This window comes from Megalops cyprinoides, chromosome 13 (assembly GCF_013368585.1).
Source record: "Megalops cyprinoides isolate fMegCyp1 chromosome 13, fMegCyp1.pri, whole genome shotgun sequence".
Taxonomy (NCBI): Eukaryota; Metazoa; Chordata; class Actinopteri; order Elopiformes; family Megalopidae; genus Megalops; species Megalops cyprinoides.
Window position 1 is genome coordinate 8897371 of NC_050595.1, and position 144179 is coordinate 9041549.

A 144179-nucleotide genomic window follows, 5' to 3' on the forward strand; every position below is an offset into this window, starting at 1 on the left:
GTGACATGTTGAAAGGAATGGATACAAGCCGGAGGCTGAATAAGAATAACCTAAAACAAGATGAAACTGCACAGTCAAGACACGAATATCACTGGCTAAGAAAACAAATCCGCAACAAAACAAACCTGTCAATGATCATTTCCCACCAGTCCGGCTCCATGCACCTCCTCAGACTTTCCAGATCTCAGTAGGCACTCAGCAGAAAGTAATTATAGCAGATAGAATGTCAGCAATCGATCTCCCTTGCATTTTTCATTCCTTTTACATAACTGTCAAAAGCCCATTAGTGCTTATTTACTGATTGTTTGCGGAGAGAGGCCCACATTGTTTCCTCTGAAAGCAGGAGAGATGCAGCGTCTCTGCTCCAAACACAAATTAAAGGTGACACTGGAATGATGCCTGGACACACAAAGATAATTCTAGGTCCAGTTTTTTTTCCTCTCATACCTCCCTCTCTTTTTTTCTCTAGCTATCTCTCCATAGCTCTCTCTCCCTCTCTTCCTCTCTCTCTCTCTCTCTCTCTGCAAGCCTCTGATACTGCCAGTCTGTCTTTGTGGCAATAGTGAAGTGTAAACAACGCTTTCTGCCATATGGAACATTAACTTTATTACTTGATTTACCTCTGTTATTATCCTGACTGTAATGAAACCGTAAGGGGCTTAGCACTTTCAATCTAGCAGAACAGTTTGTGCTTATACATTTACATTTTTACGCGCTAATCAAGATGAAGGAGCAGACCGGCAGAGCAGGAACCTCTCGCTAATTATTTTTTATGAGGACGAACAAAATAAAATTGCTATTGTAGGAAATGCTATGAGGGAATGGAACACAGTTAACTAACTGGCAGCAAGGTGGGGACAGTTGCCAAGTCATTCATGTAGGTCGGACATCAGTCACTTCAAAGTAAGGGGTTGGACACCATCCCTTATGCTACACCATTAGTGTCATCATTCCCATAAAAGAGATGGAGGTCACTCCTTTAATGTTGGTTAGAACAGTAGGCCAGTCCTTTGAGAGGCACCACTATCATGAAGTCATAGTATTTTAACTCAGGAAAGAAATTTTTTGCAGGCCTCACAAAGGCTATTTTCAAATTAGCCAATATTCGTTATCCTCGCATCCATACTGTTTCTGATGAGGCTTCTTGTGTTACCACAGGATGGCAACGACATTTACTGTGACGGAGCGTCGGAAATTCAAACGATTCTTCAAACAGAAGGCCTGGAACATTCAAAACCGTTTCAAAAATATCTGTGCTGACTGCAGGGTTAAAACGTACAGAGACATCCTCACTTCAAATGAAGCATTTCATCTTCTTTATCTGTGACTTAATTATTTATTGACAGCTGGCTTTGATGACAAATGATAAACTTCACAGTATTAATGAAGCGTGGAATTACATTACCTGATGAGGGAGGATTCTGCATGCAAAGTCTCAAGCTACTGTGCCAAGCTTTGCTCCAGCAGATGCGAATACGGTATGAATAGAATCACACACAGGGAATATTTGTGCTTACCAATGGTAAGACAACTTCCATACTACTAACAGCGTGAGAGAAGGGCTTTATTTTGATGCCTAATGTCCCTAGAAACAGCTTTTTCTTAAGGTACAACAGATTTTTATTTCCTGTCTTGTAAAATTGATAGAAAGATACTTTGCTGCAAAATCCCTTTGTTTAACATAAAAGCAAACAGTATCAAGACCTAGTTTTTGATTGGTGCTGTGGCACTTCTTACATATCCCTGCCTACAATGGTCATGTTACGTATATCAATACCAGTATCTGGACTAATTTTTTCTAAGGCTGATACACTGTAACTACTCAATTAGATGAATGCCATAGACTTATTATTATTATTATTATTATTATTAGTAGTAGTAGTAGTAGTAGCAGTAGTAGTATTGCAGAAGAAAAACAGAATACAAGAAGAAATGAATATAAACACATAATATATATTAAAGAGCCCTAGTTTACAAACTAATGAAACACCACTGAGACCAAGAGTGAAAACAGCTTACTTTTGCTGATAAAAGTATTTTACATGCAATATTTGCTTTGAATTTCTACCCGTTACCCCAAATTAACATATAGAATCATGTGACAGTTGCTTAAAAGAGATCTGTGATGCTTTCCCTCCTCTTATGAGATGTTGTTACTCTAAGTACCTGTGTAAACACGGCACTTACAGCAGATTACTCACTTTCTGCCTATTCAGTGTGTGGCTGATAAGTGCCCGCAGGCTGGGTGAGGGGGGGGGGGGGGGGGGGGGGGAGAGAGAGCTTAAGATCAAGTTGAACCACTTGTTTGAAACCCTTCATTCATGTTGCTAGGAGATCGACAAATCCTTGCTGGTTGCAAGGATCAACACATTGAAAAAGAATTTCACAAGGAATGGTAACAATCTTGCCTAATCCAAGTAAAATGCACTCTACAAAACATCTATAGCTGCAAAAAGACTTTATATAAAATAAAAAGGAAATACTAAATATTGCTTGTTTTAAATATTAATTTCTGCACATGACATCTAGGAGACAGTTTTCTGAATGTGGGAAGTATGATGACCTAGGCTTCTTTTCAGTTACAGTACATTCTCTGTCATAAAAATTAGGACTCTGAGGTGTGGTAGAAGATTCACAGATTAGCAAGTAATCAACAGGAACAAATGACCGGTGCAAAATGCAAGCAAATTAGACCTGCTCCATCTTCTGCTGACCTCAGAGGTGTCTGCATCCCAGCAGCCGTGGTGGGATTACCAAAATGTGTCTGCCATCATTTGTTGCACCTCATTCAATCAAACATTATAACCATTTTGCATCGCCAACAGTGCAGTCTTCAACTGAAGATGTCTGCACTGCTGATTCTTCCAATGCCTAGGTAATCTAGTCTGCATTAGGGTACTGAGCAGAGGGAATTGGGTTTCTCTTAATTGTTTCCTGACGTTAAACTTTCAGTTATCAGTTACACAGAAGCCTGGGAGGACACGTGATACTTAAAATCCTAAGTAATTACATGTTTACTTTTGTTTTCCATGATCCATTGATGCACAACCCTCACCCGAAACATGAATCTACCGAAGAATTTTTAATGTAGGCAGAAACTATTGTTGAAATCAATAGGTGACAAGACAATCACTGCAGAGACTAAAAAACATCTGAATTCTTTTATTAGATTTCTGAAATGATGTATGTAGTGAAACACTGGGATTTTTCTGTAGAAGGTCATTTTTTTACTTAGAAACAAGTTATCACTATGCCTATGGTCTTCATCTGCAATGCATAATACATTTAAATTAGTCATTAGAAGAGACCGTGGAACTAGAGCACTAAATTCTAAAGAGAGAAAGTTAATGTAGCAACAGGAGCCAAAATTAATGCTACAAGTGCCAAGGAAACAATTTCTTTTGTATGAAATACACAGCTGCTTGAATCCCTTATAATTATTTAAAGCTCCAACAAGCGGCAATTAACTTCCTGTGACCTGCTCCAGCTAAATATAATTATCTGGCATGGAACCTGCATAGTAATAAATGTTTCAATGCCCACTGATGTTTCAAATATTCAGTCTGCTCAAAACATTGAGTGGATGGGATAAATGTGCTTTTGGTAATATGTTTAACACGTTTGTTTCTGCAACTCATCGACGTCGTTACACCGGAACGGTGACATTAATTTCTTAAACATCGATTAAGTATTTGAGTAAAATAGCCATTAACATTAATAACTGTTAATGTTCCTTCATGAATGACTACAGCAGCCAGGAAACTAAAAAGACACCACTGCATCTAGCAAAACCTACGTATATAGATTCCTCCTAAGCAGTAAATCGTAGTATCCCGTAATTGGTTAAAATGTTCACATTTTGCGCCTGTCATTTGTGCCAGGAGAATTTGCCATTGACTGCTCACCTTCGAAATGAGTTATAATACGTATTTTTAAATGTAAATGACCTTTCGCTAAGAAGCCTTCAAGAAACGAACAAATCAGCTTAGTTATGTAAATCAGACGATAAGGTAGATTCATCTGTAAAAATATTAAATAAAATGAAATGCGGACACCCAATTTCTTGTCTTTAAGTACTCTGAACCTCATTTGTGTAGCTATGTAACTTAGCACATTTTAATTGTGAATTATGTTTTATTTTAGGATTGATTATCTCAAAATGTAACGTCTGCTTAGCTAAATAGGTTAGATGGCTGGCTTGCTGACTTACCCTTGTTGTATAAACACAGGTAATTCAAGTAGACACATTATTAGTTTATGGCACAATCGCGAAAAATAGAATATTAATCAGCTGATCAAAATGACAATAAATTATATTTCCGAATTTAACTTGAACACGTGGTGACTAAGTTTTGAATAAGTATCTTAAGTTACCTAATTCTAGCAGACTTGCGTCACTTGACTTGCTCTGACCGCCACAAGATTTAAGTTTCAGAAAGATTCCGTCATTTATAATAGAGGCATACAAAGATACATACACAAAAGCACATACATTCATTATGTCAAATACAGAATTAGCTAGGTAGCAGCAAAAAGAATCGTAGGTTGTGTGTGGACGCATTAACACTGCTGCTTTCGCGTGTGTTGCTATGGCAACCAGCGAAGTTGGTTTCATAAAACTTCGAGTAGCACAGATAATACAAACATCGGAATTTGATAAGCACATATTTACCATGCATTTCATGCGAGTCCACACGGAGATTCAATGGTAAGGTCCCACGACCGTACTCATGAACTTGTCTTCCAGGCGTATCATAAGCTCAAGCCACTTTCCGAAGTTTTCATACACGAAAAGAAGTGGATGGCAAGTTCTACGGGAGCCGGAAAGCGACAAGTTGAGCAGGAAGTCACTTCGCGCCGTGTAGTTACGTGACATCTGCTGCACCGCATGGCTATAAGTGTCAGGGGCTATTTCTTCGTCAATCGATCAACAAGGAATGACGGCAGTTTTACCATAATTTCCTGGTGAAACCATCATGTGTTTTTGGGCCATGCACTTTATGTACTACAAGATGTGAATATAGAAATCTGACTTTCATTCACCACTAGCGAAACGACCCTTAAACAGGTCTTAAAAGTTTATTGTTCACAGACACACGTAGCGAACAAAATAGCTGATTTGTATCTTATGTAAATAGTGTATTAGGCTACTCGAAGTAGTCTTGGCAATATTGAAGACAGATGGTTTGGTGGTTTCTATCCTTTGGATTATAAGGCTTATTTTGTATAGTTGTCCGCATACAATACAGCAAATTATGGATTTATTTTTCTCATTTTTTTCCTTTTGTTTTACTCATATTTTACTAATATTTACTCTGCCGAGCTTTTGCAATGTCTGCTGTTCATGTTTATAAAAACAAATGTACTATTCATCACAACAAAAATCGATCAGTAATATAATAATAACAATAATAATAATTGAAAGGACAGCATTCTCTTTTTTGTTTTCCCCCTCAGGACATCTCCAAATTTTGCAATGAACCAAAAACAGCTGAACATGCAACCATATCTTCTTCATCAGAAACCACGAGTAAAGCAGCAGAATGAGGGATTGTGGGCAGATGAGGGAAAAGTCTAAAGCACATAAAGGAGCAAGAGAAAAGGTGACAAAGTGACAGAGCTGAGAGGACAGACACAAACAGTAATTAAACAGGAATGTGCAAAGCAGTAAGAAGCAGTAGTGGTGAATAGTGTAGTGTAGTACTGCTACCTGCTACTTGTATTACATGGTGGCTGTTTTATGTGTAGTATCATGATGTGCTGGATTCTGTGATCAAGTGACTGTGATGTATGGTATTGTGTATACTTGGATGCCCTTAGTTTTCCTGGCTGTCTAGTCAGGTTAGCACAAGTTGACATTTGGTAGGGCTTTAATAATGTTATGCTCATACTCACTGGTATGGGAGTGTTGTTAGCCTGGTCTGATACTGTTACTGATCCAACTTGAATGGATACGTTTCTGTTCTTTTGTGCTGGAAGTCACTCTGGATAAAAGCGTCTGCTAGCTAAATGAATGACATTTAATGTAGTGTAATCTAATGTAGTGATATGCAGCAGCCTCATAACCCAAAAACTGAGGGTCCAATTCCTTCGCCTAACCCAAATTGCCCCAAGAACTATCCAGATGTGTAAATTGATAACTCGTAACAACTGAACGCTATGTAAGTCACTCTGAATAAGAGCATCTGCTGTGGAAAAAATGCCAGTATGAGAACACACACCTACACATGTAGCTTAGTTTAGCCCTGCCAGGTTTTTCTTTGTGCTTTCCTTTAACAAGGATGGAATTATGATTATGTCTCCATCTAGTGGTCAGCTCCTCCACGACTTGCTTTTTTATCTGGCAGATTCATTTTATGATAATATTCACCTCCGCCACCAGGTGGAGTGGAGGTTATGTGATTACTGCTATCCCTTCTCTATCTGTGAACACGGTGAAGGTATGGGGGGGTTTGAACACAATTTTGTGAAACGATCGTCTGTAGTAGTACGAGAAAATGATTTAATTTTAGGGCTGCTATGACAGCTCTTAATGGTGGAGGAGGTGTGTGCTTTGAGTGCTGCTGTTACATCTTTTAAATATTTGAATTTTTTTACTCAGATTTGTATTTGTAATATTACCTTTAAATGTTGTTTTAGCATTTCAGGTTAGTATTAAATCCAGTTAATTTCTGCATTTAAAATAGTTTACTATCTATTAATATTTTATTAACAATGGGTCCAAAGGACTGACACAAGCACAGTCCCTGCTCTCCACATACTCTAGTAAAAGGTGACATTTAACAAGAAATTCTGGACGACAGCAACCAGTCTCACCCACGCATCAGTCCAGCTTCCCAAAGGACCCCACAACTCTGGCATGGCGCTAACAGCCTGTAAACTGCATTCCCTGGATCACCTCCAGGAGCATGCCCATTGTGGTATAAAACAGGATTTCCAAAGGATTCCAGGTTATGTGGGCTGGCATGCTCAGAGGTCCATATTTCCCCCCATTTCTTTTCATCTTTCGGTGTGGATTTAGGAAATGACAGGGAGCCATTTAGCATTCATGCTGCCCCGGGGGGAAGAAAATAACTTCAAAAGACGAGTTCTAATGTACATTTATATGGGCACATGTAGTAGGATTAAAAGGAGCTGGAACTCTTTGGGGAGTTTGACAAAGTGAGCCGACGTGTTGTTCTCTGTAAATTTCATGGACTTGAACATGGTGCATTTGAGGTCAGGTAAAGTCCACAGTGTCTCTGTAAGTTCTTTATATATCACCTATGGGTTGCAATGGTGGTCATCATAACACTGCCAGGGTGCTTTTCAAAATAAAAGTGTGCATAATTGATCTAAAAACAGAATCTGTAGTTTGGGTATGTTTTTTTATATATGTATGTGTATATAATAGCAAAATTTAGGTATGACTTCATTTCTATATACGGTTTTACAGATAAGTGTTAATAAAATAGTCATAGAAGTGTAGAGCCTTTCGTTCCCAAGCTAAAATAAACTGGTTTCCTAATCCTTCATAAGAAACTATTTTACACTCAAGCCATTATCGCTTCTTTTCATCCACCTTCAGCCTTGTTTACACACATTTACATATTGCTTATGTAAAATTATTTTACTGTATCAGGTAGCACAAGTGGAAAAAGTCGTCTCAGTTTCACTATTTAAAAAATGGTTGGAGAGCTTTGCGCTATTTTTTGACCTCAAGCAACAGATGAAACATCTGATCTCATTCAGATGGTACTCAATGGAGCACGGCAGGTGTACAGATCATATGTTATATTTGTTCCTTGCCTTTAACTAACAAACAATCTGTAAAGCTGATGAATGAAGTCAGTGTTAGGACAAGCAAGGCATGTTTTCTGGCCAGTGCTGCTAAAGCGAAGAATATCACATTTAAGGAGAAAGCGGACCACCAGCATCAGTTTATACTGTCACTGAGCGCTTGTGAACTCATGTGAGTTATACTGTACTGGTGTATTACAATCTTGTTCACTCTTTGGTCCAAGCTGCAGCCTGCAGCCAACATATACTAATTTCAAAATATAAACAGCACATATTTCTTGTCATAAATTGTTTTTTTTCTGTACTCAAGATCTGAGGGTAAGAATTTACTTTATTTTTAAGTGCTTTATTGTAATCTAATACATTCATGTGAAAAGCATCTGGTCCAAAACAAGAAATTTTGAATAAGTTTTGAATACAGGTTACACTGTGGTAGAACATAGGGCACTATGTAATACTGTAAATCACAAAGAACACATATAAAACACAGAACTTCAGTTTTGCATTTGGTGAGAGTGGCATAATGATAAGACATTCATTTCCCTTTGAAATTAACAAGTGTCACATTTACAGAAAGAAGTCAACACTTGCATGTTACATGTGAACAGTACGGTGATAGTAGGTTATTGCCTATACAAACTACAGTGCCGATGTGTCCGTTTACCCAATCAGAAAATGGCTTTTGATAGGGCTGTCATAGAATAACATGATTATACCTGAAAAAAATGAAAATGCAAAAGGTCATTTCTTTGTAACTATATAAGGAATGCTATAGCTGCTCTTACTGGTTTGCCACAGAAATGCAATTTTCCTCAAAGTTACAACAGAAAATGAAAACCATTCTGTGCCAGAACGCTGCGGCAGGAATTGGACAGAGATATATTTGAAGTCGCGGGCGCTGCTGTTAGAGGAATCATTTACCCATAACTCTCACCTCATTACTGTACCGGCTGAGAGGGGTGACATATTTCCCTGGATTCTGTACTTTCCTTGCAAATTCTAATATGTTGTTTATTTGGATTCTAAAAGTGTCCAGAGGATTTTAACTTAGCTTTACTTAGATGAGTTTAGATTGGAGGGGGGTGGCACATCTCAACCTTCTGCATTCTTGCTCAACCTCATGTGCTCTTTAAAATCTCACATCATCACACATCATACATCACAACCAATCGTGCAATGAGAGTTATTACCATCCTGTCTGTTTTTTTTGTTATATACCCAATATTTATGATATACATGAAAATGTATGTGTAAAGCACACCATTCATATAGTGAAGATTATTGCTATAGTGTATATCAGAAAAATGCTTGGAAGATGAACTCCAACAAATAGCTGAAAATATAAATGAGAACGATAGAGAATCATGCTTTGAAAAAGACTGTGCTCACAGAGTGTCACTGAGTAACAGCACAAATGTGTTACAGCTCTTTGTTTTTTCACTGTGTAAAGTCTTCAAGGGCTTCCTGTCCAGCAATCCCACAATTTGTCTCTTACTGACTCCCGAATAAAGGCGTTCACTCTGTGAACTGTCCTTGTCTCAAGTCCACATGAGCAGAACAATCATGAGCAAATTGGTCCATTTCTATCTGAAAGCACCAACCAAGCCTGCAAGAAGCCCAAAACCTGCATCTGAAGCCTGCATCTGAACCCCATGCCCACGCCCTCAGCCTCAGACGGACTTCCTCCTTTTACCAAAGACGTTGTTGATGAGCTTGGCCATGGACTTGGAGCCGCTGTAGCGGCGCCGGTCGGCGCGGAGCTTCAGGTGCTCCATCACCTGGCGGATGAGCTTGGTGAAGAGGTTAGCGATCTCCTGGTAGTTCTCCGCTGCTGACACCTCTTGGAAGTGGCACTTGTTCTCCTGGGCCAGGGTACGGCCCTCCTCCTCGCACACCTGCCGGGCGTGGCACAGGTCCTGCTTGTTGCCCACCAGGCAGATGGGAACCTCAGCCTCCCTGTCCCAAACACCCAGACCATTCTTCTAAGCATGCTAATATCATCCCTGACTGACAAGCATGCTGCTCTCACAGACATATGCCTTGCTTTACAATACATTAAATCATTGTCATTTTAGCAGTCGCTCTTATCCAGAGCGACTTACATAGGTTACAATTTTTACATGTTATCCATTTATATCGCTGGATATTTACCAAGACAATTCTGGGTTAGGTACCTTGGCCAAGGGTACAGCAGCAGTGCCCCTGTGTGGAATTGAGCCAGCAACCTTTTGGTTACAAGCCTTTCTTCTTACCACTATGCTATAGTGCCGCCCTTTGCAATAGAAATAGACAATACTGACCTTGGAGGACGGGAGTCCTATATCTTGAAGGCTTTTTTTTTACTGACTTCATAATAAAGCTGTCAAAACTTTAAATTCTTTTTTTTTTTCCTTCTTTTCAGCTGAATATAGCCTGAGAATAGGAAATAAATTGACACCCTATTCAAATAATGGATTCAATCTAGTCAAGGACTGAGGTGGAATGAAAACAGAAATAGCATGAGTGCAGTGTTAATTCCACTGCTTGCGGGGCCGCTTTGTATCTCTTTTGTAGAGCGTCAGACTCATAGAGCCCCGTTTAAAAGAAACCACAAGGCAGGAGCAAGAGCTGACCACCCGCGTGATTTCGTTTAGAGAGGTGTAATTAGCTCCAGCTGTACCTCGGCGCATTGTCTCCAAACGACTTTCATGTAATAAATGTCCTCTGAAACCCAAGTTGTGCTAACATTTTATCATATTTTAATTAATTGGCGAGAGAAAATTGGATACAAGCCGATTCAATTGAGCAGAAGAATTCATTTAATCACATAATTAACTTAAGAGAGCCCCGAGGTTCCAAATCCTGCAAATCTGTTTATTAAGGCTTATAAGGCAACGTTTCCATCTCAGTTAGCCAGCTCTGTTCATTTGAATTTGCTCTATTTTTTTTGTCCTCGTAATGCCATTTTTTACCATGTTAAATGGGGCATTTCTAAGTCGGCCTCTATGGCTGGTGTGCAAAGTCTGCATCCCAACTACTGGCCTCCACTTGCTGTACCCGGTGTAGTAGTCATTAAGACATCAAAGCCTAAACCCCCCTCTTGCAGCAGCCATTGGTCTGGGTGTTTGGGGTGCCATGGGGGGGTCATGGTGTCACTCACCCCTTGCAGTTCTCCGCGCGAGTCTCTCTGATCTGTCGCAGAATGTTTTTGGAGTTGAGGAAGGACGTGCGGTCACTAATGTTGTACACCACAATGAAGCCGTCCGCCCATTCCACTGGCTCCTCCAGGATACACCTGCTCTCTGCGGTCTGGGGGGGGATGGGGGGGTGGGCAGTGACAGTTTAAACACCCCCCCATCAGCTACCCACTGCTAATGGGGCTTACAGGAAAAGAAATGAATGGGAATGGGGAGAATCCCAAGCATACTATTCATCTTTTTTTCATAGGAGTTTGAGATTATGGATTAAAAGCAGATGAGACATGTGAATGAGATAGTACATGGAATATCTCACTTAAATATCAGTTTTCAGCAACCTAGAGGGAAAAGATCCAAGCACAGTCTTTTTTCCAGACCCCCAAGATATTTTAATTAAGCCTCAGATGCAGCTGCCAAAAGCAGTGAGGTTATACTGCCATTTCTCATCTTCAAAAGCATTGATGCACAATGCCTCAGGGCTAGATAAAAGTCAAATCAAACCATAATATTTCCGCAATGTATCATTTCCATATTTAATTATATATAGACACTGTGCATGACTGTAGCTACACATGTCATAAATAAGCATTTGTACTGCATATGGAGTGTTCACATAGAAGATCACAATATACCTTGTTATACTGTGAGAGGCAAAACTGGACTCTATATGCAAAGGCTTTACAACATTGCATCAGTGTTGTGGCAGTATTTTGTGAATGTCACATGCTGGCTGGGAGGAAATGATCAGAAAAATTCTCACCTGAGAGCACGGATCAAAAATCTCCAGGTTCAGCTGCCTGCCATCGATGGACAGCCTTTTACGGTATAAAGAATCTGCAACAGCATATTCACAGGGATTCTGATTGTGATGAGAAACACATGTAGCAGATCAAGTATAACCTCCCAATCGCAAAAATAGGTCGATAGTTAAATTGAACTTTATAGCCATCAAATAAAAGTGGACCAATCTACCACGCTGCGATGCACACGTAATAGCAGTCCAGAGCAATGATTACTATAAGCCACAAAAATCCCTGGTATGGCTGTTCTGCTGGAGCAGATAAATTAATACATTTAAGGGAATTAGCCACGAGTGGAGGGGTTTGAAATCATATGCCCCCCCTGACTAAACTACAGCATTAAAGGCAAACCATCCTCCATCATGTTAGAAATGCAATAAATATTGCTAAGTCGTTGACATGCCTATGACTTCATGCAGCAATTATGACTTCAGTTCAGCAACGCATTTGTCATGCTGCAGAATAGATGTTGACAGTAATGTTATTTAAACATATCACTTACATTTGCTAATCAGCCCTGTATGGTTGTTCCCACATTACATATAGTATTAAATCATTATTTTTTGAGACTTTTAGCAACACTAAGAGGATGTTCCTAGTTGTGTGCTGTTGGTGTATGATTTTCAAGAAAATGATATGAAGTAGACCTCTATATACTATATGTTCATTGCTGTTGGTGAAATGATGAAAGAGACAGAGCTGTACAGTTAAAATGCGACATTCTCATAGTATTCCTAAACGATTTTTGCAGCACTGTCAGATTGTTATAGCATTTGGTAATGTTGAGAGAGCGTTCAGCATTCGCTGGGAAGCTTAAATACTCACTGGAATTGGAGGCGTACTCTCCGATGAATCGCTTAGTCAGAAACCTCACCAAGACAGCTGGGCCAAGGCAACAACAAGGACAGTGAACATCTCTATCTACTGAGGCGGCCAATGAAAAATGACTCACACATGATGACGAAGATTGGCGGAAGAGCCAAAGGCCAGGGACACAAGTGTAAATTCTCAGACATTTTGCCCTGTGAATTAAAACAGTTGCCTTTGTGCTTTTTCCGCCCCCCCTTCCCTGACCACAAACACACTACCTCTTTTGTATGAAATATTTAGAAGCTGCATTGATGGACGTTCTCGGGAAGCCGGGGATTGAGTTTCGTGTGTGTATGAGCTCACACAGCCGCGAGCTGAGTGTGGTGGGAACGTTGCCTTTCTGGCCCCTTAAACAAGTCCCCTGCAGCTGTTGAAATGTATAACTGCAGCCCTGAACATTGCCACAGAAACCGGTCTCAAACTTGGCAGGACAAATGGGACACCCCACTGTTCTTCTTACTGCAGTCCCCACGTCCCTTAAAACACTGCAGAGGGGCCAGTTCGGCACATCTTAATCTGTACTCTCATGGAACCAGGGGTAATTAATTAGTAATATATATCTTAATAGTAAAGAATTACAATATATATCATAAGTTGGTTAATATATATATATGATATTTAGCATTCAGTATAATGATGTGGCTTGAGAGATGATACAGCAGACAGTAAAGACAAAAAAAATCCTCACATCTGCTCTCACAAAGAAGTACTTTAACAAGTCAGTTCCCATTTTTACTGTAATTTCTGTGTATAATAAAGCACTTACAGACACCACATTCTTCGTTCAAAGACACGCTAAAAAATGAAGCACATTCATCTTGTAAACGCACATTTATCTCTCCGCGCTCAGCAGGCTTGACCTTGGGTTTAAAGTGTCCTCTCAGTCTGTCCTCAGTGTACAAACACAAACACAATGACAGCAAAAGAATATGGATTGCATTGTACCCAATCTGTCAAAGCCAACATACAGCATTCTCACAACATTTATTCAACGTTCGCTGTGACGTTTTTGCTGCACCTCAACATAACAGCAAAAGCTGAGTGAATGCAAAGTGTTGACTTCAGTATACACTACACTCACAAGAGTAAAGCACCACACTGTTGCAGGACAGTTATCCCTAGTCCCCTGAGGGGACCACACTGTAACCGCAGCAGAAAAAGCACTGCCCACACTCGAGATCTCACCTGATTTCCCTGCTCCTTCACTCCCCAGCAGGGCCAGTTTGATGTCATTCATGTCTGTGACCAGGAGCTGCACTGCTGGGAGACAAGCTGTGTGCTTTCCTGCTCTGTGAGACAGTGAACCCCGTCTCCCTGTTCTTCTGTTCTGCTCTGTTACAAGAGAGCTCTCTCTCGGAAAAAGAAGTACACACACACACACACACACACACACAGGCTCTTTGCTCCCCTCCCACTGGACAAGGAGAACTCCAAATTGGGTTACTCAAAGGTCACTCTGTCAATGAAAACCTCAAGCTTTTCTTCTCTTTCTCTGTTATTTTATCTCAGGGTTTACCGTAAGTGAAATGCTCAAATTTGGAGCAGTCCTTCCCCCAGTGTCCAGTCATAAAGTCAAAACTCTTATTTTGTGGGGTTTTTTTGTGACTCAGGTCTCTAAGATGTTCCAAACAAAAAAAACATTTGTGCTGTGACTTTATTGCAAATAACTCTTCTTTTGTTTATGTCAGTTGTTACCTTTTGGTTGCTGTTTGACAGTTGGACTCCGTTTTCTCTTGTTGATTGTGAGACAAGCGTGACAATTCTGCAGATCCAACAGAAAAGATGAAATCTCCCACAACCCTTACTTTAAGCCTTACACTAATGACCACATTTCTTTCAGGGCTTCACCATCCATCAGCCAAGCCCAAAAGCAAGCCATCCTTTCCCATTCTGTACAAACACAGTTTCCCAAGACTCCTAAAAACAAACTGCGGGTGGGTGCAGACAGCAGCTCAGCGTCCTAACTCCAGTTAGCACCACGGATATCTCCCTATTACCACGCATGTCAGTTAAGCCTCAGATGCAAAACACTGAATGCCAGCATATTCCCAAAGTACTGCTCGCAATGTTATGACAGCAAGGTTTAGTTAATGTGAAAAAGAAGCAGAGCAATCCCCCTTTTTCACCTTCTTTCCACTGTGGGAACCATATACCGGTACACCATATTCAATCATCCAAACTTCAATTTCATGGGCTGTCTCACTAGTCAGAAAGTCTTTCGTATTTCCCCCGCAGCAGTTGTTTTTTTCCCCACTGTTCTTCCTTTGATTGTCAAGAGGAGTTCAGCTGCTATTAGTCTGTTGTGTTTCATCACTTTTGGTCTTAACTGAAGGCACTGACCCTTTTTAAGAACAAAGACACAAAATGTTCCCTTGGCTAAAAATATGCAGCATACTGATGGCTCCTTTTTTACCGTGAAAAACACCATTTGGATTAACTGGAATTTCACTATTTAGCAAGCACAAGCCAAGAATGTAAGCAAGGCATGACCTGAAAAAACACCAATGGTTGCATACCAGTGGCCAATATATGTACTGTGCATCGTTTACATGGAATCTAGGCTAAGGGAAATGTTTCCTTTCACAGCAGTATTCTTACATAACACAGAAATGGTAGAAGTGAATAAATACTACCAAATTTGGTGGACATCAGTCAAGACCAAAATTATTTACATTTATCAAGTTAGTGAAATAATTTCCAAGATCAAAAACCTTTTCAGTTAGCGGGAGAAAGAGTTTAGACACCGACGTGGATTTTGAATGAAGCTGATCATCTGATTGGCACTTTATGAAAAAAAGAGCATTGCGAGAGGGATCATCACTCGAGGGAATAATTCAGCAGCCACTAGAGGGGATAATTCTGTGTTAATTACCCTCCAGTTGAGCCTTGTCAGGCAGAAAATGACTCCCCCCAACCTTCAAAGAAACCCTGAGGTGAGATCCATCTCTCCAGAATAATACATCTTCCACACTCAGCTAATAAATAATGTTCTCTGAATGGCGCCATAATGCTCCAGCTTAACTTTGCCGTAATGTTACAGATGTGGGGAAATGTATGAGGTACCTGGGCAGCATGACAGGTTGGGTTTTCACTGAGGTACACCAGACCACCTGAGAGCTCACCATGATAGCACATAAAAAGATAAAGATGACATAAAACCAAAATGATGCACACGTACAATATCTTTTATCTAGTAAGAGGAGTGGCCAGATAACCATAGTCATTGCTGAGGAGGAATGGAGACCTCGGCCACTTCATATCACCAAATCGCAACTTGGAGAAATTTGGCATCCACTGAGAGTCAATGTGTGCCACACCAGCTTTTAGGCAGAGGTGTCTCCCAGGAATCCAGCACAGGCTGCAGATCTTTTCTGTAGGCTAGTATGGGGTTCGCTGTATTTTCTCCTTTACTTTTCTGAGGTCTCTCAGATAAACCCAATATCACAACATGGACGAAAGTAACATGACCCAGTTTTGTCCCAGCACTCGGTTTGAGATCATTCCCAGTCCAGGACAGAGTGAATTATGCTCAGTCTAGACTGGTTTGACCCGCACATGTGCACAGCTGGTGTTGAGTGCACATGATCTAACATCACATGCCTCCCACACAACGCCACTCACAGCTCCACGGAACACACAACCCTCGTCCAAAAATCTCTCTCTCCCAGCCTCCACAACCCACCTCACAACAAAGTACAGCTCCACTCTAATCATATTCTGGCTAATGAAGAAAATCGGTTACAGTTAGAAATAATAGCCTCAGTAAATTAGGATATTAATTTTCATCACTAATGCCCTGAATGGCCAGGACGAGGCATTATGAGCAGGAAACAAATTGAAGATATGCTTAGGATATAATCCCCTTCCAGACAGACTCCAAAAAGGTGGGGTCACAAACTGCAGAGGAATGCTAATGGGTCTCGAAATGTAGCGGGCAGCATTGTTGCATCTTAAAATCAGTGAGAACATTTGCTTATGCAGCATCTTCATTCAAGCAATCAGAACCTAAATTCTGCCTGAACTGGAGGCCATTTCACATTCTTGCTATCAGCAGGATACTATTTTTCAGACTTGAGTTAGGATGTATCTGGGTGTAGGCCAAGACTGGCGTTATCTTTAGGAAATGACATTTGCTGATAACTGGTGCTGCTTCAAAGAAGAATGACATGATTAAAATGGATGACATCATTGGTGCGGCTAATTGTGTCAGGAGTACAGTGAGTCCGAACTGAGGGGGCATTTGTTTATGAATGGCAGGTTGCATTAGACACAAATACAACACAAATTCGTTGAACGCTGCCAGTGGTGCTCTGTATGTTTAATGTATCCTCATGAATATGAATGAAGAATACAAAAAACCACAATTGATTGAGTTTAAAAGTATAGTATTGACCCTGCACATTCAGGAAATACACAGCTCATAGGCCTTACAAGGATTCTATTATTGTCAGATGACCTTATACAGCAAAATATGTTAAAAAAAGGATATTTTGCCAAAAAAGATCTCAATCTATCGCTTTGATTCAGATTGAATGAGTCAGTTTTGTCATGTGTACATTCGAGCAGCACAAGTATTTTAAGCAACCTGGTCTTACAACTCTACCACTCCAAGCTAATAACTGTTTAGCCAACATCATGTTTATTAGGTCTCCAAAGTAGTGATGTAATTTTGGGCCCTTCATAATGGTTCCTTCATAAACTCAGAATTCTGTTCCCTTTACTCTAAACTTATTAGTTCTGATAGTCCTTCTAGCAATCACAAACACTCAATTTCTGTAAATAAACTGCAAATGTCATGTCCTTACTTTGTGAAGCAGTCTTCCTTGGAGCTCCTTTCTCTTAAAAGGAGCTAAGAGAAGCAGTGCCAAGTACAAATAAGAGTAAATCATCTCATCCTGATGCTATCTCCCCTGAATTTTTACAAAATTGTTAAAACACATGGTACAAAATGTTCTTTTAGGGGAGTCCTTGCAGTACACTATGGTTCCCTAAGCGTTATCACAAAAAGGCAAGGACCCCAAAGTTTACTCTAAAGTACTTGCACACCATGTCAGAATTAACGACAAGACTGATTCATCATGACCAAACAGGCTTCCTACAAACCTGCCTAACATCTGATAATGCCTGTTGCCTCCTCCATTTCATTTCTTCAGCTGCAGATATAAAACTACCCTGTGCTATTTCAGCAGAGAGAGCCTTCAACTGCCCGGACTGGCAATATCTTTGGGCAGTGTTAGACTGTATGGGTCTTGATAAGGTCTTTATAGATATGATTAAAGGCTTATATGCTAGCTCCTTGGCAATGGTTACGACCAGTAGCAACTGTTCTCTGCATATTTCCTTTGGCGAGAAAACCCCTCAAGAGTGCTACCTCACCTCTTATCATTTACTCCCTTAATCCCCATACTTTACAGTTGTCAGTCAGTGGACTATTCCCCATGACTGCCAATACTCCTCCATGACTCTATCCTGTATTCCTCTATATGCAGATTAAAGTTTTATCTTTTTTTTTTTTTTTTTTAAAAATGCCTCTCTGTCACTCCCTTCTTATTTAGCTGTCTTTGATCATTTGAGTCTGATAGGGTGTAAGGAGGGATTGATTTCCTCACCAAGGTATTTCAAATGTAATGCTCCTTGAAAAGTTGAGAGTGGGGTCACATTTCTTATGGCTTCCTTTTAGGGTTTATGAAACAGATTTAATTTTGCATCTCCATCGGACGTAAATGACCAAACTGTTCCCTACACTACAAAAAGACAGACATAAAGAAGGCGGAACCTTGCCCAATTTTAAACTGTTTTCTAGTCCACTTAATACATTGTTTAATCCCATTGCCACGGTTTCTTGGTGCTCCCTGGAGGAGAGCCTGGTGAGCCTGTATAGACTCCAGGACTTCATTTAAACTGTCATTCTTAAATATTGCAAATTAAGATTTGGACCCGTCCATCTAATTAAGAAAATGATTACTACTTGGCATTCTGCAGAGAAACATGTAAAAATCCCTATTTAATGGCCATGCCAGTTCTTGCATATTTAAAAACTCAGGGGGATAAATACCTAATATGACACCTCTGGGGGTAACAGCCCATGTAGGTTCCGGTATCTACATTAATATAGCTTGTCTGGCACTTTGTTCTTTTATTAATTAAGCTTCGATCAACACTATGTGCCTTTGGAGCACCTTTGGGAATTGTTGCTATTAATGTGTCTTTTTCAAAAAAATATTGCCCACAGGGGGGAAAAACTAGAGGAAAGGCTATCAATATTTATTCTTTCTTTTCAATAAAGTCTGGAGCAGAGACCCGGAGGTACCAGATGCTAACCTTGATTGAAACAAAATGTAGGCTTTTCATCCAAACATTCTGATCACCAGATGAATAAGTATAACATTTTTCACAGATATACTTTCAGGGTGTATCAACTTCTGATGTTTTCATTTGTGATTATTCTCTGTCCCAATATGTTCATGTCCCCAGGATTCCTCAGATAAAGTTAAAGAACTTTTTCATGAGCCCAAGCCAAGCCGTAACCCTAACATTAACGCCAAAGCTGATCCTAACTCTAACCCTGACCTGAGAACAAAAAGCAACTGTCGCCATAACCACAGCTCTAACCCTAACCCCAACTGCAAACATAGCCCAACCCTCACCCTAGCCCCAAAACCTCATGCTGACTATGTGTCCTGATCTTTGTTTTACTTCAGGAGCTCAATATTAAGACCTGTCCCTGTTAATCCATCCCAAAACTGCATATAAATGTCTATGGTCAGCTTTTCTTCTAGTCTGAATGTTGGCCAAAAGGTTCCACTGCTTGGTCAGTTTTCTGTGGTTCCTCTCAAACTTGGATATACAGTTCATCACAAAGACACTTCATCAGTTAGGGTCTTTGTGCCAGGGAACCAACCCAAAAGTTGCTGGTTTGATTCCCCTCTGGGGGATTGTTGTTCTACCCATGGCTCTGTATAAATTACATTAACATCATTTTAATGGGTAACATCTAACATGTAAGAACCGTAACCTATGCAAAACATTTTGGATAAGATCATCCCCTATGCAGCCCCATGTAAATGTAATGAAAATGCCATAAACAGTTAAAAAAAGATTACAGTGGAACAAGATGCACCTACTACAGCAAGCAAATAGTTGAGAATGAAGAGAGAAGAAGCAAAGCCTACCCATTGATTTTGAAAGCCGCAGACCTCAATAACTTGCTTGAAATATCTTTAGGTTCCACATTAAGAGTTTGACTCATTTGAGCATTATAAGGAAGTGCTGCTTTGTCGTGAGAAAAAAGTACTTATATGCTAGCCAGGAAGAAATCAGATATATCTTATTTAAGTAGAAAAACAGTACATTTCATTTGATCTTATTTTTATCTAGCCTTGGTTCGGTACTAAATACCATGTTGCGAACATCTGCTACATGCTCTATGATTCTCTTGCAGTCCTCTCAGAACTCTCTTGTTGCAGCTTTAATGGCTTTGTTAATGTCTTGGTGGAACCCCAAGGGAATATTTATCTGAATTATAACAAGCGATCGCAAAACACTGGAGCAGTCCAAGGAGCGACCAAGAGACCTAGCCTTTCTCTGGCTCCTCAAGAAATCTGGCATTATCATCACTGGTAGGGCCAGGTACCTTTTAGATACTGTATACAGCAGATAGGCTATATGAAGTGAGTGCAGTTGATTTAGCGGAACAGGCAGATACGTTTTTTTCCTCTGATGATATTGTCCAGTGCTGCTCTTAGCCCAGTCGCCTCTGAGGTAGTTAACGTCCACGGCGCAGACAGGGGTCCGGTTTATTAATCTGCAGCGTCTCCTCCCACTTAGCGCGGCTGCCTACCGTCCGCGACACAGACGCGGCACTACAGCCAGATTTACCGTTTAGACGTAGCCGCGTTCTTCGTGTCGGCGAACACAAACACATCGGCTCTTGTTATTCATTTTCCTGAACGCTGTACTCCAGTACCTAATGCTTCAAAATTGTACATGTCGGCTTAATCTAGGTTTAACTCCTGAGTGTGACTGAAAAAGAAAGGTGGTTGGATTTTCAAACGCCTGGCACATGAATATCTTTTCGCTTTGCATGCTTTGAATCATTTGGCCGTCTAGACTAGAATTAAAAAAATGTAAATGAAATAGGCTATAAAAAATGGCTGATGACCAGACATTTCAAATATTTTAACAAAACAGCGATCAACATGAAGCAAGAGACACTACTAATATCGAATGATTTAAGAAATCCTAACACGCTGTGGGTGTAAACCGGTTTGGCTGCGTTAATAAATTCACTCACTTTATTATGCATTAGTCAGTATACTGTATAGGCATTGGCTGTTCAAAGGCTACATAGACCTAAAATATTTTGTTGTTCACATGTTGTCTGCCCAGACGGCTACCATTCCATAAATTGTAAGAGATCAAAGAACTGCAAGAAAAAAAGCCTACATAAATATTAATTTAGGTATTCCAGGAAAATATTCACCTTTCAACATTTGAGTGTTTGAACTATTTAAAAAAACAGAGCAGGACAGTCTCCGACATTAATACCCATAGAAGCTCCAGCTAAGTGTCTAAGCAGCTTGTATCTTCTCAGAGTGTCAAAAGCAGGTTTGAGGGGAATCGCACGGAGAGTGCTAACGGCTGACACAGTGCACTTGTTTCAACTGCAAAGCACCACAACCTCATTCTGTCATCGCTTAGGCCTCAAGCCCTTTTAAAGTTTTTCTTTTTTCTTAAAATACTTTTAAGATTACATGTTCTTGAAATGACATGAAATGACAAAACTGTCATAATGCAAGATGAGAGAGATACTGGCCATTTTAGGAGCTCCAGAAAAGGAATCAATTAAAAGAAATCAAGACTAAGAATCAACCTGAACTAGAATGCAACTCTGCATGAAAAATGCTGTAAATGAACAAAAAAGTTTCTGCATGACGTGGTTATATTTAATCTCTTTATGATGGAAAACAGGACTTTATTTGGCACAAGTACTCCTCCTTGGAAGAGGATCATAAATCATGTTCATAATTCTGTATATAAAGTGTTGTCTTTTTTGGGTTCAAGAAAGTGTAGCAAAAACCCATCAAGACATGAAAAGTCAAATACTACTGAACACAGACAGGGCCATTGGGAGAGGGAGTAATAAAGTATAATAGAGACTAAATTTATTTAAACATCAACTCATGTCAATATGATATATATTTCAATTTTTTTCATGATCACACATATGCACTGTGTAAGTCCACTCACACTGAGTTTATTAAAAAGAGCATTTCTAACGAATATAGTCACCAATAAAGCTGTTATACACAAAGAAGATGCTGATAACTGCAACGGATATAAGCAGAATATTAACCCTTATCAACCCTCTCTCCCAAAGGTTTGTCATTACTGGTTCTGTCCTTCAGGGTCTATAGTCAGGTCTTACAGTCAGATGTTGGATGTACAGTACACTACCTGCCTCTTCTTCAGCTCGGTCCTACCAATCCAAATTCCAATCATTTCCATCAAACTCTTTAAGCATCATGGCAACAGCATGAGCCCTCTGAGTTGTCTAATAAAACTGCACTTCCCAAGCCACCATAATCTAATTACATTCCGCAAATGAAAATGCATAGATGTATCTTAGCAACACTCTGAAGGTGCACACAGCTCCCAGGGTATGGGAATGCCGCAGGGCTTTTTCTGTTGTTGTTTTCATAGAGAGAGGCGTTTAAATCACTTTCGTCTGACACTCAGTGTTGTGAGAGCATTCAGATAATCTCTTTATTAGCTGTGATATACAATATGAACTTGACAACTTCTCGTGTAATGGTTTTGGTGCTGTTAACAGCCCTGCTCTACAAGACTCGTGAGTCACAATGAGCAAATAAAATTGTACCCTTGAGAAAATATTCACATATGTTTTTAGAAAAAAAGCATTTGGGTAAAAAGGATAAACAAAAGATAAAGCTTTAAACTGTTCTTTCAAACTTGAAAATCTTGTGTCTTTAATAACAGAATTGATCATCTTTATTTAAAATGTTGAACCTCTTAGCTGCCCTAGGAATACAAATATAGAGTCACATAGACATGAGTAGTATTTATCAAGAATGGAAGTGAATACTCTGAATGGAATGCAGGACGTTACTGGCAGACTCAACAACACATCTTTACAATAAATAGAAACACTGAAAATACTATTTTATAAAGGCTTATATTTTACAGGAATAGACTGAATCTAAAAGTCCACTTCCTTGATAAAATCAACCAGAAAGTCCATTCTTTTGTGCATTTACAACTGTAACATCCAGTCCTCACATAGGTACAACTGGTAGTATACGTTTTGGCGAAATCTGTACGGCAGCCGTTAAAAGTGATGTCGCCGTGAGTTGAGGGAATGTCGTCTCTTCCTCTTCCTGTGGCAGTGTTCCTTCCTGCCCGGCCAGGGGAATCCATCCCCGCCCGATCTGTAGAAGTCCTCGTACTCCTCGCTGTCAGAGTCCTCATTTGGGACCGAAAAGGTTTTATCTTTGAACACCTCCTTCAGCTTGGATTTAAAAAAAGCCTCCAGGCTCCGGCCTGCCTGAGCCACCTCAGAGTCCGGCTGGAAGCCACAGGAAGTGGGGAAAAAGGGAGAAACTGTCAGCTTCACCAAACACTCACCTACACTGCATGAGGAGGCCAGCTGAGTCATGTGCTCTGGATGTGCTTTTTAAGCCTTTCATTAAAATGACCTTCTTGGTGGTCATGTGATTAAGGGGCTGCCTGCTTGGTGATCTGAGCTCATGGCTGTAGCTGATGATGACATGCTGGATGGAAGAGGTTACACTGGGACAATATTAACACAACCGATTTACTGAATGCACTGGCCACGTTACAAGCAAATTTTAATTCCCTACAAAGTTCAAACAAAGTTACCAAGAAAACGGGACTTTCAAAATGAACCTGTACTCACATAATTGAACTTCGCACAGTTCCTGAACATGAGGAAGATGTCTGCCACAAATTCCTCGGGGGTGTAGTAGTGTAGGGGGCTCTTCTTGTTGAGCTTGCTCCTGATCACTGACAAGTCCATGGGCTTCTTGATAATCTGGTAATAATGGCGGGCCTAAAATGGAAAGTGTGCATACATCTGTTCACAACGCTTTTATCCAGTCATGTCACTACAGCACTTTGATGAAGTTGTGTAATTATGAAGGGCTGTGGAAAAATTTCAGTTTAATGAGGAAATGACTGATAATAATGACTGAAATGAAATGAGTGATCCGGACCTGAAAGTAAATGAAATGGAGATGCATTGCGGCAATCTGCCCTGGCTCTTTCAGCATGGCCTGTGGCAGGCCTCTGGGTGGACAACAGGTCTAACACTCACCAGTGGACTGACCGGCTCATGGAAGGGGGCGCTAAGGATGTTGCAGGAGATGAACAACGTCAGCTTCTCACACCTCTGTGGAGCAGGGAGCAAAAGGGGTCACTTCAAACTCAGGGCACAGGTCACTCCACACGTGAGAAGTGGAGGTTACGGATGAACTGTTGACCCACACCTACCCTCAGGTCGAAGTCCGAAAGCCCGTAGGCTCCAACCTTTCCTGTGTGATCTGCCGGAAGGCGAGTGTTCTCACAGTCGTACTCCACCTCCGGGTGCTGGACGTCTCGGCACAGGGTGCACACCCAGTCGCCCCTGGGGGAGAGCGAGATGGAGCGTCACCACCAGGAGCGGCTCCACATGGGGTCTGAATGGGCTGGACCCACCTAAACCTTCACCTGGGCCCCCTAAGCATTTCAACCCTTGGCGACATTTTCTGACTGATCCTGTATCTTAATGAAGGATCAGTCAGAATAATGGAGGATCAGCTACTTGTATTGCTTCGTGTTTGGTATACGTGTAGTACAGAGATGCGTTTCTGTGATCTAGTGACTGATGCACAGTAGTATACTTAGCTTTCACTTGTCTAGTCAGGTTGCACAAGTTAACTTATTGTAGGGCTTGAATAGTGTTATGCTCACACTCACTGGTCTGGGAGAGTTGTTACCCTCGTCTGACACTGTTGCTCATTCAATTTGAATGGATACACTTCTATTCCTTTGTGCTGGAAGTTGCCCTAGGTAAGAGTGTCTGCTAAATGAATGTAATGCAATGTAATGGCAATTTGGCCCTCTCTGTGTGCCAGCTGGCCCTTCTTCCCACCACTCTGGACCCCTACCCAACACGTGCCCTCTGCCTGAGGGGCGGGTTCTGTGCTTACGTGGGAAAGCTGAGGAGAGGTGGCACGTGGCAGGAGAGGTGAAAGACTTTGGGACAGTGGTCGCAGCAGAGCAGGTCCCCCCCGTTCAGGCACACGGCGCAGAAGTCCTCGTTCTCCATCTGCCCCGCCTCTTCCTGGGCCTCGCCTTCCACCGCCGGCCAATCGGTGCGCTTGCAGGGGCCCGCTCGCTTCCCGCACTCTGACAGGGGCCCGGAGACTGCAGCCGGCTCTGACGGCAAATCGGTGGCCGGTTCCAGACCAGGGTCCAATTCTTGTTCTGACTCCAAATCTTCATTGTGTTGCAAATATGGTTCGGATTCTGGCTGTTTCTCCGCCTCCAAATCTGAATCCCGTTCTTGCTGCGGCTCTGAATCTAGGCTTGGATCTGATTCTGGCTGTTGCTCCAGCTCCACATCTGAATACAATTCTTGCTGCGGCTCTGAATCTAGGCTCGGATCTGATTCTGGCTGTTGCTCTGATCTCAGCTCTGGTTCTGATTCCAAATCTGGTTCCGATTCCAGATCTGGATATGATTCAGATTGTGGCTCCGATTCAGACTCCAGCCCTGGATCTGATTCAGGTTCAGGGTTGCGTGATTGTAGAGAGAGCTGATCTTGCAATATGTCCTGCTCAGGGCAGTGTGTTTTCTCTGCAGAGCTGAAGTCAGCGCTGCTGGCTGGGTGCTCCTTTGACCACTCTGGGTGAGATAATGACTGACTGACCTCAATACACTGTTCCATTTGCTCATCGGGTCTCCCCTTCAAACAAAGTACAAGAAAAAAAGAGAGATTAGGACAAAACTAAACACATGCCAAATCTATTGCTAATAGCTGAACAGCAGCAGCACTAAGGTCAAAGACGGACAGAAATTAAAAAGTGATTTCTCATGTGTGGGGAGGTCAATTCAATCATAAAATCAATTCAGATTTATGAAAATAACGTACGGTAAAATTGATAAGAGCCCACTTTTAACTTTAGCCTTTGAAGTAATAAGACTGAACAGTAAAATGTAACTAAAACCCGTTTCAGACGAGTACCTTGTGCTGATGCTCCTCTGAGGCTGGGCTCCTTTGCGGCTCTGGAGTGACAGCGCCCTCTGTTGTTGGCTCTGGGTCAGTGACAGGGCCACCGTGTCTCCGTTCGTTTGGTGGCAGCCGGGACACGCTCGGCTGACCAGGCATCATCCGGATCCTCAGCCGCTCCAGGTGCACTAACGGAACCTTTCTGGAGCTTTTTGGGGCCTTTTTGATGTCCTTGGCAGTTCTGGTGGGAAAACACAGCAATGGAACCAAGGTATTTCCATCATACTCGCACACTTCGCTGTTCCTGACGGGAAGTGACACGAGCTGGCATACCTGGTATCCAGATGCTTTCTTGATATCTTGAGCCTTGCTCTTCCCTCCGTTCCAGTGTCTTCACATGCATATATTTTACCTGGGAAATAATGCGTAAATTGTTATGTGTACAATAATTATAACACACCACTGATATTCACCAGGGAAAACACCTGTGAAAGGACTGCAGTTACCAGTATTTTCTTCAAACTGCACTGGTATTAACAACAGAAAGCAAAACAGACGTGACACAAACTCAGGAAATGCAATCATAGAATGAGTCATGCAAATGGCTGTCGCTAATAAATGTCGGCATGTCTCTACTGCCATTTCTAGGGGAGATGCTTGTCCTGATAGCATATGAAATTATCATAGCCTGTCTGTAACACTGCGGTTACATTTGCACGTTTATGTGAACTGTACATCAATGTTGAGAGATCATTGAGAGAACATTGTGTGTTGGGTAGATGCCTGGCAGTGGAGGCACAGCAGCTCCTTACCTGGCTCTGTCTTGCACACGCTCAGCGAGGCGGAGCGCTGGCCGGGGGGGCTGGTGGTGGGAGCTGGGACAGAGAAAGCAGCTGAGGAAGGAACCTGCCCCGCCCCATCCGAAGACGCCTTCGCCGACCTCTCACCAGGCTGGGTGCTGCCATCCTATCAGGGGGTGGGGTCAGGGGTAGGGGGTGGGGGTGGGGGGCATAAAAGCTTCCATGATCTTCACTTTCCAACATCATTCCTACTGACACTAATACCAAACAACAACAGCCAACATCTGCGGTTTACAGTGCAGCGTCGCCCCCGGGGCTCTCTTGTTTCTTCCAAAACGCTGCGAAAGAGCTAGCACTAATGGAATGCAATTAGGCGAGGCATGAATAATAATAAATCTATCGTCAAACTGTGAATATGCCTCTACATGGTGTCAGAGACAGCTGAGAATAATCAGCTCCCCGGTACCGACGAGAAGAAACGGTTACCTGGACAACGGGCAGCGCACTATTTATTTTGTTGTTGTTTAACATTATTTAATCCACTCAATAGGCATTAAAATACACTGATGCTGCAGTGTCAGCCGCAAAGGGGAAGATTTTGGTTTGCACTCTGCAGCTTTCTACTGTACTATAATGATCTTCACACAAACAAACAACATAACAGGTCCTGGTCTTTCCACACTTATACTAATATGTTCTACATTCCGCTAAGATCTGAATTATGTGGCTACATTTTTCATGTGACTATTAACACGTTGTGATTAAGGTAGAGACTACATGACTTTGCTCACTGATTACCTGTCATTGTTTGGATAGGCAGATCCATCAGTGAAATCCAGTTACTGGTAGATGGCCCTGGACTATATGGTAGGAATCTGTACGCACGATATATAGATGATAGCAATGGAATTATTATTTTAATAGTCAGCCATGTGTTTTAGGTTCTAGTCAGTCCTGCCAGTGGGCCACCTGGTCCCCAGTGATTCTGCCACATGTGACATCGTTACCTGGCCAGCCGCAGGGCCCCATTCCCTGGCTGCTGTTGCTAGGCTGTTGTCGGCCCCTGTGGACCAGGCCCCTGGGAGGCTGTGGGACAGCTCCGCTAGTTGCTCCGGGGCCTTGCGGGACTCGAGACTCATCCCCTGCAGCGAGCCGGGCCTGGTGGGAGTGTCGCTGGGAGGCTCGTGGGCCGGCGCCAACATCTCCAGCGGGGCGGTTCCCTGGAAGGACAAAGAGTCCCAGTCAGCTTGCTTCCCACTGCCGTGGCACCAGGCTCAGCTAAAGAGAGCTGGCGAAGAACAGGTGCTCAACTCCGAGCAAAAGCTTGAAGGCGTGTGGGTGCGGGGGGTGGGAGGAGAACAACCTTAAGGATCACTCACACCTACTGAGAACAGGGGAAAAAAAAAGCCCTCCACCCCGCGCACCTGTCTGAATAAGGCACCATCACATTCCCGTGCTTTTCGGTGAGAAGCTCGGCGATCTGCACAGGGCAAAATTTCCCTCATAATGGAAGGCTTACTCTCAGAGGCAATAGCTGTATGCAAATCCCACATCTAGGCTCCCTGCCTGCGTCTGTGCATAAGCTGCATTAATTTGAACGCGACGCAGATTAGATTTCCTTTCATCTGTCTGTTCTGCCTTAATATATTACAAAAAAAAAAAATTAATAAAAGTTGTTTCCAAACGCGTAGCAGACGCTGTCCCTCAGCGTCTCGCTAGGAAACGGTCGCCCTGTGCTTCCAGGGCCCTCCCTCCTCCCTCCTCCCTCCTCCCGCCCACCTCCTTCCTCCCTGCAGCAAAGGAGATTTAGGCCAACCGACATCAACAAACGTGGCAGTAATTACCGCATGATTAAATACATTTACCTGCATCCCCAAGGAGAAGCCACTGTGCTTTCCAGACTGGGAACGTGGGTAAAACTAGCTGCGGGGAAGGCTGTAACCTGTATCCACTGTCTGCATGACTGAAGGAAGGACAAAGTCTCACAGACTGGGAGGAACTGGAGGAGGGAGTGAGCAGCAGAGCAGGCACTAGTGAAGTCTGAAGTCTCAATCCCCGCCCCCTAACACCTGCTACCTCTAGGGTTTGATGTTTATTTTACATGTAGGCTTGTCATGTATTTTGGATTCTGTATTCTAGTGTGCCTTGCTTCTATTGCCTAGTCAGGTTGCACAAGTCGACTTGTGGTAGGGTTTGGTTAGCGTTATGCTCACACTCACTGGTCTGTAAGTGCTGTTAGCCTGGTCTGACACTGGTGCTCATTTAAGCTGAATGGTCCACTTGTGCTATTGTGCTGGAAGTCACTCTGGATAAAAGCGTCTTCTAAATGAATGTAGTCTAATGTAATGTAACGTCTAAATGCCATCGCCCCCTGTTCTCCGATTGTCTAATCAATACCAGGTTAAGTAAATATATGGCAATGCCTAACTGCTGTCAGATCAACTCCAAATGAATAAATGTAAATGAATGCAAATAACAACTCCCTGCATATGTCAGGTTATCAAGTTCTGTACTAGTGTTGGAGCTGAAACATGGATGTGGTGCTGCTTCTAAACTGGGGAAACACCACTTATTGGTGTTCATTCGTTACACCTGCAGGGCTGAGATAATCAGTGCTAATGAGGACTTTTTTTTTAAGTATTATTTTTATCGTGGAACAATTTGCGAGTACCAGTACCACAGAGTGCACACCAAGTTATGCGTTTTGCAAACGCGCACTTGCTTCAATTTTAGGTATTCTGTCAGTTGCTGTCACAACTGTGACAAATACATTGGTGCATAAAAAGTGAGGGTGACAGCACAGGCAATTTCCTGTGTGCAGGAAATCCTACTTGTTGGGTGGGGTTTAGGTATTTACCTCAAATATTTTCCTGTGTTGTTTTCATACTGCAGCTAAAGGTGCTGTGCTCACTTCCATGAAAAACTGTACCAACTAACAAACACCTGCATGACAGGACAGAAGATGCTGCAACCAGCCGCACTGTCCTTTTCTATAATGACCCTGTAACACACCATTTTGCAGTCCTTCCCTCTGTTCCCTTTCTTTGATATTATATTCAGTAAGAATGCAAAGTCACAGCAATGCATGCACTTCTTTGCTTTCTTCTCTGAGCAGTGCATCAGGGATTATCATAGAAAATCTGCCAACAGTTGTTCTCCTTTCACACCGACAAAAAACTTAGTGTGAAGGTCACCGGCGCGCTGTTGATGTCCCCGATCTGTACCTGCTACTGAAGCCTTTGTGCAGGCCTGTGGTCAGACACCTCCACGCTACGAGCCTTTGAAGCCACTAACGAAGACGGAGGCCCGCGAGGGCTGTGGTCAACAGCGAGCGAATGTGAGAAGCATCAGGCTGTGAGAAAGGCGCACAACTCTGGTCAACCGCACTGACTCACCCTGCAGGCGCTGCTGCTGCTCTGGGGCAGCTTTTCGGCGTCGGCTGAGCGCCGCTCGGCGCGCTGCTCTGGAGTAACACCCTGCGCAGACGGAGCTTGATTCCGCGTCTTTGTTTGCGTGGGCTCTCCTTTCTGCTGCTGGCCGCGGTCAGCTCCGCTCTCCCCTGCGGATGCGTCCGCTTCGAGTCGACAAATAACTGTCTGCGCCGCCTGCCGGCCTGCATCTGCGCAGCTCCTGTCTGAAGCCGGCTGCGCCTGCCCGCTGGGGAGCTGCTCGAGCTGGACCTGGCTGGAGGACTGCAGAAGGACCTGCAGGTTTGACTGCACAGGCTGCTGCCGTTCAGTGGAAGGGGAGCTGCTGGAGCTGCGCAGGTGGGCGTCCGCCGTGGGCGGCTGCAGCTGCGGCTGCGGCTGCATCAGAACCCGCTGCTGGGGATGTTGGATTGTGCTTGTGTGTCGGACGAGGGCTGGGGGGCACAGCGGGTGCAGATGGCTCTGGCCGGACTCCACGCATGTTGCAGGACAGGGGCTTGGCTCCAGATCTTTCTTGTCCAGCTGCATTTCAGACTGCTTCTTCAGCTGTATCAGAGCCCTCTCGGAGTAAGGTCTTATGGGGTTGCACCTACCCCCCTGGTCCAGAGGCTCCCTCCCATGCCCCGGGAGTAGGTCTAGATGGGGCTGTGGGGCCTTGCTGATGTTTACACAGTGGGGACAGCACAGCTGGGGCTGGAAGCGAGGCTGAAAGCTGCAGCCCTGGTCCAGGGCCCTGTGGCACACAGCGGCAGGCAAGGCTGTGCAGGTGATGGGCCGAGGCTTCAGGACATTGGGACAGGCCATTCCCACAGAGTGAGAGTGACTTCCTCCTTCCGCGGTCAGCTGACCTACAATCAGTTAGAACAAAAAAAAAAAAAACAAAAACCAAAAAACAAAAGCTTGTAAATCAAGGCCAAACAGGACGTCTACTCTGAATGTTATTGAGGTTACGGTAGACCAACACAGAAAATGGGTCTACCTAACGTGGAGATCTGCTTGGTCCAGAAGCTGGCATCCCAGTTGAACTTGATTTTTACCGGGGGTCCGAGGTCAGAGTGCAGCTGGGACTCCAGCAAACGCTGCATCTGGAAAGTAATCTGAGCAAAGAAGGCGATACACTGTTTACATTTCTTACCATGAGCAGACTGCTCTGTCTTAGAGCCTAAGTTTTGCTGTGGGTCATTTTTAAAAGAGAAACCACACACAGGTGCTAGGCCGCATATCTCCACACCACTGACCAAACGGCAGAGTGAAAACCACATATTTGCATGTCAATACTTATCACTATTCCAAGGAACACTTCATTGTACGGGGAATGGTATTTTCTGCATCAGAGTAAGGTAGGAGGAATCTTGTACACTATATTCCAGAGACATTCCACACATGGATATTGTGGGTACAGCTAGTGCAGCTAGCTAAAACCCACAAAAAGAACTTTGCTCAAAGGCAATGTGGTAGCGTTTGTCCTAGGATTTGGATCCGCAACCCTCAGGTCATGAGTCCAGTGCTCTGACCACTGATAACCTACCAGCTCCTTGCTGAAGAGGAGAGGGTTCCTTTGGTGGTGGGTGGTGGCCCAGCTGATGAAGTTCTGCACGTGGCCCAGCTGACTGCACACGTCTATCATGCCTTGCAGCTGGTCCTCTAGGTGCTGCTTGAACTCATTTGAGACCCTCTGTGCAGGGAACAGTTAAAAAAAAAACAAAAAACATTCCTGTGGACTACTGGTAATATGAAACCTGATCAACATGTACAATATTTTCTGCAGATCTTCACAGAGGTCCACATCTGAGCCTGTTTCCCATCACCACCTCCTGCCTTGTGTCTTCAAGGCAGGTTACATCATATTAGGAGTGAGTCTAATGAGGGTCGTGCACATGTAAGGTCCGCTTGCTACACAGGAAATGAATTCCCTGAAAGCATTCAGAAAGAAAGGGTAATTACCTCCAGTTGCTCTATTAATAGGTTGGCGCGCTTGTTCAGCTCATTTATCATAATCATCTTAGCCATTTTGATCTGGTTCTCTGCCTTCCTCTGCATGATCTTCACCCCATGTAACCTGGAAAATCCACCGTTAATGACATTCTGACTACTGACAGAGTTGGCTTTCAACACTTGGATCCCTTACAGCTGTCAGAAAAAAAAAGGGCAGCAAACATACTGCAATCTATTTGGAACATTATTATGTCGTCCATATGAACAAAAACATCATTTATCCAGAGGTTAGTTGACAATTTTTTGCATCAAAAGTTCAAAACACTCAAGAGTTTACCTGCGCGTATTGATCGGAGTAATAATCATGTACACACGTGAAAAAAAGAACTATAGCTCTATAGAATCAGCTCACCTGTCCTCAAGTTGCTTAGCTGTGTTCTCCACAGTGGACTTCCTCTCCTCCACCTGGAACATTAGGTTCTCAAAGAGCCACAGCTGATCTTGGAGAGCCTTCCCGACATGAACCACCCTGAGAACAAACAGAGGCTATAATGACATGTCCGTTGCAGAAAACCATGTCATCGACTGGCTTGTGTTTCGCTTGTTTCTTCTGAAGCATGTACAGTACAAGTGTAAGACTGACATAACATGTATTACAGCTTAGCACAACATTTTGCACAGCAACAGCTGCTGTATTTTAAAAAACATTCAAGTTTCAAATTCCATTATTAATGGAATCTAACAATGTTTGGAGCACGCTCAAAGTGATTTTACCACCACCTATTGACAGAAAATGCATTACGGAATGCAATGACTTAATCAGTGGTATGTGGCTGGCATGCAGTTTGCATTTTAGTGGAATATGGTTAATTGACAGCAGATTTTGAGTGCAATGTGCTGACCTTCCCACTGACCCCCCCCCCTTCAGGTGCGCACCCCTGGTCTCACCTGTGGTCCATGTGGGTGGACAGGTGGCAGCTGCTGCAGGACATGAGGTCACAAGTCTCACAGAAGAGGTCCAGAGGCTCCTGCCTGTGGAAGTGGCACAGGGGGACCCCGCCTGGCCAGTAGCTGGAGCCTGGAGGGAAGAGAGCAGGGTCTGAAATACAGCACACGGATTACCCCACCCAATGAAGAAAACGACACATGCATAGAAAGGTATGTGTAAAACTTCAGTGGACAATGAATCATAAACACCCTTGTGTAAATGCAGTATGTTTTAAAAAGCATGTTCAAATGTAATCAAACATCAAAAATATAAATATTTTTGAAATGTGGACTATTCATACATGGACTGTACTACACATTTCAGCATATGGTGCATATGCATAAAACTACACATTTCATACTACACATGGCATACCAGTACAGCAAATTGTATGCCAGCACAGCAAAACATATTCTTTATTTTGTGTATAAGCCATTATGGTCGTTATCGTTCCATTAATATTGGCAGACATTCTGCAATGCAAAAAGTGTGCAACACTAGACCTGAATACACAGCAACACTTAGTTTGCCTAAGAGTATAATAAACAAACTGCCATGCAGCAATGAACCTGTTACAGGATGCCAAGGTTTGCTGAAAACCGACCGGCCAGTCAAGTCCATCTACATCTCATATATCAACATGCCTGCAGTCAACTCAAAGTGAAAAGCACTAGAAACTATAACCAGTTTCATGTAAGATTATAATGGCAGCAAGAAAAAATAAGCAATCCACTGACAAAATGGTGTGAGACAAACTGTGTGAGAAAAGACTACCGCTGACACAGAAGAAAGGGAACAATGATCAAACTAGCCCACTGAACATTTGAATTCACAGCTAAACTGGGACATTTAGGCTTCTAAATTTAGACATGCTTACCGGTAATCATTCTCAACATCTCATCCAAGTGTAACAAATTAGCATTTCCAAGGAGCTGGTGTATCATCAAAGCAATTAAAATGAGGAAAGGGGCTTATCAATAGCACAACACTAAGTTATACCATAGCTTTATCAGGGAAAACTGGATGAGCAATTCAAACAATCTTTTTTCTAATCGCTCAATCCTGCCAATACATTTTCATTGGTGAAAATCAAATGATGTCCTGGAATATTAGCTGGCCCTGTTATTGGGTATACACTGAAAATGCCAACAGTGCAGTTAAGCATTGCTTGGGTTGTCATTCTATTTGCTATACCTCCACTGCACACTGAAGAGTGACCACTTCCTGCCTGTCTGGTTGCAGCCTGTCATCAGCCCAGCACCTGACTCACATCTTGGTTCTTCATATAAATACCAAGAAATGATGTCAGCTTTATAACAGGTTTTTATGTAGACTAACTACAGAACTTGCTAGCTACTTTAAGAGCTATGATTGACTATGTCATACTCTGAATACTGTCCACAGACTTCAACTGTATAGGATCCATATATGGTACATCAGAGCTACTCGAGCAGGGCTTTATTCGTCACAAGTAAAATGAAGCACAAGTTGGGAAATGAATTTAAATATTAAATAAAATATTAAATAAAACTTAATTTAAATAATGCATAATAAAACTTTCATTTTTTTTATACAGGGGCTACTACATACACTTCTACTCCTGAGGATCTGCAACAAAAGTGTTCCTTTACAGAAGAAATATAATGCAGTACAATATGAACAAGTAAGAGAAAATTATGTGGTGTGAATGTTACCAACATTAAACTGAGCAGCTGCACATTTTTCGCAAGTGACTGCATTTAACACAATGTAAAAATATGTGACATATCGTATAGCATCCGTGAAAAAACTTTTCTGTTTGTGACAACAAGTCGCAGCGTCAGCGGCAGTGTGCTTTCATTTAATCTGTTAAACCCCCTTTTCATCACAGGTTATAAAGGGTATGAGTAAATTCAGAGGCTGCTGTACTTGTGCATGTGGGAGCTGAGCAGTTCAGCACAGGCCCGCCTGAGCTAACAGCCCTTGAAGCATGAAGCATGAAGTGAGTGGCGTTGTGTGAAGGGGTGTGACGGGGCAGGAGAGCATACCGATTTGGGCGGGCCTCTTGCCTGAGCTCGGTGGCAGCAGGGGGCCGGCGGTCCTGTGGTCTGGGTGCATGTCGGTGCACTGGTAGCACAGCCACTTGTTGCAGTATGTGCACAGGCTCTGGGCCTCTCGGGGCTCTCTGCAGTGTGTGCAAACCTGCCGGGCGTACGTGTACACACAGAGCCACCGAAAATGAAACTGCTGCACATCAACAATACCCCTGTGGCTTAGTATAGTAATGTATAGTAATATCTGTACTGAGAGCTGGCCTGGGTCTCTCTTAAGGTCGCACCGTGTGATAAACCAGGAGACCGCCGCAGCTAACAACTTCAGTTAAATTCATTAAACAAATATAATATCCACAATTCCATTTTAAACTACTGTATCACAAAGAACATTTAAATGTAAAGGCACACTGTACATCTTGTAAATGAATGCATAAATACAGTACGTACATAACTTGACAGTACGTACATGACTAATTCTAAACACTGAGCTAACTAAAGTATCTCTCAAACCAGATTCTTTATGATGATGAACTGTATTTCATAATTACTTCATAAAAGAACAGCTCAGCAAAGAATATAGTCAGGGACACAACACAGACAGACCAAAATGAAACTTTCTCCTCAGCTCTAAGAATCCAATTTAAATAAGTATAAAGCTTTTTTTTTTTTTAGTTTTGTATACAAAAGGTGGCTGTTGAACAGAAGGAAACATTTTGTCCAAGACAAAACAGTTAAAGGACAGGGTGACTCTCAGTCAAAGTTAAGGACAGGGTGACTGTCATTGTTATTCAGAACAGAGACCTCAGACTGATCACACACTGGCCAGAACCATGTAAACCTGGCATCCAAAAGTGAATCGCAGATAATGCAGGATTGTTCAAGGGAGAGACACAATCACCTCTAGCACTGTAGAGGACAAACACATTCTGCATTCATTCTGAACCGTAATCACACCTCACTCAAACTGTAAAAATGTCCCGTCTGACTGTGTGCTGCAGCTCGATCCAGCACTGTGTATGTGGTGGTTTGCCACTGTTAGAGGGATGCTAACACTGCACTAGACCAGGGAGGAAAGGGGGAAGAGAGGTGATTTAAGAAGTGGTCTAGTTCTCTGTTGATCATGACAAGGTAATAAATTGTCAAACTCTTGCAGATTACATATATTAATAATATGATCATTATCTTTACTACCGTTCTCATTGTTTAGCATTGTTCCCTGTATCTTCTTTTATCTTCTGTATCTTTACCACCGTTCCCAGTGCTGTGATTGTGTAGCATTCTATTGGTTTATATTTTAAGATACAGCTGGTTACTGATATCAATTGCTGCTTTGGAAACACACTTTCATATTATGCCAAATAAGCCTTTAAACTGAAACTGAACTCAAAAAATTTGGAGGGAATGATCCACATTAAAGAAGCTTAAGAACAGAATTTGACAGCAGCTCCCACAAACCCGTGACCTGCGATGGCCTAAACATTCAGATAAAACCTCAGACAAGAGCCGCGCTTAGGCCTGGAACCGTCAAAACCACTGAAACCCCGAGATATACAAACATGAGCACAGCTATCCATAATTTCAGCCGAAAAATACAGGTTATGCCATTTCAGACTGCTGTAACACGAAAGCTGCTTGTCAACTCTCGAGTGTTCTTTCAGCTGTGTGCTCTACTTTAATATTCATGGTTGATTAGGAACGCAGTCATGCAGATCAAAGGAGGTGAGAAACCCCTTGACACCTTCCAGTGAAAAAAAAAAAAAAGAAGACAAGACAAAAATGAGTTGTTGCACTGGGTACTGTGCACACTAACTTCCTGCCAGAGCCACCCCGGCAATCTGAAGACACACCATCAGTGTATAATGCAATATTCACAAGGGGGGGTGGGCTGGGCAGGGGAGGGAGCCTGGAACACGATAATACTCTCATGCAAGTCTCTTATCAAAACTTGTTAACCTATCCCAGCAAGGCATTACTCCAATATCTATATATTGGCAGGGGCACCTCCATAAATCAACCTAAATATACAGAGTAAACAGTTATACTTTACACTTTGGCAAAAAAAAAGACAAAATCTTAAATCCTTTTCCCTGCTCTTTTGCAGTGCCCTTATACCTTACTGATCCTTAACGATCTTAAGGAAACATGCAGGCTCTCACATTTATCATTAATATATAATTTTAGAAACACAGTGCAGCTTTTCTAAACATGGACCCTGCCCCAATGAAACTCTTTAAATGTTTTTATTTCATTTGAACAAGATGACTAGATATGGAGCAATGGCACTTACCCTCTCCATGTTAACTCCTGGATGTCAAGTTAGAGTGCTTTACAGCACATGTCCCGCGGGGAAAACAACAGACAGGGTAGCCTGAAGCTAACGGCAGCGCACTGATGGCTTTACCTGCAAGGAAAGGCACATGCCACACGTTACAGTGAACCAAGGTGAACTCCATTGATCCAGCACTGCTTCATCCTTCTGGTCCACAGAAAGATTCCTCACACTGCAGTGGAAAGCCAACAGATCCATCGTTTTAATAATAAAAAAAAAAAAATCCTATTCACTTTTTAAAAACCGTCCCGACTGTAATAACTGGGAATTGGGAAAAAAAAAGGATAATTAATTTTTTTCTGGGACAAAAGATCCCCCAAAGCCCTTCCCGAAATGGAAGCAAAGGACAAATGACCTATATTTAATGGAAGCGTCAGCACGACGAAGGGAGCAGGAATGAGCCGGGATGTGGAGCGCTGCCCGCGCCCTCTTTCCACATCCCGGTATCAGCACAGAGGCACACCGATCCCCCAGGACCCTCTCCTCTCGCACGTAACGCACAAAACAAGGTCAGGCACTGCAGGGGACCCACTTAGATTAAGATCTACTGATCGGACGCCCTCCCCCCTGAAATCGTGAACTAATTACGGTCTCCTCGCGGCGTGTGTGGAACGTCGAAGAGTGATCTGCTTATCGTGTGGAATTAATGCACAATAAAATGATGACGCAAAATAAAAATAAACACTCAAGAGCGTGACTGAACAGCCTCTGGACAGACTGAAGTACCAGGCTCACTCAAAACTTGTGAACGTTAGACTATCATCTCATGAGAAAGATATGCCTGATGGAAATATTCCCAAGAGAAGCTGAAAAATGAAAAAAGAAGACCATCAGCATGAAAAAGCCACTTCAGACAACACAACCAATTGGGAACACTCTGCGAGTGAGTGATGAAGTGATCCCTTAAACATTGCTCCTTTCTGCCTCCAGTTCCCAGCAATCACAGTGAGATATTTACCATGTCATCAACAGGCTTGTTCAAACTGACCGGGTAATGTAGTGTGTCTGACTAAAAAACATGGTCACATGTAAGACAGCTCACTAGCTTGCCTAGATAGCCAACCAGCTACATCAGCAAAGTATCTGTAACGACACTTGAATTTATAAATAAGCCAAATGAGGTCATAAAGCTTTGCTTTGCCTCAAAGCTTACAAGGCACACCACCCTCCCACCCCCGGACAGCATAACATGCTGAATATATCTCCTGAGGTCATTTTATTTCTGTTTACATGGAAGCCAAATTCGCATCAATTCAAAACAATGTATACAGCCAAGATTATCTGAATCACAATTTGCACTTCATTGTCCAAAACTGTTGCCAGGCTGAAGCTGCTATTCAAACAACAAGTCAAGACTGCCCAGTTTAAAAAGTGCTTGTTATGAGAGAACTACAAACACTCAGAGAGGGTGTTGATGACGCGGACACATCCGCATGGAAGAAGCAACAGCATCGATTTTTTTTCACACCTGCTACTGGATTAGCCAGGGACAACGAAGACAAATAGCTACAATCACAAAAAAAAAAAATTCACTAAAACAAAGGCATGCTCTTGTGAAATGTGTGGGCAGGGTACGAATGCCATCACACACAAATCAGACAACTCTCTCACCAACTGGGCATTTTAGAGGAGAGACAAAAAGCACATCTATCCCCACTGCATTCGCAGACCCAGTTTAAAATGTAATTAGACTCTAAAGCACTTCCGATTCTAGGCAGTATATATTTTTTCTTCTTAAAAGCTTACTGCCCCACTCATTCTTTCCACTTACCTTTTAATCCTTAAAAAACCCTCCTACTTACCTCGGCCAGTGAGAGAACACTGCTCCTGCCAAGTGCAGCCAGCCCTGGCCAGCATTAAGCTTGCAGGAGCAATTCTACTCTAGAGGGCTCACATTAATAGAAATTGCATATAGTCTGTTCCCTTGAAATTACACCTATGTCACATCAATTACCAATGAAGCTATGAGATCACATTTTGAGAGTGTTAGATTACCCTACCATTTGATTTCAAGCTCATAAAGTCTTCATTCTTCAGGCACCAGTGATGTTCGTTACATCTGTCAGAGTCATAAGCCCAAGCCAAAGCTACAAATGGCTTCCATACACAAGAAATTGAGTTCTGAGGAACTTTGCTTTTGGGAGTACGGACATATGCTACATGATTTATTCATAAACAAACAATAATGAAACCGCCACAATAATTTGAGTCATTAATGTACTCACTTCTCTGGAGGTCTTGTTATGATGCCCTAAAACCAAAAGTTTGCAGAGCAACAATACAATCTCTGAATTCAAGATGCTGGTTTTTTTCCGCCTATTCCTTCCAATGATGACACACCACCAATGGTTGATTGTCACGTTACAAAGCAGGGCAAACACAAACTAAAGAGCTGTCACACAGCCACGTATCTAAGAGAGCTGATCTCAATTTCCTGTGAGAATGCAAATCTATCAGACACCTCCCTTTCAGTAAATATAGCACTGGGTTGCAATGAGGTTGCCTCTCCCTTCATCTTAAACTCATCTCTTCTGCCTGACATTTGCTCTTAATAATTAAAACCAAGGATGACAAGAGAAAACGTCATCTGAAGATGTTTGGCTTTTTGCCTCGGCATTTTCAAAAGGAGAGAGGGCTCAGCGAAGCTAATATCAATTTACACAGATCAAAAGCTAACACAGGAAGTACCCAAACTCTGCCGTTTTGCATCATCCCACTTTGAAAGCTGACCAAAGTGAGAGTTAGCGTGTACCATTTATTCAGATTGCTTAACATTTAAAAAAATCACTTGTGTCCTCCATACTGCGTGTGCATAGATGCTGTAGGTCAAAGCGCCGCTGAATGCCTCACCTGCAGGTGTGGACTTGGCAGCAGGAATAAGTGGACTCAGTCCTGAAAGACTCTCCGTAGCAGCGTGACTTCTTTTCCTGATGCCATCGTGTTAGAACATCTGCCAGGCAGTCTCCAGAGACATCTAGTGCAGTGTTTTACAGCTAATTGTGATGTCCTATGTCCATATTCTTCCAAAGTCATCTTAATAAGGAGGAAAATTAGAAATAACGGGGGGATGGTTGAACATTACATCTCGAGAGAATTTACAATTCTACTTCATGTTCAATTCTTACACATTAAAAGTCATAGAATAAAACTGCTAAACGGCCTGCTTCTCTTCGAATAAAACGTTCCAGACTGACTGGGTTTTTGTACCTTGTATTTCAGACAGTGTTTATTAGCAGCTATGCAAATACGCACAAAAATGTCACTGTCATCTGATAATAGTTCACCTTTTTCACCTGCCTAGGTGCAAATCAAACGTCTGTACCCCATTTCATATCTAGCGGTACATGATTTAACGCTAGTTCAGTTTCTCCATAAAGGTAATAAAACAACCGGTAATCTTTATGGGCATGCTGCAATTTCCATGCGAATTTACATTTGAACGTTTTTTCTTCCTCAGCATTTTTTTGGACCGCACCTTGCTGTGAAAGAACAGTCTCGATAAATGTTTTGGCTAATTAAGGAAATAGGCTATTCCTGCACTTCCACAGTAAGTAGCTACACACATTATAAGCCGAACTCACGAATTTGCAGCGCGGGGTACAATATCGGCACGCCAGTCGCGATGGGCAATATTTCCCGAGGCGTGAGAGTATCTAGCTACGCACTATGTTTATGAGATACAATGTCAGCGCCTATCCTGCATAGCGGGCTAGCTAATATTCCAGCAATAATCGTACTAGGTTACAAACTTTTTTCCGTAGCCATAATGTATTATTTTGAAATTAAATGCATGCATTTTACAGTCAGCATTACATGGCATCAAGACTAATTACAGAAAGCGTGCAGGGTTTTGCAAATCACGAAAAAGACAAAAATCAATTTGCCGGCAGCGTTTGATTTCAAGCATTTGAAGTTCATTACCTTGGTACGATCATTAATGTTCCCCTCCGGTCCGAGAGATGTCGCTGTTCTTGTTTTGGCAGAGCTTTTTGGAGCACAAAGTCTCGCATATAGTCGTGAGATTTCCACTTCTCGCTCCTCTTTCAGTCATCCTCCAAGATGGTAGGTACTTCTTCCCATATCTCTGCCGATGGGTTCGAATAAAATCTTGACCCATCCTCTCTTTCACAAGCCAATAATGAAATGCCGGGCGCTTTCTATCATATAAGGAATGTGATTAACTATCATGTCAGCAAAATTGGAGGAATATACTGTCACAAAATATTAAAATTGGATGCGTCCCCAGTTCTCCTCCAGTACTTAACGTTGTAGGCCTTGCCAGACAAACAACGTGATAACAGTTCAGCATGTGTTTCATTGATAGGTTTGCATGCGCGTTAATAGGAAGTATTTTTCGTTAATGGATTTAAATTTAGCTTACTTGGCGTCCAACTGACTTGTATCAATGGTAAATATCCGTATTGACTTGTGAGATTGACTGGATAGTGCCATGTAGCTGACTAGCTAGTAAGCTAATTCAGTATTTCCGATTAGCCAGAAGATACTGCTGTGTTTTACTTCTCTGTGTGTTTCCCAAATGCTTGAATGCGACATGCTAACCAGCCATATCGTTACTTACTTGTCAGTTCGGCGGAGTGCATGGCTAGCCGATCATTCTCAATGCGGTGTTGTACCATAGGGTTTTTGATAGCTTACTAGGTCCTTTCCTTGGTTTCTCACCCACACGCTTTTCTTCCAGCCGACCAGGAACACCAAGACCAGAAAGCTCCGGGGGCACGTCAGCCACGGCCACGGCCGTGTCGGTAAGCGCCGACTCGTCTCTACCGAGCGCTCATTGGAAGCCGCCGCCTCGTTTGTGTGCTGACGTTACTGTTGCCGAGGTGAACTTTTCGTGGGGAAGAAATTGACGATCCCCTTCTCCCGCTCTCCGCAGGCAAACACAGAAAGCACCCCGGAGGTCGTGGTAATGCTGGTGGCATGCATCATCACAGGATCAACTTTGACAAATAGTGAGTACGCGGCCGCCTTTTGCCTGCCCAGTGTGTACTTTGGCTACCTTAGATACTGTGTTTTGCCCAATATTAGGGGATCGCACACGACGGCGACCATGTCCTCCCCATCTCCCGAGCCCCAAAATACTGTGTCCTTCTATATAGCAGTTACAGTAGCAAAGAATGGTACCAGCAGGTTTTTTTAATGCTTCTACGTACGCATTCCCTGACCTAACGCATTCATACGTGCTGTCCAGGTCTAGCTTGTAGACATCGGATGTTTCAGCTTCAGTATCTCATATTTTGCTTATGAAAGTGTGGTCTACACGTGCAGGTGGCTGAGTACAGTAGCACCAATACACGAGACAGCCTGCCGGCCTTGCTGCCAGATCTACTGGTATGAATACCGTTTGACACATGGAACCAACGCATAAGCTGCTAGCAGCTGTAGCGGGCAGGTTAACGGTGCTTTATGTAGTAACTAGTCATCTTCCCAGGGTCGCTTCTCTTCTCACACCTGAGACCAGAGTCTCATCCTGACATGATCCATTGTCTTGGTGTGCTAGAGCTCTCACAGAATGAAAACTGATCATATTCGCTGACTGGCCCTCTCTCCGCTCAGTCAGACACAGGCTCAGTGACATGTTCTTTACCTTTTTTGTGGGATTACTTAGCTGTGGAATATACACAGAATAAACTGTTGGCCTTAAAAGCTACATTTTAATGTGCTGCAGTCTCACCTGTCAGTGGGATGTTTTCAGTTGATGTCCTGTTGCTAGGGGATGTTTTTCTTCCCCCTCTTTTGGAACCCATTTCATTTTTGAATGACTGGTTCAGCATTGCTTTGAGAGAAATGCAGTACTGAAAAGTTATGGCTTGCTCAGTACATCAGTGCCACAGTACTTTGCAATTATGCTACAATCACACCTCAGCCTAGCAAATCCTCCGCAAGGAGTCCCTCATGCTGTTCGTGAAAATGGCAGCTTAACTGGATTTCTCACATTACCTGTATGAAAATGTGCTGTTACATGTGGTGCGTGCCCTCTGAAAGCATTATCAAAGGTAATGAGTATAATGCTTAAAGGTGTCTGATTCACAAAGTTGATCTTTAGTTTTTACCTCATGGATTGCTTTAGAAATATCACCATAAATGATTATAAGCTTTTACTTGTATAGGCTCTTTTTTCCGGTGATATCTTTTTGTGTGGGTGTGAGTGACATAAATGATCTGACCCCGCTCTCCCTCATCACCCAGCCACCCTGGTTACTTCGGTAAGGTCGGTATGAGACATTACCACCTGAAAAGGAACACAATCTTCTGCCCAACCATCAACCTGGACAAGCTCTGGACGCTGGTCAGTGAGCAGACCAGGCTGAACTATGCCAAGAAGCCTGACGGCCCTGCACCCATCATCGACGTTGTGCGCGCCGTAAGTATGGTCTCCCATTCACCATGACGCCAAACATGCACCGAGCACTAAGGCACATCTAGCTATCCACAGCTTCAGCACTTGCCCGTCTCCCGAGACTAGAGTCTCATCCTGACATGATCCATTGTCTTGGTGTGCTAGAGATCTCGCAGAGTGAAGACTGATCTTATTCACTGACTGGCTCTTTCTTGGCTCAGTCAGCCACAGGGTCAGTGACACGTTCATACCCTTTCTGTGGAATTGCGTAGACGTGGAGTGTACACGAAATGGAAAAATGGCCTTCCCATCAGTTCTTGAATTTAGTGCATACTAAATGAATGTGATACTCATTTTGGTTTGAGACTGCAGGTTGAGTAGAAAACACCTGAGAAAAGTCAACATCCTTAGCTCAAGGATGTTGTTGAGAGACTGATACCGTATTGAGAATACTGATAGTGTTGCAAGCAGTGCACTGAATAGCATGTTGCCAACTTAATGGTCATGGCTATTCAGGAAAACTGAAGACAGCATCTAGTGTAACAGCGCAGTGTTTCATGAGTGAATGCATTTATAATATCACATCCTGAGTTTGGCTGAAATTACACTGTGCACTGTTCATAACTGCAGATGACCTTTCCATGGTGATGAGTATTCTACCGCCTGGTACAGGTGCATTGCAAATGTAGTCAGAAGTCAATTGCCAAAGCAAGAAGCGACAGAAAAACTGCAGTTTGAATTGTCATCATTAAAAAGCTCTGTACAAAGAAGGGAATCAACAAAGGTTAATGTAGTTATGCAGTTGTTGAATATTATATAATACAGTAGTTCTAAAAATTGTCCTTAATGCTGGCCTGCTGTGTTATTTAGCTGGCTAGTAACTATAGTAACTCAGTAGGGTTAAAATAGAAGCAAGTCCTTTTTCTTTACTTTCTAGCCGTTTGTTTCTAGCTGCCCTAGAAAGTACTGAAAGTATTTTTGTGACCATAGTACCAGTTGAAGATTTGTCATGACCTCTTGTCATTCTCGGAGGCAGGCTTGCATTTTAGCAGCTTGCTTGTCCAACAGACTACTTTTTGGTATGGTTTCATAGACACTGATGCTAACTCCATTCAGTACAATGTTACACTGTTTGTACTGAAAAATGTTTCAATTGGATGATTTGAAATACTCCAGAAAACTGAAATCATGTCCTGAAATAGTGTCATTCAGCACTTTAATGTTGCGTCATACAACAGTCGGCTGCCATTTTATTTCATGAGTCGGGGTTTTTGAGTCTGCACTAACCTTGAGGCGAGGCAGTGGGATACTACTTTGACACAAACACATTTAAATATTGAAAACCATATATGTGAGAAATAATGGAAGATTTGACATTGCTGTCCGATCAGTTGGATTTTGAAAGGAGCTGTTGTGTGTTGACAGGGCTACTTCAAAGTGCTGGGCAAAGGCAAACTCCCCAAGCAGCCTGTCATTGTGAAGGCCAAGTTCTTCAGCAGGAGGGCCGAGGAGAAGATCAAGGGAGTGGGAGGGGCTTGTGTACTGATGGCATAAGCACCTTGTTCCAATTTTTTGCAAGATTAAACTGTTTAAAATTGATTGTGTGTGTTCGCCATCTGTTTGGAATGCTTTACCGTAGTGTGGTATAGTATGACTGCATAACCTGGAACAGTTTGTAAGGCAAATCCTCTGTATACTGTTGTCAGGCTCTACAACTGTAATGCCACATCTCCAACTGCCACTATGAGTCCTATTCCCAAGATCAAAATCATGAAACAGAGGGAGGGTGCTCAAAATGGTGCATTGGACTGACTCAACGAAGTACTGATCATTTTGTGCATTCAGATGCTAATTTCAGTTGTGTTAGGAAAAGGCAAAGAATTAGGGGAACAAAGTGGGACCCAGTGTTGTCCAATTCTTTGCAGTCATTTTAGTGAGTGCATGAGTACATTAGTCTTTGACTTTCAGTGTTTAATACTAAAAGCGGTTCTTAAATTTTGGCTTTGGAACAAAAAACACTGTACAAATGGAATTTAAACTTGCCCCCCATCCTGTAAACTGCATTTCTTGCTATTCGGGTGAAAGAGAAATTTTGTAGTAAACTGCTTGTGTGAAACGAGAGCCAAAGTGCAAGGTTCAAGACCAGCAGGGGGAGCATTTTCATTCTTGAAACATGAGCTCAACTTGGTGAAAAATGTCCAGCTATGCACATTTTTATTTTGAAAGACTGCTTTTTCAGTTGCGTAACAATTACAGCTGTTAATATGGCATTTCTTCATATGCGTTTATACATGTACAAAACGACTCCTAAATGCACTGGTTTTCTCATTCAGTACCTAATTTCATTACAAAAGCAAGCTAGGTGTAAACTATCAAACAGGCAACATCAGTCATACTAAAGACCACTGTATTCATTCAGTTTATACCATCCACCCGATAAGGTATTCCACAAACAGTCTTATAATCAGTGGTTATTCTGAAACAGTTAATGCACGTTAGGTACCATCCGTTAGCAACTCTTTCTATTGTATTTCAATATACACAAAAGTTGTATTCATATACATAAGTTATAAGAGGCCAAATAAAAAAAAAGCTCATTTCAAAAGGATCACAGTCAGCTTACAATGAAATATGTACAGAATCTGAAATGGCTTTGGTTCAACTTCTAATGTACAAAAAATTCTATGGAATACATGTTTGTGGTACATTGTCTTCAAATGTACACAGTTTGCAAAAGGAGTTTTTACAAAAAAAGTCCTTAGTTTGATATTTTGGTACAGTAGAATGTGTTCTCTAGTTCTTTTTGTGAAGAAACTTCATTTTACTCCCTGAAAAACAAAACAAAAATGTGAACTGGCAAAAGTTTAAACTACTGTATACATTTCAACATACAACAGATTTATTAAACTGGTAATGCCCACTCAAAAACTTACAGGTCACATCAGGAAACTGCTGCTGTTGTGAGAACACTACAAGGCTTTGAAGTCAAGTAGTGTAGTGCTTCATATTTACTCTTTTTTTAAAACATTTGGCACTCTGATCCAGGGGGTTTACATCTTGGTAGTGTACATTAAACGCACACTTGAGCAGCAAGAATATGTAGCCTACACTGGCATACACTCAGTGCCTAGTGATCTGCACTGAGGTGAAGTCAACACAGCCAGTCTAATGGTATGAACACATTCAGAACTTTGTGTGATTTCTATGGGACAGAATATTACCACTAGAGAGGACTACAGGCATCTCTGTGCCTGACCTGCTCAGCAATGCTGCTCAATAGAACATTCACAGGGGCTATATTGTGAATGGTGGACCAGCTATGGGCATTAATTTGTGCAAGATATTATAATAACCTAGATATGATGTGCTGGTTCACTTAAGTGAGTTAGTTAACTGCTACTCTGCTACATACATATATATCAAACATGAAAATATGTTCAGATGTCTGTCATCTATAAGTGATGGCAGTATATCAGGGAATGTCATTTAGCTGACCTCCTAGAGTACTCACCCAGTCCTTTCAGGAACTTGTTGACCCCACTCTGCTCAGTGTCAGGTAACTCCTCCAGGTACTGCTCCACCCTCTGTTCAAACAGACCTGCCACAGAGATGACACTAGGCTCAATGACAAGGCAGTGACATCACTGCACAGCACCTATACATGTGATTTATTTCAATCAACAAATGATAAAACTGATTGATTCTATGTCTTAGGAAGGTCGAGCGCAGTTTTAGGATTACATGTTCCATGTAAGACACACTTGATTGGACAACTGCCTTTGCACTATAGTAAGTCTGTGATTGAGGAGGTTTAACATGCCTGAACATGCCTGTGCTATGTTTTTTAATGTTGTAGTGTGGTTCTCAAAAACATTCACATTTATTTGAAATCACACAACAGTTCAGTCACGTTTGAACCGTCCTCATTTTTATAGGCGCCCATACCTACCAGAAGAGGGCGCTTAACACCTAAACAAGTCCACATAAAGTCAAACACATTCTCCAACAGATGTCAATGTTGAACTGAATATAAACACAGGCTGGCCAAAGCTAGTGCTTTATTTTTAGTGGCTCAGTTGTTCACAGACAAGGCAGGAAGGAAATAATGAAGATGACACCTTGAACTCGATAAACACTGATGTGTTCTCCTTTAAACTAACATGACAGATCAGAATTGTTACTAAAAGTGATGGGTTTTAACACAACAAAGTGCTGTGCAGAGACGAGCTCGGTGTGATCCAGTCAAGTGAGAAAGAGTGATGGACAACTAGACAGTTGCACAGAGCTGTAACTATAGTAACTCAACAGGGCTGACACAAAAGCAAGACTTTTTTTTTTTGACTTAGAGAAATGTTTGTGCAAACAACTGCCGTTGTCATTCCTGGGTGGAAGCTTGCATTGTAGCAGCTTGCTTGTCCAACATAAAAAGCATTTTTTGGTATTTTTTCAGACACTGAAGTTAACATCATATGATGTTGTTTATAAATGTTCGACTCGGATTATTTGATTGAAATATTTCAAGAAAGAAACCAAGTGACGGACAGCCGTGCGGAGCGGGTCTGGTGCGGACCACGCTCCCCGACGGCGCACCTTTGGCCCTGCTCTTCCGCAGCTCGCGGTCCTGGATGAAGCCGGCGAACATCTGGGACTCCATGAAGACGCCCAGGAAGCGGCGGATGCTCTTGGAGGCCACGGACTTGCGGAAGGCCTCCCTCTGGAAGACGCGCTCCCCTCGCTCGTTCTGCGCCAGGAACAGGGAGTAGTGGCCGATCGTCTCCAGGAAGAAGCGGATGAAGGCCTCTGACACCAGGCTGTTCAGGGAGTTACACTCTGCAGGGACAGGACAATGGGACACTCTGCCTGATACATGGGCACAAACAAACACGCTCCATTCCAGGTACCTTCCAAGTTGCTGACATCGATTTCAAAAGTTTCATATTTATGATGGGACACCACGCATTCCAAAAATTAGAACCCCCCCCCCCCCCCCCATCCCCTTGTTTTTAAACGCTACTATTTATCTTCTGGAGTGAGGCATCAAGCCATCAAACCTTATTCTCTGCTGAGAAAAACAGAGAGAAAATGACACAGTCCCCCCTGCCAATTCATAACCATGTGAACATAGCAGAAATATTTACAGTCCTGCTTGAAAACTCGCACTCCGACACCTCTGCCAGGAAACTTCCATTCTTTTTTCCAAGTAAATGATTCAGTTCTATTCTAAATGAGGGACATTGCTCCCCTCTGAAATTCAACAGCACAAAAATATGAAACAGTAGTTTGGAGAGAAACAGAGAGGATTGTGATGCCCTGGCTCATGCATTACATGTATTGTTTTCTGTGCAATACAGAAGAGGGTTTTATATACCTGAAAAATGTTACTTTACATATGACTACAGTAAATTGTTGCTTGTGCAGTTTCCCAGAATCCTCTACCTTATCGCCACCCACACATATTTCTTTGTGCAGCTGTGCTGCAGACAGTGAAATGAACACCACATGTGCCCTCTTCCTCTTTATTGCTGGCTCACAACACTCAAATTAATACAGTCAAACTGTGTATCCCATGAAGCTGAGCATGGATATGTTGTTGGATATGTTTACTACAGAGGTGAACTACAGTTCAACAGCTAGTCCATTCACAGGGAGAACCTGCTAAGTCACCCCTTTACCTTCATCTGATTCGCTGTCCGAGTCCGGATTGATGATGTCATTCCTCTGTTCCAGAGCCTGCTCCAAAGCAGCCTGAAGTTTCCTTGGTAACAGTGTGGCCTCGTCATCCATCTATACATTGTAGGCGTCATAATTAACAACCAAGGTCCCACTGATCCATACTATTTCTGGCTCACTGATGAGTAAAGCACTTTAAAAAAAATCTCACTTTTTAAAATCCTTACCTCTGATGCTTTGAAAATGCATGTGCAAAGCAAAGGCAGTTTGGACAGTATGGAGACTCATGGTCTGTTAAACTGCAAGCTTGTGTTCTATCCTTGCACACAGGGAAGGCACAGATACTATTCACTGCAGCACCACTAAAGACTAGGATTGTTGCAGAACAATAGCCTTGCGGTTTCTATTGTGATTCTGAGGCTTTTAATAAAACCCTTTGGTCTGCGACGCAAGGATGAGTCACACACCGCTGCCGGTTTGCAGAGAGTGGAAACTGGAAATGAGCCCGTCTGCTGCGACTTTAGTGAGAGTACAACACACCAGAGAATTTCTTCAATTTCCTGCGCAGTCAATTTTCTAAAGATTCTGAAGATGATGGAATGAAGAGAGACATGCTAATCTAGTTTAGCTTTTGGCACTCATAAAACACAGGTACTGTATATAAAATAACTTTGAATGTGATCTGACATCTTTCCACTCTGAAAACACTGGTGTGGGCATGTCTGTCTTTAACAGTGGGTGTGGTTTAGTGTTAGCCGTTGGCAACATTCACATAACTGAACTGAGGGAAATCATGCCTGTTTCGTTTCCCCAAGAAAAAAATAATTATATATTACGTTTTATATCCCTGAGGGGGATTCAGACAAGGTCAGGATTTTTTTTGTGTCAACAGCTGCATTAAACTGTCTGTCTGAAATGTAATTAAGACATTTATTAGAAGACAGCATTATTGAGACCTCAAGAACTTCAGATTTTAATTTGGTTTACCTGTCTGATGAAGCGGTCTGTACCCAGGTCCACCATCAAAGCCTGAATTAAAAGACATATCACAAAAGAGACATACTTAGGTCCCCTCTAAAAACTATGTATCCACTTCCCACATGAGATATAGAATCTGCCAGAGATAATAAGCAAGCAATACCAGGGAAATAATGAGTTCTATACAGCATGAAAGGACAAAAGGAATTCTTACAGAATGTACTCAACAACTATGGGAAGAAAGCCTTAGGAACACAGATGTTTGTTGACTATGCGATTAAAACACTTGTTTCACCGAGTGACGGATATTTTGAGATGGCAGGCCGTCACGCTCCAGCAAAAGGGCAGACCCTGGCCGAGTTTACAAGTGCAGTAGTGGCCAAGTGCTGAGCTTAAGGATGACTGATGGCTTCTCCTCCTCAGCACTTTGCTGCCAAACCCACAAGGAGGGCAAGATCCAGCTACTGGGGCTGCGCTGGCACCAACCCGAATGCAGCTGCTGGAGCCCCGCCCACTCATTCCAGGAGGAGGCGGGGCCAGGGCCATGGGAATTTAACGAACAGCAGATTAAAATAATTACTGCCGATGGCGTGGGGACTGAGGTCAGTCATTTCCCTGCTTTTCCATTTATATAATACTGGTAATGTAACTACTGTTTCATTAAGTGAACTTAGATGCCTCGTGCCTCCCTCCCTCTCCAGTGTGTGCTATTATAACACACAACAGGTCAATGACACTTCTATCTGGTCAATGGCTTTTCACAGCATGGCCGGCCTCTTACCATCAGTGACACAGTGACAGTAATGGCGGACTTGCTCTCTGTTTGACCTCCTGCAGATTAGTTTTGGGAATTGAGGGTCAGCACACAGAGAAACAGAAGCTAAGCGTCAAATTAAATGATGGCTACTGATGGCTTCTGTGTGTGATCCAAATTATTCAAACACAAACAATTTGCTGCATATTTTACTAAACTAAGCACTATTCTGACTCTTGTAAGCTCTATTCATAAGACTTTGCGCAACTAATTGTCTACCCTCACCTGCAGTTAAACTACACTGCTTCTCAAGTTAAACCTCAGTCACTCAGAAGATTTTAATCCAGATGAGAAAACGCAAAAACACCCTTCAGGATATCAGAGCGATAATGCATGCGGGGCGATCTGAAGATTGTTTAGCAGACCGTAGAAATCGACCGTTTGGAAACCGGTGGGCATTTGTTTCTGCAGCTAAATTAATTTCCGCTAGGAGGACCTTTTGTGGTCATCTTGAAAACGTGCCAGGTTCAAGCCTTTGGATCCCGTTCAAGCTTTCAAATGGGCAGACTTCCCCTTGTGGAACCGTGTCCCTTTGGGATGGGGGGTGGGAGGTGGGGGCTAATAGCGTTACCCCATGAGCACCCTGCCAATCTCCTGACTGGTGTGAATCTTGCCTGTGACTATCTCAGTGTAACTAGGGCTACTGCATTGTGGTAAACATTTTAAGAAAACGAGCAGGATAATTTACTGCATAATTCGGCCAGTTGCAGACATTAAACAGCTAATGAGAAACAGAGAAAGCATTCCTTACAGTCTCGTAAAGGAAAGTAAAAGGACCATGAAATGATACAAAATCTCCAGCCTCATGATACAGGAACGCGCACATGTTTAAGGACGATATAAAAAAAAAACACAGATGTAAAAAGGCTTGAGTTAAAAGGGGAATTTTAATTTCCTGGGTATTTCCTGGGAATGAAAGATGTCGCAACGGGTACTCGTTTGATATGCCACACAGTAGACTAAGCTTTTCAGGGATTCAGTGATGAGCGATAGAGCCAAATCCAAGATTTGTGATTGTGTGATGAATAGTATACGGTTTTGTAGGATATATGAGGTTCATGAATTATTCTGTATGAATTACAGAATAAATAATGGGTACTTTGGCTTCATGCTTAAATAAATAAAGAACTTGTTCATGCAGAACACATTGTGAAATCTGTGGTCTTTATTTTCAAAACACGTTTGATAGTAAGCACCAGACAGCAGGTTCAGTTTCCTGGGTGGGAAACTACCGTTTTACCTTCAGCAAGGTGCTGAGTTTTTTCAGAAAATATCCAGCTGCCTAACTGGATGACAAGTAAGCTATACAGTTCAAGGTTAAGGGTGTCTGCTAAGCATATAATAACGCTGAAAGTTCCTGAATTTGACACCATGTGAAGAGAGGCTCCTCAGAGGATCTAGAGTGATGCTTGAGGTATCTAGATGCAGCAACAACCATGTAAAAAGTAAAAATAAATGTACAGATGCAGAATAACCATAAGAGCTGCTAAGCAAAGGAATCGGGGAATGATCTGCATTTACTCCCTGCTTCACACGCACATGGTTTGTTGTAATACTATTATTTCTACCTCCATTTATTAACTCTCGTTGATATATTCATAAACCATCACTAATGGCTCATTAACGCAGGCGGAGTGTAGGTGTGCGACAGTGAGAGCCCCACCTCCTCCACAGGGAGCTCCTTGAGTTTGGGCAGAGAGCTGGACAGCAGGCCCACCAGGAAGGGCGTGGGGCAGCAGACGATGTCCACCATGGAGGCGGGCAGCACAGGGATGAAGGTGTGCTGCCAGGAGAAGGGGTACAGCAGGGCCACCATGGCATGGACGCAGCTGGACAGGGTGCTGGGGACAGGGATGGCACAGACAGAGGGGCACAGGTTACTAAGCAATATGAAGGCATCTTCATTACATTACATTACATTACATTATTGGCATTTAGCAGACGCTCTTATCCAGAGCGACTTACATCAATTACAGGTTTTTACAATGTTACCCACTTATACAGCTGGATATTTACTGAGGCAATTGTGGGTTAAGTACCTTGCCCAAGGGTACAGCAGCAGTGCCCCCGTGGGGAATCGAACCAGCAACCTTTCGGCCCCTTATGACCACTATGCTACACTATGCTACACAGCCATGTCATTTTTTTACCATGTGCAAATAAAGTCCTGTGGGATAAACTTGTTTTGTTGACCCACACCATGTGTTTTGGTTTGTTGTGATTCATTTTGTGGTGTCGCTTTCAGTTTTGACTTCTGCAGGTCAGCAATCCAATGAGAACTGTCTCAAGGTAACTGTTTTGTGACTGCTCCACACTAAAATGGACCAGTGAAGCTATATGATGAAACCTATTACCTCTGGATAACGTCTGTGTTCTGTAACAGCATGTTTAAAAATTGAAGAATATTGATGATATTCAAATTTAAATAGATGTCTACACTACATGACTGTTAACTCTGTGTCCTATTGTTCATCTGTTTATTCCAGGCAGCCTCTTTTTACGTGTTATCATTTTCATTCATTCCTGTAATGCATGTTGTAAAGCTTTCTCCGGCAATTTATTTGCTAAGGGTATTACATTATATTATAAAGGGCAGAGCTGAACAAAATATGGGTTATCACATTTATTTTCCCAGACACTGCTTATAATACAGCAGACAAATAGAGCATTTAGGGCTCGCCGTTGCCAGGTTTTGCTGAGTAGAAGTAAGCAAATTAAACTGCTCAGCAAGCATGTTTAGAAATCCATTCATTAGTCATTACAGCATCTAAAAAACAACAGAATACTCTGCAACTACTGCTTAATGGCCACGCTGTAACATTTTGTATCTCTGCAAACAATTACTGCCGTATTTGGGTGGCGAACCATTTCTGCCAGTTCCCCTGGGTTATTAAGAGCATGTTCTTTTCAGGTTCATCCTGACTGGTTTTCAGGACTGTCTGAAATCGGCATGCAACAAGGCGTTCTTTGTCTGAAATAACATCCAGTCTGTGGCTGCCAGGAGCGAGATGCCCGTACAGGACCGGGAGGAGCAGGAAGCACTCAGGTTCATCTAGAGTATGGCAGCTTGTTTCAGAGGTCTGAAAAATGAGCACCAGATTGGCGGTACTTTTCCCTCGCTCCATCATCACACTCGTTACCAGGATGAACCGAGGCATGGAAGACACCCCGACTGTCCCATTATGACAAGCCGCCAGCCCAGCTCTACAGAAGAGCTTTTTTTGAAATAAAATGAATGGCTTTTTAAGGCACCCCGGATAAGCCCTCCTGCCGAGTGACTGAATGAAAACGCAATGTAACCATAAAAGAGACAGCATCTGAAATCTGTATCACAGGGATATGTCCTGAGTGTGTTCTTCCAGCATCATTAAAGCCTGCATTACTTTCATTTGGAATTGGCACGCTAAAGAAATAACAGGACAAAAAAAAAAAAAAAAAAAACTGCACTAGTCGTAAAAGTTTACAGCCGTGAGTTCGCGGTCACAAGTCGTCTTTCTCATGACTCCCTGCCTGTTGACACTGCCCCCCCCGCCTCCCTCATCACTCCTGTAATTACACAGAGAAAGTAAAAATAAACCACAAAGCCCACTGGAAAAAACACACACAGAAACTGTGGCAGAAAATAAAGAACGGTGGATCAGGAGTGAGACACATGATCGTGCGTGACACGCCAAGACGCCACTTGAGATGATCGTCTGTTAAGAACCAGAGTTTTACGCAGAAGCTCCGTGGTTGCAACATCAAGCACATCCCAGCTCAGACACAATGCTCCCGATGCTACTGCGACATTCTGGCAAGGTATCACATTGTTACAACATCACAGCAACGTTGAAAGAACATTAGAGGTGTGTCGTGACAAATGGCATGGCAGGTATCAAATCCCTGGCCTCAGAACACTCCCTCCACGGAGGGAGGCTATGAATGAATAAATAATCACTTATAAATTCGCTCCAAAACCCAAGAACTACATGCATGCAGTGAAGTGAATCTAACTTTGCAACAACAAACTCAAATTTTGCAACTCTAACACCTGTAAAGCAATTATGATTATTGTCCTGGTTAAGGAATATGCCCTCTTAAGCAAGGGCCTGCTGATTCAAATAAGGATATAATGCACTTACAGTTTTTATGTGAGGTTACATGTAGCAATTTGTAAAAGTAAAAGTGGTGAAAATAATGCAAAGCATTAGGATTTGCCAGTTCCGAGGCAAGATAATTATAATTATGGCACCACAATCACAGCCAGATTTTTGAGCATGAATGTATGAAAAATGTGAATGGTGGCTCCATTTCATTGAGCGATTTTTCTCAGGGCATCCTGAAGATTTACCGCCGCCTCTCTAGGACATGTTAGAACATGGGCAGAGAGAGGTACCAAATTGGAAACCTTATACCACAGGCAAAAAAGAGGGATCAAGACTGCTGAGATTGCAAGAAACGCAACTCTGCCCCTTCCGTGAGGGGCTCATGGGAAAAAAAATTCAACGTGCAATACAAAACCATCATTACAGTCCAGAACTGCCATTCATCTCTCTAAGAAAAACACCAGTGTTGTCACGGAGGGACCTAAAAAAAGATGGCAGATGCAGAAGGGGCCATCCCTGGTGATTGAGGGCGACTTTGTGTTGGCTTTCTCCGAAGGAGATCTGTTAGCATAACAGACCGGGGAACAGGAAGGACCCATCTGTGGGTTTAGCAGACGTGGATGAGCTTGCAGATCCCCAGGAAATGCAGGATCAAGGGCTTACTCTGGCCACCCTGCAGGTGCAGGGAGAGGCCCAGCCGGAGGAGGGGGGTGGCCGGTGCCATTCTTCATTACTGTCTGCGCTGCGGATTCCATCTCTCAACAATGCGCCGTCCACAAGGCGTGACCAGGATAGCAGACTCGCACATGGGGGGCTGAGTCACAGAGCCCGCAGCCAGCAGCTCCCCACCCTACCCCTGCTCAACATACATCACTGTGCGTGTGTCTATATACGTATATGCATTTCTATATGTGTCTGCAGCTATTTGTGTCTGTCTGTCTGTGCGCATGTGTGCAAAACTGTATTTGTCAACGTGTGTTTACGTGGGCGCGTGTGTGTCTTTGTGTGTCTGTGGGTCTATATGTGTCTGCTTATTTGTGTGTATATAAGAGTGTGGGCTAAACTATTTGTCAATGGGTGTGTTTGTGTGGGTGTTTGTATATCTTTGTGTGTCTATGAGTCTGTGTGTGTGTGTGTGTGTATGTGTGTGCGTGTGCGTGTGTGCATGCGTGTGTGTGTGCGTGTGTGTGCGTGCGTGTGAGTCTGTGTGTGTGTGTATATGCGTGTGCGTGAGTGTGTGCATGCATGCGTGTGTGTGTGTGTGTGCGTGAGTGTGTGTGTGCGGGGGCTCTATGTGCGTGCCAGTATGTGAGAATGCACGGCAGGAATGCCTTTAAACCCTCTGTTGTCAGCACACAGGGTCAAAGCGGGAGTGTGGGAGGGAGTGTTCTCCTGTGCATGCACTTGCTGTAAGTACTCAGCCCTTCCTGTAGGGTACCTGTCCCGCCTGTAAGGTCGGCGTCCCAGCTGTAGGGTCAGAGCATGTCCCCTCCCAGCGCCTGTGTCCCTGTGACTCTCCATTAAAACTTTCACCGCCTCACAGACCACTCCCAGCCACCTTAATTGGACCCCGACACTTTCATCTGCCAGACACTCAAACCTCAGGTAACCTCTCAATTTCCACTTCACAAGGCTTTTCACACACACCAATGGCCTGAATATGCATATTAGACTTGCCGTCCACCACAGACTGCATAAATGTAGTCGGCCGTGTTCCAAGGGGCTTTTTGTCACGTTTTCCAGTGTCCATGTCTGCTTGGATCACACGTCGCTGGAGCGATTCCTCGCTCAGAAGCGATTGTGTTTCCACTCGCGCACGGTCACGGCTGAGCTGCTCAGGAGAGCGCGGTGAGAGGACGCTACTCCTCACCGACAGCATCCATATGTTCCTACTGAATCAGAAATAACGCCTGGATTGAATCAGACCATTCCCATGTGGCTGACGGTGAAGTGATGACAAAAGTAATGAGAATTTCAGCTGGGGCCCAGGCCCCTGGGTTGCAGAAGCAATTTCCATTCTCTCAGGGACATTTCCCATCCATTTCCATCCTGCCTGCGCTTATGTGGAAATTGTAAAACACACGAAGAACCTGTTAGGATGTTTTATACTCCTTTGCCAGCGCTGCGTTGCACAACGATACAAGCTGTGGCCCGGAGTTAGAATGACAGATTGACAGTACGGTTTGTTTTCTGGCAAAGCGCACTGCTGATTTTGGAGGCTTGGGAAACACAATTCACCTGCAAACATCCAAGAATATGGACTTCGAGTGTGGGAAAGAAAGTGATGTATGTATCCTAAAAATGGGCATGTGCCAAAAAAAAAAAAACTAAAAATGGCATGGGATTGCAGGTTGTGCATATGCAGTGGTGCAGAGGCACTTTGTGGTTTTGTCTTTGCTTGTCTTTTCAACCTTCAGATTCCATTCCTTGAGATCCAGCGGAGCAGACAACACAGAAAACCAGAGATACAGAAAACCACCAATCGCTGGCGCTGAAAAAGAAACATCTTAATTCACCATGGTCATGGGAAAACCTGCCGACACGGAATGCCTTCTCTCCCTTTCCCCCTCGCTCTCTCCGTCCGTTTCCAAACAGTACAATAGAAACATTCAGTAATTACAGCGCCACAGTTACAGAATCTGCCAAGCTTCCACTGGACAAAAATCTGTTGGTATACTGGGGGAGAGGCAATTAAATTATCTACATCAGCGAGTTACTTCAGCAAATATGCCCAGGGCAAGGAGAGACAACTAGACGCAGAGAAGCTTCTAAAACCAACAAGCACACACTTTTCACAGAGGCTTCCCTCTTCTGGAAAGAGAGTGAAAACAAATAAAAAAGAGGGAACCGTGGAAAAAAAGCATGTTTTCTTTGTTACTGAGATCATCAACCTTGGTTTAACAATGTTTAGGTAATTCTAATCGAATAACAACCGAAGGACTAAAGAAACTTGCTTTGCCCTATTTGGAGTGGAGTCAGCAGTTTGATCAAGTGTTCCAGTAACTGTCTGCGTTTGATGTTATAAACAAGCAATTACAGCGCAAACGCTTGAGGGTTGCTATTCATTTCATCATGCCTCAGTGGGGCAGGCCGACCTTGCTACACTGGTGTAAACCCCAGCCCTTTGTAAGCTGAGAGCCCAGACTCCGGCTCAGCAACCACACATCACCTACTCCCCACAAGCCATCGCTGACCAGCACATATACAGAGCCTGTTTGCGAAATCCATGGGAAAAACCTTGACTGATATGGATCAGTTGGTTTCTTTCCCCTTTCGATTCCCGCCAGCGGTTAGACGCTGCTGGTGTCCCGAGTCACAGGTCACACTCTGCCACCTGTTCACTCAGTTAATTTTTTCTCTGATTCTGCCCGGACACCTATAGATTCCCAGCTGGACTCATAACTGACCCACACAACAGCTGGGCCACCCCATTCTAGGGCCTGTCTGGTTTCTGCACCAGTTTTCAAACCCACCCAAAGGGGCCTGCTGTCTGGATACCAGCTTTTCGGCTGGATGAGGTCCTGTTACTTACATTAGAAACCAGCTGTCATTGTCACCTCAGGTATAAGCTTGAGGGAGTCGCTCAATTCAAGCATTAATTTACCAGGAATAACACTATCATGACGTATTCTGACTATAAAGGAATTAAACTGAAAGACTACAACTGTATTGTGCCACTGTTCCACATGAGCCATTCAGGGTGCATGGATTGAATGTTAAAAACATTTACCATGAGCGCTGTGAAACATTATTGCTCTCCAGATTACAATGTTGACATAAGGCAGGTTGTGACATTTACAGGGTTTCAAAGTATGGGCTGGGTTTTTTTTCTGTGACAATACACAGGGCAAGACATTAAGCAAACTGACACAACCCAGATTCATCTGAGTATCCTTGGCTGCAGCCGCTCTTAGGGTTTAGCCCAAGCAGATACTGCACTGGAAGTTATATCTCTGAGTTCACCGTAAACAAGTAGATCAAGCCTTGACTGGTAGCAGGCCCATAGTCAACTACTACAACTATAGCGGCTCCAACTTTGATTGCAACACCTTGCATTTTAAATTAATATCCAAATGATGTCGGTTGGAGACCTGATATGACTTGAGAAAAAAAAAACAAACATGTCTTTCCTGCGTGTGAAAGGTACAACCAGTGCTGTTTCAATGCAGCACAATTACAGAGATGAGAAGATGGCGCTGTTGGTCAGCCCCAGCAGTGAAGGTCCGGCAGGCAAATCAGAAGGGGCGGATGTGGGAGTGGGGCGGATGGGGGGGATGTGCATTCTTTCTCTGAGGCATCACTTCTCCCCCCTGCACCGGGCCTTTACGCCAATGTTTGTTTAAGCTGTCCTCTGCTGGGTGCATGCTCCGAAAAAGCTTCGCACTGCGCCTCAGGGTTCCGAGACCGGATTGGGCCACCCGGTCCCTCGGGACCCCCCTGCCTAAGTACCCCCCCCCCCATCCACAACACCACTACTGCCGGCCCTCCCCAGGATGGCAACGACCTACTTCTAAATCCAGATCCCAATCGAAAACGCAGATCAGGGGTGGGGTTCCGTTTTTCGCTGCTGTTGACGGTTGGTGGCGGGTGCGGTCTTTAAGACGGCAGGGGTCATTCATCATGTAAAAACCGTTAAGCCCCCCTGCTGGCAGGACCGCAGGGGGAAGCCTGCTATTAGCAAAGTGGAGCTGAGGGTTGGTAGCCCGCTTGGATCCACAGAGCAGTCCGCCGCTGCCAGTTTGGGTAAGCTCTAGGCCTCCAGCCACACATCCTCAGCCTCCACTGCTTTTGAAACACTGCAAATCTTTCATTCACCATTACAGAGATCACTGATTTACTGCTAGGGATTACTCCCTTCCAGGATAAGGCAGACCTCACAACAAAGTCCCTGATCTCCCATTCATAGGTGGTATTTGAAAAAGATCAGCCATGATGTAGACAATCCCCGAGATCTGCTGCCACAGGTCTAGACATATGAAGTAACTCAGTATGGCGCTGTCTTGAGTTATGACTCTGACCAGAAAACAGGAAAAAGGACCAAAAAAAAAAAAAAAAAAAAAAGCCAGGCTGCTGGATGAAAGCAAAGTTGAAAACATTAGGGGGAAAAAAAACTTGATAACGTCCATTTTATGCAAGACAGATGTTATTCACATGGGTTTGAATTTGTCTGCCCACTAACCGAAATGACATCCGACATCCGTGAGAGCCGAAACTGGATTATGGGTTACACGTGCGGAAACCCTACACCTGACATGTTCATGGTGGCCACCATGTGCGACAGAGATAAAACATGTGGGGGTTTCTCTCTGTTTATGGGCTCTGCAGTGAGAGGATAATGCCATTGTCAGCGGGTATGAACTGCACTGCAAATGTACTGCAGCACAGCAATATAAGTGAAGGAGCAGGGATACACATTTCTTTGTGTCTGTCTCATCTTTCTGCTCAAATAGGAAGCTCCAGTGCTGACTGTGTGGCTATGCTAGCTGTGGATGTTCTGTTTTATACTCACTGCTTCCAAAGTGTTCATGATGATTCAGCAAACCAGAAAGCTTACAGATTCAACAACAGAGAAGGCAATGCTTTAAAAGTGAAGCACGCAGAACTGACTACCTAGTCGATACAAAGTGTATCTATGGACTACGTGTTCAACGTGTTTGGGCTAGGAAGGCCTCCGCGTTAGTAGTGGCATATCGGAGTTATGAAATAACTTCAAATTCTCACCTGAGCTTGTCGGCCACGAAGATGACCCGCCGCTCCAGGAGCAGGGAGGCGAAGACGCGAACCACCTGACGCACACTCAGGCAGCTGAACAGGCTGTCCAGATCCACATGCTCCAGACGAGAGTCCGTTGGCCGTCGCAGCTCCATCACCTAGCAGAGCAGAGACACACTTCCTTTGACTGGCAATGTTATATATGCTTACTGAAAGACAAAGCTCATTGCTTTGTCCTTCATAGGACATTTGAAGCAGTATATTTGACTGCTGTCTGAACAGTTTTATAAATAAAGTAAATGTTGTAAAAACAGTTTACCTTATTTAAGTTATCATTTACTAGGTATTGGTATAGTCTGAAACTGATTTCCGGAAAACGTAAAATAGGCATTAGAAAATGAATCCAAGTTTTAAGATGACAGTACCAAGCACACAGGTAAATGCCTCAACACAAGACGGACTTATAAATGCTTGCTATGTCAAATCAAACCCTGTCATTGGTTTTCATTTTCTCATAGAACAACCAAGTGCCTTTTAAAATTCCAGCAAGCACATAACATTCTAATGAGCTTGCTTTCAAGCATGTGCCAGCTGGGATACCACTTGTTTATATAGCTGGCTTTTACTGGAGCAATGAAAATTAAGTATCTACTTTAAGAACACAACAGCAGCATCCTGTTTGATTTGAACCCACAACCCCACCCCGCTGCCCTTAGCAGAGACGTGACTCCCAAGTGAGGACTTCACTTGGCTTCACATTAACCACTTATTTAGAGGCAAAGAACATGCCTCGCCACTATTGTATTGATCCTGAATTAATGTTAGGATACCTGACCAGACTACCACTGTATTAATCCCAGTTTACATACGCTGTTGTTGGACTCACCTCATTCCCTGCTCCAGGCAGGAAGGTTTTGACTTTGATGGTCTTCCCCGGTGCAGGGAAGGGTGACTCCATTAAGCTCCTCATGAAGGGGTACACCAGGGCAGCCGAAATGCCCCTGCGCCTCTCCACTTCGTCCAGGATCTGCATAGGGGACAAATGTCACCCTCATCAGGTGAAACTCCCAAAAGTCACTAATCATCATCATTAACACAGTAAAATAACTGCAATAACCTGTAACACGGCTTGCCAACATCTGACATGAGATGACAGACTCTGATTTTACAAATAAGATTTTTTTCTTCTCCTATATCTTTACCTGGCTGATTTGTACCAGTGGAAATGGCCACTTTAAAACCCCTCTCCCATCAAATGTTCCCTTCTTTTCATGTTGATTAGAAACAGTTTGGAAGCTTTTCATTTCTGTAAAAGGCATTAACAATTACAGTCCAGGGCACTCCTCCAACAGGTGTATTTTACAGTCTGACCTGAACTTGAGAGAAACTGTACTGGTTTTGATGTTCCCTTTGAGCACACAATTCTACCTTTTAATATGCAGACGAATCAAAGCACGGGAGAAAATCAAGGGCTTGCTCTTTCATGTCAGCTTGGTTAAGGGAACGGCAAAGACAACGGTTTCACAAGGAAATACGATTGAAAAATACACACGACAGGGTTTATGTCGAACAAGGCAGCTTTGATCTCCAACCCCGAGAGTAAAGCCAACAGAGTCCCCCGCTCAGCCCTGGAGGTCTGGCCGCGGGGGAAACATATTCTTCCTTATCACTCCCTTTCCCCGGAGATCGGGTGTCTGCCTTTTGTTCTCTTGAGCGAGCGAAACCGTGATCTCACCTTGGAGAACAAGTCGAAACAGCCCAGGCGGCTGATGACACAGTAGACCTCGGGTAGACGGGGGCCTTTCCCACTGGGCTGGAGGAGAGAAAACGAAATGTCATCAGTGACTGTAAAAACCTCCTCCTGGAATGGGTTTGGCTGATGGGGTAGAAAGCATGTAGCAACAGATAAGTGATTGCATGGCATTTCTGATCCAGCATGGGAGACAGCGCAATGTACAACACGCAGCGCTCATTTCGCAATCTGCTGAGCAGGACTTTCACACACACAGGAAACCCAAGGCTATGTTAAAAAAAATGACATGGACCTGCGTTCATTAACAAATACATTTTTGACAACTTCAACATGAATTAAAAAAATTAAATGAATTGTTTATTAATTCATTATAATTAGGTTACTTTCATGAGAAGAGAGAGTGACATTCATGTAATGTCTTAACCAGCATTTACCCCATCTCAACATACTGCACCTGTATTTATTTTGGCAAAGTATATGAGCTTTTTCCTGGTGGGTCTGATATCGATAAACTGACAGATGTGCAGAACCACTTTGGGCGGCAGACTTTTAAATGGAGGAAGCTTTTCATCCAGAACAAATCTCCCCATCGTAAACCCCTGATCTCATAGTCCATATCCTCCTACAGAAGTCACAAAGCAGCTCATTTCACACATACAGACACATACACAAACACACTCACACACACACACACACACACACACACACAGACACAGACACACAGACACACAGACACTCGCACACACACATACACACACAAACCACACACACACACACGCACACATGCATGCACATGCACACACACACACACCCAATCATATATTAGGACACATGTACACGCGCACACACACATACCTACACACACAACTGCAGATGCACAGGCATACTCTGACACACACACACAGGGAGAAATCCTAGTCGCTGTGTCCATATTAGGCATGAAACTTTCTCCTCTTTTGTCCAACTGCATTGAGTGATTAAATCAAGCATGCGGGGCTGGGTTAAAATCACAGCGCTGAATCCTAAGGAATGCGTCCCCCGTGCCAGCCCCTGGACATCCACCAGGCAGAGAGCACAGCTAAGGGACAGTGCAGCTCGCACTTCCTGCTGGTGGGGGAGAGCACCATTAAGAGCTACCCAGTATGAGTGAGGCCTGGGTCACAGGCCTAGAGAGGCCATTCGTTCCAAGAACCACACATCATCAGTCACTGTCACGGAACAAATGGTCACACGGAACACACACGGAACACACAACACAAACACCATCACCCCAACACAGTCACACACACACGCATGCACATTCACAATCACAACACAAACAACCCCCATCGCACACACACCCACACCCACACAAACAACCACAAACAACGCAAACCCCCCCGCACATATCCACACATATGTCCAGCCACATTGAAGATCAGCAAAAAAAAAAGCTTCAGAGAAAATAAACCGGCGCACCAAAGGCCATTGTGACACATTGCGCTTTACAATGACAAACTTAGACATTTTACCGCTGCTTCTGCTTTCATCCCTCCCTGAGAAAGTCTCATTAAATGTAAGGCTTGAACTTTATGAGCCTCCCACTCTGCAGTAGGGGCGAAAAATAGCCAAAACTGTGCAAGCAATGTAGGACCGACTGTCATTAAAACAACATCCATTCGCTCTCTGTAATTACAGCCCAGATCCGTGAGCTCATGCAATCATTATTATTACGGCTCCGCGGCATAAATATGCAAACTGCATAAATAAACACGCCAACAAAATGAACAGAGATCAGCGGGGGAGGAGGAAGAGGAGGAGGAAGACGAGGAGGAGGAGGGGCGGATAAGGGCTTACCAGCAGCCTCCTGCAGTATCCAAAGCGTCGGCTCCCGTCCTCTCCAGTCAACATGAAGGAGAAGGTCTCACTGTTCAAACATACACAGGCACCATCACCGTCTTACCCTCACTTACAGTACCAGCCGAAAGTCTGGACACACCTGATTAAGATAACGGGAAACATGCGATCAAAGACACTTTCATCTAAGCACTTATGCCTAAATTCTTGAAACCTGATTCTTAGACAAATATAAATAGCGAAGTTGATGCCTATGTATGAATTTCTTTCCAAAAAAAATGTCTTTTTAAAAAATATTTTTTGGCTACTTCTATGAGTAGGTGTGTGAAAAGTTTTTACTGGCACTGTAGGTTATTATTATTGCACAACAATGGAAAAAAACATCCATCAATTGAATTCATGTCACAATCATGCTGTAGCAATGCTATGATGATCTGATGTCTCTGCAATGTTGAATGGATGTTACACACTGGGATACAGACAGCTGCACACCGGCTGGCAGTGGGAGGTACAGACGGTATTCGTGGGTTCAGGGCACTACCTGGTGTACTCGGACACTGGGCTCCAGTCCTTGGCATCCGGGAAGCAGAACTGCGGGATGGCCTTGAGCCGCTGCTCTGCCTCCCTCATCTGCTTGGTGGGCCTCTCCAGCTATGAAGAAGAGAAAGAGGAAGGTGAAGGTGCTTGTGAGAACTGCAGCCCCATACATAAACGCAGGTACAGTCATACAGTCTATTTCCTAGGAAACCGCAGCTACAGGGGGGAATACTTCCCGATGAAGCTGTTTCTAAAGCATTTAACCCCCCCCCCCCTACAGTCCTCCATGCTGTTCTGCTACAAGCCCAGACATCCATTGTGTCGGGCCTAACTTGGGCCGGGAGCCCACATAGCTCAACTCCCCAGGGGACTCTATGGCAGCTCTGAAATATGAAGGATACATTTTCTTTTGCGCAACTAAACAATTAGCTACCATGGTGACGGTTTCCTGGCTATACCACTTACACGGGCCAGGACACCCTCGGCCAGTAAAAGCAAGCTCCCACCTCTGCTATCGCGGCATCTAGACCCTTAACTAAAGTGGACATAATGAATACTAACAGTCAGTGAGTAAAAACAACACAAGTAATCTCAAAGAGAGACTCTGGGAATAAATGTAGCGCTGTGTAAATATAAGACGTTATTACTAACCTCCAAACATCACATTGGTTTAAATTCAAACGATGACCTACGCTGTAAGCAAGCTTGCATTTAACAACCTACAAGCAAATGAGCCACAGCTGGTGCGTTACTGGCAGCCCTCAAGAGCTAAATGACCTCAGAGGAACACAATGTGTACTAGGAGTAATGACACAGTAGCAGGTTGTGAACCGCCACATGATGGGAACCTCTCTGTGGCAGGGATCCCTGCTTCCATCGTGCTTATGTGAGAAGGAACACGGCAGTTAAGCTAGAGCGGGGTCCAGGTCTAGCATGCTGTCGTTACCTTGGGGAACTGGTAGGTGACCTCGGGGGTGTAGGAGTTCTTGGTGGGCTTCTTCTTCAGCGACACCACCACAAAGTACTCGAAGAGCTCCCTCTCCTGCCACTCGATCAGCTGCAGCTCCAGGGTGCGGTAGCTGGGGGCGCGGCGCAGCATGGACTGCAGCTTCAGCAGCCGCTGGGTGTGAGCTGGGGCAGAGTGGAGGACAGCACAGAGACATGACCATTGACCATTACAGTGGTCGTACAGACCAGGCAGTCATACAGATCTCTGGAAGTAGCAGGCGGCAGTGCAGTATAGTGGTAAGGAGAAGGACTGGTAACTGAAAGGTTGTCGGTTCAACTCCCTGCTGGGGCACTGCTGTTGTACCCTTGGGCAAAGTACTTAACCCAGAATTCCCTCAGTAAATATCCAGCTGTATAAGCGAGTAACGTAAAAAACTGTAACCTATGTAAGGTGCTCTGGATAAGAGCGTCTGCTGAATGTCAATAATGTAATGCAATTATAGCAGTCATACATCTAGCACAGAGACATCAACACAGTCATTACAGTGGCCATACACTCAGCACAGAGACATCAAAACAGGCATTATACTGGTCACACACTCAGCACAGAGACATCAGCAAAGTCATTACACTGGTCAGTCACTCAGCACAGAGACATTGACACAGGCATTATACTGGCAATACTCTCATATATACTCACAAAATGCAATCATACCATATTAACCATATTAAACCTTAGTGCTGCCAACAGAGGCAGGGCATGTGTGGCCATTTTCCCTTCACAGCTCTGTGACAGAACAAAGGCTATGGGCCAGGCTGAGACTCGTAAAGCCATCACCGAGCCTCCCTCCCAGGGAGAGCATGTTCATCTGCATGTGGCGACCTCTCACCTTTGAACCTGTCATCAGAGTCACTCTCGCTCTCGCTGTTGTCATCTGCAAACAGACACAAGATGGACGAGGGTTTACTTAAAGCCGGAGGGCAAACATATGAGTGCATGTTTATATTTGTGAAACATCACGTGGTGTGACTGACACATAGATATGGACCCGAGTTGCTTAAATGGATATTAAAAGGACAGCACACTACCTCTCAGAGAGGAGGTCTCTATGCTGGACAAGGAGAGTTTCTTCAGCCTTTTCTTCCCCCGTTTAGAGGAGTAGATGGAGTTTATCCTCTGCACCAGCTGAAAACAAGAAGGGGAAACTGTTTATATTCTTTTCTAAATCATGAGAATACTAATGCACAACAATTCAATAAAGGCCTCTTCTAAGGGGGAGTTTCTTGCCAATACTACCAGTGTTTGTTTTCCTCTGTAATGGGAACATTCATTTTAAAATCATTTTAAATGTACTGAACATTTCGTTCAACAACTAGGACCCACGGCGTGATACGGCCTTGCAAACGCAATAAAGAAAGGAGCTCGGTTCCAGCTCAGTTCTTCAGGACAGGAACTGTGAGAGCAGAAATGTGCACTGGGGGGAGGACTTGTTCCAGAGGCCTTCCCCGAAAAGTGAATATTTATGACAATCACACAACGAGCGGCTCTGGTGGCGAAGAGGTCTCAGAAGAGACGTGCGGTTTCGCGAGCGGCGACCACGGAGCGGTGGAAAAGCCATCACGGCTCCGCGGGGCCTGAGAAAGACTTGTGCAGTCCCGCCAGCCGGTCTCTCACGGAACGGGGAGTTCGAGTCCTGCTCTCTGGCCGTACAAGTGCTCTGGCAAACGGTGGATTCAGGGGGGCTGAGTGTGTGTGTGTGTGTGTGCGCACTTGCATTTTTGGTAGTGTCTGCATGCATTTTCAGGAGAACTCGCATTCACTGAGTGCAATGCCATGCATGCATCATATCCAGTGTCTCCATGGTCTGCCCAATTTAAACTTCATTTCGAGATCTGGGCTGTGTTAACTTGGGGTTCGACGAATTGGCACATATTTTTGTTCTTGTCCCATTCTTGTGCTCTGAGCCAAATCTATTTTAAATGCAATTGAACGTGTTCTCCTCTGGCAGTAACCCCGGTGTGGGTTTATTCATTAGAAAACCTTTAGGGGCAGGCACACAGATCTTGGGGAGGGGCTCTCATGAATCATGCACTATAGCCCACATGACTGGTAAGCACAGTGAAGTGTTTACCGATCCACTAGGGAGATGCATGAGGGAAGCTGCGATATAACCTCTTTCACGATAAGACTGCAATGCAGGATAACATCTCAGTCGTTTCTCACTCACTGATCTGAGATTCCTACTGGGACCCAGTACAATTTGAATCAAGGTGAGAACAGACTGTACTGCCACGAGGAAACTGATCTGGTGTGCTGTGCCTTGCTGTGTCAAGTTGTGTTGTATGTCTCTCTTTCCTGTGCTGGGCTGTGCCGTGCTGAGCCGTGCTGGTCCAGGCCATACCTTGGGGACCCTCCTGTGACAGCGTGAGCCCAGGGTGTCGCTGGCGCTGCTCAGGCTGTCTCTCAGCAGACTGCAGGGGGAGGGGGGGGCACTGAGCTGGGGGAGGAGCAGCATGTCGTCGTGGCTGTGCCGCTTGGACAGACGCGAGGCCCGGTGGCACTTCCTGTCCGTGGCACCTGGGAGGCGCAACGATTGGCTGCCGGGTTTGGAGGGCAGCTGCAGGGGGGAGGGGCGGAGAAGAGCATTTAATGCACAATACACTGTGGAAACCTGGCTTCACTTGAAGGCCAACATGGAGAAAAGCGTCCGCGAAAGCCATCTGCAAATGGCTGCAGCGTAGCACGATGGTGGCGGAGATATCCGTTTTTTTTTTCCACAGGGGCTGGCCTTCCCCATGACTCAGATCAAAGGGTACATTCATAACAGCAAACATGATACGGCCTTAAATCTTGCCAGGCACACATACCTCCCACATGACACCAGAGGAGCATTTTCCATTCGTTTGAGCTAATCCCCGTCCTCAGCCAATTTATCAAAAAAATTCTTTGTAAAAACATGCACCAGTTCTGCGCCTGGGCTCCAAAGAAATGAGCCACAGCCAGTTTAAGAGGCCAGCTTAAAATCTAAATTTCCGCCCAGACACATTAGCCTGGCGGATCACACCACCTCGGCACATCAGAGGACTTCCTCTTTCACAGCACGGAGGGGGGAGATTTTGCCCTTCAACAAATCTCTCCGTAAATCCTGTGGATCTCGCCATCTCACACTCTCCAGGTTTGCCAGGCTGTGCTCCAGAGCTTCAGGGGCGCGGGTGGTTCGTTTTACCAAAGGAAAACACACGGCTCCTCGATTAGCAGTAACGAATTACCTGGGGAGGTGTACCCGACTTCCTGTCCTGGGGGGTCCACATCCTGTTGGGCGAGTCCCGGGAGCTCTCGGGTAGCAGTCGGGACTTCCGCCCCGCCGCCCGGATCTTCAGGTCCACGTCTTCGTACGGGTTCTCTTTGAGAGACTCTGAAGAGATGAGGGGGCAGAGGGGAGCTTAAGCTTAAACCAAACACCAGCTGTACAACAGTTGACTCAAGAAGAAGGAAGTAGAATGTTTAGAGAGGTGGGAGAGACCGAGAGAGAGGGGGAGAGAGAGAGAGAGAGAGAGAGAGAGAGAGAGAGAGAGAGAGAGAGAGAGAGAGTGAGAGTGAGTGAGTGAGTGAGTGAGTGAGTGAGTGAGTGAGTGAGTGAGTGAGTGTGTGTGCGTGTGTGCGTGTGTATGTGTATATGTGTGTGTTTGTGTGTGTGTGTGTGTGTGTGTGTATATGTATGTGTTTGTGTGTGTGTGTGTGTGGGGGGGGGCCAGACACCCCGGTGTGGAAGCTCAGTTTATGGTACACACCAGATGAGTCATGCTGGGAGGTTTCTGTCCAGACTCCTTGGCTGACTCGACTATGAAACATACTCTGTCGGACAAGTGCACTGGTTCCAGAGCGCCTCACTGGAGGAGCACGCTGACTGTCTATTTTGTGACTGACATGACATTTTCGCAACATTGCTGTGAAATCGCAACAGACTGACACTGTTGTTATGATGTTACAGAAACATTAGCCATATGGATATGCACCACATTGGATCTCTACACTGACAAGCACACTGCCTTCCTACAAAGCATTCTGGCACTAGATACAGGTAGGCTATCTGTATATGAGTCAGACACACACACACACACACGTGAGCACATAGTCCCTGGCACCTCATGGGTGTGTATGTGACAACAGGAGAGGCAGAGTGGATCTCACACTGATTTGCCCTCACTGGTTTCCGTGGAACATGACCAGTCTGTAAAATCTTGTGTAACACTTTAAACAATGTCCATTTCAACATGTGCTACATGAATCATATTTTGGCAGGGTCTAAAGGTTTGTGAGAAAGTGAGCACTACACTAAAAATGAAAACAGAGGAAAAAAAAAGAGTAAGAGCATTCTGAATGATGAAAGCCATTTATTATATCATAATGATAAGAAAATAGCTGAAAGGGTTTTTGTATTGCTTGAGTGCAGTACAGTGCGTCTGTACTTCCTGAACTGAAGCACATTCTGTTCTAAGTTTCCTTCAACCACAGCCTCCCTGGAGAATATATTGGGGATTTGAAGAGCTCCATTACATTGAATCCCTATATTTTATTAGGTTTTCCCTCTCAAAACGGTCATTTGTCTTGCCGTACATTTGCTATGCAGAGCCACGCAGCACTTGTGTCTGGCTGTACAGTATCTCCACAAAGGATCCCATGGAACTTGTGGAATTTTCAGGGAAAGTTCTAGACCCCGTGAAGCTTTCTATTGTTTCTCATCCGAGACACAGTGGACTGCTTATCTGGTGGTCATTTGACTCTGCAGCTTCCAGGAGGTGCTTGCCACAGCCCTGTGGTTACATAAGGACATTTCCCTATCAGTCTGTTTCATTCTTGCTCGGCCTTATTTCAGTTCTTAATGACACATTGCTGAATATCTGAAACAGTGCATTAGTCATTGTGTATAAGACTACATTGCTATTACCATGTAAACATAATGTAGAGTTGAAATAATCAAGAGCTTTTGGGTCCTATAGTATTTTATTACAAGCACAATGCATTCTCCATAAACTAAGACCCGACTTCAGACCAATGAAACATGCAAAATGACTCCATCCTCTTCTAGTCTTACTATATCCTCATTGATCAATCTGGCCAACAGTAACCGCTCTGAGAGATAATAGCTTCAGGAAGACTTCGTGGAGCCTCTGCTCATTTTTTTCAAAGGCGAAACATTGCGCACATAACAAGAAAATAACATGGATCCTTAATTCCACTTCTCTGATCCTACAGCCATGAGTGGTCTTCCATGTCAAATTGACACTACAAGACTGGAGTCTGAATGGGATTCTAGTGTGCTGCCATATATCATTACTGTTGGAAAAAGAAACAACGGCGAGGCCCAAATGACCCTTCATTGCACCGAAGGAGCTTTGTAATAAAACTAAGTAATGACAGCGTGTAGCAGAAATGATACGTTTCCCAGGCTGTTGATGTAGCGGAGGGTACCAATCAGCAGCTCTGGTTACAGAAAATCAAACAGTCACAAGAGTAGGAACACCTCACTGGCACACGGAAGGAACTCCGTGGGATATCCTCACTGTGCCTGTGAGTACACCATGGGCTTGTGACAAATCAAATGAGTCAAAACTCCTGTAAATGATGGCAATTGCAATATACTCCACATAAGAATCACCCTTAAAAGGATATGCTGCTTACACATGATCAGACTGCTTCGGACAAAACAATATAATCCATATGAAATGTTGCACTTAGCAACCTAAACCACAGACAAACCAATCTGGGTAAGTGTGGTCCTTAAAAAGGGAAGCCTGCTGAACCTATTCATTCACACATCAGCCGAAAGCACTCCTGACAACACGGGGAAAACTGCAGAACAAACACTGGATTGGATCATACAAATCCGAGGGGGCAAATGCAGAAAACTGTAGCTTTCTGTTGGTGTTACTGTGTTTGACAGAAAACACCAAAGTGGCCGGAAAAACCTCCCAGGATTCACTTTGACGCATCACTAAACAGTGGTATCTCCATTTCCGTCAGGTTTAGCATCACGATAAACCTCTGCGAACACGCCCTAAAGTGTTTACACAAGAGGCTTGTGACTGAACAGGCAAAACCCTTTCAAATATTTCCAACCGCTGATTCGACGGTAAGGAATCCCTGATTTTGATCAACATTGAAGTTTAATAAGTTTTCAGCATTTCGGCAGCATGAACATACGCCTCTGTGAGGCTTGCGACCCTTGCGGCACTCTGACAAAGAGCATCTTTATTCCCGATGGCAGACTGCACCGCTGAAAGCTCATACAGTTGAGCCCGACTCAAGGCCTCTGACTCAGTGAAAGAATGCAACATGAGCTACCAAAAAAGGAGGGCTCTTACTGTGTCTGCTTGGGTTTAACTGAGATCCTTCAGTTCATCTATGACAGTGTATTTCTACTGGCATGACTGTACCCAAGACTATCAGAAAGAAATGTTATCCAAAACATCTCTGTTTCAGGGGTTCATACTTTGAAATGGAAGGTAAGGCACCTGACATGCCCCAGTGTTTGATACTGCCTTGAGCTTATGTGAAGCAGAGGAAAAAGGGTGTAATCTCCCAGACTGGAGCAATGGCTGTGGTTTTGTTGTGTGGACAGACAAAAGAATGTGCTTTGTTCTGACTACAGGGTTCCTTAAAGTTTGTGTACTCTGAGCCCACTTGGGTAAGCTTTCACATCCACTACATAACTGCTACACAATACAATGGCAATCATAACCACTTATTAGAGTTTAACATCATTACAAAGCTCTCAGTGGTATTCATTATGCAAGTACTGCTTCCATTATAAGGTTGCAATGCAGGCACAACCAAGGAGCTGAATGAAAAACACACTGTAAGCCAATGGCACTCTAACCATTTACCAATGTAGACTACATGTGTGGCCCAGAGTATGTTCTTGCTATTCCGATGTGAAATTGCTTTGGATCCTACATTGTTAACACACATTTTACCATCCCTGTTTCATGCAGGGTTGTTTACCTCTCCCTACAATAAACAAGCCATTCCTCATTTCCCCAGCTATATCAGGCAGACTTTTCAGCATGTCAAAAGGATTGCATCGTCGCACCTCTGTACTAATAGGGATGCAAGTTTGTAAGGACTGGCTTTCTGAATCATGTCCTGCAGCTGTGATGTCCTCATGCAGTTTGTGAAATCCTTCGGAGAGCTCTGACCGGGCCCAAGCTGTCTGGGCTGCAGGCTGAAACCCGAGAGCGAGACCAGGATAAAGTGCTGCTTATCTCCCTCTGCTGCGGCCGTCTTTAAAACAGAACAGCTGACCTGCAAGCCACAGCTTGGCCTTTCAGGAAACCAGCATCGCATGCTTTCATCCGAGCCAGCCGTTTCAGTCTGGAACGAAACCATAGGGGAAGGCCCGGAGCGCCACACAGGCAACACGCTTCCCAGGAACTGATGCGCATTCCCTGAAATGATCATCCTCGTCCCCCAAGCCCGCGCTGGACGTGATCTGTGGACAATCGGACAATGGCCTTCTGTTGCACTGTGGACGGAGATCACCCGAGTTCCATTGGAGTTCCAGTGTAAATCCATAAACTTTCTCTAGCTGTCGCTCATCACTACTAACACAAGTATTTATTGTACAGACTAAGCATTAAGAAGCCCTCTAGGGAGGCTTCCAGGCTTCACACTCATTGTGTTGGCATTTCTGTCCAACACAATCACAACAACTGAAAAACATCCCATTTGAGAAGGAGTCCCTAATCAAAATACCATTCTCTCATGTCCATAAAACATACTGGACAGGTGGCCGCTTCATAACAGCAGAACCTCATCACAGAAGGCTCGAAACTTATCACTTCAAAGCCTCAGCAGCAGGGATGAGATGTACGTCTGGCCTTAAGTAAAAGGCGCGCGCGCACGCACACACACACACACACACACACATCGCTGCCACATGAAGCTCCTTCAGGGTGCTGACGGTTCAGCGGCTCCAGTCCACGCCTGAGCATTAAGGAATCTGGCTCGAGAACTGGACGGCGCTACATGCCAGGACTTGGCCGGTGGCCTCCGCAGGAATGAAATGTGAACGGCTCTGTGCATACAGCGGCGATCTGCACATCACTAAGACAAACAGGATCTGAAAAAAAACCCTTTCCACAGGTCACGTATTTCCCAAAACACCACTTGTGCAGGCAACAGACCACTTCCAATGAGAGTCAAGCTACAGTTCAGGTGGTGATATGAACTTCGGACTAAAAGCAAACAGATGCTCATTTGTGTCACTTTATTCTGATTCTTAGCCTGAGCACTTCCAACTCAGAGCAAGTCCTCGTAAATCTCTACAATACCCTTGGTTTTGTCCTGATGTATTAAATCACAATCGCAAGGGTATAGTGTAAGAATTCAGCCTCATTACTGGTATAGGTTGTCACTGAACACAATGTAAACTAACCGAACCACAGTCAATGGCAGCCAGTTCTCCCTACCCTTACACACCATGTTATGACTAATAAAATAAAGTACAGTTTGATTTTCAGCTGAAGACGTTAAAAAATAAACCAGAGGTTATGTATGACCACAGACCCTATTGCACAAGGCCATTTCATAAAACTTCAGACTTTTTAAACATAACCAGCAAAGCCGTAAATCAATATTTTACATAAATAAAATTTTGATTTATAAATCCCCAAACTATTTCAGGCGGCTAATTTGAGCATTTCTCGTAGAAAGGGGGCGGCATATAAATATAAACCATGACTGTTAAATTCCTCTTTGCTAAGGGAAAGCCGGGCCTTTATTTGCTGCATGACTGCTGGCTTGTACATTCTCACTGTCTGGGGACAGTCAACAAAAGCGCACAGAAATCAGAATGAGGAAGACTGACAGATTCTTCTGGAATCTGAACCCCATTCTGCATCTTGTTTCCATCAAAAAACGTAAGGAGCACATTAAGGTTCCACATACTGGCATGGAATAGTTCTCAAAAACCCTAAACCATCATGCAAATCCCTGCCAGTCAAGGTGAGGGAGTTTTCTTGGCAAGTCTCATTGTCAGACTGTGGCCAACAGACCTCCCCTAACATCCACCCACTAAGCGAAACTATTTTACAATTCATTTCTTTATGAAGGATGACAGCTTTTTGTTAACTTTACACATTGCCGGGAAATCAAAGTGACTCAAGGTGTCTTGATAGAACTTCAGAGGGTGCTGTGAAGAATTCGGACTCATGGCTTTCAAAGTCGCATGTCTCTCACCATTACCCACAATTCCAGACTCACCCACAATGTCCTCGTAGGCATTCTCCTCTAAAGTGCTTTTAGAGCTGGGCCGACTACGGGTCTCGGTGGAGGTGGTGCCGTTCTCTGTGGGCGACGACGGGTAGGAGGAGGGCAAGCTGGCAGCATCCTCCGACTCACACGATTCCCTGGGGGGTCCGACCAATCAGAGGATGGGGGGGGGGGGGGGGGGGGGGGGGAGTGAGTGATGGAGGCAGAGAGAGAAGGAGGGAGAGGAAGAGAAGAGTAAGTGGACAAGCTTTAATCAAGCAGGATGTGCTGAGGCAGTGAGGTGCAGTCCTGCAGACTACTCTCACTCCTGACCTCATGCACCGGGTGATTAAAATCAAGAGGGACCACCCGAGAAGATCAAATCCACTTCAGACCCCACTTTAGGCCCAGTATATTGCTCATCTCTCAACAGCCTTCACTGAGGCCGGCAATTAAGCGCCGAGGAAAGATCTAAAGCACCAGACCTGTTGTTTCAATGTACGCCGATCTGATTACACAGGCCGCAACATGCACTCCAATCGGAATGTAATTTCCTGTTTGTTTAGACTGGACAAAGGTGGCGCAAGTGTTTTCATTGTGTGCACTGGCCACCGCATGAAAGAATGTTTCAGTAAACTCGCCAAGGACGTCTTTCCCAAAATCAGCGTGGCAGGATCAACCCTGGTTCAGTAATGACTCATGGATGCCGAAGTGTAAGCAAATGTCAGGGTGGCAACAGGGTGTAAAGCCCTCGTTCTCACAGAGAGGAATTTCATAGGAATGGAACCATCGCCTCAGGTCAAGAATTTGAAAAGATTCTTTCCCAACATGTTATGGCCATTGCCTTATTGGTCACTACTGTCAGTCACTACTCTCAAGAGCAGTCCAGGAACATGAGCAGAGGGGTGAAAATAAAAAGCACTGGTTTTATCAAAGTCTCCGCTCTCCTTGGCATTGTTCAGCCCAAGACCAGGGGAACCAGACTGAACATATTCCGTTTCTGTGCCGAACGTCCCCAGCAATTTATAAAACAACACTCTTTGTTTTGACAAAAGGGTTACTTGGAGGTTTTTGAAAAGATTAAACACAGCCTTGGACTGCAAGCGTGGAATGTTTTACGGCCTTGGAATTCTGCGTTAGATTACGCACCATTTTAACTTATCTGAAATTTACTGTAATAATCTTAACAAAAACTTGAGTGGTTTATGCCAAGGTCGAGGTGATTTCACATAAAATCACCCCTCATAGTGTGCGCACGCCACATCCACTGTGGGCAAGATCTATCATTTATGAATATACTTTAAAATTGCACTACATTGACTATTAAAAGTGATAAAAATAGGTGTTAATAAACATATCTATAATAAGAAATAATAAAATAAGTGTTAACAGAGATCTACTTTAACTAGTCTGTGCAACCCAAGTATTAACATACCTAACACAAAAAGAGTAGCTGCATTGAACTCACATGTAACCATATTCAGGTTTCAACTGCAAGTATAAGACGGTTCATAACAAGAGGGGGGACTATAACCCAGTCCGGGACTACACAAATACATGAAACATCAGACTGAGTGTTTATGTCTGTATCTGACGCTAAACAGAAAAAGAATAGGGACTAAGTCAGTTTTCATAAAATTACAGAGTCTGTAAAGTCTTGTGTCTTACAGTAAAACCGCTTGGAAGGAGAGGCCTGTAATTCACGCGTTGAAAAAACATCAACAAGGCAAACGACCTTGACCCATGAACCTTGCCCTTCGCTACACTCTCAGAGCATGTTTGATATGCCCCACAGTCCAAGCAAAATAAATCATCTGCCTGCTTTAGGAACTCTCATAAGGGAACAAAACAAATTCACAGGCCACTGTTTTTTTTAAAGCAGATAGATGTACTTTGTTTTGTCTGGCAGCTAAATAAATCTGTGTCCCTTTCCCCGTGTTATGATTTTCCCGCACAGCGAATTATGTCTAGTGGGCTCCCAGGACTCACTGCTCATTCTTTCACAGTTTGAAAATGTAAGGGTCAATGTGAAAACCGCATGCCATCCATGGGGCTCTCTCCACGAAGGTGAATGGACATAGGGACAGTCACACAGCATGATTGGGGGATGTAATCAAGTAGTTCCTGCCACTTTCTGGTCATTCCCCGACACTAACGAATCTGAACCTGATGAAACTGAATGCATAATCAGAGGCCCATCTCACCTGTCCAGGACCTTTGCGCTGAGGTTTCCCTCCTTCTGGTTTCCCTCTTTCTGGTTCCGCGTGGTGGGCGGTGCCGGGGTGGAGGGCAACGGCGGCGGGGACTCGGACGGACTGCCGGGAGGTAGACCATTGCTCGGCGATGCAGCCTTTTGGCTCCTGTTGGCCTCGTACTCGAAGGTGCGCTTGGGCTTGGGCACGGGATTGACTGGGGTGATCCGCGGGCTCTCTGGGGAGGACAGCTCGGGGCTGCCTGGTGGGGCGGCGCTCGCGCCAACCCTCTGCTTCAGTTTGGGGAGCCTCTCTGACCCCAGATCAGGCTCAGTGGTGACCGAGCTGACGCTGCCTCTCTTGCCGACGCATATGGCGTCCACGTCCCCGAGCCCGGCTATGGTGAAGGACCTGTGCCGGATTCTGTCCGGCGCGTAGCAGCTGCTGGGGAACTGCGGCGGGGCCTGCGACGGGCTCTCCTTCAGCGCCTGCTCGATCTTTTGTATCCGGTTGAGGACGGCAGAGGTCTCCTTGCGGGGGGAGAGGGAGCGCAGCAGGAGGCCCGCGGTCTCAGCCTTGTTGGGCCTCCGGTCAAAGCGGCCCGAGGCCTCGCGGTCGGAGGCTACCGCCGCCTCGTCCTCCTCCGTCTCTGGGTAGGAGCACTCGGAGAAGGCAGTGCTCATCCTTCGCGCGCCCTTGAAGTCGAAGGCCTTCTCGCTGCAGGGCGAGGGCAGGAGGCCGGGGTCGCCCAGGGGCCTCTTGTCCAGGCACAGGCTCATCCTAGGCAGCGACACCCTCCGGCACTCCCATTCGGAGATCCTCTTCCGGATGGCAGTGGACGGGGGGCAGGCTCCGGCACGGCCGAGAGAGAGGCTGCGCTGGTGGTGGGTGTGGTTGGAGGCGGGGCCCAGAGAGAGCGTGCTCCTGCCCAGCTGAGGGACGCTCACTCCATCCCTGGCGGGGGCGCCCTCCTGCCGGTTCTCCTTCTGCTCCTGACCGCCGCCACCACCACCGTCCCCGGCCGGCTTGTAGACAGAGAGCTTGTTGTCCAGGCAGCTGATGCTCCTGGCCTTGAGGAGGCAGCTCTGGGAGTCAAAGTCCGAGGACAGGGAGGCCCCGCTGCGTAGGCTGGCGCTCTTATTGGTCCAATTCCTCAGGCTCCGGAGCTTTCCGCTGCTGGCCCTGGCGTAACCACTCTGATTGCAGGGTTCCTCGCTGTCGCTCAGAGGGCGAGAGAGACCTTTCGCCACAGAAAGGATGGGAGGTGGAGATGCTGACTGGCACCTGGAAGAATACCAGAGGAACCAATCAGAATCTTTCCTATGGCATGTAATGGAGGCATTTGTTTGTTCTCAAGTCCGGAAAAAAAAAATTCACACGGTCAATTTTACAGCTAGAAAAGGAATCAAACGTTTAGCTCTGCACTGAGTGTGTCTCTCAACCTTGCTGACTGCACAATGAGAACACCGGCATGAAATAACGGGAGGTACCTCAGGTATGTGCTGACTGCTAGCTGATTAATCACTGCTCAAGCAATGAAAAAAGAACACACCCTTTGAAGTAGTGGGAAGGAGAAAAAAAATACTGTAAAAACTGGATTTCTTCTTTTTTCCAATAATAACCACCATGAAAATGTTGACCACTGATGTAAAATAATCAGTGGGCAGTGCTTCAGAAATCTGTCATATCTTTGGCAGAATCCAGTTAGCAATCCCCGGCCAAAGCAAACAAAAGTTTGCATGTGCGGACTTTTCCACGTTACCAAAATGATTCGGACAGGCTCCACGTGGACCCCACACGCAGAGTCGCGTCCACCCAGAGGGCGGTGAAAGAGGGAGGTGAAACAGCCTTACCTTTCTGTCACGAGACCGAGGTGAGCGGTGGTCCCACAGCTCACTCTCCCCCTCCCCGAGGCACTGGTCAGAGGGCTTTTTTGAGTTTGTGCTCTCTCGCGCTAACGGCCTGGCTGAAAGTGTGACAGCGGCTCAGTGTCCCAAGCCTCCTTCTTCGTGGCCACTGCCTCACTGTTCAATCTGCACTGACGTTGCTTTCTGCTGAGCAATGGGATTACGGACTCTGCTGACCTCATCGCTCACTTCCACAGAAAAACAACAGGGCTTTCCCACTGATTTCCCAGCCTCTGCTCTGGATTTCAGGAAGTGTAGCTCACTTGGTCTGGCACCCTTGTTTTGTCGGGAGATCTGATGTCACCAATGGGTGGGTAGCAATAACATGCAAGAACTGGGAGCAGAGTGAGACTGTGATACTACACACTGCAGGTTAGGACAGATCATGCCACACCTCTGTTTGATGGAGTGGCCATTGGGGGGGGTTGGTGCTGTACTTGCACCTGGGAACCTGCAGGCCTTGTGTGGGAAGATCGGCATCATGGGAAAACATCCCTTCTCTTACTTTCACATGATCTGGCACCCCGAGGCAGCACGCCATGAACGAAGTGTCTGAATTTAATTGTGTGCCTGCAAGCCAAAACACACACTGAATCAACAGCCGTCACAGAACCTTAGAACCCGAGGCAGCACAGACAGCGTGCTGACATACCATGAGGATATCTATTCCTCAACAGGTGGTTGTCTGACAATCACACACTTTAATTCTGCATGTACCACCAGTTTTGAATGAACTCACAGGACACAGAAGTGACTGGGAGAACCGACACAAGCCCTTGACTACGGTTCTCCAGCGACAAGTAAAGCAATGGGCTTTGCCAGCTCATTTACAGTAGAGTGCTTGTAAAGCGATCTCTCTCTGTCATTAAATAAATGGAGCGCAAACTACCACCACAGCCATGATTGTGGAACAGCGCAGCTGGCAGGTAGCGTGCTGTATCATTAAGAACACCTATTTTGGTGTTATAAATCTGCTATTAGGGAAAGAAATGGCTCTGCTCTGTGTCATTAACTGAGCCATAAACCAACAGCAATAAATCTCACTGCTGAGGTCCCAAGCAGACAATCACAGCAGACAAAAATGGGGGAAAGAGGTTTCAGCACAGTTTCAGGTTCTATAATAATGCAACAACTCATAGTCTTGCTATCGGACCTTAAATGGGCCGATGCTTTCTGCAATCAAATTTACTTTACGAGCCATGGGGGGATTTTTAGGAGAGACTGGGTGGAGATAACACTCCGACAGAAGAGCTAACAAACCAGAGAATGCTTTGGTCTTCTTGAATATGCCCAGGACTTACATACCATTGTATATGTCGGAAGCGGGTCAAACGTATCGTAAATGATTGGAATCTCAAACGGCATTTGTTTTTGGTTTATGTGCCGTGATGGCATAAGGGGGAGCTGACAGACTGGAATCATTACACGAGTCCGGTGTCACCGCCTCCAACGATAACCATCCTCCTGTCTTACGGAAACGCAAATCTCCGCTTCCATCGTTTTCTGTAGCTTAGCAAAGACGCCCACTTCCAAAAGGTTGTGGTTCTCCCTTGTAAAATTCAATTACATCTAAATGGAAACACATGCAACATAGCTTGATGTGTGCTTAATGCAAAGGCACAGAGGACATGACCACTTTAATGTGGGAGAAAATAGTAACAGGACGAATGGCCGTTAGTGGGTTTATATCTCCGTGTTCTTCATAATTGTTCTGTTCTGCAGCCAAACAATGCATTTCAGATTGATCTGAACTGTTCCTCACCCCTGTATCACATTAGAATGTATTCATTTTAATCATATTTGGTCTGTTTCCATTCCATACCTACAATGCTCAATGACCATTCTTTCCACTGAACATGGGTGCTCTGCACTTTTCGATTGTGAAACTCCACATCTGTGGAAGATAACTCTGAAGTAAAGTTTTCAATTGGAAACAGACTGCAATCCTGTAGTCTTAATCAACATGGCACATCAATTGGGTTTTCTGTTGTTTGTTGGTTTTCTATGTTTTTTTTTTTCTAAAGCAGCAGCTCAGATTCAAACGCCATGAGCAAAACTGAAAACAATCCATCGCTACCCATCCTGGGTTAGATTTATGCGTCAAAGCATGCCAAAGGCAAAAATACTCTCCCATCATCCAAACACTGTAGAGCAATGCATACCAAGATGATCTTTTCCTCTTGGGCCGCAGGGATACTTGGCTGAAAAGGCCTTTGTGAGATCTCAGTTCTGATCAGGCCCTATAAACGTGGACTGGTCACTAAATGGACCCATTCATCACTGACAAACACTGGAGGGCTGCTGTATAATTTAAGCATGACTGCAGACTTACTAATGAGTAGGGCTAAAATGACCTCTCCTGAATGGAGAAACATATTTCTTATCTCCATGACGATAGGAGAGATGACGGTCAATAAACCAGGAAAAATGAAAGATTCTGTTCTTCAGAATGGAATGAACTAATCCATACAGCCTCAAAAAGGTAAAAATAGTCAAAATAGTAGCCATAATAGTCACAATAGTAATAAAACAGTAATGACAACCACAATGATAATGATAGTAATAATGATAATAAAGGCAGGAAGAAGACATTTCATCAGGATGTTGTCTGAAAGGTAACTGAAATTCTGCGATGGCGGAGCAGCCCTGAAGAACAAGCTGCTAGCACCATTAACGTGGAACCATTTTAAGTGGCTACCAACCCTGTGCGACACATCAGTGCAGCTCCCACCCGACTCCTTGTTTTACGATCTTACCCAAATCTGAATTCAATCTGCCGTAGAATAACAGAACGTGTTTAAAAATACCCCCTGGGCACGCCTCAACCATGATGACTCCACCAGCCATAAAAACGAGTGGGCCTGACATCGGTATTCAGCTCCTGCGAGTGCCTTTACACCAAAAGAAAAACAACAAGTGCTGCTGGACCGGGTTTGGGTTGGTGGGCTGAGTGCTGTGGCCTTCTGGGCCGGGCCAGCAAAAACAAACCCCAGCTCCGGCGCTGCGGAATCTCAGATGCTTCGGCCACACATGGGCCACGCAGGGTGCCAATCACGGCTGGGCTCTCCCAGGAGCTCACGGGCATGTCCGCCACAGGCCATTTCCCGTTTGCCGACCACGCCAACAGACACAGAGGTGGTGGAGGTTCCAGTTACCAGGATCAAAAGATAGACATCCCAGAAAAAAGGAGGACCCACTAACGATCCACTCTAGCCTGCCCTCCCTCTCCATGGGACACCCTCCACCCTAGACACCAGCTCTGGCTCTGGCGCACTCTCTCTCTCTCTCTCTCTCTCTCTCATTTCTTTTCCCTTTCTATTTCTTTATGCCATCTCTTTCCTGTTTTATAATCTATTTAGGGAGGTTTGCTCTTAGAGGAGCTTTTCTATTAAAAGAATCAGCAAGAATCTGCAGAGAACCTTCCCCTCCCCTTTTCAATGGTTCTCTCAACAGCACTACTCCCTTGCCAGGAAGAGTGCTGATCTACTCACAATAATAATTTTTCCTTTTTCAAGAGACTTGGGGAGGTAACTATGTGATTGTCATTTTGTATTTAATGTGTCAATCCCAAGGTCCCTTTTTAATTTTTTTGGTCAGCAGGGTAATAATCAACAATTTTTCAACCACAGCAATATCTGCACTAACTTCAATACATTCACTACAATACATTTGATACATTCAATACATATGCCACCAGAACAGATTTGATGACTTAGCTCCTTCTCATACAACTTTTAGACAGCTGGAAGGCCCCTTTCACTTTTCCAAGGCAACCCCATTTAACTTCACAGAGATGCTGAGAGTAAGATTCTATTACGTTACATAAACAGCCCCTATATGATTGATAAGATGTGCTGATTCCAGTCAAAATAGGTTGCAGGTTTTGGATGTCTGAAACAGGAAACTTGTTGGATGTTGGAATCAGAAAAAGTTCTTCTCCTTTTGTGGCCCTTGATACTTCACTACTTCTCAAACTTTTTACAGGCAACACATATGTATATGTATGCCTGTGAAGGAAACTTCAGTAAAAGGACAGTTCCCTAGAAGTAAATGTGGAAAGCTTTCATCAAGAGGCAGAGTTTCCCTTTTTCCTACATCAGGCAAATGTAATCTCTGCGTCCAATAACTAAAACAAATCTCAGACCAGCACAGGAAGAGTTTATGTTTAAATGGGGCCCTACTCTGGAACAAAAAAAGCCAACTCATGAAAGCATTCATATCTTTCCCTTAATCTATCATTGGTTTCCTTTTCAAAAGTAGACACTCAGTGCCTATGACAGTACATACTGCAGTGCACCATGGGTATTTGTCAATACATTTGTGGATGTAGATGTAAAGAATTCGGACAGTGTCTGCTGAATATGAGGTAAAACTGTAAGAGGTTATCAAGGTGTTCCATGCATGATTTCAAGATTCTGTACAAGCGACTGTAGTACAGTCAGGAAACCAAGGATCATCAAAAACCATATCGGCCACAGTGATCATCTCATTTCAGTGGTGCTGTCATTTTAATGTACTATTTATATTTTGTCTTGACTTTGTTTTATTTAATGACTGTTTTCATTGTTTGATAGCTGTTTTAACTATGTTTTAAAACTAGCTTTTCGTTTACTATTGTTATATTTGTAGCTCTTACATTTATCTTATTTATGAAAAGCACCTTATTGTACTGTATTGTCATTGTTACAGACATTGGCAAAACCACGAGCCATCCCTTCAATTTTGCAATGGGATTACACTAAACGTGCACAGAGGAGACGGCAACAAACCTGCTCCGCCCACGGATTCATACAGCGCAGCGCAAGAGTAGGAACCACTAATCAGATGTCTCCATTTGCTTACTGTTTGTCTCCCCAGCGTCTCATCACCAGCGGACAATATCAAAGCACAACAACAAAGCGACTGTGAAAACCACCAGCTTTCTGCACCTGAGAGCAAATCGTTCAGGACTAATGGACTTCGCGTGGAACAACAGTCGTTGACGGTGATGTCACCCACCTTGTGACAACAGCGCTTCATCCAGCCAATAGAAACACCGCTCACCTGTCCGGAATGTCCTGGGGTGCTTTACTCCCTCTGGCTCTGGGTGCAGTCTTGCCGCTCTTGTTGGCCGTCATCGTCTCCTTTGCCAAAGGACGTCCCGCTCACCTGATCGACAGGCAAACAAAGTACAAGATGACGTCTTCAAGAACTACCACCCCTTTTTAATAACTATCGTGACCAAATGCATCTCCCTTCCAGCCATCTCTATCAAGCCAAATACAGTGACTACTGATTCATTTACTATAAAGTACACTCCCTTGGTCTAGGGAGGAGATGGCAAACACATTTCAAACATGGCGTTTCTGTTGCAGCTGATATACCTGGGCTTTCTCTTCAGTAACCTGGACCCCAGCCTATTAACATGTTCCACTCCAAATATCTACTTCAGGTCGTTGGGTCCTAACTTCAAAACAACAGATTAGATGTCCTACTTGATTCATCACAAACCACACAACAACACACTCAACATGTACAACACCTGCGGGCCAACTCATGGTCATACCAAAAAGATGACAAGTGTTTCATATCCAACTGCCCAAATCCACACCATAATTCAGAAATCTTCACGGTCACATTCAAATTAAATATGCAGTATGCATTTTGACAAAACAATAAACACCATGTGTAGAACACTCTGACATGGATAAATCAAAGCCCAATTAAGCCCTTCTGTGTGTATTAAGCATTGAAGTTTTCTTGTATAACATAATAAGAAATGACAAATGGAAACCAAGCATGCACTAAGATTACATTACAGTTTACATTTAAACGTAGCTCTTGGATCGTTGGAAATAAATAGGTAAATCTGCCTAGTAAATATTTAGCCAAAAACATGGTAAACATAACTTAACCCCAAGGCCATATCAGATATTAAAGGCATGACTTTGGTGAATTCCAAACAGAGGCAGCACACACATAAATCAACAGCAACAGAAGGCATCTGGGCTGACACACAAAACCAAACCATGCTTGCAGATCCGCTTTTCCTGCAAGCTTAAGAATGGGAAATAAGTCTCTGCAGGTAATTTCAGGTAAATACGAGGTCTGAGAACATGATACAAGATCCATCTATTGCCACAGGAAATGGAAATACTTCAAGTTTTTCATAGCTGTAAGACAGGGACATGGAGCTATAGAGGTGCACAATTTTCCAATCACAACCTATTAATCGAAGACCACTGAACATTTTTAGAGTGGGTTGAAAAAAGCTACATAGCACAGTACAAGCTGTAAGTATCACGTAGCATAAAATTTCATGAAACAAATGATGCAAGTAGCCTTGTAGTGACTTGTTGAGGAGAGTGAGAAAAAAAAATCCCCTCGCACTTTCCAGGCCGGACTGTTTGTATGAATCTGTTTCTGCGTGGACAGGGCAGCCAAGATTAACAGTGAGAGGTCGCACTGTTGCTTCAGAGTGGGTTGATGACTCTTTTTCCCATGAACACACGCACCTAGAGGACTGTGAAACTGCCTGGCCGTGTTGTAATTGTAGATATCATTTTCACAAGCTGCAACCAAGAGAACCAAGGTTTCTGTGCTCAACACTCATAAGTCCCTAAGTAAATACTGTGTGATCCTGTGGGAACCCCCCTTCCTCCAAAAGGCCTGACCTAGATATACTGCCTTAATGAAGATTCATCTATATGTGAGGCCTTGTTATATGATCAATATTTAGAAGATGAATATTTCAACTTCCACATTGCTGTCATCAATCTAACTATTTTAATAGGAATATGCATCTGAAAGCAGCTTTTTGAAGGAATTTCCTTCTGCGCCCATTTCACATTAAATTGCCACATAAAATTCTTTTCATTTTTATGATAATGACTGCAGTCATAGTAAGAGGAAAATTTTTACATATAAGGTAATGGGCTTTGTAAGGGGGAAAGACTTCCCTATGGGCTCCCTGCCATCCAATTAAACCTTGCGCTGCCTACATTGTCCCGGGTGCTTAGTGTATGCCATGCATCACTCCCAAAACGAGCTATTCAAAAGTCATTCCATCGCTTCCTCCTATTCTCCAAGACATCTTTATAAGTAATTTCTGCTTGATCAGGTCCATGTGCTTTTTCACTTGGTTGTGGTCCCCCCCTCCTAGACAAAGAATATCCACTTCCCCACAGAATCGTGGGAAATGTGAAGCCTCTGGATTAAACACCTCCCTTTCTTTCATTTTTTCCTTAAAAAAAGAAAAAGAAAGAGATCCACGGTATATTTCGGTTTACCCGGAGGTCAGCACAAATCTCGGAGATCAGAAAGGGCGGGGGGGGGGGGGGGGGGGGGGGGGGGGCGGCCACTTTTGGCCCAAGAAAACTGCTTGTTTACAGGAAGCTGTTGTCTGAAGGAGCTGGGTGAACTAGCTGCAAAGCCGAGCTCCAGAGAGATGGACGAGGAGAGAGAGAGAGACCGCATTCCTTCTGTCAGCGATTTCCTGTTTCGGAGGACTGCGAGGACGTAGATCTCCATTTCAATCCAAACGTCAGGAATGTCCTACTCTGCCAGCTTCTTTTCCAACCCATCCCGAGGGTTTTTTGAATGCAGGGAGGAGAGCAGTCAAGCTGCTTGTGGCCAAAGGTCAAACTCCTTCAAATCTGCAGCCAGCACCACTGTCATTTTACATATGAGAGACAGCTTTGGTAGTTATTATCATAGGACAAGGTGCTTTCCTGTCTCACATACCTATCACTACCAGATCTGGGCATGTGTACTGTTTGTAGGTGACTCATTCCGTTGCCTAAGATATGGAAATTAATACCTCAGGGAATAGTGCTGGTAATATGGCAAAATATTACAGTAATAATGAAGCAATGAAAAGAAAATCAGGGACTCAAACCAATTCAAAACAGACTGGATTTTTAAACAAGGAATTGCAAATGAAAGACAGTAACCACAAGACACTGAGACACTCACATTCGGGGAGCCAATATTGGGAAACAAGCATGGGACCGCAACAAATTCACAGACATTGCCGCTATGACCAGATTAATTAATCAGAGTGCTGTGGCTTTTTCCAGCATGGTGAATATTTTCACTGCAATGCTGAAAGATGCACAGCTGCAAAAATAAACCCCTCTGTGCTTGAAAAAAGAGAATTAAATCTGCCATAAAACTTGGCAAACAAATATGTTTAAAAAAACATACCAAGCAGGGCACATAATCCTCACATCTGTATTCAATTCTGATTGGCCTTGTTTATTAGATCAGAAATTAGTTTTCTGACTTTATGGGTCTACAGCCATTCCTGTTCAGCTTTGCCCAAGTAAAAGGGAAGGGTTAAAGGCTGACAGAAAATATCCTTCAGGTCAAGAGGTGTGAAAACGCTGCTTACAACAGCCAGTGTGAAATTCCGAGTTATGATGACACATCCCCAGAAAAGTCCATTTTGCATACCCAAGGACTGACAGCACAATTTCGTCCCCCCAGTGCATTCAGCTCTGCCCTTTACAATAGCTTTAATCAGGCTGAGGGACCCCTGGAATCTCCAGCCAACAATGCCTTGATTCTCAGCGGACGGTTAATACCAGGAACTGAAGGCACCGACTGGAATTGAGTATTGGTTCAATATGTGCGCAGAGCTACACTGGACGCCTGGCATGGTGACAGAAGAGAGCTGGCAACCACCTCCTCTTTCAGCTGTGGCCTCAGATCGTCCAGTCACGCTGAGTTTACATGAGCGATAAAGTCCACAAGGATGAACTGCACTACAAACATACACTCTGGACGGGTAAAGCTGAGAAGTGTCCCTTCACCAGTGTCTTAAGAGCTGTTGCAGACAAGAGCGAAACTTGCTGTTCTCAAATCCATAACAAAAGGTGCACTTTTGGAAAAGACTAATGTCGCTACTTCTTTCTTGAACAATAGAATCCACTTGAAACAACTGGTAACAGCCACAGGACTGAAAACAGCAGGAGAAGAACTGGTGTTACAGGACCCAGGGGAGATCGGGTGTACTTACACCTATACTTTCTTCATTGTGCCTGCAGCATTTTTGGCAGCCTAACATTCTCAAATTGATTCTTTCAGCATGAAGATATTGGAGTCATGGTGGCAGTTGGGAGGAATTCCTTAACACCCTCCTCACTTAAAATACATCAATACAGATTTGAAAACCCAGGGACAGATGTCCATTATTTAACAAGTAGTCTGGGTATGGAGCAACTTAAGTGCCTATGTTTATACACTGGATCAAATACAAATCCTGTGCTGCTTTCGTATTGTTAATTATGTGAGCCACCTTGGCAATATTCATAATTGTGACATTCATTAAACCCCAGCAGGTGAAAATCAGAGAAGCTTAGGGAAAACACCTGGAGAGCTCCATTCATTCACTGAGAGCTCAGCTCTGGATCCTATCACAGTGGGAAGGGGTTTAATGTGGGTTTCCCAGTGATGAAACCTCATGGAGCTTCTCTGGAAAACGGAAGAGGTCATACACAATAGTGATTTTTTTATGACAGACTGGAACACGATGCTGGGTTCGGAAAACAGCCTGCCGACCTGCATGCTTATCAGTGTGGGCAGCCTCTGGGACATGTCACTCACACCAAGAATGATGTCATTGCACTCCCTAGCTTTCGTTCCTTCTTTGGCCTGGTCTCTCAAACAAACACACACACACACACACACACACACACACACACACACACACACACATACATTCAATGCTCATCTGCTCTCTCCCACTCACACACTCACTCATGACCACTAGGCAGCTGTGCTGAGAAGTGATGACTGGATCCCTGAGGATTCAGGGTTAAATCCAGCATGGCGTACATGGCTGTGTCATCTACATGCATCACTCCAATCTAAACAAGCTGTGGGCCAACAATCTCTATAATACCATGGCATACCTGCCATACTTCCTGCACAGTACCATTGAACAGCAAAATTATGTTATTACAATAATCCCAGAGAGCGAAAAGCCCCTAGCTTTAAAACTAGCCTCCGGTCATTAATCATTGTACGCAACACAAGTCACCATAAATGAGAGTAGCTGCCAAGCTAATGACTGACAATATTGTATTGCAAAGTAAGCCCTCACACCCTGCAGAATAATCACACTGACACCATCTCATCAAAGAGGTAAGTGAAACATAAGCCAGTCACACTGAGAATTTCAATTATAACTTAACCAACAGGATCTATTGTTTGCAAGCAGCAAAGACAGGCAATAAGAAGTACCGATGTCTTTGCTAAAAGCAACACCAGGACACATTTTTTGTGTCAGTACACTGTCAGTCCTTTCATATCAAGTACACTATTTCAAGACAATGTATTTTTTAATAGCACTAATTAGTTATACATACCTAATCAAGAAAATTCTGTTCAGAAACCACTCTGAAAGTGATCCCGATGATAACAATCATTATGGTTAATATAATTATCTTTGTGGTGTGACCAGCGTCTTTTGCTTGACTGATGTATTTTATCATTACACTGTAGCTACATTGTTATCAATGTCAGTTTGAGCAGGGGAAAGCCTGGAAGTGATATGGCTCCTGTAAAGTTTGGGGTGGGGGTACATTCAAGACACACAGCCTGGCCCAAATCTTATCCTTGCAAACTTCACAGGAACCAAAGGTCCCTTTTTGTCAGATAGCCGTGTCAGCTGGATTAGACAGCAAACCTATGTATATAAGAATTCCACTCTAGAATCCTGGATGAAATTTAATTTACACTTCGGTGTAAAAAATATTCAGCACTAATAGGCCTACAAGCACACACAAAAAATGTTTATAGAAATAAAGATCTTACAAAAACTCCTGCCTGCCAGCAAGATAAATGAATGTATTTCTTAATTTGAGAGCAAAACATCAGTTGCTTACCATGGGATAACAAGATATGTTTTTACAATGATCCTAACAAGCAAAAGCAAAGTCAGAGCTTTAATCCGAGCTTCACTTCTTTTCATCCTTAATCTGATCATAACAGAAACAGGCCTGAGGGAAACTTCTCAGAGAGATAATGGCTTCAAAGTACACAATACATATTTCAGCTGTGGCATAGCCAACTTTGACAAAGTACAGGAAATGAAATATCTATCAGAACAATTAATTGGAACAGAAATAACATCCTTGTCCTGCATTTTACACAAGATCAGATCACAGGAATCTTGGAAAAGACAACCTATCACACCTGAAATATCTGAAATTCACATGTGTGTGTCTGTAATCAGTTTATGTACACATTATTAACTAGTGTTTGGGTTGTGGCAGACTTAATATAAGCTGTTCTCTCAAACAGAGTCCAGTGATGTCATCGCAAGTAGAAGCAGATTTTAGGCACACAAAGACTTGCTGCATTCACCAAAGCGTTTCTCTCAAAAGGGAAAAAGATAATATTACTTCAGCTCCAACAATCCCTTTCACCTCATGCTATATTTAGCCTTTTTTTCACCTTCATTATCTCCCATGTGCCTCTTGGCCATCCAGCATGCACAGGGCATCCACGCTTTGCTTTGTGCGGCTCCACCCATGGACTCCCAGGTAAAACAGAAATTCAAATGAACTAACCACACTACTCTTCTCATTGTTGAATGAGCAAGTTTTCACAGGAATACCTGCTGTAACATTCTTTCCAGCGAGAAGGGGGACGGTGTCACTGTGTTTTTCCGCTTGTCTCCAGTGCATAGTGAGAACCATGCCTAAGGCCTGTGAAGCAAATGGTGTTTTTTTTCCTCCTTTTCCTCCATTCACACACCCTGGTAGCGCTGAAGTGCTTTATTAATGGGGCTCAGGTTGAGACAAGGGCCCCTCTCTCTGTGCCTGTCTAATGGGCCGTAACCTGAGAGTCAAACCGCCTCAACAATGAGCACGGTCTCTTAGACTGAGACCAATGGATTTCCAATGTGGCAGAAACCAACAACAGACAATGGCATATTTCAGATTGGAGTCATAGTAACACTCATACTTATGAGGGTGGTTTCAAAAGCTTGAGACCACGTAAATGTGCTCCTTCCATGCAATGAAACATGCTTGTTACAGTAATACCAGCAATCTCTGTGTCCAAAATCAGTTCAACTTACCCTGCTTATATCCTGTCTGACTTGACTGTCAGCAGGGCATGCTCATTACTTCCTCGTGTGTTCCTTTTGAACCAACATTCCTCATTCAATTTGTGTCATTATTGGTTCTATTATTTGTATGTATAATTTTTCTTACAACTATTACATTCTTACAACTCCCAATATGTAACTTGAGCCCTCTGACCAAGAGACAGCGCCAGATGAAAAGCACACTGTGTTCAGAGTCCTTGAGAAAGCAACAGCTTAAAAGTTAGCTTGATATCTGTAGGTGAAAGTATGTTATCAGAATAACCAGTACACCCCCTAGCCCCTTGATATCTTCACTGTATGGAATGTACACAGGTCAACGTGATGCCAGAGGTCCCTGACCTTCATCGACCCTCACTGGGTGACTGACAGGCGACCAGAACAACAAACCACTGTCAGGAATGCACTAATATTTGCCCTGTCTATCAAGCAGTGCATTCGACACACTGGGAAAAGTCCAACAGACATGCTGAATAAACCAAATTAACTGGGAGGGGGCGGGGGGATATCATCTTGCATTAGGATCTATAAATAGCACTGCTTACAAACGTCTCCAGAGATAAATCCCAGATAAATTGATAAATAATTAAATTAACTGGAACTCTGTTACGGCCCCTCTGCTTTTAATGCTGAGTCAGTGAAGATGATGGTGAACCAGTCACGCAGACATGCCGAGGGTCGTGGCTCCCATCGCCTGTGTGCTACGCCTCTCATTCTGGGGGGAGGCGGTGGGACCCGGTTGCCAGGTCGCCCGTGCTTTCTGCTGAGCAGCACCACTGAGAGCTTTAAAACCACCGCGGAGCTCGTCTCGCAGCCAAGAGGCAAGGAGGCAGTGAAACCTCTGCAAATTCCCAACACTTTCCAGATGCAAACAGCCAGGTGGGAGACGATACTGAACAGGAGCGTCTGCTCACAGGAGACTCCCTGGTTCTCTTCTGGAGGCCCGTTGTCCCACACCCTCCCCCACACACACACCCTGGCCGCTGCACGGCGCAGAGGTCCGGATTATTGTTAGAAATCAAACATGTCAGACGCTAAGCCCGCAAGTGCGGGAGTTGGGTTACTGCGCAAACACGGCGGCGCGGGGGAAAGGAGGACCCGCTCCAGACACTCTGCTCCTAACATAACATCATATGGTCCTCATAAAGATTTTACATGGAAAGGCATGCACCGTGCACATGGTCCATGTATGTGCTGCCTGCCATCATTACCCAAGTATGCTGCGCGCGGGCTGACAGGAGAACGAACAGGAAAAGCATGAACAGTTTTTTGAAAGAAAAAAAAGCTTCCACCTGGATGAACCTTCTGGTCCTAATTAACATCTCATACAGTACATAGTTCCGCTCATACAAAATGACGGCCTGCCCAAGTGCTCTTTTAATCAATCACACAGGCAACAAAGGAATCGACTTTGGTTCCCTGTTGGCTTGCTGCAGCACCGGTGCTGGGCGGGTCAGGAGGGGCAGTCACTCCAGAGAGAATGGAACAGTGGATGTCTCCTTGGTGATGGGATTGCGTTCCCTGTGCTCCTTCAAGTCCCTTAGTGCATGTGCATGCGAATGTCCCATTCTACCCTGCTAAAGGGTTGGGCACCCTGGTCACGGCAGGTCAGAGCAGCTGCAAGCTCAGAACACAATACCCACAATCCCCTGCTGCCGCCACGCTCACTTCACGCTCCAGATGGAACCAATTCATTAAGCCTTTCATTCCTTCTCTCTTGCTTTCAGCTGTTTACAGTTTTTTTTCCAAAGGGGGGGGGGGGGTAACAGTGGATTTGCCCTTTTGTGGAAAAGTCAAAACTATTCCACAACCTGATGGGAATGAATTCAGCTGCCAGGGCAGGCGAGGGCAAGCAGCCCATCTTTCTAAACAAAAGCAGGAGTCGGTGATGCGTGTCACCTGAACAGAGCACCGGCACAGAGAACTCACTCCTGAGCAACAGCAAGCTCACTATGCACCACGCAGATCTGCAGTGGCTTCTAGGGGGACTGAGGCTGCAGAATGGTTCTACAGGGCAACTGGTGATCATAATTCTAAGACACCAGAATGATACAGACAAATGCTCATACACAAATGAGGTCAAATAAAAAGCGCAATGTTTCTGGTAAAGATGACTCATTGTACATCACCAGACACAGCCCCCACTGTTATGAAATTGACGGTCACAAGCTAGCTCAAGATTGGGGGAATTAAATAGGCATTCAAAGAATTTAGCATCAAAAATAAAGCATCCCTCATTAAAAGAAATCATTCAAAGTATCTGTAAACAAAGTGAAAGAACTTAACATACAACTGAAAGAGAAAATTAATAATGAATTGGACAGATATTAGTAATTTGATATAGCAATGAAATTAAAATCTCCCAGAGGGCATGCAGGATGTGTCTTGACTGTGTTCGGACCCCTCTGAGAGCGTGGCTTGAATACGTCAGGGGGGTGCTGTAAGGTGTCTGGTATGTGAGCCCGGGCGGTTCACGACTGGGACACACTTCAAAGCCCCCAGCCGCCAAGCAGCATCTCGGAAATTACAGCAGGGCGCACGCAGATTACACCATAAAGCACTTCTCAAAACAACCGGAGCCAGTGCTTCAGAAACAGCATGACACGCTCCAGTCACTTTCAATGCAGATTCGGCTGCCGGTTGAGGCTGGGCGAAACGAAAAGTTTTCATGTCGCGACATTTAACTCTCTTACATCACAGGGATGGAAGTGGAAGGATTTGTGGTAGCGATTTAATTGTGGTAGCGGTCCACCTATCGGCAACTCAAAGGACCATCTGCGTCCACCGAGATAAGGTCAATGAAGGAAGTGTCTGAGTGACCTTGGTCCTCTGGCTATCCGGGGGCAGGATCGGGGGGGGAGAGAGAGAGTCAGAGGAGTGGACATGGTCTGATTCACCTCCCTAGAGAGCAGGAGGATCTCAGCGATTCACTAATTGCTGCAGCGTCCTGGGATGGGCAGCAGATAATGCCTGCAGCCCCCTGGGGAGGGGGGGCAGAAGAGTGTCTAGAACATTCTCAATCCTACTGCAGGCCTCGGCCATGATCTAGATGACTGATTTCGACCGGAAAGGAGGAAAAACACAGGAGGCAGGAGGAAACACTCCATTAACATGTATGGTCCGTTCATCTCCAATTAGGAGGTGAAATTCTACGAATGCCCCAAATACTCATGGGATGCATGGGATGTGTGTGTAACAATGTGAGGGTCTGTACCATGCATCTCCCCCCCAGGATCTCATGTGCTTTGCCACTAACCTGTGAGGGACCGACACAAAAATGCCAGATGGTAATACTCTTATTCAACAGTCCATGTCACATTCCAGCAGGGGGCGATCACTCTGAGTAACACCATCTTGCACAATTTCCCAAATCTTTTTGTGCTCTCTTTGAACACACAGATAGCCTAAAACTAGATCAGAATGACTGAAACAAAGGGAATATTAACAAAATATAAACTGGGTGCTGTTTGCTTAGTGTTGAGCTATTATTAAACAGGACAGAGAGGTCCAAGGCCCACCAGTGTTAGAAAAAGGTTAAAGAAAATTTTCCTGAGCACTGAGGGTCTTTCAGTACATCACTGCTTAGCAACTGTCCTTGTCCAGGGTGGCTTAGCTTTCTTTTACATATAAGACCCGTGTACTGCTGGATATTGACTGAGCCAGCTCTGACACCTTCCGCAACAGTACAACAGCAGTAAATTTGAACCTCCATAAGTCCAGCTCCCCATAGCCAACACACCCAATCAATTTTCAGTTGGTCTGAAAAAAGAACCCCACATGGTGAATTACATCATCACATTAATCGAGCTGCAACAAAGGATTGTGTTTAACAATCTTGCAAGGCAAGGCAAACATGCCTGCAGTCTAATTCAGTCACCATCTAGTTTTGTGATGAGAAAAACACAACTACCCAGAGAACATGGATATTTTTTGCGTAATTTGCAGCTGTCAAGATTTGTTCAGAAGAGCAGGGTATTTTTCAGCAAAGTACACTGGCCACACACAAACTTACATGAATCATTGACAATATTGGTGTGGTCATATAAAGAACTGATTTGTTTATTTACCGAGTTAATCAATGGATGGCAGGTGGCATTAAACAATCACCGCAGTTAATCATATCAAATGAAGACGGTGATACCAATTTCTGTAACTACATTCTAACTCTGACTTATTCTAACTAATATGTTCATTTCAGCGTATTCACACATTTACGTAAAGGTTGTTTAAATTGTAAGTACTGTCCTGAATCTGCACTGTGAACGGGTAAAACTGCACGCTACGTTTTGCAGATTCTGAGCTCAGAAAACGGAGGATGGCCTCCTTGGCTTTTATAGTTCATATTCCAGTCCAATCGAATGGAAAGATGGTTGTTAGACAGACACAATGGGCAATCTGTTCACAAAGCTCGGGAAAGTGAGCCTGACGCTGCGCGGTCGGCTAGCGCTGGCAGCGCGAAGTAAACTGGGTAAAGCATCAAAATACGGTTTGTTGGAGAATTTCCCTAAAACCCACTACCAAAATCACTGCACACGTGCCCGTGGTATGAAAAGGGAAACTTTTAAGTTGAGCTCCCGGAGAATGGGGGTACACGCCGTGCTAGCTGCATCGAGGACTAACACCCTACGGCAAAACCCCATGTATTGTTTTACACCGGAGCGTGCAGGCTCCTGTTGTATCAGAATAACGATGTGATGTGGCGGCATCGTTAATTGCTAGTGTTTACACAACACTGCCCAATAGTAAACATCCTACAGACTTCGTTGCCCACGAGGTTAAACCCGCTATGATACGAGACACCAAGAGGTTCTGTGTACATTCCTGTTTTATATAAACATCATTTTCTGTCCTTTTTGCACGCGAATCCCTGTCGTATATGATTTCAGAGCGTCGATTCCTCTCGCGTTTCTCAGAGTAGAAAGAGTGAGTTTGCTGATTTAACTAAAACAATGCCTCAATCAAAGGAAAAAAACGGCGAGAGGATTCACAATACAAAAAGGGGTTAAAAAGCAAGACAACGTGTACAGAAAAGACCAAATATGGTCATATTTCTCTGTAAATGTTTTAGTTTTCTGACTTGCCACCAGAACACATTTGTTTTTCTATGGTATCTTCCAGCTGAAATATGCCAAATGTGTTTAGAAAAATGGATTTAAGCATTCCAAAGGACACTTTGTTGCAACTTTCTCTTTCCTGTCTGCAACAAACAGAGGCGCACAAAAACGCAAACAGAATTACCTCGACGTAGCAACGCTTCCCTTTCCACGCCATTCTCATTTTGTATTTCCCAGATAAACAGCAATCCTATTAGCTATACCGTAGCAAAAACTTGCAGTTTTGCCAGTGATACCTGCTGCTCTTCCCTAAACTCTCATGCGTGACCTCCCTAGCAAACTCTAATCCCTCCCTCCCTCCCTTAGAGCGCGTTAAAAGGCTGGACTCGTTTCTATGGGGATGCGGTATTTTGCCCCATCTCGCCTTCCCGCGCCCTAGCACTCGTGCAGTCAGAGCCACCAACACATATCCTGATCATTTTTACGCTTGCCTTTAAACGGATCATAACATTCCTAAAAATCATTTTGCGTACTCTGCAAAACGAGAACATGTGTGCAAAGCTTGCCTTTGCGTTTTCTTTGGCTAACAGTGACTCAGTGAGTGATTGCAGATTTGACGTTTTCATGAATTGGGCTATCGTTCCTTTCCTCACAACTATTCCTGGTTTAATTTGCATGGGGGCTCGCGGGTCCCAGGTACATTTTCACCAAGTGAGAGCAGGCTGCAGAATTCAGTTGTTCGGAAAGAAACCAAGCTCGTTGACTGCTACGGACTGCTACGTTGTTGATGTCACATTTTGTCCGCATTTAAGCACTTCGTGGAAGTGCAAAGTGAATGATTCAAACATACAGGTCTGGCAATGACTGTCAATGACAAATGACAAAGACCCATAAAATAGAGGAGGAATGGTACAAACTACTATATGTGCTATCACTTCATTTAACACACGTAAAGGCATGTTTCTTATACATACTGCAGCCTGTTGCTGCGTTGAATATACTTGTCGATATACAGCAGTTTTCATTACAACCCTCTCGTCCAATTCAGCAACAAAGGAAGCACCGTGTGCATGGTTTGTGCATCAAACAGAGCAGAATCGATCCTGTCACAACGGCATTTTTGCATCAGACATGCGGCTACCTGAGATAATGATGACCAGCAAGACACACTGAAACATCCTCTGCTTGAATACTCTGCTCATGCTTACACAGATGACTTTTACTCCAGCGTTAGCATCTGCCTTCAGCAGGGGGGAACATGACCACACACACAAATAACTGGGAATAACAGCGAGGTGAGTCAATATTCTGGCAGTCGCATCAAGCTCTGAGAAAGTGCTTTGGTTGGAGCTGAGGGCTGGCCTATCATGAGGCTACCTCGGAGTCCTCTGAGAACTCACAGAATCGGCTCCGGGTACCATTTGAGCAACACATACCAGACTGTTTACAAGCTATTCTGCAGAAAATCATTAATCTTTACAAAGAGCAGCATTGCAACATACCGAAGGAACAGCATTTTCGCTCCGTACAGTTTTACGAGGGGAATTTTGAACAACAAAAACTTTCTGACCTGCTGACCTGCTGTGACCATATCTGGATCTGATCTGTCATCTTGATGAATGAGTGTACCATTATTCTCTTATTGAAAAAAGCAACTTGCATGTGAATGTGATAGAGAAATTGTGTGTGCGCACATGTGTGTGTGTTTGTGTGTGTGCAGAAGTCTGACTAAAGGCATCCATAAACACAAAACAAAATCTAAATCTAAATGCAGCTTGAGATGATGAAGACATTAAAGGGAATTGGGGCTATTCTCTAAAAATATCCCTGTAACACATCTCAAATTAATCTTTTCCCATACGCGTGTTGTATTTGAACATAAGCCCTAGGGAAAGACTACAACTGTATGTACCAAGCATGTTCTAACTCAATATGTCATAAATGCACAGTACATGCAAACTAATATTTACAAGTCTTTTTTTTTTACATATAATTAGACTTATTGCTTCTACTCCTATACGCAATAAAGGAGTCAGTGAATGGTCTGAAGGAAAGAATTCCCACTCCCTGCTACTTCAGTGGCATTACAAGGAAAGCGGCACAAAGGTGCTGCAAACAAACTCCCCTTAAATGAGCTTGAGTTCCTTTGCAATGGCCCAGGCATCTGTAATTAATTCAGTGGAAGACACAGGCAAGTCAACATCAAACTCACAAAGAAAAAGAAAGAAAGTGGAAGAGACAGACCGAAAGCAAGCCAGAGCTGCTCATCTATATGTTTGTCGGTCCACAGACAATGTAATACTAGATAAACATCCCAAGCATTTATGGAATATCAGCTGCATGAATCCACTTAGAGGAAACAGACGGTTTGACAAAGGCTGCATGACATCCTTAAGTCTTTAGGTTTGCTTCACATGCAGCTTTGGTGGATATCTAAGAAAGTCAGAGGGCAGAGGGGGTTTGAAAACCCAGAACAACTTTTTGCCACCAGAAAGATGTTCATTAGAATAACACAGCCGAGCTCCTCAAATACAAACCCACAGCTTTCTGGCTGAAATGTGAACTCCAAACCACCACCCCCCACTACGAGCCATGTCATTCCAAACTCATGTGTAATTTTCATCCTCTGAGGATAAAGTCAGGGTTGAGCTTTCTGAAGCTATCCCAATTAGCAGAACTTGTGCAATTACAAACTGCCCCAGGGAATGGCCGCGGTGCTCTCTGATGGGAACGGATTGAATAAGACATTGTTTGAGGTCACATAAAACTCCAATCACAGCTTATGTGTCGCAGGGAAGTTATGATGGGAAGCCGAAACATAAGCATCCTTAAAGTCAGGAGCCCCAAGTTTAGCATACATCTTCCAGCTTTGCACAGTTAGTCAACACAGCATTATTACCCTGATAAATGTTAATGCAATTATTGTTTTGATTATAATCCATCACACTTTATTATATTTTGTGATAATTACAAGACAATTTAATACTCTATGGCATATTCTGAAATGGTTATAACAATACCACATAAGTTATAAGGCATAATGTGCATATATATCTTTTGTGTGTGTGTCTGTTTTTTTTAAACTAAGATGCACTGAAGTATGACACAAAAGTAAAATCCATGCACACACTAACAGAAAGCTGCTTACGTTGTTGGAGGAGCCAATGAGTGAAGAGCAGACAGTCGGTAGGCTCTCACGCATGCTTCCAGCACTAAAGTGAATGTGGCTCCTGCTGCAGTCTCAACGGTGGAGGAAGCATTGTGCTCTGTTTTACACGTTTGCTATGGACAGCGCTGCTCTGGGTCCTGGAGACCTCGCTTCGCGGCGGAGAAAAACAACTTAGCCCAGACTAAATATCACCCAAGGGGGAGGATGCCTGTTAGGGAAATCATGAAGCAAAAAAATATGTGTCCGTCTTCGCTTTTTTTGGGTACGGCCTGCTGTTATCCTGAAGGGGCTGCTATCCCAGTCTATGTGGGTGAACGAAATCGATAGAGGTCATACGACGCTTTGTTTTGTCCCTGGGTTTCAGTGTTTTGTTGCTGAAAGAAAATGTGTTTCTTGAATCCTCAAGTTTCTTTGTGCATACTGAAGCTGTTGCTTTTTAGGTTGTTTTTGTCTTTTATTTTGTCCCAAAAAATGGCAGTGAGGAGACTCGATCTGAGAGGTCCGTACTTAAACTGAGGAGGCAGAAAGAAATGCAAACAGCCAGAGTAGTCCTCCATTTGAAATCATGCATGGATCCCATTAGTAATAACGTGAGAGTGGATTTAATATTATTTTTTTTCTTTATAGGGTGTTTTCTAATCCACTAGTTAGGGAGCTAAAACAGGCTAGTTAGGGAGCAGGAATGGACCCTCTCTTCAAACCGAGTATGAACACAATCCGGAGTCACTGCCAGAGCATGACAGCATCACCATTACTGGTGCCTTATCATGCTGCTAACCCACACCTCGTCATGGCATTCCAGCCCAAATCCTGCCCATGCTCCAGCTAGCGTTGTTTTTATGTGCACCTAAACCAGGAATGCATCTGTGCACAGTTTCTGCAGCTAAGGGCAGGTCTGAGTCAGGTCCAGCTACGTAACTAGAGGTGAAGGGCACGGTAGCAGTCTGCTACTTGGCTTTGGCAAAGAGGTAAAAAACAGCCCACATTTACTCTGTGTCCATGCCATTTGGCTCTCTGCTGCTTATTTTACACAGTCCTCCAGGGCATCCTATCAGCATCAGAATGGGGTAGCGAGGAAGTCGCAAACACGGACATCCCACGGCGGCTGGCTGTTCTTATCTCAAAGGAAGTTGAGGCCTCGTCATTACAGAGGGGCCTGTGTGGAGATGTTCCTGAGCTCCGCTCTCGGCCATCTGAAAAGCTTTCTGAAGGATTATATTTCTGACTGCTATGCGACATCGCCATGATTTCCCTCAACAGCTGTGTGCCATGGAAAGAAAACACAGGCTGTGCTATTGTTGATCTACAACCAAAAACCTAACTTGAGACCTCTGGAATTCGTCCGGTTTCTGGTTGGCTTTGCCTTCAAGTGGTTCTTCGGCGTGGATTTAAGCGCATGCCTTTCTCTGTGTCCGTTACATGGGAAAATCGGTGTTTTCCCAAAACCAAAACAAGTACATTCTGCACTAAAGCTCAGGGTTCATTTTTTATTCCCTCCCATAGACTCATGAGTCAATGTTTATAGGTAGTGTCAGCCCAATTGTAAGCACCCCCCCAAACCCCACCCCCATGAAAATGCTGCAATTTGCTCTTTTGATGCTGTGAATATGTTTCAAGACCATCTCCCCAAGGGCTCCTCTTCTCCATGACGGTCACCTGCTTAAGTAATTCAGGCAAAGAATTAGAAAACAATATCCTCTCCGATACTGGATCCATTATATTTTACTTTGCAATGCATCTGAAAAAGCCCCATCTGTCATTTTCAGAGACCCCCACAAAAACACCAAAACACCTCACCCTCCCATGGAATAGTCCTAAAGCCTTCCACACACGATGCACACTACGACATTCACAGGAGACATTTCCCTGCGGACATCTGGAGATTTTTAAATAGCTGTAGGTCGCTGGGTCAGGGGAGCCATGGAAATGAGAACTACCCACTATATAAAAGCCTCCAAACATAAAACGGCTAAGCAGCACAGCACAGATGAGAAGTCCAGTCATAGTCTACAATATGGTTGGATTTATTATAACGTACACTGTGCATCTACATCTGTGATAGAGAGGCTTGTTCCACTGTGTCATATAAGCTGCAGAAGTGAGTCGGCTCTTGACATATCTGGCAATATGTAGCAGCCAGCATCTGTTTCAGCATCCATCCAGCTGGGGCGACTTCATAGTAAAAAGTTCACAAGCCTCACAGCAACAGTATTTTTGTCAGTGATAACACTGGTATACATATATGTATATAAACACAGTATATACCACCAGGTTTGTATCTGTATGCAATCAGAAACTTTTTAAAATTCTTTTTGTGAAGAATAATATTTGTTCCTCTACTTGTCAACTTTCATTCACTTTTATGCCAGCTAGAAGTAAAATCAGGGGGTAGGGGTGGGTGGCTGTTTTGGTTCTGAATCAGATCTCAGATCTGGTCTCTTTGTCATCCATAGTGTTTTTGATCCATAATATATTTTTTTGACACCTCCTTACCAAGCAGCAACACAGCAATAGGCATTAAGCCTGAATCAGCTGAAAGGTGGAAGCTGATGTAATCTTTCCCTTCATAAAGTAAACAGATTTATAATGGACAATATTTTGTCAGTCAAGCACCACCGAGTTAAGCAAATGATCAGCAAGCCCATTTTGGTGTTTAGAAACGGATACACTGTAGGCATAACTCCCATTGCCTGATAATTAGAGCTATACCTTCGGGCAGTGGTGAGGCCCCTTTTGAGACAAGCCACTTCATATGAAGTCCATTTAAAACCTGTGACCCATAGAGCACGCCTTTAGCATGGAGAGCTATGACAGCCTGAGAAAACCTTCTACTACCCTTAGGGAAAATAAACCTATACATTCAGCCTCAATCTCACGTAAATATGGGACTTTAGTATAATAAAACTTAGTTTTTAGGGACTTCAGTTTTTCCCAAGATACCAGACAGTATATATTGCATTTTACTGTGAGAGGATTTTTAAAATGGATGTGGTACAGTATTGCACTTGACAGATGTAACAAATAAAGGAACTACAAACCAGAAGCCCAATCAATCCACATGTTGAAGCTGATTAGTTCCATGTGTTAATAGGCTGTCTCTGTGGCTGTCAGCTCTCCTCTGCTCAAAGGGCAGGCTCTCAAAAGGCTTGGCGCTGGGCTGATGCTCGGTTCCACATTCTTCTCATGAGTCAGGATGTTTCTTAGATGATGTTACATACACAATATGTGTTTCCCATGACAACTATGCAAGTGAAAATAGAACCCTGATAACCTGATACCATGACGGCCACATAGTGACTGTGCCAGAGGTCAACACAATTCATATCATTTCCACGAGATACTTTTTCAATAGAACAACAGACAAATAAAGCATAAAAGCAAATGCTACGCTGACCTATGTAAAATTACCGCCTATAACAACATCTAAGGTTAGCAACCTCACTGAGAGGGGTCCAGTCCATTATTCTTCGTCCAACGGCGTTGACAGGATCCTCCGAACGTCCCAGCCATAATAATAACACGGACACGACAGGCAGCCAAGACTATTATGTGACGCAACAGCATCACAACTTATGTACACGTTCTCACAGCGGCCCTGGGTCGTGGACTCGCAAATCCCCAAAGATAAGATAAAAAAAAAAGTTTCACAGTAAGGGGAGGCGGACACATTTCGTCAGAAATACATTAATTAACCTGGTTTATCACTTTCCAGCGATTACGTTATAACAATGCACATGCTTTTATGGGTTACATCTAAACTGACAACTTCTGTTTATTTCCATGCTTTTCACATCTGTTGATATCTCCCGACTATAGATTTCACAGACGACACAATATGGGTACAGATGGTGTTAATGGATATGGAATATGAAACTTCGACTGCTGGCACAATTACTGTGTTACTAAAACTCATCCATTTGTGAGGATTTGTGCAACCATTAATATTAGTACAAAAAGATCCCATGCATGAACACAGTTTTGTATTCATGCTTCTTCTTGCACTAGAATATCCCGAGTTTATTGCTATATATTCTGTTTCTTTCAATAATTTAAAATGTTGTGTATGTTATTTTCAATCCTATAAACAAACTCCATGACAAGCTAACGAGCTCCCCCTTGTATCCCTAGACAGTACAGCGCCCTGATTATCTCAAGGCAACAGTTATTTAATAGACGGCCAAGTTCACAAAAACAAAAACGATTGTTAAAAAAGTGTGTCAGTGGTTGTTTTGTATTTATTGTACGATTTAATATGCGTACCTCACAACAACAGAATACAAAATCTATTCATAACATTTCCCAATAACGACATTAATGAGCTGCTCCTATATTAATTTGATTGTTTTAAACTATTCTAGATCAGCAGACGCTTCACAACATAATAAAATACAGCCGGATGAGCAAAACTTCATGAAATGTGGTTAAACCAAGAAAGTTTACACTTCAAGCAAAGCGCACGTCAACAGTGAATAACTGATGGAAAGAACTGTGTGATTAATTACTATTATGTGTAAACAGTGCTATCATTTTTCAAACTTCTTCCATGCTTTTGTGGTATAAAAGAAAAGAAAGGTAATGTACCTACCTCTTCTTCTCTGTTCCCTGTTTGTTGTCTGCCTTTTTTCAGAAATCCATTGCTTGACGTAGTCTTGCTCCCCTTGTCTGCACAATTTCTGCCTTAACTGCACCGGCAAGAATCTTTTTTGGAAAGCAACACGCAAAAAGGAAAGGAAAAAAAAAAAACAGGAAACGATGACGATAGCTCTTCTAAAGTAGCGTCAATTGTCAAAGCAACATAGCGCACTTTCCTTTTTTTAGTGAAAGCTAAACTCCAGACGGAGTAAACGGCGGTTACTTTCTGTAGCATTCATTGTCGCATCCCGCGATAGTGCTTTGAAGTGGCACAAGAATCGTGGGTCAAGTAAAATTTTACTCGAATGGGAGATCAGACTTCCAAGTACAACATGTAAGAATTCAGCATCGTAGGTATATTGGGATCTTTGCTGATAAATTGAATGCACATAAATACATCGCAAATGTATTTGTCACTGAAGTGTAAACGAGGCGAAGTGTAAACGAACCGCAAGTCTTTGGTCAGTGAGTCGCTCTGCATAAAAGTATATATATGTATATACTATGTATATATGTACATACAGGCAAATTTGTTCATCAAGAGATCATCTAGAATACATGTAAAATATCCAGATACACATTTTATCGTTAAAATCTACTAATACAAGCTTTTTCAGCAAAGGATGACTTGAGAGGCAGATCAGATTTCGTTCATAAACAGTAAATTATGTTATTTCTTTAACATTTAACCCTTAAGGGGATAGAGAAGTGTTCTATCGGGGAAGCAGCTCGGATATTTTATGGTATTCCCATAGCATTCATTCTTTACCTTCAGTTTTATTGAAATGAGCATTTTACGCGCCATTAGACACTCCAGGACTAGAACTGAACCTCAGAGACTTCATATGTTTCACATTTAGTATTCCTTCATATGAATCATTTAAACAATCTGGGTAATGATAACAAAACAACAACAATAATAATTAGAAGAGGGAGGATAAAGGAAAGATATATTGAAATAAATGATATAATAGTATATTTTATGGGAAAAGCATGTGACACAGGAAAAGGCCTGTTAAAAAGCTTAAAAGCCACGTAACAATTCCTCAGCATCGAAGCAAAACAGCAATGGTGTTTGGTGCATTATTTGGTGCATTACTATGGTGCATTAAAAGCACCTATTGGCCTTAAAAGCAAACTGACATTTACCTGCAACACTAGCTCATCCGTTAACGCATGCATGGCTAGTAAGCAGTGATGCATGACAATTTCCAGCCTCTACGAACCCTTCACAGCACCTGCACGGCTAGAACAAGGAGTGTGACAGCGCCACCTAGCGGCCAATACAAGACTATTTTCATTGTTTTTTTGGCGATTCTGTCTTGAAAACACAAACCCGCTATCAAGGGTACGATGCTTGTGCTGAGCGATTCCCTAGTAAGAGCACTACTGGATTTTCTAGCACAGCGTTTCCCAAACCTCTCCCGGAGGACCACTTGTTCTGCATGTTTTGGATCTCTCCCTGCTCCAACACAGCTGATTCAAATGATCAACTCGTTATGAACTCCTGAAGCTGCTTGATCATTTAAATCATCTGTGTTGGAGCAGGGAAAGATCTAAAACATCCGGGACAAGTGGTCCTCCGGGAGAGGTTTGGGTAACGCTGTTCTAGCAGATGACTGGTCACCAGTTAAACAGCAGGGACCAGGGCTCAATGCACAATAAAGGGCACAAACAGAGCAACTGGACTCAACCCAGCATCTTATATGCTGCCAGGAGCACGGATAACCATAACATCATGCTGCCCTGTCATTTGGCAAGGAGGTAACACACGAGATGCATATATGTTACCCAGTAAAAATGTTGGAGCGCTTATATTCCATCAAGCTACAAGAGGTTTAGTTGTAACTGTGTTGCATTTGTACATTTTAAGCCTCACTTGGTATTTCTGTCTGATTAATTAAAAATTTCATCCATGTTATAAAGTAGGAGCTCTTCATAGTGGTTTCCATGGTATGTTATGTGTGACCTTCAGGTGATGCTTAAGGCCCTCACATTCACAACAAAAGTAAGTGTGTAGCCATGATGCTGTAATAAAAAAAAAAAAACCACAAGCTAAACTTTTTGTACAATACCAAATTTATTTTAACTCAAGGGTATCACAGAAATGATACACGAGATAAGAAATAATTTATTTCAGACGTTCATTGCTACGCTAAATAAACGGCGAAGTCTCCACCCTCATCACCATTCAAACCTCATCAACATCCCTTCTGAAACCACACAAAGTAAACAAATCATAGCATCAGTCTTAGTAGAAATGACTGAGAAAAGGTATTTGTATCTACAATAGTGATTTATGGTGAATGGCTGCAGCATACAGATTGACAGTTATTTTGTATTTCTTAACTGACTGGGCTGAAAAATACTGTAAACTGCTGCATTATCTCCAAATTTTAGGAAACAGTAATTGTGCCCTGTCACACAACATACTGTATGTACATTATAAAAAAAAAAAAAAAAATCAGGGACCAGGCTTAAAACTAATATCTGCAGCGGTGCTGAACTCTAAGCATCGATATAATAATTCAGAAATCAATTTTCAAATTGGTCATACATTAAGATGTTCAAATGGGAGACAGAAAAAGGATTACACACTACTGATGCATCATCTACATTTTTTAAACAGCTTCATGAACTCATTTGTTTTATACTGCATTAGTACCATTAGTAATTAGTTGAAACATTTAATGAAACAGTTTTTTTTTTAATATTTAAAACTATCCTAACAGTCTTTGAGTTCGAAACAGACACACAGACACCATTAGGACTGATATTACACAAGAATTGGCAAATGTTATATCAATACTGTACACTTAATTTTTGTTTAAGCTCCAAAATTTGTTCATAGAACACTTCAAAAGTTCCAGAGCATGCAAGCATTTCTGCGAGTAGACAGGCATAGTACACTTATTTGTAGATTTTCAATCATGTTTTGGGGGAGCATAAGAGGAGTGAATAGGAAGAATTTTTAAACGCTAAAGTCATTTACACCAGGTTAAAAAGAAAAAAAAATCCCATCCTTGTAAAGTTTCCACATACTTAGTTCTACTTAAGCCGAATAAGGTTCCACATAATTTCTGTCTGTTGGCAGTTCTATTTTCACACAGATCGCATGAGAAAAGACTGTGGCTCGCTCAATTATGTGAAAAACGATCCTAAAAAGTATGTAAACAGCCTTGATCTGTTCAAGATGGAGGAACTGGACCCCTCATTTTGTGGGACTCTGTGTGTCTGGCAGAAATGGAATTTTGGCCCAATGTTTGCAGTAGAAAAATTTAGGCGTCCACCAAAAGCAAACATATTTTGTCAAAGGCTCGACCCATGATCCTCTTTTGTAACTCGACTACACGACAGCTACACTTCCTCATGAACACCTGCTACATATTGTGCATACATGTTCTCTAAAAAAACGGTAAAGGTCCAGATGTATCAGACCACGTGAAACCACTAACATTTATCTGAAATAGGGGGAGACAGGTATGGGGGTATAGGGAACACCCTGTCACAGTGATTTTGCTTCTCCAGTGCTTCCCCACCACCTCCTGTAACAGATGGTAGAGGCCAGGGTTGGGGGGGGGTGGAGTTGCTTTAGCTGAGCACCACGTGCCGGTCGAAGACGGACTTGCGCTGCTCCTGCACTTGCCGTTTCCAGCGCTGCTGTGCGTGCTCCACCTTGTTCAGCACGTTGGACCGCGACCGGGCGCGAGACAGCACATCATGAGCGTTGGCGAAGGGCTGCTGGTCCTGGAAACCCGAAAAATGAATCATTAAAAATACTGCTTAAAGGCCTGCCGTTCATACACAGTCTGCTCTATATCACATCTCCTTAATGCCCTGTAGTTACTATCTAAGAAGCTTATTTAGAATGAAAGAGTATTGGGGCAGTGTCACTGGTTCGATTCCCTACTGGGGCACTGCTGTTTTAACCTCGGGTGAGGTACTTAACCCTCAATTGCCCCAGTAAATATCCAGCTGTATAAATGGATAAACTTGTAAGCCGCTGTGGATGAGAGCATCTACTAAATGATAATAATGTAATGTAATGGCAGTAAAGAGGTCGTTGGAGTGGTTACATTTACAAGCTCATTTCACGGGGAAATGGAAAGAGATGAGTCACAGCAACACATACTATGTGTGAGTACTATGTGGTATGTAGTGTGTTACTGTGAGCAACCAGTTTCAGGAATAACCTGTGCAATACTGCCATTTGCCTTGTATCTGACACTATTTAAGTTTAAAGTTAGCTAGCCTCATTAAACTTTTTGGCGAACACCTTAGGACTTGGAATTTACATACTACAGGGCTTGGATTTAGTTACATTACATTACATGCATTTAGCAGACGCTCTTATCCACAGCACCTTCCAGCACAATAGAATATAAGTGTATCCACTCAAGTTGAATGAGCAACAGTGTTAGACCAAGCTAACGACAGAGCAGTGAGTGTGAGCATAACGCCACTAACGCCACTGGGTCATGTGACCTCAGCCAGCACTCAGTCTTCTCCAAACCGGTGATCCCCAGAGAGAGCTTGCAGGCCCAGAGGGAACACAGTGATGCTGTGACAGAACTTACCCCAACGTCGTCATCGCTCTGGATGAGCTGGGAGTGTCCGAAGAGACGTCTCTTCAGCACGGGCTCCAGCAGTGTCAGATACACCATGTACAACAGCAGCAGGCCCAGGATGGACAGGTAGATGATGATGGTCACCTGAATCACAGTGGGATACATCAGTTCACCTTTTCATCCTAACACTAATCCTAACACTAATCTGAGAACACTAACCAAACACTAACTCCTCCACTAAGAAGACAGGTTAATCATTTTGTACAACAACTAGTTTTTATTGTGGACAAACAGGGAAAATAATGCGCTCATAAAATGGCCTCTTACTTTAATGGTGCCGGAACTCCTCTCCTCGTATTTACACTCACAGCGCAGGCAGTAAGCCTCAACATCTTTCCCCTCCACTGGCATGGGCTCCACTACATGTAAACAGTTACTGTGGGAATACAAAGCTTGCGTTAATAAAGCTGTGTGGTCATTCAGTGCCAGAGCCATTGACCAGGGCCTGATCAATTCTCCATCTAAAGATCTGGGTTCTACAGAAAAAACTGGTACGCACCACAAAGACCTCCTCCTTCATCCAAAACAACGGCACAAAACAAGAGGTGTTTCAATCCTGTATTGTTTTTTTTTTTTATGAAATTATTGAGTGATCAAATTTCTCCCAGTCATTTCTGATGAGGATTAACTGTTGGTCGCTGCACCATATGACACAAAACACCATCTGCTCCATAACACTTACCAGTCCTTCAGAGACACATTCTGATTGTAGATCTGTCCAAGCACATCTTTGTAAGGTGGGCAAATGCATTTACATCTGATGTCTTCAGAATTCTGTAGAGGACATTAACAGTGATGGATTACAATGTGCACATTCAGATATGGATTAATCAGGAGTATTTCATCTTGTCATTAACGGTGAACCACATAACACCATGAACAGAATTTTTAGATCCCCAAAAAATACCCTCTCGACATACAGAAGAGACATTAGCAGAAGATACATTCGTGTGGACAAAATGACAATCAAATTTCTTTGTTTCGTCAGCTTGCAAGGTAATTTAGGCAGCAACTGTTTAACATGGTTGTTCACTACCTGATAACTAGCTAGACAAGCTCTATCTGAAGCGAACAATATGCCTGAACACTGTAATAGCTATGGATTCATTGCTTAATCTTTAGGGTTTTGAAGGCATATGGACAGAAAGAGCGTTGCATTCAGCAGGTCAGTAGTTGTTGCAGCAAACTAGCCGACAAGCTAGCTAGGCTTTACACCGAAAGCTACGTAGTAGCTAGCAACGTTACGTTAGCTACCTAGGCTAGCTAGCTGGATACTCAAAACAATGTCAGCGATGCTCTTGAGCAAAATCGACAGCACAAAGATAATCATACATTTTATCACTCTCATGTTTCACAAACGTATAAGAGCATAGCTAAGCTTGCAAGCTATCTACTCAAATATATAAGGCGTGTACCTTTGCGTTCGTTTGTTGTTTTGACAGCAGCGACAGAAAAACAACGATGGAGACCAGCTGCAGGTGGAGTACAATTCGGGACATAATTCACTCTTCCTTTTAAATGATCCAAATATACTTGCCTAGCAGCTACATATATTCTAGAAAAAAGGTTATTGTGGTCTGTCAGCGCATTTCTTTCCAGTAGCTGGAGCTGTCAGCTGACTAACAATTACCAAACAAAACACTTCCTGTCCCAGTGAATAACTCTTCCCCGGGAAACAAGCATCCGAAGACGCAATAGATGGTATAAAACCTAAATAAATAAAATAAATTAGCCAATTATTTATTTTTAAAATCTTGTATTTATAATAATAATACATGCATACATACATACATCATAAATCAATCAACCAAACAGTGCATGAAAACTCATCATTCGTTGCGCCCACTTGCACATGGGACCAAGTGTGAGGACTGACCCAAATAGAAGATTCTAACCAATAATCCCTGTCTCTGCAGATGCATCTAGTGTCAGAGTCTTGTCACTGGACTGCCAGGGAAAGATGGCAAAATTGGCACAATGACAGGCTGGACAGTGCTCAAATGGGAACAGCAACAGCATTACCCCAGCAAAGTTCCACATCAAACGCTGTATGGCTCATTAAAAAAGCATCACACAGTATATGTCGAAAGGTCTCAGTCCAGTTGCTGGAACATCATGAAATGCAAAAAAAACAAAAAACAAAAAAAACCAACAAATCTTCATCCAGTCGTTCACATCAGGAAAATCAGGCCCTATCTATCTGAGTATGTTGCACAGGCTCCTCCTGTGGAATCGACTTAAACAAAGTCATATATGTTTTATCAGTATGCAGCGATTTGAGAGTTACTATGCTGTCAGTAGAATCTTTCATATAGCAAAAGCTGTAGCCTGTATCTTTTATGGCTGGTGTGCTGTGGAATCGACTAGAGGACAAAGTATAGGTGTTTACGAGCCGAAAGGCAGAATACAAATGTTTCTTATTCAGTTAGATAGACATTATATCAGAGTTTTAGGTTACCTCTCAGTGTTGGTAACATGTCCCACATAGTCCCACGCAAACTTACTACTCATACCATATTTGGTCTGTTTGCATCTGGTCCCCCTATTCATACCATTTATACTGTTTATACAGTTTAAAGTAGTTTAAAGTATAAATAATTACATAATTATTAAATACATACAGTTTGAAGCAGAAATAATTAACAAACTAGTGTACTTTTTGTATTCAAATAAATTAAATCATTTTGCTTGTAAATGTCTCCTCAATATCCCTTTGTTAATGAAAAACACATTATTAGATGAGTTTTCATTGCACCCCTAAAGTTCTTTATGCGCTCCTAAATTTTTCAACTTAGGAGAACATGTGCTCCTTGGGAAAAAGTAAGCGTCAAGCCCTGTTGTTGGCACAGCTCTGTAACTGGGCCATCCAAACAACCCTCCAGGCTTCAGGCTTGATTGGAAAAATATCAGGTTAGAAGACACCCAAGCCACTCAAATGTTAATTAATTCAATGATCTAATCAAGTCTGCTGAAACTGGCTTAGCTACAAAGAGGCTGTATCCAAGTAGCCTTCGGAAATACAAATTAGTAAAAACCTTACTAGCAAGCTGTCTTGGAGAAGCCAGAAATGTGCTGGCTAATGTTAGCAAGCTGGCTGCTGTAACATATATGTTGGGTAGTTACTAGGCAACACTAACTAACTATGTTAGTGGGCAGTTATGGCAGTGGGACTAACCAATTAGCTTGCATTCAAAAGAATTTGTTTCTGGATGTTTCAGAGTCTGCAAACCCCTCTCCTGGATTCTTCTGGAAACGGTCATTCTCCACTGATTGACAGCCTCACAGTCACAGTCATAGCCCACCCCCCCCCCCCCCCCCCCTTTTTTTTTTCCCCAAGCAAAATGTTGAGGTAGCGCTTCAATGACACATAAAGGGCCCCTCACTGCCTGTCTCTGTGATCATGCCGAGCTGTGGGAGATGAAAGAGAAGGTGTGGGATGGGAGTGAAGGGGCTAAGGTCAAGCAGAAGATCAGGTTCCATGCATAGGGCCCCTGACTGATGGACCATCAGCATGCTAACAGATGATGGAGGCTGCAAGGAGTGGGAGGTTCTGAGACTGAGGCTGTTTTCCAAACTGCATTCTCACATGCAATGTACTTATGCACTTGTTAGTATATACTATATATACCACAGCTGTTTCTCTGGGCTTTTGGAAATGGTATACTGCTCAGGATGTAAGCATCAGCCATGTGAATGAAGAGACACTGATAGAAAATGTAAAGGTGACCTGTTTGGCCCAGGATCTAGAGAAAGCAGCAACACAGAGTAATTCCATTTCACTCACAGTATGATGTAGACCAGAGATAAATAGAAATGAGATAAGTTTTAAAGGCAGTCGTAATTTTGTGATTGTGGGAAGTTTCATCTTTTGTTGTAACCTGAATGTCCCAACAACCTTTTCAAATTAGTTTCATATCTATAAATCTCTTTCTTTCTCTCCTGTATAGGTCTTTCAATATTTTAGCAAACAGTGCATGAACAGGCATCAGTTTTCAGTTCAAAACAAATTAGTCCTTCCATTCAATATCAATAAATTGTCTCTGACATACCAATGCGTCCAGTACCAATCTACAATAGCAATATTTTAATGATTAAAAGAATATGCAATTATTGTTGCAATTATTAAGTTGTTATTCTTGTTTTGTAACACAATGAATGGACAAATCTTCATATCTTATTCATCCTATTGTCCAAATTTGTCTTATCTTCAGTAATAACTTTTTCAATTTCATCTTGTCTAGTCAAACACTGAGAAGGTGGACGATGGCAAGGTCAAAGCGAGTTGTGAAAAACCATATGAAACTAGACTGTTTCCTAAGTGTTCCCTGATTCACAGTTTGATTTGAGATACCCCATGTGGAGTATCTGATTCCCAGGATGAAGGCTCACAAATTGAGCAGGTCATGCAAGGATGCACTGATGTCAATCTGCCATATGAAGTTTCCTTTTTCACCTTTTCCAGGTAAAGTCTGACTAGTCCTTTACAATAAAGCCCTGTGAAATTTACACAGATTAGCCCTCTATCATTATCATCATCATCATCATCATCATCATCATCATCAACAGCAGCAGCAGCAGCAGCATAATTTCTGTCATCATCTTCTTTTAGTTGTTAATCATTACATAGTCATCATTATCATTGCCATGACAATATCTAGCATTCATGTATTGAGAGCAGAGAGGAGAGAACAATTCTCCAACCAGTAGCTACTGACTGACGAATAGCTAATCATGAAAGAGTGACTGTAATGGTGAATTGTAATTGGAACCTAAACACTGGAATAATACACAAAGAACATCCAAAATATTCATGCCTCTTTTTCTCTTGAGTTTGGTGTGTCGGTGTTTGAGGTTTGCGCAGGCGGTTGTGGCAGAGCTGACTGCAGAGGAGCTTTATGTTAGCCTCTAGAGGGCGATATGAGACAGGTGTCGCCAAGCCAGATTGCCAAAGGAACACTGCAACACAGACTGGTGGTTGATTGATTGTTTTGGGGATCAGTCATGACTCAGGATGCACATTTGAAAAAGACTCACTCTGAAGTTGAGCGATGTTTTTATCCTTTCAGTTCAGGCAAGTAAAGAAAAGGCTTTTATATTATTTTAATTTTATGGTTGCGTATACATATGGAACTAATATCTAATTTGACACGGAGTTATGGATCTTATGATTTTGGGATCTGAAAGCCTTTTTCGAAACTGCATGAAAATGGTGGCTGCCGAGTAGTTATTGTTGTGCACTCCGTGGATGACTCATCAGAAGTATCAAAATTCATTGCTAGGGGACATCTGTCTACTACATCTGCACCATCTGTTCTAACCCGACAAACTGAGGAGGTAAACAATTGAACAGGGATTTCTCTCTTTCCCTCTCTGAACCCCCCACCCTACCCGCACTCTCTCTCCCTCCCTCCCCTTTCTCATCCACCACCAATGTTTTCTCACCCATTTTTTCTTTTCTCTCTCATTATTCCCTCTCTCCTCCCTCCACATGTGCCCTCTCGCTCTCTCTTTCTCTATCTCTCTCTCTACCAGCAGTCTCTCTCTTTCCCTGGGGGGGATCGGCCTGCGCCAGGGCATTTCAGTGTGGTATTACTGAATAGACAGAAGGAGAGAGAAGGAAAGAAACGTGGGGTGGGGGGTGGGGGTGGGGGGGTAGGAGGAATGAGAGCTGCCAGTTTCACACCTGTGTTCTCTAGCACTCATGGGTAACTCGGTAATGAGACACTTCTCATCCAATTCACAACCGGCACAAATCGCTGCAGTCAGCAGCATGCCTGCATCATAAAAATAATCTTCTTTAAAGTCTGAAAGGGAATCGCTTTCTTCATTCCTTATTCTTAAATGATGCCCCTTCATCATTTAATGCAGTGGCCGTTGCATCACATCGAGAGTCTATGCAAGTGCCCGTACCAAAACCATGGAGCCCTGAGTATGGATATAGCTGCCTTGGTCTTGCATGGGCTTCCAAAACGAAACTGGGTTGCCAGGGACAAGGATGGTAGTCCCCTCTGTCATGAATCTTTCATTGCTGTTGTGCAGTAAAGTGATTGGTGGAATGAGGAGGTGGGGGGAAACGACTGGGGAACTGAGACCGTTTGGTGAGGTGGTTGGTGTAGTGAAACAGGGCTGTTGTCTCAGAAGCTTAAGTCTGCTAACAGCTAACACTATGGGACTGCCTCACTCCTCCTGCCACTCTTTTCTTCTTTACCCACCCCAAGCACGAACAAGGCTGATGTTTTTTTCTGATAAAGCTGTCTGGTTTTTTTTTTTTTTACCTTAGAGCTGTCAGTCCACATAGTCAGAATATTTGGACTTTAACAGACGTAAGAGACCTGGGCTGATGAACATCAAGGCGTGATAAAATCTCAGTTGACGTACACTGTGTTCATCTAATCTCCAGCATCCAACACGCACTGGGCAGCCCCAGTCTGGTACTCTGAAAATCATAGTGTGTCTTCAGCCAATTAAAAGGGAGGAATCTTAGCACTGACAATGGTAATTAACCAAACAATTCCCAATTCCCCGCTGCCATCACTGAAAGACAAAGGGTTCATGACTGTGCCACAACAGTGATGTTATTGTGACAAATTATACTGTATCCCCTCTTCTGTCCCGATCTCCTCCAGTCCTCTGTTATCTTGTTAGAGCTCAGACAGATGTCGGACGTCTGAATCAATCCTGGTACTTAATTCACACTTCTTATCAATGAATCAGGGGTGCTAATTGCTGCTAAGGAAAAAAAACAGAGCTTTCTGACACATCATATAAGAACAGGGTTTCACAAAGAGCACTAGAACTCGCAATTATCCATTCTCGAGCGCACTGGAGTCAAATGACAAATTTCACATAGTGAGTCGCTGTGTATGACTTTGACGCAATCAATCACCTCCACATTCTCAAACTACAGTGAGAAAAATGGTCAGGGTGCAGAGTAAAAACCACATAAAAACAGCCGGTAAAAGAATATGCATAAATCAGCTTCAGCACACATAGAGTGCGAAAACGTCACGTCTCCACAGGCTTTGCACTTACGATACCTCATATTTGTCATATCTCATCACAGCCATGAAAAGTGAATGTTTTCTTGTCGTAAGTCACCCCTGTCTCAGCGTTGTAAATGTCATCTGTAACTGGACTGCAGTGTGATTCTGCTTCTCTTTCCACCCTCGTGGTCTCAGTTGTCCTTTTCTGCTGAAGGGTTTATGTGTGTTCACCACCACGACCGCAATCAGCTCGGCACAGACTGAAGACACAAGCTGAATCCACACAACTTTTAGAGCCTGCTGACAAGAGGGTAAGCCGAATAATAAAGCAGTGCCTCACAGTTTAGGAACAACTGCCTTTGCTTCTCCTCTTGAGCATGTGATGCAGCCCAGGGCTTCCTCTCCCTCAGGACCTTGAAGGCTGGCTCCTCTCTCTCTCTCCAAATCCCATCTCACTTTAAGAATAAGCACCTTTTTCGAAATAGACAGAGAATATCATGTTATTATGGCAGGCTGATTTAAAATGCAGTGAGGCTGTAAAAATGAATTGCTGTGATCTGGCTCTCTTTAAACACCCACAATGCGTTTAAAGCAAATGCACCAAAAAAAAATCTTCTCTTCCGTCCCATTCTACAGTGAATGATTAATCTGAGTTTTTACAGGTTAATGCTACCTTCCATGCCTGATCTAAAGTGAGGAACCCATGACGGAACCAGTTCCTGCACAGAACATTGAACGCCATTGTAATGAGGGTTGGAATTGGGCTGTCTCCTAAATTTAGTCTCTGCCATCACTTCATGGCCATTTGCAGTCTCACACTGACTTTTCCCCAGAGTCCTGTCATATCTGTCTTCCTGTGCACTGAAAGACCTTTAGGATGAAACCATTGATTGGAAGGTAGGAAAAATGTACTGGGACATGTATGTACTGGGACATGTATGACACATGAATGCCCCAACACATTCAATCAAAGGGGGAGAGAGAAAGGGGGAGAAATAGGGAAAAAAGTCTATTTTTAACGAACTTGTAATGTCTCATGTGTCCTAGCACAGCAGCATTGAAGGGACAATTAAATTCCTAGAGTCTTCACACAATGCCATTTTCTCTCCTAGTTAGGAACCTGCCCATTTAATAGTGTTTTATGAGTAATTCGATGCAGTCTGCACCTCCAATCCCTGATCTGGACTTACTGTATCTGCATGCTTGCATCTGTCATATCTCATTTCTGCAAACAACCCCAAGCACTGAAAAAGCAAGGCTGTGGTACGAGAAAACAAACAATCACACAAACAAAAATAAACAGGGCGAGTCCCTGGCTGAACATACCCGCCATTTATAAACGGCCGCGGTGTGGTTTGGTTACTTAGTGAGTGTGGTACATTCAAAAATTGTTTTCCAATAATATTCCTCTGTCAACAGTGTGGTGTCGTGGTGAGGAGCTGAGCTTGTAACCAAATGGTTGCTGGTTAGATTCCCTCCTGGCGCACTGCTGCTGTACCCTTGGTCAAGGCACTTAACCCACAATCGCCTCAGTACATATCCAGCCGTATAAATGGATAAAATCGTAACTTATGTAAGCTGCTCTGGATAAGAGCACCTGTTAATGTAATTTAATGGCAGCCCAGATATTCAAGTATTTCAACTATGACAAGTCATGTAAACACCATATTCCAATAACCATAACCTGAATGAGCCAGTGTTCTCATTAAGAGAAATACAGCTGAACAGACTTTTCAGTCATGTGAACACCTTAGTTGGTATATTCCTTATGGAAGCTTAAATCATATTCAGCGTTTTGCAAGGAGTCTCACTCATTCGTTAGCTGTCATGAAAAACAAGCTTGTATTTTTGGAGCAACAAGGAGAAAATTGTTATTGTTATTAAAAAGCTATTTAGCAAAAGTGCTATGTAAACAACACAAGATTGTACAAAAGCGAGCATCTTCCAAGCCGTTCTCCCAAAGAAAAGATAATAAGAAATAAAATTCACACCTGCCTTTTCCAGGACTTATCAGGGATACTCTAATTACCATGTATATAGGAATACTACCAGTGATCATATTTCATGATGAATGAAGCAGCTTATTTGGAATATGACTGTAACCATTGTTCACATTAGTGTATGTATCTAAACGTAGCCCTTGCAATATGTATAACATTATTGCAATTAATAATAACAGTTATAGTAATGACTGGAATGAAGAGTGCTATGTGCCATTTAAAACCCAATTACCAAGTGAATAATATTTGATATTCATGGGGAAGGACTGTGCAACCTTATAGACCGTATCTTCATATGTATTTGTTTCCCACTGTTCGTCATGCTTGTCACTACAGTTGGGATACAGTAATATATGAGACAGAGAGCTCCTGTTATATAACTTAACACTGATCATGTCATATTAAATCAGAACTGTAACCCAAGGCCCCACAACCTAACCCGACCCCAATAAGACCTAATGAAGCATGTGAGGTTTGGAGCGGTTTGGGCCAATAATTTTGTTATGGCTTTAGGGTTGAGTGGGTCAGGATGAGCACAGCGATTCTGGATATCAAGTTCTGAATGTATTGATGTCTAATATCTGGACTAAAATCTCATTTTCAAAATGACATATTTATAAAGGGAATTGTTTTTTCAAGCTACCAAGCATATTAAGCTTAAATAGAGGAGTAATTAATTTATTCGCTTACTTAGACAGGAAGTGCCCTCCATTTTCCTAAAAATGTCTGCTCATTTTGTTGAACTGTTGAGAGTAAATTTCTCTTTTCTTGTGCAGACTTTATTAACTATATAGTGTATTGTTTTCCCAAGTAGGATGGCTTGCATTGTGTTCATTTGATAAGCTGCTGAATGTTAAATACCATGGGGTTTATTTGTATTTTTGTGTGGATCTTTCACTGAGTGCACTGTGTTTTACCAAAAAAGGAGAGGTTTTGGTAAAAATTTTCATGTATGTAAACTGGGTTTCAGTTTCAGGCCCATGTGGACCTACACTGTGACCTAGCTGCTAATTAATCCCCAGCACAAATACTGGCAAGTTTCCTTTGAAGTAGATCAAGTTGCATTCTCAGAAGTGACCGCCAGCACTGTCCGTATGATGTTCCAAGCAGGTGCATCAAAGCTTTGATTCAATTCCAACTCAGGTCTGCCCTTTGTTGTCACTGTAACCTCTGCAGACCTCCCAATACCTCGTAGTCCACAAAGTCTGGCCCACCGTATCATGACCAATATGTCTCTGAAGCGGTGCATGCTTTTATCATGCTATCCATAGTCACTGATGCTGGTAGTCAATATTCAGAAGGATCTTTTATGATGGAGACAAAAGGAATTCAGTGTCCTCCCTTAATGGTATTACATAAGTCATGCACAGCTACAATGAGCCCAATAGGCTTTGTAAGGTAGCGTGGCTTGCTGTGGTACTCTACAAGCCTGCATGGGGGGAAAACAGTAATGGAGGCTCATTGCGAGTGTTTATGATGACACAATTAGAGTATCCCCGGGGCAGGCTGTACATGTGTCCATTCAAAATCACTTCCTCCAAAAATCCGAGGCAGAGTGTTTTAGGCATCATTGCCCTCTTAACACATCTTCATTCTACTTCGAGCTGAAGCGAAACCTCTTCTTGATGTAGCGCACTGAGGAAAGATAGGAGCACAAACACTTCGAGGGTATGCACCAGCTGAACATAATCAGAATTGATTCAAGGACGAAAAGGAAAATCATGCACAAACTATTTGGTAAAGGTAAAGAACTGCTTATCAAATTAGGATTTTTTTTTAATGGAGTGCCCTTTAGAATAGGAACTGGAATTGGGACAAATTAGTTTCAGTTAGGCCCATCAGCTGGTCTCTCATTAGGACCACTGCAGTCCCCACAGAAGAGGACAAATGAGGAGCAATCGCATTATTCTGTTTCACCGTCAGCAAGCTGGAGGAAATGTACTTTGAAAAAAAATCCAACCTAATTGTCTCCCACGGATCTGAGCCACCAGAAACGGTGCAGTGGCGAGTAAACAAAAAAGCGTCCTTTTTTTCCCCAAGTCGCATGACATTTAAAATCCAGGCAAACCAATCAGGGAGCTTTTTGTATGACCGTTTCCTTCAACAAAATCAATCTATTTCAAAACCTCCGCTGTAATGTCAACATGTGGCGTGGGTGTCTAAGAAAAGACTTAATTTGAGAATTATGAAAGCTCCACCAGCTCTCATTTTGTGCTTGTATTGGAAGGAAGGAGGAAATCATCAACACCAGCCATTGTGCTCTATAAAGTTTAATTTCTGAGGACAGGCAAGAGACCAGACACTAAAATTGCACTTTGTATAATGTAACAAGATGGCCTTGTAAATGCAGAATATAAAGAGCACATCGGCCGGCGGAGGTCGGGGGGGATATCTTGCCTCCAGTCTCCCTTGCCGATAAAAAAAACACTGCCTGGGTATAGAGCCCTGCCTTTCGATCTGAGCCAATGAAGCCATGCATCTCATCACCATGTTAAGCACCCTCACAGGACCGGCGCTTGCGGTGAGGATCAAATCAAGATTGCGTAACGCTGGCAGCAGACATATTACTGTTATTCGTTATTCCCCAGCTGTGCCTAGCTATTACGGAATCATTCCGGAGAAGAATCCTCGCCGCACGAGTAAGGAGCACCTTATGTGGCCGTGCACTCTGACCCCAGTGTGCATTGTGCTGCTGGAACTTCCGTCTGTCCCTTTCACGTGGGGATCAACGTGAGGCCCCGGAGGCAGGCAGCAATGGCTTCAGAGTTTGGTCACAGAGGGCTGATTTTAGCTGCGCTTCCGTGTCCCCTGGCAATCAAGCAGCCTTTGTGGAAACAGGTGACGCACGCGTCCGGGACGCCGTACCAGGGCACCTTTTCGAAAAGCCATCGGCACGCACGCAAGCTCGTGGCAGGCCATGTGCAACGCGGCACCGGAAAGAACCGTCTCGTTTTTAAGCATCCCATCACCTTGGCTAGACCACAAATTCATTAGAGAACATCTATGAAAAAAAAGTACAAGCAAGAGTTTGTCCAAATGCTGTCTTCTCTGTCAGCTTTTCAAGTCCAGAGTACTTCAGACAAACAGATGCACTGGCCACGCCACTTAATTTGAATCTGGGGCCCATTTCAAGAACCACGCTTAATGAGATTGCCGTCTAACTTGTGTAAGTATTCTGAAAAAAAACCCCAAAACTCAGGCTTTCTGGTTTCGCAAATCAGCCAGGCTCGTTACCATGGCAACACATAAAGTATCGATAAATCTGCTCCAGAGCAGGCTAACTGGCAATATTCAAGGATCGAGTATCTCTGCTGGAGGTAAGCCTAACTTTGCGTGTGAATTAATCTCTTCCTGAACAATCAAGTCCAATAGGAGACTGAATTATTTCAGCCTGAATGTTCCCTGCAGTGATGTAATTATGAAGCACGGATTCTGGGCAAAATCAGAAAGGAAGCGTTAGGCTGCTAGCTGATTAGCTAGCTAACCCCCGCAGCTTTTGACGAAGAACTGCAATGTTAGCCTTACAACTACCTGGCTATTCTACTATAAAGTACAAGCAGTTTCCTTGTTACAAAAATCTGGTTTACAACCATGTATACCACCATTTCTTGGGGCTTGAGAGTGATAACTAGGATAAAGGACCCAGGACAAGAGGTAAAATTAAAAAAAAAAAAAAAACCTGAAAAGACAACGAAGTTTTTTTCCCATAAGAGCTGGGTCATTGCTTAATGATTGATTAATGTTTATTACTTTTATTCTGGGATGTTTATAATTGAACCATTAAGACATTCAAATAAAATAGAGAACACATGAGCAAATGACATCTTGTCTGCTGGTCAAGCTGGATACGCATTACTTTGTCAATCAATGTCAGAAGACATGCACAAGGTTTAAGGCTTTTCCACAGGCAAGTGTATCAAATGCAAAGGAAACTTAGTCTGAAACACACCAAATGGCCTGCGTGCACAATATAGTGCACAATATAGCATTGCTTCAGGTGCATCCATAATTCTGGGCAAAAAGCTTGAGCTGACTTGTGTGTATGTATTTCAGAATTCACCTAGGATATGATAACTCATATTTCATGTTACAAATGCTATTTAGGAAAGTTAGCCAATATCTTATCACTAGAAAAGCAGGTAATAAAAGTGTGCAGTGAAACATTTATGTTGATGATGGTCATGTAGTAAATTATTAAATGACCATCTTGCCATCCCTTTGTTTAAAAAAAAAAAATAAACAAAGTAGCATGGTAAATGAGCATCTTAATATAAAAAACAACAAATCATCAATGGTGGCTAAAAGACCATATCTTGATAATGTTATTTGCAGTCAGTAAGTGTGGACCAAAGGTTGGATCCATTACATGGACATCATTACTTGGATTATAACGGAGTGAAAAGCAAATAAATGAATTCTATTAAAAACCCAAGTGAAGGAGTGCCTTAGGGGTAATGCTGCTGTGGGGTGAGGAACAGAGGAATGGCAGTGATAAGGGACATCAGCCATGCATCAGTTTCCATGCATTTACACAGACTGTTACTGATGACGAGGTATGTTATAGATGTTATATTTCTGATTCCATTGTGCGTGTGTGTGATTTCTTAGAAAAGAAAATGTCAGCACTGCCGGGGTAAATGGCATTTACAAAGGCAGTGTTGTGCAGGAATATTTTACCAATGTCTACTGTTCTGGTGAAAGTTCTTGCTGAATTCATGCTCTGAAAATAAGTCTCAGGACTTTGATCATTCTGTCTTGTGACCCTCTTGACCCTCTTTCATGTTATTTGCCAATTTATATTTAATCAACATGTCCATTTTACCTGACCTCCAAGGCTTTCAAGTTCTGCTCCTGGTTGACAGATATTTCTACAAGTGAAGGTATCCATTTTTGTAATTAATTTGGTTGTTTGAGTGACAGGGTAAGTGGTTTTTATTGTTTGCTTGTGGTTTCCCCTCAATGTTACTAAAAGGATGGTAATTCCAGGCTCCCGCTGGTCATAGCAGGCCCCCTGTTATACCACCTGCCAGCCTTCGCACCGCCGGAGCTCCTGTTGCCATGGTGACATCACAGTTAGTTTCTTATCACTCCAGTGCACCACTATTTTACCTTTGCAACTGTGTCTGTATCAACAAAAGATTTTAATGATGCAATGCAAAATGGCAATGAAAATGACACGGGGTTAAAACCTGGGTGCCCTCTGTTTAAGTGGGTGTAGCAAAATGGTCCATGCAGGCTCCTTTTAAGTGAAGTGTAGACACACAGGTGTTTATATAGAAGTTGCGACAGTATAATACTTTTTTATAGTTTTAAAAAAGCTTGTGTTGTCTTAATTTGTTTGACAAACCATATCAGAGGGAAAAGATCAGGTGTTTGGCTAATCAGATTATATCTGTATATGTCTATGTATATGTATCCGATTCAGTCTTTCACTCAGAGCTTTTTGCACAGTAACATTTATATACATATAATGAGACACGCATATTATATATGTAATATAATGTATGTACATATAATGAGTTAATGCTCTTTTAAAAGTAATTTGAGTGGGTTCTGTTTCAAATCTGGCCTATTATTGGTCCATAATGAACTAAGCTGAAAGAATAATTATAAATGTGAGATAAAAGTAAAATGGTCAGTGATTATAGAATTTTAATGTGCATCGGGAGGCAACTTAGACTATCTTAATGAGACTTTTTAAATGGAAAAACTATGGCGGAGAATAGTCTCCACTGTTGAACTCTTAAAAGTGTGTTAATCACTTTTTGAAGTTAAAAAATTATTATTTTTTTTGCCAAGTTGCACTGCTAATATGGGAACATCAGGCCTCTTTGAATTAATAATTCACTGGTTCCCCCAGACACTAAAACCAGAATTTACAGAGGAATGCTGATTCAAGCTACCGAGGTGGGGAAATATGGGACTTAGGAGGACAATGGAACTCAGGATGACAATGTAGTCTTGACCTTTATTGATCCAGAATGTGCCATTTTCCCTGGCCAGACCTTTAACCTGATAGAAGGCTTACCTCATAAAACTGGAATACTGCCTGCAGCCTTTGTGTAATACGTTATATCAACACCTTTGCACTAATGAAAATCGAAAAAAGAAAACAAATCTGCACAGAAAAAAAAAATGCATTTCATCACCAGTATCTGTTAAACTTTAAGAAAGTGCATCAGTATCAGTTAAACTATAATAAAGTGTAATGCAACTCTTATTCAGCTTCTTATTGTAATACCAAATACTTATTTTTAGCAGAGAGACAGTTGTCAAGGGTTTTATCCAAGTACATTGCGTGGTAATCTTACCTGGGCCTTTTATCACAGGTGGATCCTCTGCATTTTGAGTTGCTGGTGGGTTGAAGTCTCCACCCCCTAAGTTATCACTTCTACCATGTCACTATGGTCAACACACACATACACACTTTCAATCTTTGTTGCTGGGTATAAAGGTTGAAAACTTCACATTCTGAATGCATCCTCCACTCATGGCGGTTCATGTCCAACCAATCAGAGGTAAGTAAGAGGGGTTTTAAGAGGTGCATTTTTTAGTGGCAAATCATATAGAGTTGAACAACCATCTCTGAAAAAATATAGAAACAGCAATAAAAGAGATATTGCTTTGAAAAATGTTGGTGCTTTATCTGGACTGGATTACTGAGAATATTGTCAGGACAAGATAGCCAGGGAGTTACTGACAGTTCATATGTAGCTAGTTAGCTAGCTTCTTGGCAAAATGCTTAATCTTGCTATGACAATGAAAATGTATGTTTGAAAAGTCAATAAAGCAAATCTGAATTGAACTGAAAGTTCATAATTGTATTGGCTGGCGTAACACCATGCACTATTTTGTCATCAGTATGTTGCATAGCAGAGTCACAGCACAATATGATATTCTGCCGTATACACTTATGTGTCTGTCCAGGCCCCAGGAGTGGCTGTTTTCTCTGCGGCCGAGAGAGACAGGCAGAAAAATCACCCAGCTTTAAAGGATGACATGAACAATTAACCGATTTACTGATTCTCTCTAATGGGAAATTTAATCAAGCCATTTCAGGGCAGCTTGCTAATCATTGCTTTAGAGGAAAACATTTTTCTCTGCTTTGGTTAATAAGCATAAACACTAACAGATTTCACTGTTCCTGCCCATAACAGCAGGAACTCCATGACTTTTGGTTTACTCAGGACAGAGATATCTGCTCTTGTACCAGCCCTAGATTTAAAAGATATTGAAAGGTTTCATGATATAATTTTAATTGTGATTGCTTAAATGTCCCCTGTCATTTATTGATTGGTTGTATGTTCCCTGACTTTTTGTGCTTGTGAAGTCATGACAGCCATATCATCAGATTCATTGATTTTTTTTTAAACTTCAATTTATACGGAATACAGAAAAAGCAGTGGTGATTCTATGACATATTCTGTGCCATTCTATGGCACAAATGTATGGGCATTTAAAGGGTATACAAATAGGGGCACAGAAATCTCTGCAGTAATGGGGCCCGGGCTCATTCACATGATGACTGTGCCTGATTGTCTGCCAGCCACAATAGATTCTGCCGCTATATGCCCTGCATTTCATCATATCCTGATAATGGAGACGGAGAGTTATTACAGTGACTCTGTCTCTGTCAGGAAAAAGGGGAGTTCATCTTTCATCCGCCGTTATTCTGAGGGTTACGATGACCTCATAACGTCGCTCATTCTGCCACTTCCCTCGCGCCTCTCTTCTCGCGGTCCTTTTTTTACACCTGCCCTCTCTCAATTGTCATTCACTCCCTTGTTCCCCTGCCCAATCAGATCTTGGCATTTGTGCTTTCTCCCGCTCTTTCGATGCCTGACATTGTCGTCGGGCCTCATTAGGGAGGCACGGGAGAAATCTGGAATAGCAGCGCGGTCACAGGCAGCAGTTTCCATAATTCTCTTTTCGTGCTGCACGCGGCACTGGCCTCACCGTGCGACGGGAATGTGGTTTGCCTCATTGGTTAATGGAGGTTGCCCTGATTGTTATGGCAAAAACAAACAAAAAAAAAATAGGACCAGTGGTCCTTACATTGGCAACCTTCAATTGTTGCGATAGCAGCAGGGGTCACCCTCTGGTTCCAGTCACTTTGAGCTCTTTTAGATCCTCTGTCCTACTGTCCAGTAATGCTTTGTATTGTATGTATTGTGTGACTTCACATTGAGTAGCATGCTGAGTGAATATGATTGATTTTTCCAAATTATTCACACAGCCCAAAGAGGCTCTCAGCTCAATAGAACACCAGCCCATTGCCAGTCGAATGGGCACTAAGTCCAGCAGATGTAATGGTGCTTCACCATGTTACTCTGAGTGTCTTCTAGAATGTTCTGAACCAACCTCACCTTCTTTTAAACCAACCCTTGACTTTATCGTCCTCTTTAATCTATGATCTATTACAAATTCCTCCTACCTGTACGTTGTATCTCTTTGTTTCCAAAAGATGTGGTCAGAGATATATCACATTACACTTCTAATGCATATGGGAATTGATTGCTTCTCTTAGTGGATCCATTTTCTTAAAAATTACATTATCTCTATCACTGGAACTACCTCCAAGGCCATAATTGTCTCAGTTATCCAACACAAGTAATCAGTAATTACAAACAGATGCACATTCCAATCTGGAATGAATCGTTTTTTTGCATAACAATAAAGATGATATTTAAATATTGCATGAGTTATCTGTCCAGGTGTCAGCAGACTGTTGAAGAGGGTAAGTGAGCATATACAGCCAGAAGCCATGGTTACAGTGTGGGACCTGTTGATTTGTGACTTCTTTTGTCCAAATATTTCTGTCAGCTTGTGGGCTGCACAAAGAGACAAAAATGTCAAAAAATCTGACAACTGCCTTACATTTGGCATCAAGATGAGCAGTAACTACAGAAAAATTGCTTTGATATACAATAATAATGTGGGCTTCTGAGTGGCTCAACTGGTTAAAGAGCTTTTATCAACCGCACACCAAGCCCCATGGCTCGGGGTGAATTCCAGCCATATCATCAGTAACAATGAGCGGGAGCCCACAGCGGTGGACCAAATTGGCCTCGTTATGTCGGGGAAGGGGTGGTTATGTTGGCGGAGCATCTTCTTCTTACTGGTCCCGCACATCCTGCAACTCGCCAGGTGCCTGTGAACTGCTCCACTGGGGAGATGAGGCTCAACATGCTGGGGTACTGTGGGGCCTGTAATGTGGAAAATAGCCCACAGCTGAGTGCTAGTTTATTGGAGGATCGCTGTGCCTCAGTGCTCCTGTGCAAGTGAAGTGGTTGCTGCAGTAAAGGCGGCACTGACATGTACAACTGGCGCTTGTGAAGTTAAAGTGCACGCATAAAAAAAAAAAAAATGGGAATGAAAAAAAGGCAAAAGATAATGATGATGTTGATCGTTATAACCCAACACCAAAACACCAATGTGAACCACACCGTTTCGTATTCTGGAAAAGTGCTGACGTCGCGCTGAATCTTCTTAATTCATTAGGCTGCCGGCAAGACGTAATGAACCCTGTTGACTTACTGTTTCTCGGCACATGCAGGGTTTACTACCTCACTCTGAGCTGAAATAAACATGACCCTTGACTACACAGAACTTATTTCTTGGCAAAGGTAGACAATGCATCATTTTTTATTGCGCCGCCTGTGATAGCAGCTCATACGGCTCTCTTTGCTGCAGTCACTGACTCACACTTGACAGGTCTTTACTGTCCGCAGCCCTGCTAATTGCTTCCTCCTGCCCTCCCGCGCGCAGAGGTCTATGTGAGTTCGGCTGCTGAAACTCAGAGAGGGGCGGAGCCACCGTGCCATTCCTACACTGTGTCTGTCAATTTGTCACAATAAGCTCTACCCTCCCTCTCTCTCTCTTTCTCTTTCTCTCTCTCTAGCCCTTCCCCTCCAATTGCTTATTGCAGATTCAACAGAGAAAGAGATCAGGTTGTAAACAAACAGCCTGCCTTCTTATTGTATACTTGCAAAGAAATGCCAAAGGAAATTCAGTGCACTTTCACATCAAACATCGCTCTGATATTAATATACTGTATCTGTTGAACACTACAATTATTTTATAAAATCCCTTGAAAGGTGATAGCTAATGAAACCTAGGGAAAGCGGTTGGCTGGACATTGCAAGTATAAACCGAGAGACACAGAAATGCTTGAAACTAAATTGCGCTGAACTTCTCACAGAGTGTCAGATGACCTTTAACAGTGCACTCCATCAGCGTTTTGCCACAGCATGGAGGGCCTCTGATCAGGACTCTGTCAAATCAGTCTTTTCCAGATTATACATCTCTGAGCTCCGCTTCTCCCAGGGATAGGAGTGCCGCCGCCCCCCCGCAGGTTATAATCACAGTCTATCATTGGAGATAGCGCGACACCTAAATTAATTGCATGCTGTTAACAGCTTTAAGTGCTGCAATTATATTCAGGCTCAATTAGTGGGGATCGGGTCGCGCCCTCCTCCTTTTGTGAGGCAATCTGTGAGACGGGTTTGAACCCGGAGGGCAAATTACCTTGGGATCGGCTCACTCGGCCGCACAGGGGAGAGTCGAGTCGCCGAGGGAGAGGCCCTGAACGTGAGCGCCCTCATTGTTGGAAAACATTCCGACTTGCTACTTTGTTTTCTCTGGACATAATTCCACCTCAGAGATTAAGTGTATGTATGGGGCTGTACGACTCTCCTCCGCCACCCCCTGTGATTTTTGCAGCCCGTTTCATTTCAGCAAGCAAAACAGGGCACAATGTCTTGTTGCTTCACACCACAGTGTTAGGTCTGGTAGAACAAGGAATGCATGTAACACTGTGAGTGCAGCGGCTTCTCAGCTGTGAGTGAACCGGCGCTGAGGACAAACCTTTTCATGAGGGAACTCCTTCGTAATGCTTGACTGCGCTCCTGCTTCCTCATTCTCTTCCTTTCTGTGTGAGTGATGTTTGTGTGGGTGGACCAGGTCATGCGTCTATATTGGAGCCGCTGCTGTGGGTATTACTAATTTGGCTAGGAGCAGATCGTTAATTCTCTCAGATTTGGCACTCCGGTGGCTGTCCATGTCCAACTGCCCAGATATTGGCAAGAGGAGGCCCGTTGTGAAGCGGGCGGTGGGAGAAATTAACAAAAAGTAAACACAACTTGTTTTCCATTAGCATTTGTGACAGTGATGCGCACTGAACTTTTGGTTCAGGTCAGCTGAGCCTTCATGATGATTTGAAATGCAGCAGTACAGTTATTACTTTGGAAAACCAGCAACAATTAAAAGGGAATTGGAGGTCTGAAAATCGTGCCTAACACCAGATTTGTGATGCAAAAATACAAAACCTGAAATATTAGAAACTAGTATTTAAAGAAATAAGAAATACTAAAAATGCACAGGTCTGAAACAATAAAAATACCTGTACTCAATATCTGCCCTGGTTACCACAAAGAAATTCGTAAGTCTCTTCATTTCTCCGATTTTTTTAAAGTCATGTCTGCATTTCGTCTGCCAGCTCAAAGGTATAAGATTTTCTGCGACTGTTGAAATGTCAGCCTTGGGATGTTTCTGCTGAATAGAGCCAGGAAGTGACATTTAAGATTGACTCAGTGGCAGATTCATCTGCACTCCCCAGGCGTATGCAGAAGGAGCCTAACGGAGCAAACCCACTGTCATGGTCACATGGGCCGGCACCTCAGTGTTCTAACGGCATTCTCAATGGAACAGCACATTATAGAATTCTCGGCAGCAAGCTGAACAGCGCTGGCTGCAAGATGACACATAGTCCCCCAGAAGGAATGCTTTATACCTCACTAAATAAACTATGCAATAATAGTCATGGACTCGATTCTTGTGTGCTCTTCTTCCATTGTCTGTTGATGCTTCTGTTGTCAGGGCAAGGTGATATGTGGGTGCTGGAGGCAAGAAAAGCGAGGGCATTTTCACTGGATGGAAATCTTTGCTAATCTGATGTTTGAATAAACTGTTCTGCAGTCCTTTCAGGGTTCCTCTGTCTTGATTGACATGCAACACCTCCTGACTAATGAGATTCATTCCTATTCATTTCATTCATACCTATTCATTTTATGCCACTCAAGCCTATCATGAATGCTAAGTTAATCAGAGCAACACCAATCCATATGCTTTATTCTCCCAAAATATACATGCAAAAATACAGTCAGATGTTCAGTATAACTTCCTTCCTTGAAACCCAACTGATTACCCATACTGTAATTACTTCCCATTAGCACTCTGGTACAAGTTTGGCCAATGGAATTACTAAGCACTGAGAACTTAGTAATAAGGTCTGCCCATCTATATTACCGTATGACAGCAAATTACTGCATCACCTCAGGCTGTAACAGTGCAGTTAACTTCACTAAGCCTCCTCTTTCTGAAACCAGTGTTTCTAACTGAACAGCTCATGTTGAGCGGAGGCCAGGAAACACTGAATAAAGTATGTTAAAACATTAACTTGCAACCAGTGATGCATCTCACCTCAATCACCTCTCCAAGGGGGTACACAGCATTTGTTTTAGCTAATAAAATGGTACAATATCCTGCTTTATCTCTAAGAACACCATGCCTTAATGAAGAGAGCATCCCCGAGTAAACGTTGACGAATAGCTTTAGAACAGTTATAGCGCAGTGCATGCACACATGTGCACAATTGCCAGGGGATTGATGAGACCCCTAACTCATTACCAAGTGCTGACTATGCCATTTGCATGCAACTTTGAATCACAGCCACTCTACACTGCACATACCAAAGTGCTTTGTATCTAATGCTGACTAAACGATTGCCAACAATTCAAGCTCGTAAGTAGACTACTTGTGCAGCTTGAATCCTCTATCAATCTTTCTCTTCTTTCCTGTGCTTGAGCTAGACCTGAGCCTCTGAAATATTGCCCCCGCTGGAGGGATAGGGACCTCATTTCAGAGGCTGGGCTGCCTTGTTACAATGTGAAAGATGTCAACTACAGCAAATAATTATCTAAAATAATGCAAATGTCTGGGCAATGAAATGAAGTCATTGACAAACCTGCTGCTGTACAAGTACCCTCCAATATGCAAGAGCGTATCTAAATGAGATATTTGCAAACCGCTCTGAATCACTGTTACTGCAAACCACTCATATCACTTATCTGATTCTTCACAGGCCCAAATCTAGTTCTTCACAAGATTTCTCAGCAACAACGTCACACTGTTTCCTACACATCTTATGCAAAACTTCCCCTTAATCTGCACGACAGACCGGTGAATTTATCATCTAATCTTGCGAGTAATCAAGAAGGTAATCATTGTAGAGACAAGTTAATCAAAGCAGGGTGGAAGGCCCCGGAACTGTGCCAGAGACAAAGAAAAACAATGTACTACAAGGTTACTGATTACACGACCGAAACAAGACCGAATTTGTCATGTTCTTGTTTACTTTGAGGAGTCTGCTCACACTAGTCCTCACAGAATAATGAAGCTTGTTTTTAAATTCGAACCCCGGCGACCTGGTTTATTCCTCTCAGCTCCGCTCGGAGTCAGTCAGCCAGGTTATTGAAATGTACCTCTTGACAAAATTAAGACATGCCACCGCATTCCTGAGGCAAGAATTTCACAGACGACTGAACTCAGACTTCATTACTGCGCTCTCATTTACATACACACGCCCTCTAATAAAGAACTATGGTAATCACAGGGAGACAGCTGCAAGTCATTTACTGAATAAATGACAATAAATAAAGGTCAGAATGAGAGAGGTACCTGCAATATTTTCCTAAACGCCCTTTTTAATGTATGAGCGAAGAAAAATAATTTAGAGAAGCGCTCACTGTAAATGGTAACACTTTTTTTTTTACCATTCTGTTGTGTGGTTAATAGCCACATTTTTTCAAGGCTCATTTTTAATATCACAACATCTTTGCTATTTTCACCCATCATTGCTTTCTGTAGACCCTTACAAACATGTGAATAGATCAGCTCCCTCAGAAGGATAGAAATTGACCTTCTTCCTATAGTGGAACTTTTGGTGAAGTATACTTCTGCTGGCTTTTTGGTTACTGTTGGTCAGATCATTACCAAAATTTGCAAGTGTGCCAGGGGTTGCCTGAGCTGGTCCAATCAGCACTAGTTAAGCATGACATCCGCGAGCAGTTGGGGCTCTCAACTGTGAGCAAGGACTTCATGTAGTACTGTGGTGAAGCTTTCAACTGCATGTCTGTAAAGCCTGTGATACAGTCGGACCCCATTCCTCTCCATTTTCATAAATGTATGTAGTCAGCTGATCGTCTGTTAAGCCTCTTGACCACACCAGCAGAGTATGAAAAGGTTCACATTTTTTTTAGTCTGTCTACCATATCCACATTTGAGTGTAGAGTCTAGGAATCAATAAAGATGCATTAAGCTATAGTTGTGGCATGTGAATTCACAAAATAAAAAAAAAATCTGCACAGTGTGCAAAACACTTCCATAATAACAGGACATTCTGTAGCCATTTCACTGTGAGGTGATGGGTCATTCTGCACGATCAGCCATAATGTTCTGGAACGGATGATCTACGTGAAGGAACTTGAGAGGTGCGCATGCTTTTGGTGTTGGAAGCCTGGTGCGTCACTGTGTGATGACAGGAGGCAGATTTTTATTGCCGCTGCAGCTCTGCGATGGTGACTGCCAAAGCCTCGCATGTGTCCATGACAAGGGCAGGTTCTGCTTCCCAATGTGAGCAGCTTGGCTCGGCATATGGTGTCTGATTAGCATTTACGGTGAGATGCAAACACTGTGCTCGCGTGCCGCTTAGAACGTGGTTTGGCCTTCTCAACAGACACTCAGCAGTGGTGTGGTGTGGTCCTTCCTTGTCTGTGATGACATGAATACACATATCTAGTTCTAAAATCCATTATTCCCATTTTTCCTGTAGGATCCCCATCAGTAGAACTTCACTTGAGGTCAAAGGTCAAACCTGCGGTCTGTAATGATTGTGGAGTCACTGCTAGGTAGTGCTTTGTATGTCATGCTGACTAAACAATTGCCTATAGTTCACAGTCATAAGCAGAGTACTTGTGTGGCTGGAGTCCTCTATCAAACTTTTTCTTCCTTCCTGTGCTTCAGTGAGATGTGGGCGTCTGAAATATTGCCACAAATGGAAGGTTATTGACCTTGTTTCAGAGGCTGGATTGCCTTGTCACATTATGAACGATGTTGACTGTAGCAAATATTTATTAAATTAATGCAAATGTTTGGCCAAAGAAGCAAAGCCATTGACAAACATTGTGCTGTAAAAGCACTAGCCCACAAACCTGAGCATGTGTTTATCTATTGGTTCTCCCACTAATTGCATACATGGAATACTGTATTAAACATCTGCATGAGTTGCAAACCATGGAAATGAACAAATACATCATTCATTTTCAACAGTCTACAAGACCTCTTCAGAAGGACAGGAAGATTTTTGTTTCTTTATATATTTAAAGCTAAGGTTTACACTTTATTACCAGTCACAGTCTGTTTGCAAAGAACATAAAAACTGTGTTGATCAATACAAAACAGGGATAAAAAAAGATGGTAATGCATCACTTTATGAAAATTAATGTTATCTTGGGTTTGGTGCTTAGCTGCTCTTGATTATTTCAATCATTCACCTACATAATAGACATGAACATCATTATCATTATCATAATCTGTATCCTCATAAATAGAAAATTCATAACTGAAATATAGTGGTGGTTGATTTTAATAAGGAAAGTTTAACCCACAAGCACAAACACAACCCCAACCCCTTAAACACCCCCCCCCCAGATTAGATTAGAAGACAGACAGTAGCAGGACAATCATGTTCCCAGCCTGGACACCCTTCTGTAAAGGGGAGTCTCTGCACATGACAGTTGATCTGGATGCAAAGTCATACCTCTCCAGAGATGCAGTGAGTGAAGAGTGATGTTTGCCTCAGCTGCATACGGGCCATAGGAGAGACCAATAGTTGCCTCTGCCGTGCCTGTGTCTGGGCCATTTAAATTAGGCACATCTGTGTCCTTTCTCCTCCAGGTGTTGGAAGTGTGCCCATTCCAAGCTAACCTGTTATTGTTCCAGATGACTGATCGCTGTTCTAAGTGCTTTGACATAAGTTTAGTCTTCCTTTCCTTATGTTTAGTGGGTTTTCAAAGACCAGGTGAAGCTGACTTTGTGCTCACCATCACAAATTGCTGTTGACTTTGTGTACTCTCTGAGTTATTCGCCTAAGTACTCCAGAATTGTGCGGTGAGTCATATAATGCATCAATTTTATATGTCTCAAGATGGCTTTGCCCACACACATTCAGTAGCCCTTACCTCTTCTAAAATACTAGTGCCATGCTTGGTACATTTGATGTACAGTGCAGGACAAAACCTCTGAAAAGCTCCATTGCTTTAGAGTGTTGCACTTCTAAAAGTTATTTAGGCTTACATTGACTGTTTGAAAATATAGTATGAATTATTCATTCCAGAATTTTTTTTTGTAGTCACATCATAATTCTTCTCTGCTTCTTGGGTACAATTGTAGCTTGAATTCACCACTTTCCATTATTATATGCACTTTGTTCATTAAATGCACATTGTTCCCCTGCTTTGAAAGGTACTCTGGTTAAGATTGTCAGCTAAATACCAAAATGTAGATGGATGGCAAAAGGATGTTGAAAAACCTTCATTAGGCTCCCCACCTCAGTGAAAACAAGTATGTAGTTCAACTCTGAACCATGCAGGTTTTGTGGTTACTCATTCACACACATCACATTCCTTTCCTTGGACACCTGCATCCGGCAAAGCATCGAGTAGTCAACGTAATGAGCTTGCCTTACCTATTTGCTGAGTTCACAGACTTGTCTAATAGCTCCTACTTTTGTTGGAAAGTAGCAACAGTTGTGGTTTTGTTGTAGTCACCAGCAATCATAGTTCACCCCAACATTCAAGATTTCTGAGGAGGATCTGAACTTTTCCTTTTTCTCTCTCACAGCTCTGTGGAGGAGTTTTTTGGTTTTATTTAGTTACAAGTTAAGTCTTTGATGTCTTTTCTGAGTTTCTGTTATTTTCTTTGCAGGAAGCGGTAACATGCATATAAAGTCAGGTGTATGCCTTCTGAAGTCTTCTTACACAGTCTGTTTTGAACCACATCAGCTACAACATTACGTACCGGGGCAGGTATTCATTCAGAACTGAGGGTTACACTACAGCTCAGCTAAATGTTTTAGAATAAAGTAAACACTTAAAAATAAATATATTTTATTCACCAGTAGGAAGGTCCATATAGATGAAAAACTTGTTTATATGAGTCAAGGCCAGAGGTAATGATCGAGTGCTCCATTTTGCACAATATGGACAAATTAATGCTGTTAAACTAAAAATTAAATCAGTTTAAACAACGTGGTTCAATGATTTTTTCATTATCCTTGGTTCATAATTAGTCTTTATTCATGAGCAGGTGGGGTAGCTCATTTGCAGGCAATTTTCGGTTTTTCAGCTTGCCTCCTTTTCACTGCCTCCCCCAGATATTTAGGTCACATTTTGTTTTCTCTGCATGTTTAAGCAGGTCGGGCCAAAATGTGGTCTAGTGCATTCATCATCGTGGCAGATTGGTGATTTTCCTTTTTTAAAGTCCCTACAAAGTCCCTAAATTTGTTTACATTTTAACTTTCATCAGGATAGCAACAGTCAGCTCACCATGGTATTAGTTGGAGTGAATTTTTAAATAAAATGCTGGAAATTCTTGCTAATGTGGGTAAGTTACCAGAACACTCATTGCCAAAACGAATGTAAACAGGCACATATGCTATCCACTGCTGGAACCAATCAGATTGTAGCTTTCAGAAGATACTGTCTGATCATGTGCTGAGAAAAAACAAGTGACCGGTTATGTCACAAATACACATATGTGCTTACAAAAAGAAGTTGGCTGCTTGATAATACAAAACTAAGGCTATGTACATCAACAGCACAGTGCTGCTTTTTATTGTGGACCAGTCACATTTTTCTACATTCTGTGTAAATATGAAGATCTCGGAAGGGTTGAAACCCAACTAACACACAATGTTGCAGCAACGTCGCCAGTAAGTGCTCATTTATTAATTCTCCTAAGGTAGCAGGTAGGCTTTTGGGCAAATGAGGACTGCAGAGCATGCAGATCCGCCCCAATAAAAGCGACGTAATTAAGAAGGTCGCCAGGACGTCGAGGTTACGGGCTGACAACGCCACAAAATTACGTCGCCGTTACGAAATGGCACCTTTCATTTTCCATGTTGCCGTGACGTCCGAGTTGACGTTATAGCAACGTATGTTTGGTCATTAAATTACGTTGCGGCAACGTAAGGGCAACGTGACTGTGTTAGTTGGGAACCACAGCTGAGTTTGAATGGAAAGGCACGTAAAGATGCAATAAAGAAAAAACATTAATTGACTGACGGCCATAAACACACGATAGTGCCTCAGTTCTCAGATATAGAAACTACCAAAGGCAGAAAGAAAATATAAATGAAGACAGGCTCAAATTGCCTGGGAACAATGGATACCATAAAGTGGAGTGAAAATCGTCTTTTCTGAAATTACCTCAGAAAGAAGCACCACAGTAAGTGGAGATCAGTGCCATTACACCCTTGCTTTTACATCGATGCAGTGCAGTAGGTCTTCCACAGCAGTCACTGGTTTAGACGGGCTCTCTGACTCTACAAGGTACCCAGCTAGCAGAAACAAGCCAAACAAGAATTTGCATTAATTGGACTCTGAACACTCCCGAGTCCTCATTTACCTTTGGAAAAAACTGGACAGTTCTTACAATTCAATGATTATTGCTTTCCATCTGGTTTCAGTTATGTGTTAGAGGTATCTCTGAAATCATCAAAACAGAGCTGGCCTGGTCTTGGTGTGTTGTAACCACATTCCCAATTCCCACTGGTTCCCCTCCTTGTGTGCGGTGGGTAATTGCAGTCAATGATTTGATCTAGGATAAAACAAAAAATGTGCTTTTCCCTCTTTCTCCCACACAGTGAATGATATCTCTGTCTGGTTGTTCAGTGTTTACTTTAAAAATATATATATATTTTGTGTGGAATTGCACTTTTTTCTTGCAGTTGCAACAGACTACTTTATGCTTCATTATCTTCACAAACAGGCTGGGGACACAGAGCACTAGGTAGCCAAATGTACCTGGAGAAACCCTCTCTCAGTCCCGCCTCACCCCCCACTGGCTGTAAGTGGAAACAACCTTTTTAGGCTGGCCACCATCCAATCATAATCAAATGTGACTGATAAAAATAAATCACTCAATTCTGAGCTGGAAATAGATTTGAGATTGGAAAATTGGCATAGATGCCATTTCAGTGAGGACACTTAATTTGTTCTGATGTAGCTTGATGTTATGAATTTGGATAGCATCAAAAACAACATCTGTGAAGCTAATACTCTAAAAAGTATCTATAAAAGATGTATATAGATGTGTAGGAACAGTGTACACAATATCACAGCAATACAAACGGCAAAGTTTAGGAAGGATGATGCATGCAAGGAAACATGTCTTAACTCCACAAATGCCTTCTTCACATTAAATGGAAAATAATACAATCAATGAAGGCCATCATTTTGCTTCTCCTGGCCTATTTTTTATCAATATGGACTTTTCAAAGAGGCAGACAGTAATGACTACCCATGTCATGATCCAGCTAACAGAGGGAAAGCCCAGCTTTGTTGCCATCACAGACATTTTGACACTGGGGTTCATTTTGACATTTTGACACTTTGTCAGTTTTCACAAATAGTGACAGCAGGTCATGGAGCGAAAGATGGGACTCCAGTAGTCAGAATGAAGTGCACAAACAGTTGCCTCAGTTTCCCACCCTGAAGGTACCACACGCTGTTACCCCGATTTTCCGGGAGAAATTAACTGAAGAGGATAAAAGTTCGGCAGAGCGCACGTTGAAGAGAGAAGCATACACTCCCCTTTAGTCCCTGTCAATGTAATGACTCATTCGCCAGCAGGAGACATTGAACAAATCAATTGCTTCCTTCAGCATCTAAATTAACCAAGTGGCACTAAAGACTTCTCTGCTTGACTGGGAGTAGTGGCTTCTCTGCTGGGTTGTCTCCACCTACTTGTTCCAACCTACCTCAGGTACCACCAAAAGGGACCAGACAATCCAGGGCAGGTACAGGACTTTGAAAAGGGGGACTGAGATTCACAGTTAAACAAGTGAAAGAAAATTTCGTGCCCTAAGTAAAAAAAAAAAAAAAAAAACAGTAACCCACATTTCTGACACTGGTAAAAGTGCATTTTGACCTTGTAAATGTGTTTTTATATGGATAAGATAGCCAGAAATATTTGTTTGAGAGTGATACTAAGGGGAAAGTGAACATTGATAAAAATATATGCTTTTTTACAGTTACCAAAGTATCAACTCAATTTCAGAAATATTCTGGCCCTTGCAGTCCAGTTTGATTTCAGTTTAAAGACACAAGCCTCTGTTTGGAGTGGGAGATAGATTTCATTGCAAATATTCATGAATACTCATCACCTCATAGCAACAGTGCAGTGTCAGTTAGATGTTCCTGGCTTTGTTTTTCTTTCAGACAAAGCCCTTTCAAATGTTGTGCTGTTCATTTGAGATGCATGGAAAGTCTCAGTGTTGGAACACTATGCCCATTTTTTTCATGTGGATCACCAGATTTCAACAGATGCTGTAAAATGTATTGCCCAGAAAATTGCTCTGTAACTACAAATCCAACTGATAAGTCTTCTGTGGATGTTTTAGAGTTTTGGGAATAACACAAAATGGCCACATGGCCAGTACAATGACTCTACATCTGAATTAGATTTTGCAGTGTTTAGGTTTATGTTGAGCAGAGATTCCTATCATATGATTTACTCTATATGAATACTAGGTGTCACATGTAGGTAAAATAGTTTGTAAAAATAGTAATTAAGAAATACTCCAGCACAGCCCCATTTTTAAAGAAATGTTCACATTTTGGGTTTGTGATTTATTAGTTCATAATTTTTCATTATTAGGTCATTGTTTTTCTGAATTTTGACACTAAATTCATCAAGCAGGTAACTGTGTGTGGTAAGACCAACATGCTGGTGTAGTAAGAGTAATAAGTAATCTTACTGCAAAGAGGAAGAGCCACACAGCAAGCAGGCGCACACTGTCTGCTGAGACTGGTCTGATCGATGGTGCTTTGTGGATAAAGGAACACACGCATACACACACACACACACACATACACACACTGGTAGGGACTGTGACCTGGACTGGGGTCATGACGTGGACTAGTTCTATTTCACCACTGTCTCCTGGATCATTTGTGATGCACTGCCTAGTTTTGGTCTATGGTTGTATCCCCCACCCCAGTTAAATCACAGGTTTGCTCTTTGTCACAGCTTAGATAATACAGTGTGCTTTCGCCTCAATAACTGTGTACTTTCTGAGCTCTGGTGAAAGGCCGTTCAAGCTGGGTGGGCAAATTTTAGTTCCTTGGATTTGACTTGTGAGGTGGCAGTGGCCTTTTCAGTACTAACTCTCCCACAAATGGCCACATTATGCAGCAAATGCAGACTAGGTAGAAATTGTGGGCGACCTCATGGCTGCCATGATTTTTGCTGGCTGTATGAGTAACTGAAGTTTGTTGAAAACCTGCCTTTGAAGGGAATGAAGGCCTCGGATTTAAAAGCCCTAGACTTCCATGCAATGCTCGCTGTGCAGTAAAACTCACTGCGGCTCAGCAGAATGACCCTTCTCCTCTGGGAGTCTTAGCGCTATTATTTAAGCCTGTAGTTTAAATCTGCCCCAGTTCTTAGAATGCATTTTCTGCAATCTCACATGGCACGATAACAGAATTTATTGTATTAATACTTAGAGTACCATTCCCGGAATGCATTGTCCCAACCATACAATAACGCATCAGTTATTTCTGCAGAGCAAAAGCAGCAGCCTTGCATTTATAATGAAGCCATTCAACAGCATCAGTAGTTTCTGAATTGGAGGAGCAAAACTGTTTTCAGCAGTCCCACACGGAACTGTGTTAACTGCTTCCCACTTGTCTTCCAAAGTTGATTGCTGAGGCTTACTGTCACCATTTACAAGAGTTTAATTTGTCTTGTATCCATTTTTCCTTGATCTTCATAATATTCCACATTTAAGCCACCCAAGGCTCATCGACAGCCTCATTAATAATGAATGATGCCTCTCTCAATGTGTATTTCAATGTGCCCTATAAGTAATGGGACACAAACAAGCTGTGGGACAGGCTGTCGTTCCAGATCCTGCAGGTGTGAACTGTTACAAGACTGTGTATTACGGATTAGCCTTCCATGTTAAAAACTTTTTTTGAATACTGTCCACTTTTGTTAAGCGGGCTTCTTTTTATTTTACAGCAGGAGAAAGGAGGAAATTCAATTATGCCTGAAACAAAAGAGGCATTGTGTCTGTTAGGAAAACAGATTATGGATTGAATATGGATTTGCTTTTATCCCACACAGTAGAAATTGAATGTGCTTGAACTTCAGAGAGGCATATGATACTACCCACACAATGAAGTTTCTTTATCTTTAGCGCCTTGGTTTGTATGAATAGTTCCTTTGGAGAGTTCAGAAATGGAAAAAAAAGAATCTTCAGTTCTAGAGTTTATTTAGAATTAATTTCCTTAAAGAGTCACTTCACTGAATATCTCAAAATTGAATGGCTGTTCCTTACTTTTACCGAACAGGGAATATAGAATTTTTGTTTTAATGAGTAACACCACAAGCTATTGTGAAACTCTTTCATGGCTTCCAAAACAGATTCGTACTACTGTAGCTAACACTCATGCAAGGCCATATTCATTGCACCAAATTACATTGTCATGCAAATGACATTTGCAAATTGCTTTGTTGGTACTCTTTTATTAAGAACTGTTTGTGATCACTCTAACATAAATATTTAATCTGATGTTAGATACAGTGTATTTTTGTATGATAACCTCATTTGTGCATGAATTTTGAATTTATGCCCCCTTTGGCAGGTTGCTCTCTGTGTGGTAAAAGACAGAATGGATGCAGTCAGGTTCACAGACTGGGAACTAGATGCAGACAGGAGAGAAGTGAAGAGACTTCCAGTTTGTTTTGAGTAAATTTTTTAAGAAATACCAATATTTCAATAAAAAGAAAGCCAAGATGGTTCAAGTCAGGGACTTGTACATACCCTGACAACCCCTGTGGAGATCATGAAGACAGGGAATGTGCAATACACATTCTTATTGATGGAAGCTGACTTTTGTCAGCTGTCTAACCGGTTCCTTGCTTTTGACTATTATTTTAATTAATAATGCATATCAACTAAATTGTAAGTTTACTTCAAATGCATTATTAAATACATCATATAAATCATATGTATGATTAAATACACTCTCCTCATATAGGCAACTTGCCTTTACTTTAGTTTTGGGCTTCAAGCGCTGTTTGCCCCAGTTACCCAGGGAAACACAGACGGCAATTAACTTATCGCAATAATTATCACATCAGAATTTCACATGAATTGTGGCTCTCCCAGGGGAGGAAGAATACTTCGAATCACAGACATTTCAGTTACAAATTGTCAACACTATCCTATTTGCTTTTATGACCATCAGACTTGAGATTGAGGGGGACCACACGCTGACACGGGAGGAGAGAGAGTGTTCTCTAGGGCCTGCAGGTTGCGGTTTAGCGATTTGCCTTCTGCTTCCTCCCAGAGACCAACTGCCATCACAGTGGGCAGACGCTGTATTCGGTGCACTGCGGTGGTTGGGTGGACCCAGGGCAGTCTTCCTGAAGGGAGCTCAGGGTTAATGTCAGCCTCCCGTTTACTGAAAACAATCCACACAGGGGGCAGAGCAGTGCAACAGGGCTGTGTGCATAGTGGTTAAGGGGCAGGACTCATAACCGAAAGGTGGCCGGTTCGATTCCTCACTGGGGCATTGCTGCTGCCCCCTTGGGCAAAGTAGTTAGCCCACAATTGCAAAATATGGATAATACTGTAAAAAAAAAAGTCACTAATGTAGGTCGCTCTTGATAACATCCGCTAAATGCCGATAATGTAATGTCTAAACATGTCATTGACACATTTATTGGAAACTTCAAACTTGCTGCAAAAAATGCTAAAGAAATTGACACATTTCTTACATTTAATGCACATACCAGTGCATACAGCATAGTCCATTTATGCAGCTTTCTGTGGAAGCTTTAAGCGTCTATTTGACTCCTTGTGGATGGGATCTGCTATTAGCAGTTTGCATTTGTACGTATAGTGCATACTTGTTGCAGCTCTTGTGCAACTGAGTATACAGTACATCCCCTAGCTTAAGCTCTGATTTTTACTGATATTGCTTCAATGATCTGTTATGATACATATTTTGCATATTTATTTATTTTTATTTGGAAACATGGCTTCAAGCATTTTTGGTGGAAGTTTGATGTTGATGGTGCTATTTCTGCCACCTCTTGCCTACATGAACAGTCCTGTGCTGGATTCACCGAGCAACAAGGGTGGAAAATTGCACCAAAAGGGTAAAATTTGCTATAGATTTCCTGTTTGTGGTGCTTCCTGCAGCAGGGAGCCTCTCCACTCTAAGTCTCCAGCAGCCTTGGAAACAGCATGACCTCATTCAAGATGCGGGTAGGGGGTGTCAATTTTGGTGCAATGAGGTGGAATCTAATGGAGGATCCTGCACCTACTCTGCCATTGCTGTTCCTCATCTGTTCCTGTTGGCTTTGCCAGCGCACTTTCCTCAATAGTAAGGATTTTTTTTTTTGAAAGATGAGTTTATGCTTTGGTGTGAAGCTCCAAGGACATGACAGCATTTGACCAGCCTCACAACCACACGAGGAGGATATGAGCGATTTAGCATCGCGATTAGAGATTTCCTCTGACCGTGCTGGAGTGACCACATGTCTCACGCTATGGATAGAAAGTGCTGCAGGTCTTTGGACCCATGTGCACTGTGGTATGTGGGAAGAAAAGGGGGTTGTGGGTCAAATGAGATATTATCAAAGCCGGTTTGTGAACAGAGAGAAATAACAATAGTGCTTATGTGAATGTGTGAACATCGCCTGAGGAGCACAGCAATGCTATATATATCTTTATATATATATATATATAAGTCCCATTGCATATTTGGGCTATAGGCTCATCATCATGTGATTCCTCTTCTTCGCAGGAATCCATTTTGCACTGGAGCATGAAGGTTTGGCTGTGGTGGTGAGGTGGCAGTGGGAGTTTCCATTGTATTCAAAGTTCAAAATGGAGCTGGCCTGGATGTAGCTTGGCCTAGTTGTTGATCTGTTTCAGAAGCTGTGAGCTCTTGGTTTCTTTAACAAAGGGGACTCTAATTTATTTTTTCTTCTAGTTTTTTTTTTCCTCTTCAACCTTTTTTGACAACTGAGATACACAAACTGAAAGCTGTGAACCTGCGCTCTGAATCTATTTATAGTCTAAATGTTACCACAATATGTCAGTTTGCTATTACTCTTCTGATGTTATGACTGTCTCTACAGGACCTGGTGTTTTCTTGCCTTTGATTCTCATACTGCATTCTCTTTTCACCCCCTCATCTCTCTACTCTTCCTGTTTCCTTTTCCTGTTAAAACAAAAGGAAAAAAGCTATTTTTATTGAGTACATTTTGTTCATAATGAAGAAACATGTTGACGGGAATACCGACTTTACTCCATCCATGGAAAAACATTCCATGGCTCTGCATGAATTTGCATTCTAAATGTCCTTAGTGTGTATGCTCTGAATTATATATCAGCCTGACTAATGCTTCATGTTTCCAGTCTATTTAATTTTGCAATGGGTTTGTAGAAAGCTTCGTGCAAATAGACAGCCCTTCGTGTGTGGCTTTGTGTGCGCCTGCGTAGATGCTGATTCCAGCTTCACATAAACCCAGAGAGATTTGCCCTGCATTGTGAAAGTGCACGTGGCGTGAGTCACGACGCCATTTATCAGCTGCGGGCTCACCCTCGTGCTAGAACGAGAGATTGACAAATGGAGGACGATTATTACGAGGGCGGCCTGCGGTTTTCCCACCTCCAGGAAACCCTCCCCCTCCTGCACAGGGCGTGACAACAACAGATTCACCAGTTCTCCCATTTGTCATAGGGCCGACACCTCCAAACTGGAAAGGGATACCAATCAGAAAGAGATGGAAGGAGGTGATATCCCAAACAGGGCCGTGTACAGTACAGC

The 144179-nt window shown here is 43.2% G+C and overlaps 5 protein-coding genes and 2 non-coding genes across 9 annotated transcripts; 3 read left to right on the top strand and 4 right to left on the bottom strand.

Moving 5' to 3' along the window:
• Window positions 1-9379: 9379 nt before the first annotated feature.
• LOC118788569 (ras-related and estrogen-regulated growth inhibitor-like protein) lies at window positions 9380-13862 on the bottom strand. The gene is made up of 5 exons (XM_036544608.1): window positions 13811-13862; window positions 12581-12637; window positions 11716-11789; window positions 10919-11067; window positions 9380-9735 (listed from the first exon to the last, which is right to left on the bottom strand). The coding sequence occupies exons 1-5, from the start codon at window positions 13860-13862 to the stop codon at window positions 9450-9452; spliced, it is 618 nt and encodes a 205-aa protein (XP_036400501.1). The 3' UTR covers window positions 9380-9449.
• A 9109-nt stretch (window positions 13863-22971) lies between these two features.
• On the bottom strand, window positions 22972-41362 carry trim66 (tripartite motif containing 66). 2 transcript variants are annotated; one of them, XM_036543970.1, is made up of 19 exons: window positions 41309-41362; window positions 40238-40420; window positions 37346-37459; window positions 35053-35206; window positions 32986-33115; window positions 32450-32566; window positions 32047-32161; window positions 31631-31777; window positions 31082-31199; window positions 30070-30950; window positions 27682-27894; window positions 26687-26840; window positions 26208-26286; window positions 25890-26115; window positions 24853-25610; window positions 24155-24287; window positions 23979-24053; window positions 23562-23714; window positions 22972-23210 (listed from the first exon to the last, which is right to left on the bottom strand). In XM_036543970.1, the coding sequence occupies exons 3-19, from the start codon at window positions 37352-37354 to the stop codon at window positions 22974-22976; spliced, it is 3699 nt and encodes a 1232-aa protein (XP_036399863.1). In that variant the 5' UTR covers window positions 37355-37459; window positions 40238-40420; window positions 41309-41362; the 3' UTR covers window positions 22972-22973. The 2 variants fall into 2 exon arrangements, with proteins under 2 accessions (XP_036399863.1, XP_036399862.1); XM_036543969.1 differs by lacking the exon at window positions 41309-41362 and adding an exon at window positions 40969-41035.
• Window positions 41363-41416: 54 nt separating this feature from the next.
• On the top strand, window positions 41417-45346 carry LOC118787943 (60S ribosomal protein L27a). The gene is made up of 5 exons (XM_036543724.1): window positions 41417-41449; window positions 42087-42150; window positions 42282-42357; window positions 43595-43769; window positions 45171-45346. Exons 1-5 carry the CDS (start codon window positions 41447-41449, stop codon window positions 45297-45299), a joined length of 447 nt encoding a protein of 148 aa, XP_036399617.1. The 5' UTR covers window positions 41417-41446; the 3' UTR covers window positions 45300-45346.
• LOC118788587 lies at window positions 42856-42985 on the top strand. Its single transcript, XR_005005412.1, has one exon. It is a non-coding gene; the product is annotated as a small nucleolar RNA SNORA3/SNORA45 family (small nucleolar RNA).
• LOC118788586 lies at window positions 43861-43990 on the top strand. The gene has a single exon (XR_005005411.1). It is a non-coding gene; the product is annotated as a small nucleolar RNA SNORA3/SNORA45 family (small nucleolar RNA).
• Window positions 45347-46485: 1139 nt separating the features above from the next.
• Window positions 46486-104424, bottom strand: dennd2b (DENN domain containing 2B). Of its 2 annotated transcripts, none has more exons than XM_036543607.1 (20): window positions 104333-104424; window positions 84474-84578; window positions 77536-78807; window positions 75344-75489; window positions 69349-69494; window positions 68481-68696; window positions 67168-67264; window positions 66969-67013; window positions 66077-66261; window positions 65135-65244; window positions 64594-64663; window positions 62740-62817; window positions 61891-62031; window positions 61014-61162; window positions 52871-53048; window positions 50403-50444; window positions 49418-49529; window positions 48336-48575; window positions 47257-47343; window positions 46486-46573 (listed from the first exon to the last, which is right to left on the bottom strand). In XM_036543607.1, the coding sequence occupies exons 2-20, from the start codon at window positions 84545-84547 to the stop codon at window positions 46539-46541; spliced, it is 3423 nt and encodes a 1140-aa protein (XP_036399500.1). In that variant the 5' UTR covers window positions 84548-84578; window positions 104333-104424; the 3' UTR covers window positions 46486-46538. The 2 variants fall into 2 exon arrangements, with proteins under 2 accessions (XP_036399500.1, XP_036399501.1); XM_036543608.1 differs by lacking the exon at window positions 104333-104424 and adding an exon at window positions 96763-96896.
• A 2110-nt stretch (window positions 104425-106534) lies between these two features.
• Window positions 106535-110642, bottom strand: LOC118788020 (transmembrane protein 9B-like). Its single transcript, XM_036543841.1, has 5 exons — window positions 110423-110642; window positions 109690-109781; window positions 109275-109383; window positions 108957-109091; window positions 106535-108126 (listed from the first exon to the last, which is right to left on the bottom strand). The coding sequence occupies exons 1-5, from the start codon at window positions 110504-110506 to the stop codon at window positions 107971-107973; spliced, it is 576 nt and encodes a 191-aa protein (XP_036399734.1). The 5' UTR covers window positions 110507-110642; the 3' UTR covers window positions 106535-107970.
• Between the last annotated feature and the right edge of the window lie 33537 nt (window positions 110643-144179).

Excerpts from the sequence above, each read along its gene's own strand:
- LOC118787943 (XM_036543724.1), top strand. Across the intron at positions 42,151-42,281 it reads CCACGGCCACGGCCGTGTCG|GCAAACACAGAAAGCACCCC; the intron begins GTAAGCGCCGAC and ends CGCTCTCCGCAG. Across the intron at positions 43,770-45,170 it reads TCATCGACGTTGTGCGCGCC|GGCTACTTCAAAGTGCTGGG; the intron begins GTAAGTATGGTC and ends GTGTGTTGACAG.
- trim66 (XM_036543970.1), bottom strand. Across the intron at positions 32,567-32,985 it reads TCCACCCACATGGACCACAG|GGTGGTTCATGTCGGGAAGG; the intron begins GTGAGACCAGGG and ends GTTTGTTCTCAG. Across the intron at positions 23,715-23,978 it reads ATGAGCCGGTCAGTCCACTG|GCCCGCCATTATTACCAGAT; the intron begins GTGAGTGTTAGA and ends TTTCCATTTTAG.
- LOC118788569 (XM_036544608.1), bottom strand. The coding sequence starts at position 13,862 with ATGAATGACATCAAACTGGCCCTGCTGGGGAGTGAAGGAGCAGGGAAA. Across the intron at positions 12,638-13,810 it reads TGAAGGAGCAGGGAAATCAG|CTGTCTTGGTGAGGTTTCTG; the intron begins GTGAGATCTCGA and ends GCCTTGGCCCAG. Across the intron at positions 11,790-12,580 it reads AGAGTACGCCTCCAATTCCA|ATTCTTTATACCGTAAAAGG; the intron begins GTGAGTATTTAA and ends ATGCTGTTGCAG.
- dennd2b (XM_036543607.1), bottom strand. The coding sequence starts at position 84,547 with ATGACGGCCAACAAGAGCGGCAAGACTGCACCCAGAGCCAGAGGGAGT. Across the intron at positions 78,808-84,473 it reads CCCCAGGACATTCCGGACAG|GTGCCAGTCAGCATCTCCAC; the intron begins GTGAGCGGTGTT and ends GTATTCTTCCAG. Across the intron at positions 48,576-49,417 it reads GGACAGCGAATCAGATGAAG|AGTGTAACTCCCTGAACAGC; the intron begins GTAAAGGGGTGA and ends CTGTCCCTGCAG.
- LOC118788020 (XM_036543841.1), bottom strand. The coding sequence starts at position 110,506 with ATGTCCCGAATTGTACTCCACCTGCAGCTGGTCTCCATCGTTGTTTTT. Across the intron at positions 109,782-110,422 it reads AACAACAAACGAACGCAAAG|AATTCTGAAGACATCAGATG; the intron begins GTACACGCCTTA and ends TGTCCTCTACAG. Across the intron at positions 109,092-109,274 it reads GGAGTTCCGGCACCATTAAA|GTGACCATCATCATCTACCT; the intron begins GTAAGAGGCCAT and ends ACTGTGATTCAG.